This window comes from Pyrus communis, chromosome 3 (genome assembly GCF_041283825.1).
Source record: "Pyrus communis isolate YQ-2024b chromosome 3, ASM4128382v1, whole genome shotgun sequence".
NCBI classification, from domain to species: Eukaryota; Viridiplantae; Streptophyta; class Magnoliopsida; order Rosales; family Rosaceae; genus Pyrus; species Pyrus communis.
In genome coordinates, this window is record NC_142567.1 from 27,786,350 (window position 1) to 27,926,108 (window position 139,759).

At 36.5% G+C, this 139,759-nt stretch overlaps 14 protein-coding genes, 2 long non-coding RNA genes and 4 pseudogenes across 35 annotated transcripts in view; 8 read left to right on the forward strand and 12 right to left on the reverse strand.

The window, feature by feature from the left end:
- Nucleotides 1-4,700: 4,700 nt before the first annotated feature.
- LOC137715237 (uncharacterized) lies at nt 4,701-11,765 on the forward strand. 2 transcript variants are annotated; one of them, XM_068454491.2, is made up of 4 exons: nt 4,701-4,919; nt 5,782-6,180; nt 6,942-8,130; nt 8,423-11,765. In XM_068454491.2, the coding sequence occupies exons 2-4, from the start codon at nt 6,044-6,046 to the stop codon at nt 11,303-11,305; spliced, it is 4,209 nt and encodes a 1,402-aa protein (XP_068310592.2). In that variant the 5' UTR covers nt 4,701-4,919; nt 5,782-6,043; the 3' UTR covers nt 11,306-11,765. The 2 variants fall into 2 exon arrangements, with proteins under 2 accessions (XP_068310592.2, XP_068310590.2); XM_068454489.2 differs by having other exon boundaries at nt 4,769-5,108.
- A 3,874-nt stretch (nt 11,766-15,639) lies between these two features.
- LOC137715636 (PRA1 family protein G2 pseudogene) lies at nt 15,640-16,523 on the forward strand (annotated as a pseudogene).
- A 2,498-nt stretch (nt 16,524-19,021) lies between these two features.
- LOC137715635 (WPP domain-interacting protein 2) lies at nt 19,022-22,791 on the forward strand. Its single transcript, XM_068454977.2, has 3 exons — nt 19,022-19,172; nt 19,368-20,543; nt 21,834-22,791. The coding sequence occupies exons 2-3, from the start codon at nt 19,451-19,453 to the stop codon at nt 22,568-22,570; spliced, it is 1,830 nt and encodes a 609-aa protein (XP_068311078.2). The 5' UTR covers nt 19,022-19,172; nt 19,368-19,450; the 3' UTR covers nt 22,571-22,791.
- Nucleotides 22,792-29,351: 6,560 nt separating this feature from the next.
- LOC137715634 (uncharacterized) lies at nt 29,352-31,999 on the reverse strand. Its single transcript, XM_068454976.2, has one exon. The coding sequence runs from the start codon at nt 31,447-31,449 to the stop codon at nt 29,686-29,688; it is 1,764 nt and encodes a 587-aa protein (XP_068311077.2). The 5' UTR covers nt 31,450-31,999; the 3' UTR covers nt 29,352-29,685.
- A 2,951-nt stretch (nt 32,000-34,950) lies between these two features.
- On the reverse strand, nt 34,951-39,133 carry LOC137716040 (high mobility group B protein 10). Of its 2 annotated transcripts, none has more exons than XM_068455431.2 (6): nt 38,814-39,133; nt 37,061-37,139; nt 36,686-36,848; nt 36,518-36,589; nt 35,617-35,972; nt 34,951-35,368 (listed from the first exon to the last, which is right to left on the reverse strand). In XM_068455431.2, exons 1-6 carry the CDS (start codon nt 39,053-39,055, stop codon nt 35,279-35,281), a joined length of 1,002 nt encoding a protein of 333 aa, XP_068311532.2. In that variant the 5' UTR covers nt 39,056-39,133; the 3' UTR covers nt 34,951-35,278. The 2 variants fall into 2 exon arrangements, with proteins under 2 accessions (XP_068311532.2, XP_068311531.2); XM_068455430.2 differs by having other exon boundaries at nt 36,512-36,589.
- Nucleotides 39,134-41,421: 2,288 nt separating this feature from the next.
- Nucleotides 41,422-42,098, reverse strand: LOC137715403 (photosystem I reaction center subunit V, chloroplastic). The gene has a single exon (XM_068454723.2). The coding sequence runs from the start codon at nt 42,020-42,022 to the stop codon at nt 41,531-41,533; it is 492 nt and encodes a 163-aa protein (XP_068310824.1). The 5' UTR covers nt 42,023-42,098; the 3' UTR covers nt 41,422-41,530.
- Nucleotides 42,099-42,793: 695 nt separating this feature from the next.
- Nucleotides 42,794-47,546, reverse strand: LOC137715509 (putative WD repeat-containing protein C2A9.03). Of its 3 annotated transcripts, none has more exons than XM_068454858.2 (10): nt 47,316-47,546; nt 45,937-46,087; nt 45,573-45,740; nt 45,364-45,450; nt 44,983-45,117; nt 44,795-44,905; nt 44,280-44,371; nt 44,085-44,190; nt 43,726-43,812; nt 42,794-43,629 (listed from the first exon to the last, which is right to left on the reverse strand). In XM_068454858.2, the coding sequence occupies exons 2-10, from the start codon at nt 46,063-46,065 to the stop codon at nt 43,216-43,218; spliced, it is 1,329 nt and encodes a 442-aa protein (XP_068310959.1). In that variant the 5' UTR covers nt 46,066-46,087; nt 47,316-47,546; the 3' UTR covers nt 42,794-43,215. The 3 variants fall into 3 exon arrangements, with proteins under 3 accessions (XP_068310959.1, XP_088547750.1, XP_088547751.1); XM_088691624.1 differs by having other exon boundaries at nt 45,573-45,735; nt 47,316-47,523; XM_088691625.1 differs by lacking the exon at nt 45,937-46,087 and having other exon boundaries at nt 47,316-47,495.
- A 5,368-nt stretch (nt 47,547-52,914) lies between these two features.
- Nucleotides 52,915-59,051, forward strand: LOC137716128 (actin-related protein 8). Of its 3 annotated transcripts, XR_015961042.1 has the most exons (13): nt 52,930-53,391; nt 55,025-55,110; nt 55,395-55,465; nt 55,631-55,698; nt 56,014-56,075; nt 56,199-56,296; nt 56,480-56,561; nt 57,006-57,148; nt 57,521-57,669; nt 57,961-58,094; nt 58,206-58,324; nt 58,622-58,924; nt 58,985-59,051. XR_015961042.1 is itself a non-coding variant. In XM_068455527.2 (12 exons), the coding sequence occupies exons 1-12, from the start codon at nt 53,060-53,062 to the stop codon at nt 58,697-58,699; spliced, it is 1,422 nt and encodes a 473-aa protein (XP_068311628.2). In that variant the 5' UTR covers nt 52,915-53,059; the 3' UTR covers nt 58,700-59,051. The 3 variants fall into 3 exon arrangements, 1 of the variants encoding a protein (XP_068311628.2); XM_068455527.2 differs by having other exon boundaries at nt 52,915-53,391; nt 58,622-59,051; XR_015961043.1 differs by lacking the exon at nt 57,961-58,094 and having other exon boundaries at nt 58,622-59,051.
- Nucleotides 59,052-65,083: 6,032 nt separating this feature from the next.
- On the forward strand, nt 65,084-70,825 carry LOC137716579 (putative disease resistance RPP13-like protein 1; annotated as a pseudogene). The gene is made up of 3 exons (XR_015961044.1): nt 65,084-67,466; nt 68,311-70,355; nt 70,513-70,825. The product of XR_015961044.1 is annotated as a putative disease resistance RPP13-like protein 1 (transcript).
- Nucleotides 70,724-72,555, reverse strand: LOC137716580 (pentatricopeptide repeat-containing protein At2g20540 pseudogene; annotated as a pseudogene). Its single transcript, XR_015961045.1, has one exon. The product of XR_015961045.1 is annotated as a pentatricopeptide repeat-containing protein At2g20540 pseudogene (transcript).
- Nucleotides 72,556-72,701: 146 nt separating this feature from the next.
- On the reverse strand, nt 72,702-74,691 carry LOC137716581 (GPI-anchored protein LLG1). The gene is made up of 3 exons (XM_068456032.2): nt 74,430-74,691; nt 74,250-74,306; nt 72,702-73,328 (listed from the first exon to the last, which is right to left on the reverse strand). The coding sequence occupies exons 1-3, from the start codon at nt 74,527-74,529 to the stop codon at nt 72,961-72,963; spliced, it is 525 nt and encodes a 174-aa protein (XP_068312133.2). The 5' UTR covers nt 74,530-74,691; the 3' UTR covers nt 72,702-72,960.
- Nucleotides 74,692-78,600: 3,909 nt separating this feature from the next.
- Nucleotides 78,601-79,200, reverse strand: LOC137715633 (putative CCR4-associated factor 1 homolog 11 pseudogene; annotated as a pseudogene).
- A 799-nt stretch (nt 79,201-79,999) lies between these two features.
- Nucleotides 80,000-85,338, reverse strand: LOC137715319 (phosphatidylinositol/phosphatidylcholine transfer protein SFH13). Of its 2 annotated transcripts, none has more exons than XM_068454601.2 (15): nt 84,990-85,338; nt 83,874-83,991; nt 83,381-83,684; nt 83,171-83,270; nt 82,559-82,825; nt 82,385-82,462; nt 82,175-82,279; nt 82,042-82,091; nt 81,859-81,958; nt 81,655-81,753; nt 81,446-81,559; nt 81,217-81,346; nt 80,665-81,044; nt 80,499-80,573; nt 80,000-80,237 (listed from the first exon to the last, which is right to left on the reverse strand). In XM_068454601.2, exons 2-15 carry the CDS (start codon nt 83,884-83,886, stop codon nt 80,217-80,219), a joined length of 1,836 nt encoding a protein of 611 aa, XP_068310702.1. In that variant the 5' UTR covers nt 83,887-83,991; nt 84,990-85,338; the 3' UTR covers nt 80,000-80,216. The 2 variants fall into 2 exon arrangements, with proteins under 2 accessions (XP_068310702.1, XP_088547753.1); XM_088691627.1 differs by having other exon boundaries at nt 84,527-85,306.
- Nucleotides 85,339-103,875: 18,537 nt separating this feature from the next.
- Nucleotides 103,876-106,346, reverse strand: LOC137714848 (ubiquitin-conjugating enzyme E2 28). Its single transcript, XM_068453976.2, has 5 exons — nt 106,206-106,346; nt 105,436-105,527; nt 104,646-104,773; nt 104,373-104,477; nt 103,876-104,260 (listed from the first exon to the last, which is right to left on the reverse strand). The coding sequence occupies exons 2-5, from the start codon at nt 105,503-105,505 to the stop codon at nt 104,117-104,119; spliced, it is 447 nt and encodes a 148-aa protein (XP_068310077.1). The 5' UTR covers nt 105,506-105,527; nt 106,206-106,346; the 3' UTR covers nt 103,876-104,116.
- A 1,351-nt stretch (nt 106,347-107,697) lies between these two features.
- On the forward strand, nt 107,698-110,057 carry LOC137714969 (putative calcium-binding protein CML21). Of its 2 annotated transcripts, XM_068454155.2 has the most exons (6): nt 107,698-108,017; nt 108,212-108,283; nt 108,681-108,930; nt 109,022-109,224; nt 109,320-109,494; nt 109,791-110,057. In XM_068454155.2, exons 3-6 carry the CDS (start codon nt 108,732-108,734, stop codon nt 109,895-109,897), a joined length of 684 nt encoding a protein of 227 aa, XP_068310256.1. In that variant the 5' UTR covers nt 107,698-108,017; nt 108,212-108,283; nt 108,681-108,731; the 3' UTR covers nt 109,898-110,057. The 2 variants fall into 2 exon arrangements, with proteins under 2 accessions (XP_068310256.1, XP_088547755.1); XM_088691629.1 differs by lacking the exon at nt 108,212-108,283 and having other exon boundaries at nt 107,897-108,017.
- Nucleotides 110,058-110,760: 703 nt separating this feature from the next.
- Nucleotides 110,761-115,170, reverse strand: LOC137714967 (KH domain-containing protein At4g26480). 2 transcript variants are annotated; one of them, XM_088691628.1, is made up of 8 exons: nt 114,870-115,170; nt 114,651-114,736; nt 113,752-113,790; nt 112,973-113,504; nt 112,044-112,163; nt 111,849-111,965; nt 111,508-111,651; nt 110,761-111,389 (listed from the first exon to the last, which is right to left on the reverse strand). In XM_088691628.1, exons 4-8 carry the CDS (start codon nt 113,027-113,029, stop codon nt 111,240-111,242), a joined length of 588 nt encoding a protein of 195 aa, XP_088547754.1. In that variant the 5' UTR covers nt 113,030-113,504; nt 113,752-113,790; nt 114,651-114,736; nt 114,870-115,170; the 3' UTR covers nt 110,761-111,239. The 2 variants fall into 2 exon arrangements, with proteins under 2 accessions (XP_088547754.1, XP_068310254.2); XM_068454153.2 differs by lacking the exon at nt 113,752-113,790 and having other exon boundaries at nt 112,973-113,118; nt 114,870-115,164.
- Nucleotides 115,171-118,054: 2,884 nt separating this feature from the next.
- On the reverse strand, nt 118,055-119,669 carry LOC137714968 (multiple organellar RNA editing factor 6, mitochondrial). The gene is made up of 3 exons (XM_068454154.2): nt 119,134-119,669; nt 118,607-118,704; nt 118,055-118,344 (listed from the first exon to the last, which is right to left on the reverse strand). The coding sequence occupies exons 1-3, from the start codon at nt 119,529-119,531 to the stop codon at nt 118,292-118,294; spliced, it is 549 nt and encodes a 182-aa protein (XP_068310255.2). The 5' UTR covers nt 119,532-119,669; the 3' UTR covers nt 118,055-118,291.
- Nucleotides 119,670-126,851: 7,182 nt separating this feature from the next.
- LOC137715192 (uncharacterized) lies at nt 126,852-130,868 on the forward strand. Of its 9 annotated transcripts, none has more exons than XR_015961046.1 (6): nt 126,852-127,005; nt 127,834-128,064; nt 128,385-128,507; nt 129,138-129,309; nt 130,372-130,607; nt 130,674-130,868. XR_015961046.1 is itself a non-coding variant. In XM_088691631.1 (5 exons), exons 2-5 carry the CDS (start codon nt 127,870-127,872, stop codon nt 130,196-130,198), a joined length of 675 nt encoding a protein of 224 aa, XP_088547757.1. In that variant the 5' UTR covers nt 126,852-127,005; nt 127,834-127,869; the 3' UTR covers nt 130,199-130,271. The 9 variants fall into 9 exon arrangements, 7 of the variants coding, with proteins under 7 accessions (XP_088547757.1, XP_068310536.2, XP_088547763.1 ...); XR_015961047.1 differs by having other exon boundaries at nt 130,484-130,607; XM_088691631.1 differs by lacking the exons at nt 130,372-130,607; nt 130,674-130,868 and adding an exon at nt 130,014-130,271.
- Nucleotides 130,869-133,487: 2,619 nt separating this feature from the next.
- Nucleotides 133,488-136,244, forward strand: LOC148698263 (uncharacterized). The gene is made up of 3 exons (XR_015961049.1): nt 133,488-133,880; nt 134,499-134,557; nt 135,957-136,244. It is a non-coding gene; the product is annotated as an uncharacterized LOC148698263 (long non-coding RNA).
- Nucleotides 136,245-139,485: 3,241 nt separating this feature from the next.
- The window catches only part of LOC137715193 (uncharacterized), a 3,528-nt gene continuing 3,254 nt past the window's right edge, over nt 139,486-139,759 (reverse strand). Inside the window, exon 2 of the long non-coding RNA XR_015961048.1 lies at nt 139,486-139,759. This exon is cut by the window's right edge and continues 2,673 nt beyond it. This is a non-coding gene — a long non-coding RNA (uncharacterized LOC137715193).

Below are 139,759 nucleotides of genomic sequence, written 5' to 3' on the forward strand. Positions count from 1 at the left end.
TCTTATAAGCCCTTCACATTTTATTTGATTTTTCTGCGTATTTTTTATCTTGGTTTGGAGTAGGCAATTACATGTTGACCTGATTGTTAGGCTTGAGAAGAAGGTAACTTATGACCAAATCAAAAGTCGTTTGGAAATGCTTTTAAAATAACTGAAAACACTATTGGTGAAATTGTTTTAGGAACCAATTTTTTTGTAAAAACGCAAGTAAGTCCTGCACTTAAAGTGTTTCCTGGAAGAATCGACCAATATCATTCATTTAAGAGGAACATGCTAAACAAAGAAGGAAAATTTAAACAGATGTGAATTTCTTCACTGATTAAGCATAACCTATATTGGGCAGGAAAAACGAGAGTGAAATCTGTGTGTTTGGTGCTGTGAAACGTGTTCTTTTTGAGCTTTATGGAGGTGGGAAACTGGTTAAACTTTTATATGTTCCGGAACTTCGTTTTCAATTGACATGTGATCCTTTATATGGAACAAATGCAATGACTTTTGAGTCTGACTATGGAGGAGCTTAAGCATTGACATCGAGGTTGACGATGTGGAGGACAGAAGCTAAGCATACACTTGTAAAGAGAAATAATGAGTATGGTGGAATCATAGGTCAACAACGACTGTTATTTTTTTTTTTTGGCTTGTACATATTTACTAGTGTTAGACCGTTAGTAAACAACTAGTTTTACCATTGTAAAATGTTTTAAATAATTTGCAATATATAATATTTTAATTTGAACTAAAGGATGAATTTGTTTTGTTTTGTACATTTTGTTAAAAAAAAAAATGAAAAAAACGATTACTAATTTTAGGAACCAGCAAGTTTTGCTCCCTGCGAGGAAAGTTTTCTCGTATCCTTTAAGAGAAATTTTCAAATTCCTCGCCAAGTTTTTAGATTTTACACCTTTTGGAGGCATCCTAGTAGTGACGAAAGGACCTTTTAGTGATGATCAAACTGATTTTCAGCGATGAAATAATCGTCGCAATAATTTTAAGAGCGAGGAAAATAATTCTTGCTGCAGACTATTTCCTGAGAGGGCTACTAAGAGGACCTGGTGAGGAATATTTTTCTCGCCAAAAACATTTCATGAGGAAAATATCCTCGCTAAACAGCTTTTTCGTTGTAGTGTACATTGATGCATTAGGACTACGTAGTTTGGCATGTTACATTATTGGATTAACATGAGGACTATATATTCAAATATGATAGGGCTTGATTTTGTGGATAATATGACAACTTATTAATAAATGCATATTTTTGACATGATAGATTATTTGATAAAAGTACTATATTTAACTGAAGTTATTGGTGTTAGCCCGCTAATGAGGGTGAACGTGGGGTGATATGTGACATCCCACATCGTCCCGGGGAGTGATCCTTAAATGTATATTCTAATCCCTACCTAGCACGAGGCCTTTTGGGAGCTCACTGGCTTCGGGTTCCGTAGGAACTCCAAAGTTAAGCGAGAAGGGGGCTAGAGTAATCCCATGATGGGTGACCCACTGGGAAGTTGCTCGTGAGTTCCCAAAAACAAAACCGTGAGGGAATGGTAAGTCCAAAGCGGACAATATCGTGCTACGGTGGTGGAGCGGGCCCGGGAAGTGATCCGCCCCGGGCCGGGATGTGACAATTGGTATCAAAGCCAATCCCTGGTCGGAAATGTGCCGACGAGGACGTCGGACCCCTAAGGGGGGTGGATTGTGACATCCCACATCGCCCAGGGGAGTGATCCTTAAATGTATATTCTCATCCCTACCTAGCACGAGGCCTTTTGGGAGCTCACTGGCTTCGGGTTCCGTAGGAACTCCGAAGTTAAGCGAGAAGGGGGCTAGAGCAATCCCATGATGGGTGATCCACTGGGAGGTTGCTCGTGAGTTCCCAAAAACAAAACCGTGAGGGAATGGTAAGCCCAAAGCGGACAATATCGTGCTACGGTGGTGGAGCGGGCCCGGGAAGTGATCCACCCTGGGCCGGGATGTGACAATTGGTATCAAAGCCAATCCCTGGCCGGAAATGTGCCGACGAGGACGTCGGGCTCCTAAGGGGGGTGGATTGTGACATCCCACATCGTCCCGGGGAGTGATCCTTAAATGTATATTCTAATCCCTACCTAGCACAAGGCCTTTTGGGAGCTCACTGGCTTCGGGTTCCGTAGGAACTCCAAAGTTAAGCGAGAAGGGGGCTAGAGCAATCCCATGATGGGTGACCCACTGGGAAGTTGCTCGTGAGTTCCCAAAAACAAAACCGTGAGGGAATGGTAAGTCCAAAGCGGACAATATTGTGCTACGGTGGTGGAGCGGGCCCGGGAAGTGATCCGCCCCGGACCGGGATGTGACATGATAAGTACGAGTAAGCTCAATTCAAGGTTTGTAACTCTCCAGTGCAATTGAAAATATACTAGCAAATGATGTAAGAAACTTGAACTAATTGAAATCAAAGGGCAAATATGTTGCTGACAGACTTACAGTAATAATACCACTAATTATTTACTTAGACACAAGTCCAAAGGATATAAAATAGAAAGAAAATAATCTAAAGAAGTTAGATTACAGAAAATTTCCTTCTCTGAGCCTTATGACTTAAACTGTGTGCTTAATTAGGAGGATATATAATTGGTCTCAAGTTCTTTGTTTAGGGATAGGATAAAGATTGAGTACACTAAACGCTATCAGTTTAGACATCTCGTATGGTATGTCTAACAAGATCTCCATATTATCAATAATGTAAATTAGTCTTTACACTTGAGATATCATAGTTGTCTTATTAATAAATTGTTGATTTTTGATAATACTCGGGTCGAAAAGAATGTGTCTCTAAGTATTGTTGGGATCCGTGGTTGATTCATACAGAAGTGTGAATACACTCTTAAAAATCCATACTAAAGGAGAAGAATATTCAACATATGATTCCAGAATCTTTTGCTTGAGTATTGACTGTAATTGAGAAAGAGTTCTAATCACATTAACTCATGTGAATCATGTGAAAGTTAGAATTGACATTTGAGGCACGCTTACATGAATTTCGTGCTCTAATACTGTGTGATAAAAGTAATGACATAAGAACGACCATATTGCAGTGCAGTTTTAGTTAAATAGATTTTCTACTGTTTTACTTAGTTTTGGTAGCTGTGATTAGTGTTTAAAACTTCCACAAAAGTGTCGATATTTATGTCGAAATATCCAATAAATAAGGATTGATATGGAAAGGGTGAAATGCATTCACGCTATATCAGCGAGTTATAGGAAAGCCAATGAATGTCGATGATCTTTTACCAATTTATTATAGAAAATTTGCCGAACTCATTGCACATCTCCAATTTTTAAATTTCTTTTTTGAGATATTTTTTTCTAATTTTGGCTAAACCTGAATTAGTTAATTTACCCACTCCATATCATATTTCCATAATTTCTGTCAAATGTAACCGATATTGATATATCCATAGGTTTGTATATTGATTTTCACTTTTATTGATGTTTTAAACAATGACTATGATATATTGCTGGCTAGGTCTCATTCTTAACCTTACATAAACCCTAAGGATTACCGATAATGATTCATGATAAAAGGGATTCGCTGATAAGGTAACATATGAAACTATATTTAACGATGTATATGTAGCAAGTGGCCATTTACAATAGTAGTGGAAAAGAGTTAGGTTCTTACATGGCGACGACATGGGTTTTCGAACCTGTCAATGACTAATCTAACATCTAATCTAAATTTTTTTTTTTTTTTTAACAAAAATAAAATGATGTATATGTCTATCAAATGACAAATACATTGAACTAGTTAACATGTTAGACTTTATGATAAGATAACGTATCAAAACACATCTAACAACATATCTACTAGTAAAAGACGCAATTACATTCAATTATTAGCATACTAAACTAGCTGATATGGTAATATATCTAGAGTATCCGTATACTCATTTTTTTACTTTTCATATATTCTCTTAATTTACGATCATCGGAATGAATAAATTGAAGAAGATAATGACTAAAAATTAAAAAGCGTACATGAAAACTAAAAATAAGTGCGTAAAAAACATTATTCTATATCAATTAGTTGTTTAGTTTTCAACTGCGGTATACATTCCATGTTAAGCTATTTGAAAACCATGCCCAACATCAAATTGCTCCTCTACTTTAAATATTAAACATTAAATAAAGAAGAGGTAAAAGTGTGATATTATTCATGGTGTCTATAATTGTCAACAGGGAGTGTTTGTCGTGTAGTGGGACACTATGGGGCGTCTGAGATTGGAATTAAAGAGAAAGAAAGAGAGCAGAACGGACAATTGATATTAGAATGGGTAAATGAGATTTTTTTTTTTTTGAAGTTTTAATAAAAAGTTTTTGATACTGTTTATTTTAATGAAAAATTATATTTGTACATTAAAAAGTCAATTCAGTTAATATTCATTTTATCATTTATTTTGTCATTATTGTTAAAACTCAAAACTTTCAGATTATTTTCATTAATTTTTTTTTCTATTTATTGAAAACATAATCTGGTAATTCAAGTTTTATAAAACAATTGAGATTTGAGATACATTGAAATTTTTTATTTTTTTATTTTGTTAAATACTCTGAAATTTTTCTCTTGACCAAGGGCAATGACTACGATAAAAATCAAGGATTAAAAAATGAAAAAGATGAAATATGACATATGAGGGTGTAGGGTAGGTATAGGATAGGACAGGTTTGTACTGTATTTCCTTTGTTTATTTTTCAAGAAGAAAAACCACACTCTTCCTCTCTCTCTCTTACTTTCTCTTTCTCTATCTCCATCTCTCTCTCTCTCTCTCTCTTCAAAACTCTTTTCTAACGCATATTCACAGATGGGAGGTGAATCGTGGGTGTTTAATGGTACAAACCTGCTTTTTGAAGAGAAAGAGAACCTGATGCCCTTTTGATGTGTGAGTGGGTGGTGCTGTTTTTCTCACTTCTCTCTCTCTCTCTCTCTCTCTCTCTCTCTCGAGTTGCTTAGTAGTCTCCAAGACTACATTTTTCTCTCTCATTTCGCAGACCAAACCAACCCAGGAAAAAAAAAAGCTTCAAAATCAAATAATCCCCATCTAAGCTAGCTGCGATTTCTTTGATCTTGGGTTTGTTTTCTCTTCCTCAAAAACTGCTTCTTTTTTGCATTTTTTTTCTCTTTCTTGCTTGCACAAATGGAAACAAGACCGGAATCTGGTCATGGGATTTAAACTAGATTTTGTTGTCTCAGATGTGTTGGGATTTAAACTAGATTTTGTTTACTTCATGTTCAAAGATTTGGTCTTCTTTCTTTGTAAATCTCTCCTCTCACTCTACTTGTTGGGTTTTGTCAGATTAATTTCTTGCCCAAAAAATTCATCTTTTGGGAAGTTCATAAATCATGATCTCATGCTGTTGCAACTTCAAATCTTTCGTAATTTTGCTATGAAGAGATTGGATTTGTTGTCAAACTATGGTACATAGGGATTGTTGAGTCTAAAGTCTCAAATTTTGACCAATATTTCCACATAAAATATCACTCCCATGAACTTTTAGACTCCAGAAAAAAATTGAATATCTTTACTGTTGGGTTCTGTTGTTTGCTTGCTCAATTGGGTTCCTTGTTGTTTCGATGTTTTTGAAAAATAATTCAGATGCTTTAATTTCACTCATTCGCTTCACATAAAATAACGTTTCTTGAAGGGTCTGGAATAATAATAATCTCCTACCTTGTTCATAATCTGGACTCTTTCCTCAAAAACCCATGATCTCATGCTCCTTTTTCCTTTCTCTTAATTGCAGGTTGATGTTATGGATGAAGATTCTAATGGGACTGTTTGATTTTTCTTCATTTGCTGCTTTCAGCTAGTATTTGCGGTTCTGCTTGTAGTGAACAGTAATAGTTCCAGAGATAGAAAGAAACTTAGAGAGAGAAAGGGTCATTATATATGCTGAAATCTAAGTTCAAGATAAGGTGTGGAGGTAGAGAAGATATTACTAGAGCTTGTGACTGTTGGGAAAACAGCACAAGTAGAAGAGAGAAGAAGAAGCAGCTTTTCATCAGATGTTATCTTTTGAAAAACTTCCACCAGATCCCCCATGTCATCATCCCCAACCTTTGATCATCAACGATGCTAGTACTAGTCATGAGCAGCCTTTAGATCTATCTAATAATCCACCCCTTCCCAAATTCTCCATCAGGTATAATCTCTCTCTCTCTCTAGAAATGAAAATATGAACAGTTGATGATGATCATAACTTGGGTTTTTGTTTTTCTTACATGGGTTTCTAACTGCTTCTCTTTTTCTTGTGTGATCTCAATGTTTATCGCATATCATCTTAGGCTTGTTGAGTCAGATCCAGAGCGAGATTCAAATACATGTGGTGTTGTTGCTTGTGGCTCAGTCCAACATATGGGGGGCCTTAAGTCATGACCACCCCATCTTTGTCTCTATTTTTAGTGTGTGTTTTGGGGCTTTTTTTTTCCCTGCTTTGGCTAATAAACGAAACTCGTTCACGGCTCTTATTCCCCCCCAAAAACCACACGTTTCTTCTTGTGATTAATTTCCCTAATCCAAGCTGTTAATCCACCCAACTCAATGTTAATTGTTGCTTGTGATTTCATGTCACCCTACCTTAATCTCCCATGAGTTTTAATAAGTCTCTCAGACGGCGATGTTTAGAAGAGAGAGACTTACATGAAACGGAGCGCTTGAGTTTTAATCCATATCTGCAGACATCATATGGATATTACTCTCAACTGTTTCTGTGTGTTTGTGTATTTTCTTTTTCCTTTTTTGCTCCAGGGTCCATTTATTTATTCCCTTTCTTTGATTAGCAACTTTCATACAATAAAGCTTGAGTTCTCTTTGGACTCAGTCTAAAGGTGTCTAAGCTTAGCTGATTGGAATTGACCGTTTGTGTGAAGAATCAGATGTAAACGATGTTTTTACGTTATGCAGAGATTATGTTTTTACTTCCCGGTGCAAGAATATCGAGACCAACTGGCCTTTTTCTCAGAAGAATTTGCAACTTTGCTTGAAACATGGTGTGAACGATCTGTTGCCACCATTTGAGAATCTTGATGAAGTAAGGAACCAACCCATTAAGAGATGTATGGTTGAAAGCGAAAGGAAAACCGATCTTGATGTTTCAAAATCTTCCGGGCTAGATGATCACGCAGTATTAAAGTCTTCGTATACCAAACTGAAGGAAAAGCTAACAGAAGCTTGCACAGACACTAAAACAACCACTTCATGCAGGTCTGAAGGAGAAAATGATTTTCCATCCACACTTACGAGTATTTCTCAATCTGAAATAGAGGAGTCAGTTCCTACGAACGGGCCGTCAAGGTTGCCGTTAGAAACTGATACTTCCTTGGAAGCTGCATCAGTTGAAGCAGTTGAAACAGCAGGTCCTCCTGTTGTTGTTGTCAACAAAACCGGAAGCACGACGCGACCCTTGGGTAAGAAGTGCAGATTGGTGGCGAAATTCAGCAGCCACGCAGAGAGAAGCTCAACCGAAGATATTGCTTCGAATATTACTACCATTTCAGAAACAATGACTTCACAAATTTGCCCTGTTTGCAAAACCTTCTCATCGTCCTCTAATACCACCTTGAATGCTCATATTGATCAGTGCCTTTCCGGGGAGGCAACTCCCAAGTGGACTCTGGATTCAAAACCGATTACAAGGTACAGAATTAAGCCGAGGAAAACCAAATTGATGGTGGATATATATACTACTGCCCAGCATTGCACATTAGAAGATCTCGATAGAAGAAATGGTTCGAGCTGGGCCACGAGCGTTTCAAGCTTTCCTACTCAGGATAAGGAGAAGTCTGAGATGCCGGTTGAAGAGAAAAGGAAAAAGGTATCTTCAGTCCATCCCGATGATATTGATGTCGGTCCAGTCTATGTAGACGCCAATGGCACGAAAGTTAGGATTTTATCGAAGTTTGATGATGCACCATCGCCATCAGCGCTCAAAGCAGTACAGCATCTTCGACCAAGAAAACCTTTGAAAGCTGGTAAAGGAAGCAAATTCCTTTCAGCAAAAAAGCAAAAGCGCCATGCATCTAAACATCACAAGTACCTTAAGCTTGCTCCTCAAAGCAAAGATTTTCTCTCTCCCAAGGCTCATTCTTCTCAGGTACGCCGCTCTTGCTTTCTGTAGTTACTTTCGGCATAAGTCTCACCACCTTATAGACAGCATGCGCTTCGATGCAATAAAAGGAAAACGGATAAAGAAAAAAAACATTGCTATATTTTTTAATGACAATTATATGTACATCTCTCAATATGCTTGAATCCCAATGCGTTTCCTTTAGACTTTGTTGGTGCTAGCATTGCTTTTTCCGTTGAATTAAAAGGTTAATTATAATCTTTGTTGCAAATGTGGTGGTTTTCCAAAATTAACATGTGGTGAAATTGTGTTAAAACAGATTCATGGGGGTCAAGAAACCTGTGGAGCGAAAGAAAATTCCGTGGAAGGACAGCAAATGGAAAAGCAGCTCAATTCCTGTAATCCCGGAGCTTTAAGAGGATGGGCTTCTTCCAAACGCACTGGTGTTGTAAAGAAGTTGAACAAGAAGCATGTGTCTCAGAACGTTTTGGTTGAGAGTGATCAAACATGTTTAGATAACTGTCATGTGGAGGGAATCCATGGTAGAAAGGTAGTGAATTTGTCTGGAAATCCAATTTCTTCTCCTGAAAAAAGTGGGAGCACAGAGAATGCATGGGATGAAGCTCAAGCCAGTGAGAAAAGCGACTGCTCTCCGTGGAGAACGGGAACAGGAAGCCCCTTTCCTGGTGAGCAAAGCCAGCATCAGTTTAGCCAGGACAGAACTTTTTCACTCAATAATTGCATGCTAAACCGTACTTACTCTGACGTGAACTTTGCACCTGTGTTGAGCAACAATACAATTGGTTCTGCTGCTGATCTCACCAAAAATTTTGATAGTCCCCCTCGTGCTAGCAAAAAACTATCTAAGAGCCGTGATGCCCCCAGATCAAATGCTAGGAAATTCCTCCCACCAAAGAAAAATGTGTTGGCTATTGGCAGTCGGGTATCGTTGACTGAATCCAGTCCCAGTGTCGCTAAGAATTGCTCAGCTGCTAAGAATCAAGGGCAAAGGGAAGAAGCAGATAAAGAGGTTGCTGCCTGGGATCCTGAGGCTGATCAACAGCGTGATTTCATGCATAATTTTGCTGGAAAGCGGTTTAGAAAAGATAGTAGCGATGAAGTATTGTTATCCAGAAGCACTGTGTTGCAAAGGAGAAAAGGTATAGGTTCCTTAAGTAGCTCTAGAAGGAATGAACCCATGGCCTTGGAAAGTTCTCAATTTGCACCCAAGTTTTATGGAAATGATGAGAGGGAAAAGATGGATACTTCTGGTACTGTTCGTGATGAATATCTGGAAAAAGTTGATGGCCTGGGAGTTGCTGAGAGAGAGGATCAAATCCATGATCGTGACATGATTACTGAAAAGCCTTCCCTAATTGGTTTCTGTGAAACCAAAGCGGTAACGAGTCCAACTGATCCAAGCATTAGTAATGATGAGCAAGAGATGTTTTATGGTGATGAACTGCCAGATGGCACACTTGGGCAGAATGTTCATAGCACGGAGGAAATGGATGCTCAAGATGGCCAGGGAAGCTATTTTCCTGAGGTTGATCCAATACTTATCCCAGGGCCACCAGGATCATTTTTGCCAAGTCCTAGGGATATGGGGTCAGATGATTTTCAAGGGAATTCGTCACTAACCACGAGCCGAGTTCAATCATCTCAAGATCAACTTGACTTCATCGATGGAGATTCATCAGATTCACCTGTTTCTACAACATCAACCATCTCTAATTCCAGAGGGACAAAATTTGATCCGAAGTATTCTGAGCCCTTATCATCCATAGGACCTCAATCCGCTCAAGACAAGATTGGGCCGGGCCTATCGCGTGCAGTTAGTGGCACTTCTGAAGAAATTAATGCCATTGTAGCTCAACAGATTACTAGTACAGCAGCTGACAGACTTTCTTTTGATAGAGAAAACCTTAAGGTCAACAAGATATCTCTCGAGAGGGGACCTATCAGCTTCAAAAGTAACGATCAGCCTTGCTGTTGTCAACGGAAGGATAGAACTTCTCAGGGTGTGGCTTTAAATTATCAAGAATCACCACTATTAATGCGGCGAGCAATGGCAGTGCCTGCCTTGGGAAAGCAAATGGGTGGCAATCCAAGCATAAGAATTAACACTTTGGAGTCAGGGTCTGACATGCCAGGCTCGTTCTTTCTGAGCGGTTGTACAACATTGAGATCTGAACAAGCAGTTTTCCCTTTCACCAAGTCATCTTCCGGTCACCATCCTTCGAAGGGTTCTCCAGATGGCAAAGGGAAGTTGTCCGGTCACGGTGATTGCGATTCTGTTAGTCCGTCCGCTTCTAATTCGATACTCAGGCTAATGGGAAAGAATTTGATGGTGGCCAACAAAGATGAAGATACATCAGCTCCACCGGTGCAGGCTGAACCACATGGGCAAACTAACCAACTAACTTCACAGTTTCCGACATTCTCAGGAGTTGTTCCTGGCAATCTTCAGAATCAGTTTTACCATTCCTTTCAACATAATTTCCCTCATGGTTCCGTAATCTTAGGTCAAGATCCACATAACAAGGTGGGGGAATGTTTTAGAAGCTATAGCAATCCGAAGACACCACAAGTGGTTGCACGAGGACCTGCAAGCTTGTTTCCAAAACATCGTACAGATGGCAGTTTTGTGTCATCCATGGAGCCTCATGAGCATAAAGGCGATTGTAATTATCCAATGCCACAGAACAGGTCTATAAGCAAACCCATTGGAGGAGCACCTGCGTTTCGTATGGAGAGCATTATGAACCCTCCTGACCGCCAACGCAAGAATGGACATTCTGCTTTCAGTGCCAGTAAAGAAATTATCATCATTGATGATGTTCCGGAAAGTGAAGCTGATTTGGCCTGCAATGTTGCAAAGTACTCAGAAGGGTTGACGGAAAGCCAAGTAGTTTGTTCCAGCATTCCAGTACAAGCGGCTCCGAGTTATAACTCAAAGCGTGTGAAGAATCCTCTCTCTCATTACGAGTCACAGGAACCTTCTTTACGTTGTGGATCACCAGTTTTGTACAACACCACCTTGCATGCAGTTCCCTCCAGGCTAGCCACTAATAGTAGTCCTGTTAAATGGAGCTGTACTACTTCAGAAGGCTCGGGTGTGCTGCAGCGGGCTCCTTTTCTTGCAGCACCATCTCCAAGAGGACATCTGAGATCTACACTGTACTCTCCGAACTTGTCATAGCAAAACATGTGGCATTTGAATGATGAGCACAAATGAATGATGAGCACAAGGTTTTGCATTAATCAAACTTGTACTGATCGTAGCTCGTAGATTACTGATTTCCGGAAACTTAAGTCTATGGCAAAGAAATGGTGTGCGGTTGATCAAAGATGGAGCCTCCACATGCTTATGCTGTTACTCTACCAAATGTTGATTCGAAATGATGCAATTTTTTTTTCTTCAGGTTTCTGCTTAGGCATGCTTTTAGCTACCCAGAGAATAGACGGTGTTTTACAGTTGACATAAAAGCTTGGCTCGAAAGTGAATATTGTCGAGCATCGGTATAAGTCAAGTGTTCATGTACTTTCTGTACCTTTTTCTTCTTTCTTATAGATTTTTGTTAGAGGTACTTAATTTCCTTGTGCGTTTGGCCTCTCCTTGATCAAATGTGAATTACAGCACCATGTTCTAGTCTTGAAAATCGATTTTTTTTCCGGTTCATCGCGAATCGCGAATCCCGATTCATCTGCAGTTCCGTTAATTAGTACGCATTCGACTACTTCAAAGATAGATCAAATTCATTTGCTTGGAGGGCAAGAGGTTCTTTATAGTCTACGTTGATTCATCATTATTTTTAAGAAAATTTATATAAACATATAGCTAAGTTGTATATAAAACTGGAATTGAATATATATCTCTCATTTTTTTTTTCTGGTCTGGAAGTAAAAATGTTCATGCTTATTCAAAGTCTTGGTAACGTCAATTAATCTTTCTATGAGCAGAAGAGCTTTGGAATGCATGGTTGAAAATGAAATGGTGGTCGAGATAAAATTTGCATCACCAAATTATCTTTGATTGCAGAATAACTATGCAATCAACTGTTCAAAATTTCATGATGAAAAATCAACATGCATAAATGTAATGCAGTCAAAATTGATCATCCTTCTTACACACATATGACATATATACATACATATATATATATATATATATATATGTTCTTCATCTCTGATTAATTTAATATTGTATGTGTTTCTTTTACTGATAAAGGAGATGCTCCACCAATTGGATTCGGCCGAAACAACGTATCTTCTACCTAGGCCATATTTATATGCATTTGTAGTGGGGTCTGAGGAGTACACGAGTTGAATGCACACGCAACAGTGACGAATGAGACCCCATTCAATTAGGGTAATTCTACGCAGGTTTCCTGTCACTACTTATTCTTCGTTTGTTGCTTTCTCTTAGCTTCATTTTCCATGGTACGTAACAAATATATATATATATATATATATATATATATATATATATTTATAAATATGTATATATATGTTACTATATATTGACTTTGCTTGTTCATGAATTCATGAGCATGCATGGACGTTTACCACGAAATGTAGCCGTTCGAGAGAGAGAGATAGAGGTGCATTGCATGGTCAATTTAAGTTACATATAAACGACAAGATGAAACACAAAAAAATGGCCGTTGGATTCGCATTATATCATAGATGCTTAATAATGCAGTCCGCGGTGGTACTTTGCTTTATAAGGTGCTGAAGTAAATTGACGACAAGAGCAATTTACAAGAGTATATTGTTGTTGTGATGTTTTATGTTAATAATATAATTAAACAATGTTATGCAAAGATGAACTTACACATATAAATACATTATTAATGTGAAATATCACGATTGTCATGTCGTGTTATGTAAATTACTGCCCATATGTGAGAGAACTGAACACTTTTGTTTTCTTTCACAACAACATAAGTTAAAGCCATTGTTTTTATGTGTTTAGATTAAAAAGTAGGGGATAGTTAGGAAGGCAAATGGATGGAAGGCGGGGATGTGAAATTTGCATGGTGAAAAGCTGGACAACTTCTCATTACAATCTTTACAAAGACAATGGTTCTGCTTGTTTAAATTGTGGGTTGTGGGACATTCTTTGTCTTTCTTCTTGTCAGTTTATTCTTACTAAGCCCTCTCAAAAGCATTACTTGGACTTTATTTTATTTTTATTTTTTATAGAAGCATTACTTGAACGTTGAAAACTTGATTCCATGAGTTTGTAAGTGAATCCATGTAACCAAGGTTTCATTTTAAATTTTGTTTCTTTACGAAGAAGTTGGTCATACAGGTTTTTCTTCTTAAAAATTAATTCTAATGTATGTCGTTTGTACGTAATTGAATGTATGCGAATGTTTTTAAATTTGATACTTGACGAGAAAGTTGGTTGTTTGATTAAAGAAAGAAACTTGGTTTTTCTATGCATTAAAGATTTAAGAAAACATGATTGGTCGTTCGGGATAGCTTTGTTTAGGAAGGGAAATCTGAATGACCAATTCCATAAAATTACTTTGGTTAGGGTCCGTTAAGGACTATTTTTGTTAACACACCTCATACTCACTTTTACTAGAAGTAATTTTACTAGGATCATTGGATAATATTAGGGAAATTAAATTTTATAAACTAAATGACATAAAAATTGATGATTGGATTATTATTTAAGTGTTGATTAACATGCTTCTTTTCATTGATAACACATCATTTAGTTTACAAATTTAGTCTAACTAACATTACTTTTTAATTAACTAAAAAAGAATAATGCTAGAAAAATTAAATTTGTACACTAAATTTCCAAACTAAATAAGGTGTTACCAATTAAAAATAAACACGTTACTCAACATTTAAGTAATAATTAAATCATTAATTTTTATATTATTTAATTTACAAAATTTAATCTAATAGTATTACCTTGAAAAGATTGTCCTTGCACGTCTCGGTGGAAGTGGAAATATTTTATTAATGTTGAAAGGCTGATAGCTAGTCAATTTCTGAATTCTGAGTACGTCTGGACAAAGCACAAAAGTCAAAACACAATGCTTAATAATTAATTAATTAATTTGAACACTAACTTGCAACAATGGACATGAAGTCTGTGAAATTTGAATACATATGATACTGACACCTTCGAGACTCGAGAGGGATCATGAGTTGAGTCTGAATCTAGTGACAAATTGTAAACCCTAGCAAGTTTAGATTAAACTCTGCATGGTTAAGAGTTAAACGCCTTTACGTTAAATTTGAGTTCATTTATATTAAGTTTTTCTCTAGGTTGAATTTGAGTTGAACTTGTGTTCTGTAGACTTAAGTTTTAGCTTGCAGATTTTCTTTGGAGTGATAGTGCGGTCAGGAGAATCGAACCTAGGACAACATACGTAAGCGTAAATGTTTTTGATCACTTGAGATACAAATTTACGGTGTCTTAGCTCGCGAATTAGAATGACCATTTAGTTCAATCAATTGAAAAGTTTATTCAGTGTGGCAATCAAATTGTCATGTAATGTTATAAATCCACTTATGTTATGATGTGTATCGTTTTAGTGATATTATAAGTTCATGAATAACAACCTTATAGTTTAAGCTTATTACAACACTTAAATTTGTAACATCCTGCACACCCAAAATTTAAAGTTTATTTGAAGAAGAAATACAATCTTTTCTCTTGAGCAACATCACAATAGTAAACATTCGTCAGGAGATAAACTTACTTACAATCCGAGGTTAGTAATTGTAGGAGGCCTTTAAGGGAAGAATTTTTTTTTTTTTTATAAAAATAGAGATTAGTTGTGCGTCTCACATTGCATTAGATTTTAACTATCTGAACAGTACATTTTTTAAGTTGCACCTTATAGATTATCCTTACAAAATATTAGCCAAATCGAAAATATTTGAGGCATTTAATTGAGTTGACAGAAATTGACAAACATTTTGTTATCTAATAAACATTGAGATTTTATTATGATAACTAAATAAGAAATGGTTTCGAATTGAATTGAATTTTTGTAAGGATGATTTATGAATCGAAACTTATATAATAGACAGTTCGAATCCTTGAAATTCGATGCAAAAAGAATCCCACAACTAATTTTCATTTAAAAAAAAAAATAGAATTCCCTTTCTCTTAAGGGGCCTAAGTAATTGTAAAATGTCACAACGTACACAACATTTTTTACCATTTTACTACAAAGTATGGAAACTCCACAAACCAACCCAAGTCTCCATCTTCCCTGTCTGTCCCACACAATCCCACTCACCAACCAATCAAACTGACAGACTGTCACAGCCTCACGGGAAGATGAACGTCACCGGATTTTCATATTTTAATCATATCGTGTGAAAAGTTTTTTTTTGTCAAATATTTATATTTAATTTTAAATAAAAATAAATTAATTTCTAATCACACGATGCATTATAAATAATTAAGATATAAAAATTCTTAAGATCTCTATAATTTGGATCCGATGGAATCAAAACCCAGCCTCAGGGACTTCACAGAGTTGAAGGGTAGGTTGACGAGTCAAACATTCAAACTCCCACTCCAAAAAATGTCGCCGTCAAAGCCAGTCACACTCCGTCACAGCAACAACCTATACCAGCATACCCATTTCCGTCTCGGGCTCCGACGCCATCACCCGATCCATCAAAAACCTCAACGACGCCGTTTCCCGCCGCCGCCCTTGGTCCGAATTCGCCTCCTCGATCTCCCGACTCGACTCCTTATCCTCCGCCCTGACCCGTATCCAGACCAACGCCAACCACTTCCGGGTCAATTACTTGTTATTGATCGCATCATGCGGGGCGCTATCCCTCATCGGGAGCCCCAGATGGCTTTTGGTGACGGCGGCCGTCGTGGGGTTGTGGCTGGTGATCTATGTTTTTAGGGAGGACCCACTTGAGGTGTGGGGTCACCACGTCAGCGATTGGGGCGTGATGGCGGGTCTGGTGGTTGTTTCTGGTTTGGTTGCTTGGGCGAGCAGTGGGCTTGTGAACGTTACATTGGGCCTCGGAGTTGGGCTTGTGTTGTGTGGGGTCCACGGGCTGCTTCGGAACACAGAAGGCTTGTTTCTCAACGAGAATGATGCTTCTCAGGGATTGATTGGGCCCACATCTTCATCAGTCTGATAATTCAATTATTTATTTATTTATTTATTTTTAAATTCGGGTTTGGTGTGTAATTTTGTGTGACTTCAAAACAAGCGACAAAGAAATGTTTGTCGTTTTAATTGTTTTTTAATTTTATATTTTTGAATTTTTTGGGGTTTTTTTTTTTTTGGATTTTGGTGTGTTGGGTGGATTGGTTTTTGTGTGTAAAAATGTAATTGACAATGGACTGTGTTTCCTTTTGTAACATTGATTTGTGGATTCTATTTTCGATGGAATGAAAACATTTGATTTCATTTTCACTTATGTCATCAAATCCTTCAAGGGCGAGTCTTAGCGTAATAGAATTGTTGTTCTTTTGTAACCAAAAGACTATGGGTTCAAGTCGTGAAAACAGTCTCTTTGGAAAGTAAGATAAAGTTGCCTACGATAGACGTTTTTCATCTGACCCTCACAAAGTGAGGAGCCTTGTTGGTTTGTGATCGCCCTTTTACTCTAACTCACAAGGAGAAAATTGAAATTCGAATAAAAAATAGCAAAAAACACTGTTATGACCAACTGATATAACCGAGTCCGAATTTCTATGTTCATACGCAAATATTACCTTGATTGAGTTGTACTGAATTGCACATAAGTTTGTATGCAGTCTAGTTAAAGTGATAGAAGAAAGGTCCTTGTCACCCTAACCATAACACATGCTATGGACCATGTCACCTCACACCTGGCAAACCTTTTATTGCTTTATCTATCAAAATAGGACCCTTCATTTTAGTGCTTGTAAATGTTACATTCGCTAGAGCAAATGTATTCTCTAATATGCAAATGGATTCCTTCATACGTACTCGAGCTTTTCTTTGCAGTTTAGTTAGTTTAAAGTATAATATCATGTGTAAAAAAAAATGAAATTTTAGTGCACAAAACCGAAGGAAAAAAAAAAAACACAGAAAACAAACTGCAAATTTTCTGTGCTCTTATTCTCTAACTAGAAGAAAGTATAAGGTATACTAAATTGCTGATGTTACAAACTAAACTAGGATTTGATTACAAGTGTCAACAAAACTGAGTTCCTCATAGAACGAAGGATTGCTTGTGTCCAAAGCAACAGAGATTTTCATTTCATTAAATCTTGCTTCTCAGTCTCACTTACTTTGCCAAAGTTTCTCGAGCTGCCAATGTCTGGGCATAGTTATGCCCAAGCATCACTGTTCTGATGCTACTACAAGTCCCGCACAGCTCTTCGTCGCTGTCGAAATGCCCGCCTCTAAGCAGCAATTTCGCCCTCGTCTCCAGCAACGTCGCCTAAGCCTTCAACAGCGTCACGTCTTGCTTCGTCCACCCTTTGGTTGCTTTGCAGCTTGTTCTTCCAGCAGAGAAAGCTGTGGCACCGGTCTTGGATTTGGGAATACGAAGGACTTCTCTACTTCTTAGAGTACGTTAGTGCACACCTTTAGAAGCTCCAGTGCCCGAGACACGGGCACATACGTTATATACAAGTGGAGGAACACTTGAAAAAACTTTCTCCACTTATAATAACATAGTACTGCCTCGTGTTTCGAGTATATTGAAAAACTCTCCTATGTGAGCCTGAAAATGAAAATTTAACCTAATGTGGGTTTGAATGACGACGCGTTTGCAGCTGTTTAGATCGACAAGTTCACCTTTTATTACTACAACTAAATTAATGACAATGTATTATATATGGTACCCAGTCCTTAGATTGATGATATGCACGAATCACAGTTCATTTGATTCTGCAGTCATTGAATGGAAAATACAATCCTGAGCATAACAATTCACTCGAATAAAACTGAGTAAAAGATTATAAATTTTTACCATTCTAAAATTTATCTTTAATGGGGGACAATGATTCAAAACTGATATAATTTATGAAAAATGATATTCGAACTCGAGTACAAAGAGGGAGTGATTACGTGTGGCTGGCACTTTGATTTTATATGAGTTCGTTTGAATGTACTTTTAAAATGACTGAAAACTTTTTTGATGAAAACATTTTTGAAAACAATCCTTAGTGAAAATGTTAGTAAATCCTAAAAAGCACATAACTGATGTTTCTTGAAAAAAAAACATTTAAAATTCTTTTGGAACCCAAAAATATTTTCTTTAAAAGCGCTTTTAGTCATTTTAAAAACACATCCAAACGAGCCCTATATCTACGGGCTCGTTTGAAAATATTTTAAAAATAATTAAAAACTCTTTTATGGAAAATGTTTTTGGATTCCAAAAGCATTTGAAGTGTTTTATGTAGTAAACATTAGTTATATGCTTCTTACAAGAAGAACTTTAAGTATTTTTTTCGAGATTCACTTGTATTATTACTTAGAATTAGTATTAAAAATATTTCACCAAAAATACTTTCAGCCATGTTAAAATCATTTTTAAACAAGCCCTACAATGAAAGAACGTCAAATAATTTTCCTAAACAAATGCTATAGTTTAATCCAAACTACTATAATACCAACTTAATCCATGTTTGTAATGCTAAATGAAGCAATAATAAATGAGGAGAAACTCGAACTTAAAACTTCAAGTGCAAAGTAAACATTTATAACTACTTGAATTACAAGATCTTTGCCCGAAACGAAGTTTTAGAGTCGAAGCAAACCATAAAACAAAATTACCAACAAAAACAACAAGAAGCCGACCCATCAGATGGCAAGCGGTGGCCAATGGTGTGCGGTGGAGGGTGGGCCCACCCCTCGTGCATGTGGCGATGCTCAGTGTCCCCCACGTTCCCTCCACCTGTATTTAATCCTCCCCTTTATCATTTTTTCCCGTTAATTAATAATTAGTCGAATTAAATTTTCCTAATTAAATTTTCATCGCTATAAAATAGCAAATCCGATCACAATTTAGGGTTTCCAATGCCCTTCGAATTTATCTCCTACCTGCGTCTTCTTCTAGGCTTCAGGCAGTTAATTCTAACGGTAAGTTTCCCAATTCCCCAAAATCCCAAATTTTGAATTCGTCGTTTCGTTTTTTTATTTTTCTGAATTTTCAATTATTCGGGATTTAATTGCTCTGCCGTTTGATTTGGTTCTCTGAATCTGTTTATTTCTTCGTTTATTTAAGTATGTTTAGGTTCATGATCGAAATTTAATTTCAGTTTTTTGTAATGCTAGATTTTGGGTCTGGGTTGGAATGATAGTTGTTCTTGATCTGATTGAATTGGGGGTGAGGGAAAAGCCCTAAATTGTTCTATGTTATGGATTTGGAAAATGAATCTGTGGAAGATGTTGCAGTAAACCCACAAGCAGTTTCCGATTCTGCTGCTGCAGATGGCGATGACGGTAGTAGTAATTCGATTAGGAACAACGGGTCATGTGGTAATGAGATTGGAAATGTAGCAGATAGTAGAGTTAATGATGGTGGCACTGAACAGGCAGTGAATTCGAGTCATCCGGCAGCCAAATCTCCCGTTGGGGGGTCACCTCCAACCGTCAAAGGGCGCGGCTTAAGGAAGTGGAAAAGAATTAAGAGAAATTTTGCCAAGGATGATAATGACAATGCAGTTGATGATTCTAGTAAAGTTTTGAAGCGGGGTTTGTCTGGTAATGGAAACCCAGTTAAGCCAAAGAACTGGCCCATTGAGATCAGGCATAATAATAGTGATGTTTCTGTTGGATCCGTGAATATGTTGAGAAATGTGGGAGTTGCTGATAGCTTTGCCATTCCTGGTTCAAGTTCGGATTCTAGGTTTGCTGTGGGTTCTGCATTTGCTGCTGTCGCAGATTCTGAGAACAGTAGTAGCAAGTCTTCAACAGCTGCCAGTGTTCCAAAGGCCAAGTTTGAGCTCCCTGCAGCATTTGGGCACGTGTGGGATAAGAACAAGATGAAGAGCACTAGCGGGAGGAGTGTGAGCAGTTCAGCTCAAAAAGCTCAACAGGGAAACACACAAGCTGAAAGTAGTAAGAAGCATAGAGGAGACAGGGGCACAGTTGAGAAGGAAAACTCTTACTCCAGCATGGAATCTGACTCAAGAAGTTCCAACTTTCTCTTTATGCAGAATCCTATTTTGAGTAGTAATGGGAAGCAAAGTGGAAGATCAATGAGTCATGATGGAGAAGACAGTGATGAAGTTCATGCAAGTGAACCACAATACAGTGAAGAAGCTCAAACTGGTTATAGCAAAGAGAATGTGGGAGATGTTGAAGATTTTTCTCAGGGCGACTTTCTGACAGACATGCCATGGATGGCTAAAGTAGGAAAGAATAAGAACCATAGGTCCTTGACAGATCAAGATCCACTGGTTGAGTCTATCCTTAATCTCCAGTCTGTACAGGAAGCACTTGCTAAAGGTTAGATTGCCTACATCCGCTCAAATATAAAAAATTACAAAATAAAGTTGGTGTTTTTGTGTTGTATTGCTGCTTTCCAGACGTTTAACGCGTTGGTCTTCCAATACATTTGATGAATCCATATTGTTTATTGCCTAATTAGAATTTTTTGTTCAGCTACTTCCTGTGATGATCAGGATAGGGTAGAAACCAGTAGAATAACTGTTAAAATTATAGAAAGATTATTTTGAAAAACCTGATCTCGCAAAACTGTGGTCTGTGCTAAACATGTCAATTTTGTTCTGTAAAAGTCCAAGTTTCTACCGTTATTACACATTGACCATCGTTGGATCCAAGTGGTATACAGGGCATAGATTTAGGAGTTCTACAAGCAAAGCTTTTGGTCATTTTTTGAGTAGTCTGAAGGACCTCTTGACTAGAGTAGTCTGCAAACAATGTAATCAATGGGTGGGAGAGTCTCCATTGCAGCCATATGCTAATTTTCTTTTAAGTTTGTACTTTTACACATGTAAGTTTGTTCAATTTTCATGTGTTTGGAGGATCTTATTAAGGGTTTGTGAAATACCTCTCATTTTGTGTGCCTCGTGGGTATTATATTTGTTGAATCTTTCTGGTTGATTCATAAACATTTTGAGAAGCCCAGATGTTAACATAACTCATTGTATCATCATTGAAGTTATTGTCTCGCATTCTTTTTATACTCAAAAGTCGCGGTGTGATGGCACTTAGTGTTTCTCTTTCCCTCTTTTACACTAAAGGCTTTTGGTTTGAGAAACTAGTATTGTTTGCTTTTTGCTCCATCCATCTTGGTTATTGTATTATTTTCTTTTTATTTCTTGTGGGTTCATTGTTTTAACCCCCTTCCTACGAGTGCATTTTTGCTAACCACCCTAAAGTGGTGGTAATGCTTACCACCTCATTAAATACTGTTAGATTAGTTTAAATTTCGAGATTTGTGTAGTAGATAGATTAAATCAAACTCATCCAACGGTAATCAATAGGTACTTTAGTGTGGTGAGCAAAAATATTCCCCTTTATTGTGGTCTGCATATTGAGACTTTGATTAATGGGCTGCGCTTTGCTTTTCAAAGTAGTTTCGGTTTATTTCCTTTCTTAACTTATTGCTGTCTGTGTTTCTTATTAGCGATGGTTTGTTTCCTGCTGAAGCTATTTTTGACTGCTTTGTCTGAAATATGAATTTTGGTTGTGTTTTCCTTTTTTGGGGGTTCTGCTATATTGTTACGGCGTACTTTGGACATTAAATTAATGGAGTCATGTGTGTTCATGCAGAGGTTCAGAAATTTGGGGAGATTGGGAAGGAAACTTTGTCAGCGGATTCTAATGGTGGTGGTATACCTGCTGATATCTATTCAAGTGATTCGGGAATCAATGAATCCAACTTATCTGACCATTTTGGTTTTGATAAGATTGGACAAAGTTCTTCGAAGTCCATGGAATCTCAGGTCTTGAGTTTGAAACAAAATGTGAAGCTTTTGGAAAGCAAGCTGGATGAGACGAGAGCTATACTGGAGGTGAAAGAATCCAGGGTTGCTGAACTTGAAGATATGATTAACGTTAGCAAGTCTGCAAAAGAAGATTCAGGTAGTACCGTAGGTTTAGAGGAGGAAAAAAGTCGAGAGCTAGAGGCTGAACTTGATGGCGTGTTTAGGCAAGTGATTGAAGCTCAGGTTGAGTTCATTGCTTTTAAAAGTTCCACACAGAGGTTGAAACTTGCTGCAGGTGGCCAAATCGCACTGCTTGATGAGCAAGAAGTACTAGCTGGAGAACAAGCACAGATGCTGAACAAGCTTGGAGAAGTAGAAATTAGGGCCGCAAAGCTAAAGAAACGAACAATGGAGTTGGGAAAATTATCCGGAGATATTTTAGAGACCGAAGAGGTTTTCAGCATCCAGAAGAGGTTTTGTAAGATTACTTCTTGTCTTTTTATTCAGTTAATATTGCTGGGCTTGGCGATATTCTTGTTTCTCTCGCAGTCATCCCATCAAGGGGTGGCTGTACCCACCTGAGCACGAGACCAGCAACGCCATTTTGTTTTTGTGTATTCTCAACCTCCTTAGGCAAATATTGAAGGTTAAATTTGATCCTTTATCGTGTAGAACCTTTTCTTCCTCATTTGTTTTTCTGTTTACGTTTTTATGTAACATTGTTGTAATTTTTGCTTTCATAGGAACAAAAGCATCTCAAAATGATTGCTTATATACAAGTGCTTATAGCGTATTATACCTTCCGTAACTGTATTTTTCGTGTTTTCAATTTTGTTTGGTGGATTGTTCTATGAGTCGAAATTTAAGGAACGTCGAATCACTTGTAACGGATGTTCCTTGACGATGTTTATTTTTTTGGTGAACTTCCTTGACGATGTTTAAGACATAAGTTAAGGTCTTCTGGCACCCATCTGGCTTTACTTTGCTCAACAAAATACCAGACCAAGACGAGTGCATGTTGGGACATTAATCCTAAATATTATAGGAGATTCTGGGAGTCCTATTTTAGGTAGGAGTTGATTTTGTATATTTAATTGAAATCTGTGCGTAAAGGAGGAGGGGGAGGGCGTCAGGTAGTCGACAGCCGACACTCCTAGGTTACATCGAATCTTTATGAAAATGAATTCAGAATGAAATCGCACTAAAGCTAGGGCGTCACCCATAAGTGACGCACTATATAGCCAGAATCGAGCACAATGGCGTTCTATGATTCATACAGTCGATTCCACATAATGGGAAAAGGCTTTGTTATTGTTGTTGTAATTAAAATATGTGTGTAAGTAGTTTCCTTATGGAACTTGGCTTGTATGCTCATGTATTGTAAAACCATGAAGTATCAATATTATCGTTGAAGTTATTCAGCCTCTCGCCCTTGACCAAATCTTCTCGCCTTGATCAAATCGTCTTCACCAATAGTTCTCTAGTACATTCAAAATTCAAACATGATGATGAAAGTGCTAATGTTATTATAGACACGGCCGCCACCTGGAAGCTCGAGATATTAGATGGTGCAGAACAATCTAATGAGAACTCCAGTCAAATGCATCCAACAAAAGTCACATGACGGATTGTTGGTTTTGATGGCAAATGTCTTGAGCTCAATAATAACTTGACTCGTTCCTATTTGTATGAGCATCGAGATCGGTTGTATTGTCAATGACAGCTGTTTTTTTCATTATCGTGTCAATAGATTATGAGAGGCTAGGTATTGGATGATAGATCAGTTTATCCGAAAGAATAATGTATGAGAAAGAAATAAAGTTGTTTTTCACTACAACTGAATGTCTTTGGTTTTGAACAACGATCAGCAGTGGATCGAGCAGTTTTGGATTTTGGCAAAGAAAATCCAGCCTACGATGATTAAAACCATAGGGTTTAATAGTGAATGAAATGAACTTTTGTGTTAATTCGCATATTTCCAAAAAGTATGCTTTTGTTGGTTTAGTATTGGAACCCCTGATTTAATATTTGCAATCAACTCTTTCAGTAAATAATGTAAATTAACAACAATTGAGTTGTAATAAAAAACCAAATGATGGCTTAATTAGTAGTGACAAATAGAAAAACACACGATTATTGCTGCCAACAGCTGATATAACGCCTCCCAACTCGAGGTTCCTTTGGAGATGCTTCTCTGAAAAGCACTTCTGGGCAGAACGAGACAAGACTTGGAGTTCACAAGTATCCATTTCGTGTTACGTGAGTCATCCGTGCTCTTCACGATCCACTTCCCCACGGTCGCGCAGTCCACAGATGAATCTCAGTTTGTACGACCAAATTATACACACATTAAAATTACGAAAGTACCAAGTTGATTACAGTCATAACTGAAGCCAAAGAACCGGCGTAACAGCAACAACAACAATGGTAAGAACATCTCCAAGTCTTTTAGCTGCATCGACACCCTTCCAGTGTGATTTGAACCGTTTTAAAGACGGATCCGTTGCCAAGAGCTGCAAAGTTAAAACAGCTAGTCCGGCACAAATGCACAACTGAACCGGTGAAATCAAAACACACATTTACCCTGCTGCTAACAAACATCATATTAGACAAAAAAGACTGTTAGATTTACTAACCGGCGAAAATTGTATGCTCGTGTACAAGATACACATGGTCGTCAAATTTTGTTCATTGAACACTTTACAAAAAAAATCTAACAGTAAAAAACTTTATACATCGTATTATATTATAAACTTTTGTTGATCATAGACAAATTGGAATTGAAGAAGAAGTGCAAAGTACAAGCAATGATATATAACGCATGACACAGGTAGTGCGTTTGGTTAGATTTAGATGTTTCCAAGGACACAAATTCTGCAGTTGATCTCTATTGTATTATGTTTACACTAAGTCTAGTTAGGGCATAGTTTACTCGACCATGACGGTATCAAATCCAGCACTCTAGTACTTACGCATCTTTCTGCCGCAATATAGACAATAAGCCGTGTATAAACCATAAACATAATTACGGGGAGCTTAACATAGTTAAGTTTCCTCTAGGTCTTATGCCTCTCCCTCTGATATATCATTGCTTTGATTAAAAGTTTATAACTATTGTCATTTGTATATATTTCCCTTTTCTCTAACTCATTTTTGTTCACGTTCCATTCAAAGACCAAGCAAATACTGTCTCTCTTGTAAGTTTCTTTTGAGTTTGAAGATAATTAACAGAAAGAAGTGTAAGATTAAAAATTGGAGGCTTTGAATTTATAATCTCTTGCAAAACCGAAGCTCTTATACCATGTTAAACCACCACGGACCTTTAAATCTCAAGTCATGACGGAATAAGTCAATAATATATATTAAGCTAATATCCGGTTATTTTTACATATTTAATTGACCACATTGTTGGTCGAAATATTTGACAAAAACTATATATATTTGTATAGATGAGTTTACCTCTATGAACAATATAATCAGTGCATGTGGAGAAAATTGATTTGTCCGTTCAATTATATGAATGTGGAAAGACTTGAGCTTGGTCTACCTATAGCACAAGAATTTCAATGTCCAAACAATGGCCAACTGTGTAACTTGGGTTGTTGGTAATGGAAATGTTTACCTTTGTACCAAAAAAAATAAAAAAATAAATAAAAAAAACAATGGCCACAAATAATTTAAAATTTTGAGAGCGTGTTTGGTACTTTACTCGAATCTAACTTTTTAAAATTAAAAATACTTTTCAAGTTTTAGGCCTTCAAAACTTGTTTAGTACGATTATTTTCAAAAACTGAATTCGTGACTAACTTACGGAAATAGCATATTCTCTAAAAACACTAAAAGTGAGTTTTTAGAGCTTTTATACTTAAAGCTCACTCTTTTCTTATCTCTCCTCCCCTCCCACTCTGGATCTATCTCTCTCTTATTTCTTCTTTCTCTCTCACCTGATCCACTCTCTTCATTTTCTCTCTTCTTTTTTTTTTCTTTTTCTTTTGTTTCCTCCCTTCTCTATATCTCCTCCAATCCTCTCTTTGTTTTCTTTTCTCTCTTCCTTCTCCCCCTTCTCCGACCACCTCTCTTTCTAATTTCTTTGTCCAGTTTAAGTTTAAGATTTAAAAACAATTTTAAATATCATACCAAACAAGTTTTTGAGTTTTTTGAAAATTGTTTTCAAGAGATCTTCTTAGAAATGTTTTGAGAAATGATAAATTTTTTTTAATAGAATACCAAACAATTCCTAAGATTTTTTGATGGGTGGTGATGCTAAATAATAGTTCATTAATTTTTGTGTATACACGGATTGTAAATTGCATATGTAAGATTATGAATTTAGATTCAAGCTTTATCTGATATAGACTTATAGTGCAATGCATGCAACTCATTAACAAGTATGAATTAATTAAAATCACCAATACAATGCACGACCAGACGGCTTAAGATTGTAAATGTGACCCTTACACGCATGCTAATTACGCTATTAACAGAATTACTAATTACATCTCATGTCTGTAGAACTCATCATAAATACATCATGCATCACGAGGAAGAAATTCTTGAATACAACACCACATGTATTATAATAACTAATTTCTTGACCATCATGAGAATTGATTATTTCAAAAATGAATATGCATATACACGTGTTGTATGCAAGAAATTTGTCTAAAAAACGCATTTGGAATATAGCAAGTAAATGTGAAACATGATATAGATGCATTTCTCAAAGTGAAAATGGTAATGCATATCAATTACAACATCGAACGTTTGATTAACCAAATATGGTTCTGTCCATCTAGTCATTTGCAGTAATTGTGAAAAATGTGTCAATTTCGAAAATACTATAGCGCTACAATCATCACGGTGTGGCTTAGTGGTTGAAGACGAATTTCAGGATCGTATTCTACACATCACGCCCTGAGTTCGATTCCTGACGTTGATGAATCACACGATGGTGGTCAGGAGGAGGATGAAATGCCACTGTGAATTTGTCCGGCCTCCAACTTAGTGGACTGCAGTGACAAAGCCATCAATTGGTTGTTTAAGAGAAGAAAGAAAATACTAGAGCTGCATAATTAGCAACCACTAATGTTGGACCAATTCATGACTTTCTAGGTATATTGTATAAATGTTCCAAAGTGAATTCATCTTTATTAATTATAGTGACATATAAGCCATTTTAAGATATGAACACCACCTTATGTAAGGTGAAACAATGTACAGAATCACACCAAAAGTCCAAAACAAGGTATGAAAAGAACCATGTGCATGATTTCGCTTTAAATATAATTTTCTTATAATTAAAAATTAATTAATCCAAAGTTAATAAAATATGCGTGTGAGTGTATCCTAGTACCAACGACATAAAGGCACGAAAGCGCACGTTACATTGGTAGGGTGGTGCATGTCTGTTTTGCAGTTGGCGTGAGAAAAATGCCAAGGGATATAAAAGTAAAAAATGATAGTATAGAAAGTTTGAGATCACAAGAAATCGTCAATGACACAGTTGAGTCTTATCCTTTCTATTTTCTTCTACCCTAAATACAAAGCATCCTTCAATGCAAATGAATATGAGTACTATACACAAATAACTAGCTATGGGATTTAGCATTCTTTTGTGTGACAGATGTTTATATTGTTTAATCGTGAATTTAAACTATAGAATTTGACCAACATCAACCTAATATTACTGATTTAAATTTACCAGTATGTAAACATTATAACATTGTATCTTTCGATATTGTTTGAAGAAAGAAATTTCAGGAGCATGATGACATAAAACTTATGAAATTATATACAGTTAAACCTCTCTAAAGTTATACGGTTGAGACCAAACCAATTTTATAATTTTAAGGAGGTTATTGCTTTTTGGAGATGTAGTTTAAATTATTATTTATTGCTTTATTTACCATTAATGAATGTTGTATTTCTTAAATAGGATTCCTTGCAAATTTTTGTTATGTGAAAGTGTGTTTCCTTAAGATGAGAACAAGAAAAATTCAAACTATTTACAATATGGAGTTTATTCTAATACATAACTGAAATATTATTTATTGACTTATTTATCCTTAATGAATTATGTATTTCCTAAATAGGATTCCTTGGACACTCCAAGGATTTAATTTGTTGCATATTTTGTACTTAGTGACAATTATAACTATGTAGAGGCGTGTTTCCTTAACATAAGGTCAAGAAAAATTATAACTTATTACAATATGAAGTTTATTCTAATACATAACCAGTCCAGAATCTTTTATGACTTTAAGAATGTTATTCCATTATAAGGTATTACTTTAGAGACGTTTTACTTACAATGCTAATGTGAAAAATACAAGTTACCATATACACAACTAATATACCAATTCCTTTGCAAAACTAAATAACTGAATCTAGACACTTGAGTTAATCTGTCGTCTTATTATTCTTTTGCTGACCTGGTCACAAAGTGAGAAGAGATGGTAAAAGCTTAAGCTGGAGAGGAACTAATAATTGTGTGCTTAGACAAATCAATGTTTAGACTATTAGACTATTAGTAACCTGTTGCTTCATCTTTGTTGATTTTGCAATTAAATTAGGTGATTTGGAAAAAATTCTACATCTCTAGCTAGCTATCAGTACACAATGACCTTTACAAAACAGACCCCCTTCCCCCCTCTAGTTTATGTGGAAATACACACCAAATTCCCAAACACTAACAAGTTGCTTTTGGAGATTTGTTAGATGCTTCTCTTAAATCTCACAAAGAAAACTTTATATGCTTAATTAATTTTCTTAAAAACAAAAATAAGCATTGAACAGGAAAAAAAAAAGGTTGATTCTTGCAAATTGGGTTGATGAGGAAAACCTCCACTGGGTAGAGAAATCTCTTGACTTCATAAAGAAATGACTCCTTTGTTCTGGCCCTATATACTCAATGTTAGATGTTATTAGCCTCACATCACAATTAAACAAATCAAAATCAAGATTCCATCTAAATGGAGTCAACTGAAAGAAAGGATCTGAATTTGACAATGCGCAGCTGGTAAATTATCTACAAAAGTTGGAAAACATTGTATGGAATATGTTTAATAGACCAATAAATTTGAAATAAATTATATGCGAGGAATCATTTCTAATCATTTTGTTTTTGTCCAGATCTTTTATTTTAAATCTCGACAAAATATATATGACATGTTTTAGTCTAGATAAACAACTTAACTGTATATTAATGTGATATAAATCCTGTAAATTTGATATCCCTCCATCCAGAAGGGCACCTACATTTGAGATTTGATTACCAAAGGCTTAATTTGAAACTTGAAACTTATGGAATCAAACAATTGAATTCTAACAAGAAAATTAATGGAAGAGAAAGTAGGGAAACTAATTTAACCAAAAAGAAACACTGTATGTATGCAGAAGTCCTGCAGATTCTTTACATCATCTTCCTCCCAATAGGACCATTTGGATATTGGAAATCTCCTTCCACTAAAGCAAAAACATTGAGAAGACCATATCATCATGCTTTTTTACAAGAGGAAAATTAACCCAAAAAGCCAATGGGAATGGACCCCACTTTGATCAAACTGGAAAGAGCAGTAGGGTATCTAAGACTAAAGGACAAGAACTAACTGAACTATCCAAAAACCCTTAAAAAAAATATCAGCTAGCCAGAGACTGAGAGGAGAAGATAGAAAACCTCAGATTCTTCAGCTGGCTAGCTAATTAGTAACTGAATTATAAGAAGAAGTTGAACATCCAGCTGCTGCTGCCCCACCATACTGATAACCTGTACCTGCACCTTCCTGGTTATCCTCCTCTATTGGTGGAAGCTCATTTAGGTCAAAGTTCAAAACTTTTCCTCCACCACCACCACCTACTATAGTCTGACTGGAATGAGCTTGCAGCTGCTGCTGTAGCTGCTCAGAAGGACCCACCACCACCACCTGCTGCTGCTGCTGCTGCTCAGTGGGGCCAGTCCAGTGGCACCTCTTATGACCCCCCAAAGCTTGACCTGTTGGGAAGGTCTTGTTACAGATTTTGCACTGGTGGTGCTGCTGATGATCAAGTGCTACTCTTTCTGCTTCATCACCATGCACCCTATCTTCAGCAGCCGGATCGTCAGCGGATGCAGACTGGTCCTCCATGGATGAGTGGGCCACCGTGATCCCCTTGAGCTTGTTGTGGCTTGACATGTGTCCTCCCAGAGCTTGGTGGCTCGGGAAACACTTCGCACAGAGATTGCACTTGTACCTCAGCCTTCCTTCCAAGTCCACCAACTTCATCTTCCTCCTCTTCCTCCTCACCACCGCAATGCTCTCAGAATTCTGACTGTCTGACAATTCATCCTCCATAGTATTATGGTTTCCAATATTTTCCTCCTCCATTAATCCAAGCTTCAAGAAATTCTTCACGGTTGACTTTTCTTGACCAAACTCACCACCATATGCATCATACCATTTTTTATCGCTCCTCTTCACCTCAGATGATTCTCCCTTCCTCTTGTTAGTGGACCCCACGGTGGCGGGTGCAGTGTACCCATGGTATGGAAGTCCACCCTCTCGGTCCTGATTGGTGGTGATCAAGAAATTGCTGTTGGTGACCTCACACATGGTCTCATCAGCTCCTCCTCCTTCCAATGGATTGGCCTGAGCTAGCATCAAAAGATCATGGACAGCTTCCTCCATCTGCTCTTCGTCTTCTTCAACAGTCCTGGGACTTCTCGAATCCAATCCGGAGACGGACTGGTCAGAGTCGGACTCAAATCCGGTGCTGCCGCTCTTCCTCCCTCTCCTTGCGGTTTGTGACCATTTAGGCAGAGTCTTGGACAGATTAAGAACCGAACTTTTCGACCTGAAAAACGTCTCATCAGACTCAATCTGATCCTCCTGAGCTTTCCTATTACTCTGATCAGGCACAGCATCTGACACAGTGGAAGAAGAGCTGTTTTTGGCGGTCGGAGGCGGCTGAATTCCCCTCCATTCTCTCTCTGGATGCGACCTCATATGCCCAAAAAGTGACTTCATCGACGGAAAATTCTTGCCGCAAACGCAACAAACAGGCTTCATATTGCTGATGCTGCTGCTATTTCCTCCAATCCCCAAAATACCACCAGCATTCGAGCTTCCAACATTGGAATTTCTTGGTTTCGAATTGTTGGGTTTTGATGAAATCGTGTTCTTGCGAGACTGATTAAACAATTCCTTGTTAGCTTGAACATGCATTCTCATGTGGCCTCCGAGAGCCTTACCTGAGCTGAAACCCCTGAGGCAGACCTCGCAGAATCGGGTAAATTCCGGCAGCGGAGCAGCAGAAAAGTTTTGAGGGTTTTGGCCTAAAGGTTCCGGCTTTGCAACCTTGAGCTTCAGAAACAGTCCTCCATTGTTGCTCTCCATCTCTTCCCCGCTCAGTTTCTTTGGGGGCTTTCGCTCCTGATCGCTGGCAGCTAGTGGTGGAAACCTAGTCTCTTGGTGTTCGATATCCATGTGAGAAAAAAAAACCCAGCTCGGAAATTTAATGATAGTGTGAAACCGCAGCTAGTGAGGATTTTAATGATCGTCTAGATTTTCTTTTTTTTGGGTGCTTGGGGAATAAGAAAAGAAAGAAGATTTTGGTAGAAAGGAGCTCAAGCTAAGGAGCAGATGTGAGTATGCGGAACCCTACTAGGAGATTGAGATTATACACACACACACACACACACACACATACACATATATTATATATGCAAATATTATATATGAAAATATAAATGTGAAAAGGTTAGCTTAGCTGAGAAGCAAAATTAGGCTACTTTGATCATGATCTTGTTTTGGTTAATTATAAGTCCTGAAAATCCTGATCTCCCTATAATCAAGAACTCTAAGAGGGGAAAGAAAACAAGGAAACTGTGGCATCCAGCTAATGATGTCATCAGATTACAGCTCAAAAAAAGGATTAGAGTTGAAAAATAGCTAAGGAAAGGAGCAGACAAACAAACCCAGAAGAGATAAGAGAGAGAGAGAGAGAGAGAGAGAGAGGACTTCACAAATTCTGCGGCAGTATGGCAGGCCTTCGGTCTTTCAAGTCACCAAATTGTTATAGAATGAGAATTATAATTGTTATATTTTTATAGATATTGTTAGGTTTTTTTAATTAATATTATTTTGGGATTTAACTGCTGTTTGTATGAGTTTTGGTTCATGGGCAATTTGACTGTCAAAGCCTGTTAATCCGTTCTTTCAGAATCTCCAAATTCTCACGGAATTTTGAGTCACTAACCGAGAAGAGTGAGAATTTTGAGAAGTTTGAAAACCATAAAACCACCGCACAAAAAATAGAGAACTGATAATCAAACTCTCTTAAGATTTTCTATAAAATCTTTGTTATTTCATGTTTTTGGTACAATATTTTATAATGTTAACACAAAATTAACTTTAAACTGTAGATTGACAAAGAGGTCATAACAATCCTAATTTTGATAGAGATCCTTCAAAAAATAAGAAGAGTTCAATGAAAAATTAAAAATTAAATTCCATCCAAACGAAGGTTTAGGTAGTACTGTTTAGTGTGAAGTGTACCACTCTCTTCTATCCCACTATGACTATTTAGGAGCCCCCCTTACAACAATAAACCATACCTGCCCCCAAAGAGTAAGGGTTTTTGGAATTTCCTCCTTTAAATTTTTTTTTTTCTAATTTTTGTCTTACATTATAATTTAATTTTAATCTTCCTTGGAAGATACTCCGAGGCCAATCATCCGGAATTCTCTCAGTTTTCACAAAAATTTAGGATACAATCTTTTCTCATTATTCCTCCAACCCCAAAAATTAGCTTTTTGTCTTCTTTTTTTAAGGAGTTTTTTTTTTCTCTTCTTATTTGTGTTACCTTTTATAAGTGTTAATCAATGATAAATTATTCCACTATTTTGTAATGAAAATTTTACTATACTTTGATGTACTTTATAAACTAAATTTTTAAACATTTGCAACTTTAATTGTTGAATCTTTAACCAATAATATGTCCATTAAAATTTTCAATACATAAGATATTCGCAGCATATATTAAAAAATCTCATTTTTCTATTTAGAATAAAATCCCGAAAGGATTTCCTACTCTATCAAGGAGAGGAAATTAAAAAAGGCCAAGAAGCCTAGCAAAGTGGGAACTCTCTTGGGTTAGTTTCAAAATCCGTGCTTATCACCATCCTTTAAGTTAATGCATGTCATTATTATCCCCTTTAATCCTCTTTCATGTGAATTTTCACACCTCGCACCACCATATTCACCAGATTTTTCAATGTGCTCAAAACACATGATGGTACGCCAAATGTTAATACAAGTGATGAAAAGTTTTTATTTTCAAACGTTTCTCCAATTGTATAATTACATGAGATGTTCAACCCTCATGTTCCCACCATTCACCACTCACCACACACATGACTAGAGTCCAAATAAGAAAGTGAGTAGAGGAGCAAATTTTCCAATTTATTTCTTCTATCCTTTTGTTTCCACGCGGTTTCAAACCTTTGAATGGTCTCCATGTTTCCAATTTTATGAGCAAGGAATTTAAATTCTCTACTTAATGTTTTGACGAAGGAAAATGTGTGAAGGAAGTCGTTACATTTGAGTCTTTGACCAGCAAGCTTTTTGTCTAATTTTTTTTAACAAACGATATTATCTACCGTACGAAAGAGAAGGGGTAGGCTAAGTCATACAATAGACAATAATTTGGCTCAAATTTGCCCTTGACAATAATCGAACATAAGACATCTCACTTACAAGTAAAGAGGAACAACTAGATCGAAGAATATCATTATATCGTAGTACTAAACAACTGCCTTTCGTCTAACTATAGTTTAGCTTTTTAAACTTAGTTGTACAATGTACGAGGTTAAGAGCTCTAATTTTCCAATTCACATATTGTATTATCTGTTTGTATTAAAATATCATAGTGTGTCAAAAAGAAAATCATTACTTACGTATACAATTTGTTTGTTTGAAGGGGAACTAATTAATTAAGGTAAAATATGTATTACCACGTTATGAGAGGTAAAAAGTCTCCGTTTAAATGTATTTCCTAAGCCAATAGTTTTATTTCTAGTTGATTAAGAAAGCAAGTAATAGTTATATTTGAAAGTAAAAAATGTAGGACTTGGCTTAGCCAAAGTTGACTAGGATAATGCACTGCCTCATCCCACTTGGTTACCTCTCTTTATAATTTTGTTACAATATATTTTACTCTAAGGAGAGGGGGACTAGGCTAGATCAGCCATTAATTAGGTATCAAACTTAACTTAATTACAATACTCCCTTGCTATCTATGTAAGTCAAATATGAAACATCTTACTTATAAATAAAGAGAAATATCACTAAATTATAGTATTAGTTGATCATCTCCTTGCAATTTAGATTAGGTTAAAATATCACTCAATAAATTTGAGATAGTGGCGTAATTCTTTTTTTTTTTTTCTTTTGTGTTTAACATTCCCTTGGATGATGAGATTAAAAATAGATAGAAACCCAAGATAAAAAATAATTCTAACTAGCTCAAAAGTCAATTGTAGTGATCTGCGTCCATTAGGTGTTGTAGGGGTCGTTGGAAATGTTTTTGAAATGACTGAAAATCATTTTTATTAAAATATTTTTAAAACCAATATTTAGTAAAAATCCAAGTAAATAATGGAAAAACTCTTTAAGTACTTTCTTAAAAAATCACATATCTGATACTTCTTCCAAAATGCACTTAGAGTACTTTTGGAACCCCAAATAAATTTCACCAAAAGCACATTCAGTCATTTGAAAAGCACTTTCAAACGAGCTCGTAAACATTGCATAATGTCCAATACATATTTAATCCTAACCGTGCTTTTCAATCCACCTTTAAATTTTGGAAATTACAACCAATTTTTCTCCTCCTACACACTTATTTAATCCTAACCGTGTTTTCTATTTGATTTATTCAATCCGATATCAGGAATATGTGTGAGGGATGTGTAGAAGGCTAAAGACTGAAAATAAGCTCCCTTAGATTTTAGACTGCAGTTCCAGGAATTACTATTGTTACATTGAATATCAAGAACTATCAAAGATCGTCACTGCAATGGAATCCTACTAATCCAAAGTGAAGGCAAATTCAACAGATGTTACAAAGAGCTGCCCCCTTTCACCCCTTCCGCAATTTTTTTCTGCGGATGGGGCATACTGAGGGGCAACCTTACCAATGAAAAATGAAAACCGAACTAGGTTAAATACCGGCAACGATGACTACTACAACAAGGCATACAAGAGAGGAAAATGATGCCTACGAAACAAGTTGCCTATCTAATGAACATGGAGGCTATTGCTGTGTAGGATTGTAGGAAGATTTATATTCCAGCAGTTCGGTCCTGTATCTCTCCTTGTCCTTCATCCCTTTATCCTGATAAACCTGCACCGCAGCACTGGAGTGTTATGATGAACACTTCAAGAAGACTTCCAATATGACGCAAGTTAGAAGTGTTGAGAATCAACACAAAAGGAGATGAAAATAGTAATTCTATCCAAGCATGTGAAACTTCTTCTCAAACCTTAGATCTATACCGGAACACACATATACGATGATGAAATTAGCTTGGGACGTTACGGGCGAAAAAGGACTAACTGAAGAAAAAAAAAATTGCCACCAACTCAGTATACCTGTTTCTCGGCCTCTGTGAGATTGTTCCATAGATACCCAATTTTTTTGCTGATGGCTCTCTCTTGCCCATAGTACAAAGGTTTTAATCTGGCATAATTCTCAGCGAAGAAGAAATTGTAACCGCTCCTGTTTGACTTGGGCCGAAAGGGATCACGTAATGCCAACCTGGATCTCTTTCGGTTCTGTCGAGTAGGCATGTCCGAAAAACTCTGAGAAACATATGTAGATGTAGGAGCATGATACAAGACACCTTTCAGTTCATCAGAACCCAAGTTGACAGTAGCCAGATATCCACTGTCAAATTTCCCATCAATGGTTCCCATGATTGAACAACCAAGCTGCACTTCTGTGCTTTCTGTACATAAGATAGAGAAAACATATCCATATTGCAATTAATTCATGGCCTTGCAGATCAAATAACTAGATGCTATCAATAAGGTCAAGTAACTAGGAAATAATGATACTGAATAAGAAAGACGAAAGTAAAAGCCTCATAGCAAGTCATAAAGTTATAAGATGGATTCCCTAATAAAATTTACAATGTGGTTCATCCATATTTCTTAATAGAAGTTCCTATGTTGTTTATCTTCTTCACTGCAACTTTCCCGAAGATATCTCAAAAGGGCCATCAGAAAAGCTTGACCACTAGCAAGGAATTTTTTTAATTCACCTATCTAACTTTAAGAAGTTACAGAATTGTTTCATACGATTTCTTCTGAGAATTGTCAGCAGGAGGTATACTCTACGATTGCAAATAAAAGGTTTTCTGGAAACTTACAGTTTAATGTAGACACCATGGAGAAAACATACTCATAGTTATATGGTTCTACTTCTACAACTAGTTTGGCGCAACCATTATTAGAACCATAACATCGAGATGGAGGTTAAGCCTACCCTGACCTGGAAATTGGTTTGTACTTGCACCTTCCTCCATGGTGGCTGACCCATTGAAAAGGTTCTTGCTTAGAGGCTCTGGAAAAAAGGAAACAAGAAAACCATATATTTTTCCAATCAATAAAATAAATGAAACAACACACAAAATCAACAAGGACCCCTGTCTTCAATTACCAAGCACTGGTATGCTATAAACTTCTTTGTGGAAATAATAGGCCTGCTCAAAGTGATACAGCAAAGACAAGTAGTACTTCCGTAAGACAAACGAAGCACTGGTAATTGTTGTTGGGAAATTGAAGGCCGCAATCACTTCCTTCCATTTGCGATCTCTAATCACCTGTAACCAGTTTAAGAGAATCTAAAGTGAAATAAAATTCAAAACATAAAAAAGGAACTTTGGAATGGCTCCACGAAATAAGGGAGAAAATAAAAGGATGAAGATTAACATAGGCAATAAGTTTGGATGAAGATTAACATAGGCAATAAGTTTAACTCAGCTTAAGAATCTCATATAAACAACCATTAAACAGAAAAGCAAAATGAACTAACCTTTTCAAGCCCGTCACGACATGTGACTTCTACAAAAAGGAGATGTAGATCCAGAGTTTTTCCTCCTACAGTAGGAATCCTGCACAAAGAGCATTAATCTTATCCTCATGGACTTTCCGTTTTTTCTGTACTCTACACTAAATTTTCATGAACTCAAGGACTCAGAAATATGATCCTATAGGACAGATCCTGTTCAAGTCAGGTCGTCGTAACTAGGTTTTCATCAATGCCTAAAAACTATGAAAGGAAATAAGTTATACAATCAGCACAGCAGTTTAGGAACGGTTTCTGATGCACAAAAAGAATCATGGCATGACAAAGTCCACGTTCATAAACAGCTTATTTCTGCACCCCTTAGACTGTATCCTTCAAACTACCCTACTTCAATACTAATGAAGAAATACCTTCAGACATCTCACAAAATGACCCAGTTTCAGGATTTCACCAACCATCACTGATAACATTTCCTAGTTACCAAAAAAGCCTATTTATGCTTCTGTAAGGTATCAAAACCAAATGCAAATTCACAAGGATAAGCAATAAACTAAGCAATTGAAGACGCATTAATATCGCAACATGGAAACTAGGTTTCCATGACCACAAAATAAGAATGAAGAAATATAAGGTTATAACAGCTAAAAAATACCAACATCAAAAGATAGCATACTAAAATAAATTAGCAATTCTTAAATCCTTAAAAAGGAAACAGCCCTAATTTCCCCACGACATGGTGCTGTTTTTAGTGTAGTAATGCTGCATACATGGAAAATTTCAGCTCAAAAGTAGACATCCAAGAAAATCAAATCCCCATTTATTAAAGTTATGCAAAGGAAACGACGACTAATGAAGATTTGGGAAATTCCAATTTTCTTGAATGAAGCATCTCTCATGAATGACAAACTCAGATCTTGGTAAGAAACAATAATCTTACTAATGGCAAAGAAAAAAGAAGGATAACGTGAGCCAGTATTATAAGTGGTCTGTGGAAATGATGGATTGCATTGCGATAAATCTTGGGATTGCACATTGTCCACCATCCCTAACTCAAAATCAAATAGAGAGAGGCACCACAGGGGATATAAATTTGATATCAGCATTCAACTGAACTTCTAGAATCCCAAAAAAAAATATCCTGAATTTGCTAAAAATACCCGAAACAATGTGTACAACGCAGTCTAAATTTTTCAGTCAGTCGCCATTCAATCAATTCAAACCGAGGAATAGGCAACATAGTTTTGATTAAAACCAGTCAATTGAAGTATGCAACATGCAAAAACAATGGAAGTATATCAAGTGAGGCAACACAACAACAATAAAGCCTTATCCTGAGCGGGATCGGCTATATGAATCCTAGAACGCCACGCTCAGTTTTGTGTCATGTCTTCCGTTATATCCAAGTAGTCCAAGTGAGGCAATGAAAAGATAAAAACACGACACAAATATATAATTTTCCAATTATTCCAACATATTAAGACCCAAAATAGCAAAACAAAAACAACCCAATTCATCAAATAGCCCAACAAAACGAAATCTAAGTTGTAAGAAAAGCGAACCGAGCCAAATTACATGAATTGATCAAACCAGTCAACTGAAGTAGCAACATGCAAATTCAATGTCAATACAAACATATAATTTTCCAATTCTGCCAACATATCAAGACCCAAAACAGCAAAACAAACACAATCCAATTCACCAAACGACCCAAATATAAAAAATCAAAGCTTTCACAAAAGGGACAAAACCCAAAATGTACATGAATTTGGTTCTGAACGAATCGTGAAACTCCTTCAGCTTTTCCAAGAAAAGGTCGGAGCTTTGAACGACTTCCTCATACGTTGCTGTGGGTGAAGGATAAGCCTTTGGGGCGGAGGCGGGGGATGAGAGAGAAGACCCATTGGCGGGGAGAGAGAGGAGTCGTTGCTGGTGAGCAGAAGTGACTGAGGAAGAAGAAGGCTTCTCCTTTTCTGTAATTTTTTGTGTTGGGACCTCAGACATTTTGTCAGAGAGAAAAAAGGGAGGGTAAAGATTTGATGGATGGATTAAGATGCTAGATAACCAGAAGGCAACGGACCAGCCTTTTTATTTTAGTCAAATTATATGATTATATAAAGATATTGGAAAAGGATACTCACCTGTTCCTTTTGGTAGAGATCCGAAAGATCAAGCAATCACGACTGTTCATCATATATCGTACGTTCAGTTTTCGTTAGATACTATTTATTTTTAATTTTTAATTTTTAATTTAAAAGAATTTATGATCATATGATATATGATGAACGACCGTGATTGCTTGATCTCTCGGATCTCACGAAGAGGATCCTACGGGATCCTTTTCCTAAGATATTGGATATGACTAGGCCCTAGAATACTTTCCTAATAATTAAAGATTGCAACTTTATTTATTGGTTGTCGATACAAACGATAATATAAATTAATTCAAAATTTATGATAAGAAAATTTAAACTTGTATTTACACAAGAGTGGAGACAAATGGATATAAAGATTCGAAATCAAAAGCTTAGATTTTAAATAAAATGTTTTTAACTAACTGAACGTGTGTAGAGAAATATTTTGAGTGTTGATGAAGAATTGGGATGGGCTGATGGTTTTGGTAAAACACATATTTGGGAAGGCAAAGCCGTGATTGGTACTTTTGTTAGCTAAAATTAATAAGATTCTGTAAATTTTGGACCCTTTCCTTTTACTCCTTTTTCTGTTAATAAAAGTAGAAATATGAAGAGCATATTAAGTTCCAAGGGTAAAAGAGAAAGAAGATGGAGTATAGAATGTGATTTTTATGAGTAAATGCTACATATCATAATTGTACCATTTTTTTAATAGAAATATGTCTTACTAATACGAAGTGTTATAAACGTGGTATGAAAAATGTGATAAGAGTAGCATTTTTGATGAACTGATAAGGATTTCATCATAATATAAATTTTGCTAAAGTTCCAAAAATTAGATGATTACATTCATGAAATGTTTAAGTTCATCGATTTTGCCTGAATTTAGTAGATTTCTGTATTTTTTTCTAACTTTTAATTTGAGTGAACAAACTATGCTTATGTTGGCTTAAACATGTAAGTCAGGTCATTTAGTCAAGTGATAGCTTATTTTCATCCAAATTCAATCCTCATTTCTCATAAATTAAAATAGTTAAAAATACATTTTTGTCAATAAAAAAACATATCCATAATCAAATTAATTTTGTTGCATCACCATATTAAGAGTATCCGAAAAAGAAGGGTAAAATGCGGTTTGACCCCTTAAATTATTACTTTAGTTGAAATTGATCCCTTAAATTAATTTTTTGGTAAATTAACTCCCTGAACTATTTAAAATCAATCAATTAACTCTTTGTCGTTAGATTTCGTCCACTATTCCGTCAAATTCAAGGGCAAATTAATCTTTTTTATCATCAATTCTTACTTGTCAGTTATAACAACCAATAAAATAATGGCATGTGGACACAGAATAATTCAAAAACTCATAGCATAATAAGAAACATAAAGAAACCAAACGTTTGCATAACGGACCATTTATTATGTGTCCACATGTCACATCCCAGCCCGGGACGGATCACTTTCTGGCCCCGCTCCACCACCATAGCACGATATTGTCCGCTTTGGGCTTACCATTCCCTCACGGTTTTGTTTCTAGGAACTTACACGAGAACTTCCCAATGGGTCACCCATCCTAGGAATGCTCTCGTGCGCTACTCACTTAACTTCGGAGTTCCCATGGAATCCAAAGCCAGTGAGCTCCCAAAAGACCTCGTGCTAGGTAGGGATGAGAATATACATTTAAGGATCACTCCCTTGGGCGATGTGGGATGTCACACCACATGTTATAATTTTATTGGTAGTTATAAGTGATGTGTAAGAATTGATGACAAAAAGACTAATTTGCCCTTGAATTTGACAGAATAATGGACAAAATCTAACGACAAGGGATTAATTAGCTGATTTTAAATAATTTAAGAGGTTAATTTACCAAAAAAATCGTTCATGGGTCAAACAACAATTTACCCGAAAAAGAATGGTACTCCAAAACTATGAAATAAGGAATGTCCCAAATTCATCATAGTTGTTGATGCCTCAAGGAGAGAGGGAGGGGGGCGGTGGGGGGGTGTGTTTTGTGGGGGTGTTCAATTTAAAGAATTGAAGGAGTGCATTGCATGATGGATTTGGATACCCTTGAGAACATGAAATAATAGCTAGTAAATTCCAAATTCCAACAAAACACATGCATTCAAACTCAAAACGAAGAACTTAATTGGCTAGTCCTGCCTCTAGTGTTGTTACTTGGAAGAAACACGAAACAAAAAATTAAAAAAAAACAAAGAAAAGCATGAGAACTTCCCAAACTAGCGATTCATTGATAAGCTATACAAATTACAAACAAGAGAGAGACCTCACAACAACATGATATGGATTCAACTCAAATTTAAATTCAAAATGATAATATTTATTCAAAGAACTTGGGATCATAGCCATTGCTAGAGGTGGCCAAGATGTAGTAAGCCACGATGTGACCGATAGAACCCCAAGCCAAAACATCCACAATGTTGAACCCAACAGGGTCATTAGACTTGAGGAGGCTCACATACTCCTTAGCCCTAGTGTCCCCAGCCTCAAAGTGCGTCACCCCGTTCTGCTCCGGCAACCCTTGCTTGGCCACATTCTCTCTCTGGAAGTTGAAGAAAACAAACCTCCCAAGGAAGAGAGAGAGGCCGGTGCTCAGGCTGATGACCAGTGATGGGTTCAGCTCAGCTTTGACGACGCATGAACTTCTCCTGGTGCTGGGTGCATGCAAACCCAGCTTGGTGGGAGGGGTGGACCTGGTGAGGGGTCTGAGGCCTTGGAAGGAGATTTGGGTTGGTGATAGGGTTTGGTGGTGCCTTGTGGCTGTGGAGGAGATGGACGGGGCTGAGAACAGGGCGGAGGAGGTGGCTGCCATTATTGGTTGTGGAGGAGGAGGGTGTTGGGCTGTGGAAGTTTGATGAAAAGTGGAGGTTGGTTTTGTGGAGGAGATGAGATTTGTAGAGTAGTGGAGAAAGGGGTGATATATCTCTACTGGTTCTGTGGAGGTTGTGAGGATGGGAAAGTGGGAGGGAAAGATTTTGGATGGTGAGTTGGCACTGGTTTATTGGTTCCTTTTGGATTACAGATTTTTGGATGGTGAGTCAGCTTGTAAATTTAGGACTGCTGCTGCATAGACTAAGAAAAAATATCTACTTTTAGATCATATGAGGTGTTAATATGGGGAAATCATTCTCCTCTTGAATATTTCTGTTTATTTTTGTATGTTGATTCTATTTTGATTTGTTCAATATAAAGATCATAAATAAAGAGGATGTTGTGTATGAAGAGAAAAAAATGTGTACAAATCACTTCAAATATCAACAATGTCGATAAATCCAATCATTGTGCGCTTGGTTAACAGCCTATTGACATAATGTCAACAGACCATTTTCCAATTGACATAATATCTACCAATATCAAATTTGCGTTATTTTTCTCGTTCATCAAATACTCTCCTTTCTTTCTTTTTTTCTTTTTTTTTGTGCTTCGATATTTTACACTAGGGAGGGAGAGTTCACCGGAACCACGTAATAGACAGCCTAATTTGGCATCGAATTCGTTTAAGGAGCTCATCAAGAAATCATTTTCCAAGATAATAGGGTTCTATATTTGATAAAAGAAATAGAACCCACAAAGAGAAGGCAAGGGAACAAAAGTAAACTTGTTTAGTAGAATTATTACAGTAAGTTTTACTCTATATCAAACTCATCACTTGGGATCCAAGAATCCAACAAGATGATTGGTAGCTTCTTTCCCACATAACAAGTCCCACATTGAGGTAAAGTTTCAAAAACGCAAAACAGCCAATGTCTTTCGCCCCAAGACACACCGGTTCTTCCCCATTTGTTTCGACCACCATTGCCTTAGCCTTCTGTACATTCCTCCCTTTTACACACTTTCTATGGGGAGAAAAGGACGGAACACCAACAACAAAGCTACTATTGCACATAATACTACATTTACATCCACAACCTCTTCCCACTGCGAGAAAAACGTTACTAGGCTCTGCAATCGCACTGAGGAATGAGCAGCGCCAACACTCATTCGCAGTTTGCTTATTGAAGTCGGTCAAATAAAAGAGTCAAGGTAAGCATAGTTCCGGCTCCGGCCATACTCAAGAAGACTACCGTATGTACGATCCCACACTCCAATAAAAAGTGACTCCGTGTCCGGACTGAATGATATGCCAGATATCTCGCCAAAGAAATCAATTTCCTGTTCCTTCTCGTACCCACTTTTCACATCATAGACGTGCACAAAGTCTGCTGGCTCTGCCATCATCATATGCTGACCATCAGAAGTATACCGGATTGACCGAATAGCTCCAAGGTTCCCCTTCAAAACAGCAACTGACTTGGAAAGGTTTCGAACATCCCAAATCCGGCAGGTTTTGTCCTGGTTCCCAGTAGCAAAGGTCATACCATCGGGATGCCATGCTGATGCAAAGGAGAAATCCAAGTGCCCACTTAAAGACATTACCGTCTGCAAAAGAAACTCATACAAATCATCACACTTCCTTTCCTAGCTCAAGGAATAAACATCACGAGAAAGTCAATTGACAAAGTCTGAGATATATACCTTTCCAGTTTGAGAGTTTACCAAAATCCCTTCTGGATTGTCTCCAACAATCACAAGAAGTTTACCATCGGGACTCAAAGAAGTATGCTGCAAACAAAGCATAGAGGTGCATCGAAGTTTAGCAAAACTGACTAGAGAAAGCATTCAAGTTATTGGATTTCCACATGTGAAACGTGACCCAATGAAAAATCAGCATTGGATGGAATGAGGTAGTTTGCAAATTTGCAGTTGAAAAATAGCTGCCAACTATCATATATCACTTGCAGGACCAAAAATATAGAACCCTCCATGAAAGAAATGTCAGCAAATGTAATGAGATAAACATCCAGTCATTTCCAAAAAAGCTGCAGGAGACTCACATTCACAGGCCAAGGATACCGGAAATGCTTAGTAAGCTGAAATTTCTCCATGTCAAAGTCTCTGACTCCACAGTCATTATTAGAGGCTGTAAAGTGAACTGCCCCACTGCGAAATTCAAGGGGACTATATCAGTTATAGGTTCATGATTGGAATTTGGAAATGAGAAACCCCAACCTCATGAAAAAACCAAGTACCTGGGACTGTCATAAATCTCAACAGCATTTGTTATCGCATTATCGTCATAAGTTGTCCTCGAGCAAAAGCTAACTCCTGGACGATCAAGATGCTGCAGAGCAGTCAAAGATAAGATAAATCTGTCAGCATTGAGCGTTTCTCTTTATTAGTTCTTCAAAGAGAGAAAAATGAAACTAAAAGGGATCTTGTAGAGACAGCCGAATGACAGAATGCTTATACAGGATGTAGTCAAGTATCAAAGGTTTAATACACACTGATACCACAACATTCAAAGTTAAAACTTAAAGTTCATCCAGAAGATCCATCTGGTATGAAGTAGCACCCATATAGCTAAAGCAAAGGATAAATAACATTTGTGTTTCGGCACCACCCCTACGGTGCAAGTGAACCATGTACAATGTCACAACTGATAAGTGCAAACCAAGCAATGTTGACAACATAAGCACAAGAGAAGTGCAATAAATGCTCATTCATTTATTTTCTTACTTAGTAAACTGAATTATTTGCAACTCACCTTGCAAATAAGTTCACCCTGGAATCCTCCAGCAACCAGCAACTTATCTTTTACAGCAAGAGTACTAACTTGAGTCTGTGTAAACCCCTCCAAGAGACTTCCAGGATGTTTCTACATGGGAAGAATAGAAATATCAGTTTCCAATGAAGACTTGGCTGTCGAACAAAAAGTTATCTAAAAACGCTTACCTCCGATGGTGTCACATGTCCAGAAACGTTGAGAACCTCAGACTTTGTGCAACTTAAGGAAGACCAATGAACGATGGAAAAATGTGACATCAGATAGACGTCATGCTTGGAAGTAGCCCAGACCAAGTTACGCAACTGCATTACCAAGCAAAGATAAAACATCTCAGTCAAATAAGAGACAGCAAAGGGCTACATTATAATTCAGTGTCTGTCAAATTGTTTAAGGGCATTGCAAGCAAAAGTTGACCCCAAGTTATAAGTCAAGTTAGCAAATATAAGTCCTATCAGTTCTATTATATGCGAGTGAGAAAATTTCATCCAAAGTTGACATGCGCAGAAAATAGCCAATAAGAACAAAAGGATAGCTCGCACCCAGCACACCTGAAAATGAAGAATGGTTGATTTCACCGATCTAGCATTTCGTCTGAACTCATAATATACAGATCCTTTCTTTGTATCTTTGCAATCCTATTTACCGAGGAGGAAAAAAATCATCATCAAGTTACTCTTCTAAGTTGAAATTGACACTTCAGCATCAATTAAAAATTTGGATAACGAATAAAAAATGTGGAAAAACAGTAGTTATTTACCTTCCCTGATCCTTCTCCAGAATTAGGGATATTCTCATAATTCTTGTATTGTTCTAACCTAGTCTGTCGGTATTTCTCTCTAGTAATGCTAAGTCTATCCCAAGGAATACCTTGGATGTCTTTTCCTTTTCTTGCTTGAGCAGCAGTTGTATCAGCTACTTTACTATTCTGCATGAGATTCATACATTAGTCCCAGCTATATACAGAACTAACTACAGTGATCATGAAATGTGAAATGCTCATACAAACTTTGAGTTGTTTGAATGCCCAAAAGCCATATCATAAAATAGTGTTAGACATGAATAGTTTCTTGAAGCTGTGAATATTTGACATATCTAGTAAGACATGTTAGTATATCACAAACCAAGTAGTCATATTCATCAACATCGGAATCTGAGCCGCCCATTTCTCTACCGTGAAACTCGTCATCCATATCATCATCTACATCTTCCATTTCGTATTCATCCTCCACATAACCAGCGTAATGGGACATATTCTTCCCAACAATGCCACAACTAGCACCAACAAAGATTCAAGCCAGTTACTTAAGAATCAGCATACAAAACAATACCAACGATCAACGTATATTGCAAAAACCAAGATGTGAACAGGTCGAAATTCTAACTTACTAAATAAGATAATTAAATAACAAAACAAACAAAGGTATAAACTACTCATGTTGTTGTGTCATTGCTAACTATGAACAGATATTAAGATAAAACATGAAAATGAAATTCGTGATATACCCATGGTTGGAGCAACTTTTTTGAAGGAATATATTTAATTAACACGTGCATTAGGCAATAAAAATTAGAAACTAATATAAACTCCAAAAACCTGATTAAAATAAAAGGCAGAGAAGAAAAGAATCAGGAAAACCATAACAACTAGACCGATATTCACACAATAAGAATGAAGAATGAAAACAACTAGGTCGAGCATGTGCTCGACTACAATATATATGTCACTGAGTTGCCATGCTTGGAAATTCAATATCATAAAACGCCACAGTTGTAGCAATACAAGTTTTGCCCAAAAATGAAGCTGCAAAGGGTTATAACTTCGCTATCAAAGCCAACAGTCAAGCACCCAACCATGGATTCCTTTCGTAATCTTTGAGAGGATTAAATCAGATATGATGACACCATCAAAAGTAGCTCATTGGAGAATATACCAGCGTAACCAAATTATTCTTAACACCGAAAAATTAAAACTTTAATTTTGGCAGCATCAATCGGCAAAGTATAATCATAGGAAAATGCTTCCTCGTACAAAAGGGTTCAATTTGACAAAGTTTTGCTCATTATTAAGCTTTTCCCTTTATTCCCCTCACCAACATTGCACGTGAAATGCAAATGAAATTCATAATTTTCCAGAGTTTTAGCAACTTGACTGCGGGCATATATTTAATTTACACATACATTAGACAATACAAAAATTACAAATAAAAACCAAAACACTAATTGGAATTAAAAGAGGTGAAAAATCCCACTTTGTATGTGCTCAGAAATCAAACAAGAACATACACTAATTAAAATAAAATAAAATATGAAATTCTGGAACAGTTGCACGTACCAATCCACAAATTTACCCTAACCCCCAATCAAATATACAAAAATGAAAGGGAAATTGGGGGAAAACAACAACAGAATAATCAAAAGACACCAGTCAGAAAAAACCCCAAAAAAGTCACAATTGGTAATTGAAATTCACGCAAAAAAGAAGAAAAATTGAAAATTTCACCTTTCGTTTGTTCTGGGAATTGAGAAGCTCGGAAGGAGCAGCTCTTCGGATCTGGAAATCCCGAATTGAGAAACTGAAATCTCAAACCCTAGTCAAGAAGAAGTTCAGATCCAGGGAGAAGAGAGGGGAGAGAGAGGGAGGTGAGAGAGAGTGCGTAATATTATTTTCTCTCTACCGACTGGTGTTTTCGGATTGTCGAGCGAAAGACAAAGGTTGAGTGGAACCTTACGTATTGGTTTGGTACCGATGGCTTTTTATAAAAAGTAGGTATAAAAAAAAATAAATAAAAAAAAAACCAAGCTTAAAAAAATATTTAGCAAATATTTAAAAATAATTTATTTTTACAGTTTTTAGTGAAAAAAAGTTGAAAATCGTTAAACAGCAAAAATGAGTTTTGAAAAAAAAAAAAAAAGTTAAAAACATGAAGCAGTATAAATGTTGGATTATATGTTGAATGCTGGATTATGATTTCTTGTTAAACGTTGAATTATATATTTAAGAGAAAGTTTATAAATATTTTTCTTTTAAAAATAAAGTATATTTAGTAATTCACATTTATTTGTTAAGAAAATTAAATTAATGGCACATCTAGTATTATACATTTTTTAGTCATTTCACACAGTTATAGCTGTTTTACATAAAAGTTTACTAAACACTATAATACTGTTTTTTTTTCCAAAAGTACTTTTACAAAAAAAATTTACTAAACACTCTACTGCTTTATTTCACAGCACAGCAGAAACAGTTTTTTTTTCAAAGCACAGCAATACCAAACCAGCCCCGAAAAGGACATGCTTTCTTTGTTGTGTGCGTATTTGTATTTCTACTATATTTATGTTGTATTTGCCTATTTGGTGTTGTATTTTCATAGATTTGGTTAGTTAGATGTTGGGTAAATTACTCAAAACTATCTCAATTATTGGTAAAACCACATTCTCATACCTCATATTTTAAAAATTACAATGTCATACTTGTTGTAATGTCAGACATCCGTCAGTTTTTCTGTTAAATGCTGGTATGGCTTAAGGCGGACCTTCTCTTGCCAGCTAAGTAAAAATATAATTAAATATTAATAAATTAAAGATAAAATTATTTAAATATTTTTATTAAAAATGTAGGACTCACCGCTACAAACCAATCAACCTCATCCTTTCCCCAATCCACCAGTCTTCTCCTCTCTCCACCAAAAAAAAAAATGGTAAATTACACTTTACCACCTCAGGTTTGGGGTCGATTTCAATTCCTTACAACATCTTTGAAATATTTCACTTTCAAACCTCAAGTACTATTTTATTTCAATATAATACCTCCGTTACATTTTTCATCAATTGATCCGTTAAGTGTTGACGTAGCTGCTATATTTATGTCACGTGGCTGCCAAATGTCTACCACGTGGCAAAAAAAATTTAATTTTTTTTTAAAAAACCTTAATCTTCTATATTAAAAAAAAAACAAAAAACAAAACAAAACCAAAAACAAAAGTTGAACCCGCAACCCCACTACCCACCCAACCTACAACCTAGAAGAAGAAGAAGAAGAGGAGAGGAAAAGAAAGGAAAAAAAAATCCATCTTCATCTTCCCCGACTCCCTTTCCTTGCAACCCACCATTTTCTTCCCCTTCCCGTCTTCCCTAAACCCACCGTGCACCCATCCTTCACCTCCTCATCTGCACCCACTACCTGCAACCCATAAAAGAAAAGAAAAAAAAAACCATCTCCCTTTCCCTGCAACCCAGATCTCGTTTTCCCCAATAAGGAGTGGGGTGTATAGAGGAGGAAAGATGATGCGTGCGAGGGTAGGTGCGCTGGTTTTTTTTTTTTTTTCCTCTTCTTTCTGGGTTGCAGGTTGGGCTCGGGTTGGGGAAGGGGAAGATAGGTGCGCGGAGGAGGTGAATGATGGGTGCAGAGGAGGTGGTGGAGGATGGGTGCGAAGGGATGGAAGACGATGAGGCTTCGACCGGGGGGGGGGGGGATATGGGATCTGGGATGGAAGACGATGAGTCTTCGACTGAGGGGGGATATGGGATCTGGGTTTCGCAGGGGATGGGGGGATCTGGGTTTTTTCTTTTTGTTCAAGGTTCTGGGGGTGGGGTGATGAGATTTGGATTTTCTAAACTTTTTTTTTTTTTTTTAATTTAGAAGATTAAGGTTTTTTTTTTTTTTTTAAAGTTAAAATTTTTTTTTTTTTTGCCCCATGACGCATATTTGGCAGCCACGTCAGCACTTAACAAATCAATGGATGAAAAATGTAACGGAGGTATTATATTGAAATAAAATAATACTTGAGGTATGAAAGTGAAATGTTTTAAAGATGTTGTAAGGAATTGAAATTGACCCAAAACCTGAGGTGGTAAAGTGTAATTTACCCAAGAAAAAAAACCCAGATTTTCTTTTGCAGGTGATCGATTCGACTTCCATTCACAACTAATTTTCAGACTTCACCATCAACGGCTTAACCAGATTCCACCGTCAATTTCTCGATGGGTCCCTTCGGGCTTGGGGACGGAGTCGAATTTGGGGATCTGGAAGGAGATGAGGTAGAAGGCCGGGATGCTGGGGTCGAAGTAAAGGTAGAAGATGTTGCCGATGAGGGTGATGAGGTTGATGACGATGAGGAGGAAGGCACAAAAGACGCAGTAGCAACTGCTACTTTGGGGGAAAGGAAGGGGGGATTGGGTTCCCGTGGTGGTGGTCTGACTACAGGTTGCCCTTGTTGATGTGGATCTCGGTATCTTGGCTGTTTCTGGAGCATTGGTTTAATTGGGCGTTATTGTGGGTCTCAGTATCCGTGCGTTTTTTTAATTGTGATGAATTTTGAAATGTCGATTTGAATTTCTAGGCAAAAGATGAAATAGGTTGTGAAATTTTAAGGATGAAGGTGAAGAATGGAGAAAGAAAGGGAAGAGAGCCGGTTCAATTTGAGAGGGAGAGAAAAAATAGGAGATCCCGAGAGAGAAAGAGAGAGAGAATTGTGGAGGCGGGCTCCAAATTTTATAGAAATATTTAAATAATTTTGATCTTAATTTATTAATATTTAAATAATATTTGTATCCAATTAGGCTAAGGAGTGGGCCCCGCCTTAAGCTATGTCAGCATTTAACAAAAAAATTGACGGAGGTTTGACATTGCAACAAATTCGTAAGATGATGTATGACATTGTAATTTTTAAAACATGAAATATGAGATTGTAGTTCAACCATAATTGAGGTAGTTTTATGTAATTTACCCTTACATATTTATTTGTTTTCTATCTTTTGAAAGAGGGTTTTTTTTATTATTTTTTAATTTTGTAATTTTGTAGTTTTATGTAATTTTGTAATTTACCCGTGGCTGACCACCACGCCCAGCCTGATCTTGATCAGCTTATTCCTGCTGTTGCCGAGATTACTCTCGCCATTGTCGATGCCAGCATCGCTACTGCCAGAGCATGTGCCCCAACTTTCACTCCGTAGGATGACTTTCATACCTAAACCATGTTCATGCTCTTGGATCATATTAGAGAGATACTTAGAGAACTAAGTGATGCCACGAGGGACTTGCAACTCTCTCGAGCTCAGGATGCAATTAGAGCCTCCACCACCAGGGTGGAGATGCAATCTACAATACAATCTCGTGGAGTAATGGCCCAAGCAAGAGCACCCTTGAGCAACTTCAGACATCTCAACTTTGGCCTTCCAAGTCTAAGCCACCTCCGCTTCGAGGACAGACCTCGACCGCAAAGTGGAGATGACCCGTTTATCTACGAACTTGGAGCGGAAGGTTCTGTCGAACAAACTCGCTCAACTTCTTGTAAAGTATTTAAAGGGGTTCAAACGTTGAATTAAAAATTCCAATTTGAATCCTAAAATTTTATAAGGATGATACTGAGAAATTTTTACTTATGATTAGAACACAAGTGGTACATTACGTGTTTTAATAGGAATGATGAGAAATTTTACTTTTTAAGTTATTAACTTTTTACTATTTATATAGTAATACGTTATGTATCTTCATGTGTACTGATCACACTGAAAAATCTCTAGATAATACTTAAGTACTCGACTGACTGGATCACTCAAAGAAAAACACGTGTCTTTATATTCTATACTCATGTTTTGCTTTTAACTCATAACCATCATCCCTCTTCTCCTACACTTTCACGCCAATTACAGATACTTCCCCAACCACCATTCTCTTACCACACGATCTTAAGTGTTTTGATTTGGTTAGGTGCCCACTTGGGTACTTCTGGGCGCTCCCAGACAGCCTAGGCGGTGTCAAGGCGGCGGTGCTAGGCGGTCCTTTTTTTCTAGCCTTCTCTCGTAGCCGCCGTTCCCTGGTCACCTTCTACATCTGGTTGCACCGAGTCACGACCTCACCTCAGATTTCCTGATGAAATTTGAGTGACAGAGAGAGAGAGGGAGAAGGAGATGAAGGGAGAGAGAGATAGAACAATCTGCTGCGAAGGGATTGAGGGGGAGGGAGATGGAGGTCGCTTTTCTGTGCAGAGACGGAGACAGGAGAGAGAAACGGCGAATGAGATTGAACTTGAAGAGAAAAGTGGGTGGGTGCGGCTAACTTTACTTTAATAAAGTGTTTTTAATTAAAAGTTTGACAATTTTTTGAAGATTTTTATCCACCTTCAATTTTTTTAAAGAAAATATGGCCCAATAATAATTTGAAGGTTATGATCGAAAATAAACTCTTAAGCTTTATACAATACTTATATATTATAATAAATATTTATTCTTGTATGTTTTGTATTTTATTTTTATCAACATGTATGATTTTTTTGTGTAAAAATGCACTTATTTATATATTATATAATAAATTTATTCAAAAAATACAAATCCATCTAGTCCGTCTATGCATCTACCTAAGCGTTAAGCCTCATTTCACCTTTCAGATTAGCACCTAGTATTTTATAGAACCATGGGTAGAGGACGATGGATGGAGAAGGCGAGAGATGGATGGCAGGGTAATTTTTTGGTAAAGAGAGAAGAGTCATGTTTGGTTAGTAGAATAATTCATGTTTGGCTTAGAGTAATAAAGCTGTTTAGTTATGTTTTATGGAAATTAAAGATGAACAGGATTAGTATATTGGGTACTCACTAGGAGTATCCAAGTATTTTTTATTTAGCAAATTCAAACATTTTCGGAAAAAGAGCTAAATAAAAATTGGGTTCGGCCATTTAGTACTATTGTTTAGTGATATTTTTCTTTACTTGTGGTTCGATTCTTGATAAAGATAAATTTGAACCATATTATAACTTTAACCATTATATCAAATTTCACGGACTCAAATTCATTAATTGGATGAATTTAGTGGAAATGATCTGGAGATTTCCCCTTAGTTGAGATAATATGGTTTGTTCAAAAAAAAAAAATTGGGGTTCGGAATTGGCCGTTGATAGGTGGGGAAAAAGATCATTGATGGATTATTTTGTTAGGGATCTAATGAATTCCGTGATCGTGATCGTTCATCGTACATTGTGCGATCTGAAATCAACCAGATCCTTTTCCGGTTGTGGCAGGGAAAGCTCCCACGTGTCGACACCCGCAGATCCCACGTCATCAATTTCTGCCTCCTCAGTTTCCGGAAAAAACCATCCGCTACGGCACAAAGCATACCAACCACTCGAGACGACTCCCAGCTTCGTTTGTTTCCGTGGAAACTAGAACTTTCTCGCCCAACTTTCACGAGAAAATTCTACGCGGCAAAAATTGAAAAGAAAAAAGCTAATCGTCGTGGTTCAAAGAAAACCATGACGACGTTGATCAGAAAAGCGTGGGAGTTGGTGTCGAGCCGCACGTTTTCAAGTTCAGAGTCAACGTCGTCGTCTTCTTCTTCGAGCTCTCCGTCGGCGACGCCAGGTTCCGGGGCGTTCGATCGGCTGCCAACGGACCTACTGATGAAAATCGTGAGACTGGTGGGGCCTAAGGAAGCGGCGAAGTTGAGCGTCGTGTGCAGAGCGTGGCGGTGCGTCGTCTCCGAGAACGAGCTGTGGATTTTCTTTCTGCAGAAGCAGGAGGAGGAGACTTATTGGGAATCCCTTGTTTTCTCGGAAACCCATTTGAGATTCGGATACCCACTTCAGTATGTTCAATTTCAAGCATTTCCCACTTCTCAATTTTTTATATTTAATCTGCTCAGCTGAAAAATCCCACTTTGGGATTCAATTTTGACGTCTTTGTTATGCATTTAAAATAAGAAAATTAGAACTAGATGCCTCGTGTTAGCTTTGAAAGGCTAAACATTTATGTTTTTTAAGTTTTTGATTAAGTTTTGAAACATTTGATTAAGGTACTCAGACTTAAATTATTTCAGATTAATTGAAATTAATTTACATTTAAATATCTGTTATATATTTTAAATAATTTTAACTATATTTAAGTCTAAAAATTTAAACTTTTCAAATCTAAATCGTATGGAAACATACCAACGTCAAACGAAAATGTACTAACCCCGCATTAAAACGTATCCAATTATAAATTATATTAAAATGAATATTCATCTTTTTAGAATGTTTAAAAATATGTTTGATTTATACATAATACTCTAGATAATCTTGTATTTTTGGGAGATAAGTCTCTGGAATAACTTTTAGTTGATCAGAGATAAATCCTTATTATTGTAAATAATGCTAAATAATAACGATAAATCATATAATTTTGAATTAACAAAAATGTTATTATCCGTTGATTAATGACTTTTTCTAGAAAGAAAAAATAATTAATTAAAGTAATTTAAACTTTTACATTGTTAACGACTCTTTCTATTAAAAAAATAATAATTAATTAAAATAATTTCTCATTATTAGAACAAAAAGTAATAAAACTTATGTTTTGAAACCTAAAATTCAAATGTACAAAAAACTAAATGAACCAAAAATTTAAATGTACTAAGAAGCCAAATGGACAAAAAATTCAAATGTACCAAGTAATTAAATATATCGTTATAATCAAACGTACCTAACAACGAGTTTTGTTACATTCTATTTAATTTACTAAAATAAATATTTTAATAAAAAATTTTAAAAAATCTTAAATTATCATAATAAGAGATGCATAAAAATAGGAGGGAAAAAAGGAATGCTAACGTGAATAGACTTCTAATGAAGTAAAATGAAATAAAATTAAAGTACCAAAATTGTAGGGAAAATGTTTAATCAAATTTGCAAAAGGAATGGATGTTTAGTCTATGACGTTTAAAAACGAGGCGTCTAATTCAAAATGTCTCTTTAAATATAAATAATTTTGAATTCAAAGTAGTGTTAAATGACCGAGAGTTTACTGAGAAATTTTGTTTTTTTTTTTTTTTGCCGGGAAAGTTCAAGACTTGGTAGCAGCTTAGTTCATAAGTTCTAAAGTCTATATTTATTGGTCAAATGAATATTTTTAGTTTAAATTGTTATTAGTGCTAGTAAAGGTTGGAATTTTTACTGACAGAGATTTTTTATTTTTGGCAAAGTTGTGTAAAGGTGTGATTTTTAAGTGGTCGAACATAAAGAATGTCAGAATTGTGAAAGGGATTTTAATTGGTTGTACTTGTTCGTTGTGATAGTCGAGTGTTAATATCTTGGAGAAAACGGTACACCATTGTTTTGGTGAGGAAACCATCGACTTGTCCAGTGAATTTGTTCTTTAATGCCGAAATAATGTATATGCTGCTCAGTGCTTGTTCATTGAGTTTTATGGTCGAGCTTATTCAAATATAAATTTTATTGTAGAACATTCTCGGGCGAGAGTCCCCAGTTGTCCTATATGGGTATTTATAGTCAACGAGTTCAAGTTCCTGGTTCTGCTATCATTGACGGTGAGTGTCTCTAACCTCCACACACATTAACTATTTATTATGTTTGAGAATGCTGACATAATTTTTCGCTTGTTAATCCAAATATTGAAAGCATATCTTCATTTCTGTGGTATTTTGTTAAGAAGCTTGTAAACAATAGCTATTCAATGTTTTGGTATCACTATTATCTACCATCCATAGTGATATACATAGAGTTATGATTTTGTTTTTGTTAGCAAACTTTGGACTTTATCTAGCTTCGACATAAACTATTCCCTCATTTTCTCTTTACATTTGTTGGGAAGGGGGCTCTGGCTATTGCAAGTTTGGCTGGAGCAAATACGCATGTCCATCAGGCCAGTCAGCAACTTTTTTGGTGAGATGTTTATTTCAGCTCACAGTCAAGAAGTTCTTTTGCATATAACTTCCATTCCACATGATTGTTAGATTGTTTCAATCTATCTTTCACTTTTAATTCCATACTTTGGGTTTTTCTTGCCATGTCTATCACTACAATGTTCTGGAATAATATGACTTGCAGGAATTTGGTAATGTTGAGTCGCCGATGCACTCTAGACTCCGCCATTTTTTTGTGACTATTTATAGCAGGTGTGCTATTCTATCATTTTAGTTTTCATTATTTTGATGTATTAGTCAAGCAACGTCATAGTTAAAGAAGCTTGCGGCTGTTCTTCTTGATGCAATCCTCTTTCTCTTAGTTACATATATTTCTTTATTCAATCTGCATGTTCAGTGACTTAAATACAAGTGAGCACATTTAAGATACTTCTCTGCTAAAATTTCATTTTAAAAGTATAGAAGAAACTGCACTGCCTTCATTATCATGTGGAACACTGGTTTACATCGATGCCTTTGAATCTTAGATAGCAGGTATAGCTGATATGTGATTGTGTTTCTTCTTAGAATGCAGGTGAAACCATCTTCGCAGCCCGTGGTTTTGTCTATACCTATTTGCCATTATGATGGTGAGTTGCTACCCTAGAGTTATAACTTGGATTGGTTGCATCAATTCTCTTTGTCTTGTTATCCTTCACAGGGTATTGTCTTCATCCTCCTAATGTGCTATTTTTTCCTTATTTTTGGTCTAGATACTGAATCTGCTAAAGCATCAAGACGGCAACTCAAAGAAGCCATATACAAAGTACTTTTTGACATGAATGTCCCTGCTGTCTGTGCCATTAATCAGGTAAACTGTTCTCCTTCCCCTCCATAATAATATATATGTTGTCCATAAACCATATGGAAGAAGGGGACCTAATGCGTTGCAATCATGCAAAGTTGTCATGTCATCTGGAACTGCATCTCTCAGTGTATAAATGGTTTATTTGAGTCTCGGTCCAGTATTCATTGTCTGCTTTTGAAACTGTAGGCAACTTTAGCTTTGTATGCAGCAAGAAGAACTTCAGGGATTGTTGTAAACATCGGTTTCCAAGCCACTTCTATTGTTCCAAGTAAGCTATCCTACGTTCCATCTTCCTCATGATTTCAGAATTATTAACTGCTGAGAAAAGGATTTCTGGTCACACTTGATGCTTTCGTAGGGACTGTGCATAGTTTCTCATTTACAACACACTTTACAATTGTGTTGTAAATTTTTTTTCTTCACAGTTACTCAAATGTTGGTTTACATCTCATTTTTTAGCTGGCAATCTGGCATTGTGTGACTTGTAGTTCTAGGCATGCTTTTTTACTTTTACTTCTTTAGATATTCTCTAGAAAAATTCTTCCACTATTTTTGTTAAGAATGGTCCACAGTACTTTTCAGTTCCAATAAATATTTTTCTTTGTTTGTTTGTGGAGATGCTTTTTTTTTTTTCTTTTTTTTTTTTTTTACACTTTTGGTTGCTTGGGACTCTTGAAATTTTGTACTTAAAGCGATACTATTGTGTTTACAGTTCTAAATGGTAAAGTAATGCGCAAGGTGGGTGTGGAGGTTATGGGATTGGGAGCCCTGAGGCTTACAGGGTTCCTTAGGGAGCTATTGCACAGGAAAAATATCAATTTTGACTCATTGTACACTGTTCGGACTGTGAAAGAGGTATAGCTGTTATCCTTTCATGGTGCAGGCTATGGTCATTGAATTTTTATCGGTATAGAATACTGTCCATCAGTGTAAATGCACATTAACCAGTAGCATGCCACAATTCTTTATAAGAGGATATTTTTCCAGTTCTAGTTTTTGTTCTTTCTTCTCATGTCATAGTCGTATAGGGAAGTTTATTGGTCGAATGATAAATAGGAAGTTACCAAGTGAGCTCAACACCATGGGGCAAGAAGTTCAGTTTGCCCCATGGTTTACTGGTTGAAATATTGAATTGTGGAAGCTTAGAAACAAAGTGTATTCGTTAGTATGGTAAATCATGGAAGAAAGAATTTTCAATTTCATGTCTCATTGGTTGACTTTATTCAGAAACTATGTTATGTTGCTGAGGATTATGAAGCTGAGCTATCTAAAAATACACAAGCTTCATTTGTATGTGGTGGAGAAGAATGTTTTACTGTTTCAAAAGAGCGGTTTCAAACAGGAGAGATCTTATTCCAGCCACAGCTTGCAGGACTGTAAGTACCACTGGAAAGTTTTAGATTTATTGCTCTCTGTTTTTCTCTCCTCATCTCCCTTTCCCCATTTTGAGAACTAGTAAATTCTCTAGCACCCATTTCATAAGCAAGTATCAACTCTGTGTTGTATTCATCAAATTGGTGCCTATGGTTGGTTCAGGTCTGATCTCGAGCATGTCGTGTAAAATCGTTGATAATCTTTTATGTCCAGATTTCACCAATAGCTTATTAGGAATACAGAACTTCAAGGGGAAATTATATTTGAAACTTATAGTATCATATTTTGTATAGGGGTACCATGAGTTTGCATCAGGCTGTTGCTCTTTGTATGGAACATTGCCATTTGGCAGAACTAACAGGAGACAATGCTTGGTTCAAGACAGTAGTTTTGTCAGGAGGCACTGCATGTTTACCAGGACTCGCAGGCATCATTCAAATACAAGAAACTTTTCCGTGTCTTTTTTTATAATGGAATATGCATTTGAAATCTTACTAACAAACTCTTATCTTTTATCTTTCGATATTTTTATATTCAGGAAGGTTAGAGAAGGAATTACATGGAGTTCTCCCTCCATTTCTGTCTGATGGAATCACAGTCATTCCCCCTCCATATGGTGCAGAAACAGCATGGTTTGGGGCCAAGATCATCAGCAATGTAAGCTCTGTCACTATCTCTATCGAAGTGTTTGCATTTATGACTCAAACATACGACATTTCGTATATTGACATTGCAAAACATCTTCCAAAAACCCCGTGTTTGAAGAACATATAGATTTCATCGACTATGATCATATAATCTCTTTACAACTTTCACATTGCAAGTCATCCATACATTTTCAGTTTCAGAACAATATCACATATCTGGCTTTCTTCAAGTGACTTGTGGAGTAAGTTTTATGGCAGAGCAGAGTTTCACATTTTGTTTGCTATAATTTACCTGGTAATAATGCAGCTGAGCACCTTCCCTGGCCCTTGGTGCATGACAAAGAAGCAGTTCCGGTACAAGTCCAGAATCAAGTTTATGTGGTGAAAAATAATCTGGTTTATGCTCACACTGCCGACCCCACTTAGTGGGATAAGACTTTTGTGTTCTTCTTGTTGTATACTCGAGCACTGCCATAGCCTGTATGTGATATAATGGTGGACCACACAAGGTTAATTTTCTGATTACTTCCTACACAGAGCAGATAGGTTGTTTTCAAGAACACACCAAAACTGGAATCATTTATTTGTAGCTATAATCGTCCTTGAATCAGTGGACCTCACTTAATGAGATAAGGTTTTGTTGTTATTCGTGTAATCGTCCTTGGATAAGAATTCTATGATGTAGCTAATCTTACAATGTTAAAAATAAAGCAAGCTTATATGTCACGTTGAATGTACTTCCTGGGTTTGATATTTATTGCAAGAATATTTCTTTGTTATTTTGACAGGAGAGTGTTTTTGGACTAGTGTCGGGATTTTATACAACAACAAAGCATTTTTCTACTAAGTGGGGTCGGTTATATGAATCCTAGAACGTCATTGCGCTCGGTTAACACAATTTCGTTCAGAATTCATTATCATAAGGATTTGACGTAAAATGGGAGTTCCGGTTGTTGACTATCTAACAACAAAGAAGCTTTGTACTTCTATTTTCCTTGATTGATCATATGCTTTACCTTTGAAGTGGGGTAATCAATGAGATGGTGGTGAGCAAAAATGTACTTTAATTTGTAAGATATTCTTATTTTGTTATACCATAAATTTGGACTACACATTAAGGTAGGAATCTTCTTAATTACATAGTGCGATAATACAAATAATCTTTTGTTTCCTAACACATTCTGCAAGAGAACATTTTCTTTTAAAAGGTTAAAAGAAGAAGATAACGCTTTGTGCGTGTGAGGAAATTGTGATGATAAACCCTTTTTTAGCACGACGAAAATTTTGAGTTTTGATTCTTATGAGTAGGAATCAAACTGACACAGTAGGTCGAAAAATTCAAGCCCAATAGAGTGATTTCAAATTTCAGTTGTTGTGTTTAACATGCGAGTTTCATGAGTTCGGTTTTTAGAAAATATGATTACTAAAACTGTTACACTCACCCCGCTACAAAAACAATGTCACGGGAAAAAAACGCAAGCACATAAAAATTACTGGGGAAGGACTAAGGATATGCTTTCATTGCTACTTCAAGTAAGAATGTATGCCAAAAGCAAGTTTGAAGAAAGAACGAGTAGATGGAGTAGTATGGTGGAAGGGGATTCCGTGGACTACCAAGTGAAGGAAATGAGAAGTTATGATATAAAGCAAAAGCATTATTCCTTCAATTTCAGTCCGGATTTCTTAGCGAGCCATCTCTCATCTCTCTGCTTCCATACTTCCATTCCATGTAAGTGCTTTTTTGAGATGCGAAATCTATTTAATTTAATATAATTTACATTTGAAATAATATGCTTGAATTCTTGCTTATTCAAATTTGCATCCTAAAGAAGTATCTGTAAGTTCTTCCTGAAAAAGCATTTGTCATGTGTTTCTTCATAAACAACTTCTATGACCCATAAACACTTTTAACTCTTCTTCCAAAAGCAGCCAAAGACTTGTCATTGAAATGTTTTTTACCTAAAACAAGCTAAAAGCATTTCTAACCATAAAAATTGTTCAATGTCTTTATAAAAACACAGTAGAAGCGCTTATAAACATAAGATTTTTCTAGAAAAGCATTCCTAAATGGCTCGCACGGTCAAAAATGTTTTTTTATTGTCTAAAACGCTTTTAATTATTTTCGAAACAATCACAATCCAAAACATGCCCTCCTCATATAGTGAAAATTTTGCACATTCTAAACTACCCTATTCTGATATGCCAGTGCCCAAATTGTCTTTAAACATTCTTGAAGCCTTTTTTCATCAGTCATCACATACTGCAGCAGCAGCCGCAGGCATTTCTCCATCTTGAAGAGCATCAAGTCTCGTGTAAATTTTCCTTTTAAAGGTATTGTCTTTTTACTCCATATCCAAATCTGCCTGTCCTTAATATGAATTTATATCTGTGTTTGTCCTTTTTTATTTGTCTTTCTTTATTTACTCTCAATTTCGAGGCCAATTTGTTTACGACGCTTAGGACATGTCTCTAAGCTTGTAGCTAGGACATGAACCATAATGTGGGATTCATTAATACTAAAAGATTTAAGAAAATTCAATGAAAAAAAAAAAACACTAGAATTTCTCAAACCTTTCTCTTAACGAGTTTTACTTTTTGCAGTTCGACGGTTGCCATTGCTTAAGGTTCCTCGTAACATTTGCTTACTTGTTCTTGGATGGGTTGCTTCGTTCTTTCAATCTAGATACCTTCATTTCTCCTGAAGAAGCTGTTAATATACTCTCCTGAGGAACAACAAGCAAGCCTCGTGTGAATTTTCCTTTGAAGGTATTGGCTTTTTACTCCTTATCCAAATCTACGTGTCCTTACTATGAATTTATATTTGTATTTCGTCCTTTTTTTTATTTGCTTTTCTCTGTTTACTCTTTGTGCTGGATTCTTTGGTCCATTTGTATTCCTGATGTTAAACCCGAAATCCATTGGGAATTTGTGAATTCATACAATTTGGGATCATTGATACAACCTTTCATGTAAAGAAAAAAAATTAATAAAATTACAGCTTAGTCTAAACCTTTATGGGATTTATTTCTTTGTGCATGTTAGGAAATTTTGCATTTTCATATGTAATTATAATTTCACAAAAAAAAAAAAAAAAAAAAAAAAGCATGTAAATAATGCTATCCAGCTGAAGAGGCATATATATTGTTAGAATTTCAACTCTCCTCTGGATCTTATTCTTTGATGTATTAGGTAATGGACAAAACTTCACAAATAGGGAATAACTAGAAACACACAAGATTATACTGGTTTAGTAGAACCTTTGCCTTTGTTCAGTTGTGATTTCTTTGGGTAAAGAAACCACGGCTTCTTTGATTACTTATAAAGCGTATAATGCTATTGTAAACCCTAAAACTAATCCCTCTTTTCCCTCAACTGTCTAATTGTTTTCTGCTATCTTTTTAGCCTTGCCGCACCTTATTTATAAGTATAGTGTGCAATTTACACTTCTATAATCTGATAGGATTCTTTATGTAATTGTACAAGAAAACTTTAAATCATTCCTAATCCTTTTAGGATAAGAATCTGTGAACCTTTAGTCTTAAGCAAAATAGGACTTTAACAAATAGACGAACCAAATCCTAACAATCTCCACCTGAGTGAGTCGAACCAAGTCTTAATTATTGCACTCCAAAGTATCTTCAAACCTTCTTGTAGTAGCTATGAAAATCTTCAAAAATCTACACCTTGTGCTACATCTTAATCAATCAACAAGATTGATCAAGTTCAAGCAACGCTTCAATTTCTTGACCAACACTGTCTTGGTAACGAAATATGCGGCATTAGTGTCCATGTGAACCTTTTCAACTCAAATCTCCTTGAACTTCACTCAATCCCAAATTTTGTGATACCTCACTTCAATGTGCATTGATCTTCCATGAAAACCTGATTCTTTACCAAGTAAATGACACTTTAACTATCACATTTTAGCTTAAGATAATTATGAGTGGTTCCCATTTGGCTTACCAAGCGACAAAACCAAATTACTTCCTTTTCAGCTTTAGCCAAAGCTATGTACTCTACCTTTGTAGTCAACAAAGCTGTAATTGGTTGCAGTAGTACTCTCCAACTGATTGGTCATCTTGTGCATATAAAATTATACCAGAAGTTGACATTTTCTTGTTCAAGTCCTCTGCACAGTCAGCATCAACATACCTCAACACTTATGCATTTTCTTTTTGCTTCTCTAACATAATCTCTTGTTGGTAAGAACCTTTCAAGTAACGCATAATCCACTTAACTGCATCCCAGTGTTGCTTTCTTGGATTTGTCATGCGCTTGAAAACAACACTAATTGCTTGAGCTAGGTCAGATCGTGTGCATACCATTGCATACATTAGGCAGCCCACGACATTTTTTATAACGCTTGTTTCTCTTTCTTGGACTTAGGACACTGTTGCCCACTTAAGTGAGCTGCCAAAGGAGTTGAAACTGCCTTTGCTTTAAGCATGTTGAACTTCTCAAGAACATTTGAATATATTTGGCTTGTGATATCTAGATCCTACCACCGGTCATATCTCTTTGAATTTCCATGCCAAGGATTTGTTTGCGCAACAACTAGATCCTTCTTGTAGAACTCCTTGCTCAACATCTTATTCAAGTCTTGAATTCTAGACTTGCCTTAACAAGCAATTAGCATGTTATCCACATATAGCAATTGTAACATATCATCTTGTATTGGAATACATGATACTACACACAACAGTCATATAAGCATCTCCTAAAATTAATTTTCAGTGTAAATGAATCAAACGTATTGTACCACTGTCTAGGAGATTGCTGGAAGCCATACATGGCCTTATTAAGTTGACTCTCTAGGTTCTCTTTCTCATACTCGACAAAGCCTTCTGAATGAGCTATGAAAATCGTCTTTTATAGATCCCTATGAAGAAACGCATTCTTAACATCCATCTACTCAATCTCCATGCCATGCTACATTGCCATTGCTAAAAGCAAACTGATAGAAGTATGCTTGACCATAGGTGAAAAGATCTCATCGTAATCCCCCCTTCCTTCTGTATGTATCCTTTTTCCACGAGCCTTGCTTTGAATGTCACAACATCTTATTCATGTAATCCTTCCTTTTTTTCTAAAATCCATTTGCATCTAACTGGTTTTTTTGTCTTTGGGCTTAGGAACCAACTCAAAAATAGAATTCTTACAAAGAGACTCCGTTTCTTTTGTCATAGCACTTATCCATCTGTCATGCTCATCCCTTGTTATATCTTCTTCATAGGTAGTTGGATCTCTTTGGCTGAGCTTAAGAGCATAATTAACTTTAGAACAAGAATCTTTACACCTTTAGTTTTCACAATCCTAAATATAATAGGACTTCGTAAAAAGATGAACCAAATCCCAACAATATATATATATATATATATCATGGATTATATTTAATTGATCATGCTTGCATAAATTATATTATTATGATTATAAGTTACAATGGAAGTAGGCAAGGGCATAACTGCCTCTTGCTCTTAGCAAAAATAAAATGTTACAAACTTATGAGTAAAAAGAAAAGCACACCTAACTTGAACAATTTTGAGGCCAATTCGTATACTATGCTCAGGACTGGTCTCTGAACTTTTAGCTAGGACATACCATAATGTGGGATTCATTGAATACTAAAAGCTTTAAGAAAATTCAATGAAAAGAGAAAACTACAATTTCTCTTACTTTTCTCTTAACAGGTTTCACTTTTTCCAGTTCGACGGTTGCCATTGCTCAAGCTTAACCATAGCATTTGCTTACTTGTTCTTGGATTGGTTGCTTCACTTCACTCTTTCAATCTCAATACCTTCCTTTCTCCTAAAGAAGTTGCTTTCAGAAGCTATGTCACTCGGAGAGGCTTTATTTCTGGATTCCTTAAGTGCTGCTTGAAAGGTTGACATCACGTGAGACGCTGAGCTACTTTAGGCGCTTACTAGGAGTCGGCAAAGAGCCGAATAAATGGAATTCGATGTTGTCGGATATTCGAGTTGTGCTTAATGACGCGGAGAACAAGCAATTGACAAGCTAAGCAGTGAAATTGTGGTTAGATGTTACAATTAAACCAAGTCCAATATGTCTTCCACATCATAAGCCAAGTATCTGAGACCATCTAAACACAATTTCACTGCTTGGCTTGTCAATGGCTTGTCCTCTACGTCATTAAGCACAACTCGAATATCCGACAACATCGAATTCCATTTATCCAGCTCTTTGCCGACTCCTAGTAAGCGCCTAAAGTAGCTCAGTGTCTCAAGTGATGTCAACCTTTCAAGCAGCACTTGAAGGAATCCAGAAATAAAGGCCTCTCCGAGTGACATAGCTTCTGAAAGCAACTTCTTCAGGAGAAAGGAAGGTATTGAGATTGAAAGAGTGAAGTGAAGCAACCAATCCAAGAACAAGTAAGCAAATGCTATGGTTAAGCTTGAGCAATGGCAACCGTAGAACTGGAAAAAGTGAAACCTGTTAAAAGAAAAGTAAGAGAAATTGTAGTTTTCTCTTTTCATTGAATTTTCTTATAGCTTTTAGTATTCAATGAATCCCACGTTATGGTTTGTCCTAGCTAAAAGTTCAGAGACCTGTCCTGAGCATAGTATACGAATTGGCCTCGAAATTGTTCAAGTTAGGTGTGCTTTTCTTTTTACTCATAAGTTTGTAACATTTTATTTCTGCTAAGAACAAGAGCCAGTTATGCCCTTACCTACTTCCATTGTAACTTATAATCATAATAATATAATTTATGCAAGCATGATCAATTAAATATAATCTATGATATATATATTTATATTGTTGGGATTTGGTTCATTTTTTTACAAAGTCCTATTATATTTAGGATTGTGAAAACTAAAGGTGCAAAGATTCTTGTCCTAAAAGGATTATGAAAGAAATTGAAATTTTCTTGTGCAATTAGGTTCGGAATCTTAGAAACATAATTGGAACAGGAAAGAAAGTGTCAACAAGAAAAAGGTTATCAGCTGAGATGTTGTCTTTAATGAGACAAGCATGCCTCTGAATAAAGCGAAAAGTAGTGGAGAGAAGAAGGATGATGTTGAAAAAATAAAGCAACTAGAATTCCATTCATTAGATCAGAGGAAGATGAAACTCTAGTTTGAATCTGATAACTATGGGGAAGAAGAAAAACATCAACATCGTTGACCAGGTAGGAATCAGTTTGACTAAGAGACAAGGCAGATTGCAAGCACTCTAATCCGACAAACAGCCCAAGGGGCTTGAACTCCAACCTACAATTCATCTAAATTCCAGAGATATATAGCATTGTACAAACTCATTCGAAATAAGAAGAAACTTGACATGTTTAGGTTTGACCAAGAAGAAGTTAATTATGCTCTTAAGCTCAGCCAAAGAGATCCAACTACTTATGAAGAAGATATAACAAGTGATAAGCATGATATCAGAACGGAAAAACCAACTTGGTTTAAATGTGGTGACATCGTCTACTAAGGCATGGCATATGCCACCAAGTTCCTATCTACCAGAAGGACCAGTGATTGGAAGGGATGCAGACAAGAGGAAAATTACTGACTTGCTGTTGAAAGAAGCACCTCATACCGTTAACTTTCATGTAGTTAGCATTGTTGGTATGGCTGGGGTGGGAAAGACAACACTTGCAAGACTTGTTTTTTATGATGATGAAATGAAAGATTTTAACCCAAAAGTATGGGTATCTGTGTCGGATGACTTCAATCTTGAAAGAGTGACAAAGGCAATTCTTGAATCCGCCACATCTGGTCCGATGGCCGAATTCAAGGAATTCAACAAGGTTCAAGAAAGTTTGAGTAAGGAATTAAGTGGCAAAAAGTTTCTAATTGTTCTAGACGATGTCTGGAATACATGTGTCTATGATTTGTGGACAAAATTACAGTCTCCTTTTCGTGTTGGAGCATTAGGAAGTAAGATAGTTATGACAACACGCTATGCAAATGTTGCAAAAATGATGGGTTCCCCTGTCTATCAATTGGATTGCATATCAGATGGTCAATGTTGGAAGGTCTTTGAGCATCATTCCCTCTTGGACATTACCAATAATAGGCCGCAAAACTTTGAGTTGGTTAAGAAGAAAATTGTTGCAAAATGCAGTGGATTGCCCTTGGCTGCAAGGACTCTCGGTGGTCTTCTATGATGTAAACAAGTAGAAGAATGGGAGGAAATCTTAAACAACAAGATGTGGAGTCTATCAAATAATAGTGGCATTCTCCCAGTATTAAAATTGAGCTATCACTATCTCCCTTCGAGTTTGAAACGATGCTTTGCCTATTGTTCCCTACTTCCGAATGACTATGAATTTGGGGAGAAGCAGTTGATCCTTCTATGGGTTGCAGAGGGTTTGGTTCAACAACGACCAGAGGACAAGAAACAATTTGAAGATACAGGCAGTGATTATTTTCAAGAGCTATTGTCTAGGTCGTTATTTCAAAAGGCAAGCAAAGGCAATGACAAATATGTAATGCATGACCTTGTTGGTGAGTTGGCACGGTGGGCTGCAGCTGAAATATGCTTTTCACTGGAGGATAAGGGAAATGATGACTTACAACTTAAACCATTTCTGATGGCTCGTCATATGTCTTATGTCAGTGGTGAGTATGATGGTGTTAAAAAATTTGAGGCCATCTCCAAAGTTAAACATTTGAGGACATTCCTACCACTTTCACAATCTGATGGAAACAATCTAACTCGTAGGGTTACATTTGATCTATTGCCAAAATTGCGAATCTTACGAGTGCTTTCACTGAATGGCTATGAAATAACTGAGATGCCCGATGCAATTGGTAAATTGTGGAATCTACAGTATCTTGACCTTTCTTACACACAAATAAAGAGTTTGCCTACATCAATAACAACTCTTTGCAATTTGCAGACATTGTTATTAGAAAATTGTTATAATTTGAAGGTATTACCTGTAGACATGAGTAATCTATTTAGTTTGCGACATCTCCACATTTCCAAAATATATTTGTTGGAAGGAATGCCTCCGCATTTAGGTAGACTGACGAATTTGCAATCCTTGCCGTATTTTGTGGTGGGTAAAGGTAGTGATCAGTCTGGGATAAGAGAGATAGGGTCCATATTGCATCTTCGATGGACATTGTGCCTCTCAGGATTGGAGAACGTGAAGGACGGTGAGGATGTTAGCAGGGCCAATTTAATAGGTGTTGACTCTAAAAATTACAAAGCCTACGTGGCGTGCAGGCCGAGTAATTAATAAGCTAACTACGTCCTTCGGTCGAATGCGGGGCGTGCCAACTCGTCGGCCGAGGAGTAAAATTTGTTGATGTTGCGTTGAGCGCGTCGGTGACTTCTTTATCTTGCGATTGCGGCCGAGGAAGGAACAAATCTCGGCCTTTGGATTCTCGAGCCTGAAGACAAGGCTGCTAGTTCTACGAAGTTCAATATCAAATTCGGCTTTTATGGTGCCGAATGTAGTAACCTGGTAACACCTCATTTCGCCGAGAAGGCTAATGAGATGACCTCTGCCAATAAGGATTTGAAAATCCTTCTCGATCGAGACTTGGATAGATAACCAGTCGGCCTCGACGCAGTGCTGTTTATCCAAACTGAAGGTGCTTCGGGAACGGTTGATTCTACGGCAACAGTGCTGTTTATCCAAACTGAAGATGTTCGCCGGTTGCCTTCATATTGCTGTTTATCCAAACTGAAGATGTGTCGGCGGAAAAAGAAAATAAAAAATCTCAAGATGTTTGAGAGGTTTTGCGCAGGGCAGTTGGGTGTTGAATTGGAGGTCCTCTGAATGGTGTTCGCAGCCTTGTATTTATAGAAGCAGATGTGTGGTGTGGCTTCACTTGTGTAGAATTTGATTTTAATTCAAACTCATCAGCTAGAGTCTAGGTCAAAGACTTCTCAAGGTAAGCAACAACCTATCTTTTAGATATCAAACTTATCTCAACCACTTTATCATCCAACGGTCTAGAACTTTACTCATCTAACGGCCTTGATTGTATGGGCCGATAGCGTAAATTTAGGTCCAAACAATAGGCAAGGAAAGGCTTGATTCATTGGAGCTGAAATGGTCTTATTTGAGCGGATCGAGAGAAATGGAGTTGGGCGTGCTTGACATGTTACAACCTCCTAAAAATCTCAAAGAGCTCACCATCCAGTGTTATGCTGGATTGAAATTTTCATCGTGGATTGGAGATCCTCTGTTCTCTAACACGGTGCGTGTGAGCTTATACAATTGTACTAATTATCGTCTCTTGCCACCAGTTGGACAGTTGCCTTGCCTTAAAGAACTTTATATCAGTGGAATGTCTGCAGTGGAAGTTGTTGGTCCCGAATTCTATGGAGAAGGTAGCTTGCCCTTTCGAGTATTAGAGATTCTCAAGTTGTCGGGTATGAAGCACTGGGAGAAATGGCTGCCTTTCGATCAGGATAAGGGAAGTGGTGTTTTCCCTGGCCTAAAATTGCTTTCTATCCAAATGTGCCCTAAGCTGGGGGTGAGTTGCCGAAGAAACTTTATTCGTTAACAACACTTGAGATTGATAGATGCGAGGAATTGGTGGTTGCAATTGCCAACTATGAACAAGTGAGAGAATTAAAGATCGACGGTTGCAAAGCGCTGGTACATTCAACAACTGAGGTTGACTTGAAGTTATTAGAGTCCTTGTGCCTCTCAAATATTTTGGAGCTGCGGTTGCAAGCTGGAGGATTTACGAAAGGATTAGGCAAGATTAAGGAGTTGACGATTCTCAGTTGTGAGGAGCTGACGGCTTCATTGAAAAATGAGGATAGATGTTTCCCTCACCTGATTTCTCTTGTTCGTTTGGTTATTAGAGACAACTCTGCCCTTGTTGAAGATCTTGGAAAAGAATTGGAGGGGTTGCTGCAGGTTCCAATATTAGCTTGTAAGCTTGAATATCTGGAAATAAACAAATGCAAACGTCTTTCGAAGCTGCCGAAGGGGTTGCATCAATTGTCATCTCTTCAGAAGCTTCACATATGGCAATGTTCACGTCTAGTTTCTTTTCCAGATGTTGGCCTGCCACCTTCTCTTAGAGTCTTGAAGATCACGGAATGTGACTCTCTGGTGTATGTTTCAAAATATCAAATTCCCCGAAATCTGAAAAGAATACATATATCGTGGTGTGCAAGTTTGAAATCATTAGTGGAGGAGGAGGAGCTTGTTGGTTCTTCTTCGTCTTCTTTTTCTCTTTCTCTTGAGCACTTGGAGATATCTGTTTGTCCATCTCTGACATCGTTATCATTGAGAGGCCAGCTTTACACGGCGCTTAAGCACCTTGAGATATTCACCTGTGAGCAGCTAGAGTTAATAGCACCAGATGGGTTCTTCCGCGACAATGCTAATAATTCTCTTGAATATATTAGTATTGGCAGTTGTCAAAATCTGAAATCCTTGCCGGAGGGCCTATGCCACCTCTCCAATCTTCAAGCTTTTGTGGTTTCCAACTGTGGAAGTCTTGTTTCCATCCCGAGACTGAGTTGGGGGAGAAGAGCCTCCAATCTTAAAGAGATCAGAAACACCGGCTGCGAAAAATTGGTGGTGTTACCGGAAGACATTCACAATCTCGCCTCTCTTCAGGAATTGGAGATTGACTACTTGGAAGGTTTGACTTCCTTTCCCCCCAACCTGACTTCACTTCAAGTTTATGAAGTCAAGAGTTGTAAGAAGCTCTGGGAGTGGGGATTGCACAAACTCACCTCTCTCAAAAAGTTGTTGATCCAAAGTGAAGATCCAGACGTGGTGTCGTTTCCGCCCCACGGGAAGGAGGAGATGCTGCTCCCCAAATCTCTCACTGAGCTCACCATTTCTGGCTTCCCAAATCTGAAGAAATTCAGCAAGAGCATTCACTTCCTCACCTCTCTTCAGACTCTGAAGCTCCATGATTGCCCAAAGCTAGCATCCATTCCAGAGCAGGGCTTGCCTCTTTCACTTGAGCAGTTCACGATCGACGAGTGTCCTCTACTAGAAGAGAGATGTCAACCTGGAAAAGGATGATACTGGCCCAAAATATCCCACATTCCTTGCCTGGACATATAGATCATACGACGGTCTGAAGCTCCAGGTACTTCTAGTTTCAAACAACATTTTAATGCCATTTAATTCAAAATATCCAAAACGTGCTAAAAACATGGCATGTAATCCATTTACAACTTTCATGTGGCAAGTTTTCCATATACTATTTCAACATTATCCGGTCATATCGATCTTTCTCCATGCAGCTGATCGAGCAGCCTGGTCCTTGGTGCGTACATGCGTGACACATGACATGAACCAGTTCTGGCACAAGTCCAGAATCGAGCTTATGAAGGCACTATGGGTAAGTAACTTTCTGATAACCTCCTCCCCCAGAGAGCAGAAAGAGGAACATGCATAAACTGGAAGCACATTTATCATTGCATATGATATAATTTGTGATCGTCCCAGAATATATATGTAAGAATTTTATCATGTACCAGATCTTTCAATAAATTGTGAATATATACAGCTATCTTATATTTCACGATCATGAATGAATCGAATATTTTACGAGTCTTTCGTGCAGTGGTAAATGCTCTTACTAATTTGTGCTAAAAGCTCGTTTGCATGTAAGGAGTATTGCTATTTTTTGCGGTTTCATCAATGACCAACAATCTATGAACCTTGTCCCACATGTTGTAGATTTCTTTGTGCCTGCTATGATGAATAGTCCCCGCTACAAACTCATGGACGACGCCATCTATTTCGATGAAGCTCATCCCACGAGTAGTCTCCAATTCGTTTTCTCCGATGATTTTCTGAATTTCAGTTGCACTTTCCTTTTCTCCAGTATTGGCAAACATAATCCCTGCTAGTTTGTATCTGTCACCAGACATTGGTTCCAGTTCAGTCAAGTGCTTGAATGCAAGGTTCCCTCTCCTCAGGTCACCATGCGTCCGACAAGCGCCAAGCAACGCACCCCAGATAACTGAATTGGGGTTTTCCGGCATTGACATGATGAGCTCTTCCGCCTCTTCTAGCCGCCCGGCACGGCCGAGAAGGTCTACCATGCATCCATAATGTTCAATGGATGGTCTTATCCCATAGTCATGCACCATTTTGTAAAAGTACTCGTATCCCATTTCGACACGCCCGGCATGGGAACAAGCAGATAAAATAGCCACAAAAATGACTTCGTTCGGATACATTCCGTTCGCAACCATTTCATCAAACAGTTCGAAACATTTCTCGGCATCCCCATGTATGGCAAAACCAGAAATCATAGCTCCCCAAGTAACTGCATCTTTTTGTGACATCTTCCGAAAGATTTTGTAACCGTGTTCAATGCTGCCACATTTGGCATACATGTCTATGAGAGCAGTGCCAAGAGTCACACTAATCTTAGCCCCGATTTTATCAGCATATGTATGTATCCATTTCCCTTGATCTAGAGCTCCCAAATGAGCACAGGCAGACAATGAGCTCACTAGGGTCGATTCGTTTGCAGAAACCTTCAAAATCATTGTCATTTTTCGGAAAATCCCTAATGCATCTGCATACATACCGTTCTTTGTGTACCCTCCTATCATTGCGCTCCAAGATGCATCATCTTTTGCCACCATGTTATCAAACATTGCCCTAGCCTTCTCTACTTGACCCCATCTAAGGTACCCAGAAATTAAGGAGTTCTTTGCAAGCGTGTTTTCCTCAGAGAACCCTGCGAGTACTTGTTCTGCGCAATCCAAACTGTCCGTTGAACTCGAGTACATGTGTATTAGTGAGCTGTGAACGTGAGTATCCATAGCTATGCCGGCCTTAACCATCCGGCAATGCACTTGTCTGCCTTCAAAGAGTGCATTCAGTTGGGAACATGCTTTAAGAACAAAGGTGTAAGTGTAATTGTCTGGTTTCAATCTATCTAGTAAAAGTTTGTTATACAATAACAACGAGTGATATGGGGACTTAACCAAAATTAATCCTCTGATCATGTTGTTGTAGGCAAATACATCAGGATAAGATATTCTATCGAAAATCGACAAGGCGTGGTGAATTTGCGAGACTATCACATAGGACTGGAGAAGCCTACCGGCATTTAGAGGGCGGTCAAGGAGGCCGGATACAACCAACTGAGCATGCACCTGTCTCACTTCTTGGAGGTTGCAGCACATTTGAAGCAAAATCAGAGTGGTTGGCATTCTCACTGTGATTTTCGGAGAGAAGGATGGCAGGTTGTTATGATTGGGAAGAGACGGAGGAGCGAGAGCAGCCATGTAAGGCAGCAGCGAGCGAAATGGGAGCAGCCTAAACTGGGAAGACACGGTTGTGGGGTGTAATGCTAATGGTTATTGCAGAGGCACCTTAGAGTTCTGCAAATATTTCGAGCCACAGAAACCCAAAAAAGTCCAAAGCAAACAGATAATATGAAGATAATTACATCTGGGTGGTCCACACATTACAAAATCCAGCTCATTTCACATAGATCGTTCAACGCGCATATTATAGCTGTCAAGGTATTGCACAAAAGGACTTATAAATATTACAAATTACAAATGCCACCCACAGAGTGATAATATTTAATTTAATTAAATGGAAAGTATCTTATAGCTCTAGCACTTGCGGAAGAAACATGGATGGAAACCTGATGAATGAAAAAATTGTAAATTTTCTCAAGCCATAAGAATATACTAATTGGCGGAAAATGGTCAGGAAATTCATAGTAACCGGAACAACAACACTAGGATGCCGGCGGTTAGCATTAGCAACGGAGATGGGTAGCGTGTGGTATGAGCCCCATTTACATCCTTGGCCACCTCCGTAGATGGTGGTAAGGCAGGGCATTCCAGACCTTCCTTTCCGTCATGGCACTCATTGGCGAAAAGTCCAGGTGGGTACTTTCCGTAGAGGTTAATGTAGCTGAACATAATTGAAGCGCATTCGTTTGTCAAGTCATTAAGCACATCTGCATAAGGGCAAGCCAATTCCTTGAATGCATCACAACACTGTTTAGCAGGGTATTGGGGTCCTTTGCATTGGCTTGTGATAGTAGTGTAGTTCAAAAACTCAAAGTTCACTGGACAACCTGCAGATAGCAGAAGCCAAAATTTCAACTGACTAAGTTATTTATTTCCTATATAGATCTACCAAAAGAAAATGGGTCCAAAACAAGCGTTAAGTTTCTATGTGATGCAGAACCGAAAAGAGACTTGGTGCGACAACATAAGCTACCAAGTTCATATACCAAAACCCAACTTCTTTTTTTTATGATCCATCCTAAACAAGCTTCTATCCTTCGAGGTCTCTCAAAGGAACAAAACATAAGTTCCTTCTACCTATAATTCCCAAATCAATGGAAAAAGTAGAGAGGGGCACCAAATAGCAACACGACTTTTCAACTATCATACGGAATATTGGACAATTCAATAGTACAAAAGGCTTCAAAGAGAAGACAATACACACAGCACAATCAAGTTGCAGAATGTTTATGCATCGATTTCTTGGCTTCAAATTGAAGCCCGATCTAAAGCTCCTCTATTTTCTTTTTCCTATACGCGCGAGTTAAAAAGTAAACTAAATATCAGCATATCAAATCATGTGTAAGCAGATATATGATGAACCATCAACCACCTGCTGCATACTAAATTTCGATTTCATTTCGTCAATTAATTTCTCAAAACAAGTTTGATGTGGACTTAACAAACCCAAAACTCAGAGTATAGAAAAGATAAGTCCTTGATTACTAGTGGGGTTATCCTAATTAAGCCCAATCCATCATCCTCCATTAACAGATCATAGCTCACAAACAACACACACACTCGATACGCTTTCATCCTCCAACTCAGTAAAATTGAAGCCAGAAAAATCAATCAAATGGGCATTTTCCAAAAGTAGAAACAATCGCTTCTCCACCTTTTAGCACTGCATTTCAATCTCTAGAGTAAAAAATTTATGATATCAACAAAGAAAGAACATATTTTTCAGAAAAGGGTGTGAAGGAAATAACCTTTCTTGGCCTGCAGCAAGTGCCGGCCGACAGAAGCCTGAGAGTCAAAGACATCATCTGCAGCCACACACAGAAATCAAAAAGTTCAGAGCTTTGCCGAATCTAAGCTTATTTGAATCAAAACCCAGCCAAATTACAACATATAAATATATATGTAGAATTTTAGATGTGGGCAAGTACCTGAAATGAAAGTTGGAGAGGAAGAAGAAGCAGGAAGACCTAGAAGGAGGAAGAGGAAAACAATGGAAAAGCAGAAGCAGAAGCTCTGATTAAACACCATACTTTCTGTGTTTTCCGAGAGCACAAATGGGAACCCAAGTCAGAGATCAAAGATCTCTCTTTATTTGCCTTAGAATTTAGAAAAAGTCACAGTTGATTGAAAACGTGGACTAATGGAGTACAGCGGGTATTGCGATAACTGGTTTTCTTCAGTATAAAATTTTGCATAAATAAATAATGTAAGGAGAACTAAATTTATAGGTAAAATTTTGAAATAAATGATATAAAAATTGATAATTAATTTTTTACTTAAATGTTTATAAATATGATCATTTCTATCTGACACATTATTTAATTTATAAATTTTATATTTAAATTTAGTCTCTTTAATATTACTCTTTTGCACAACCAACGTAACATTTTGTCCCTTGTATTTATTTTTCGTATTTCATATTACCTTATTTAGTCAATTGAGTTTAAAACAACATTAGTCATAAAAGATTAAACGGAAAACTAATGAAAAGGGTTTGAAAACTTTGAGTTTTAACGATAAAGACAAAATAAAGGGTAAAGTGAATAGTATCAGATTTGACTTTTTAATGTAAAAATGTAGTTTTTCATTAAAGTGAACAGTACTGCAGACTTTTCGTTAAAACTCCTAAGATTAAAAGCATAGAGTGCATGTCTTGTAGCTAATCCTAAACATTTTTTTTGTTTTATTGTTTTCGGCCAATGTTTATTTTTGTTTTTTGAAATTTTAAACAAGACAATGTACTGAACTATTTTAATTTTTGAAAAAAAAAGATTTGAATTCGGTGCAAAGGCGGACACGTTACTCTGACTTATTGCCAATTGCCATTCGATTTTTAATAGTGGGTTCGGGGTAATGGGCAATGTTGTCTATCTCCAATGGCTTTATCTTGATAGAATTGCGCATTAGCTCGACCATTTCCAACCAAAATCCTGCTGTCACCACAAAGATATGGTCCACCATAGTCAGTTCCTTGTCACTACATTTGATATAATTATTGGACAAGAATTTTTTGCCCTTCCACTTTCGGTGGTTTTTCGTGCCTTTCTATGTTGTGTGGTCATGGTTAAGTCATGTTTACATTTTATATTGTTTTTTTATATAGATAATAAGACAAAAATGAATACTAATATAAAATGTTGACGTGACTTAACCGTGACTAACCGGAAGTGGGAAGGCAGACAATCATTATCCATAATTATTATGTTTGGTGTACAATTCAGAAATGCCACCTTCTACAACTTTTTGAGATGGAAACTTTTATGAAACTAATTTACCGTACTCACGACATCGTCTCAGGTTAATAATTGTAACTATTTCGGTCTTTGATTAATGACTTATCGTAAAAGAACAGGTTATTTCAGTGCGTGGTGGCGCATGGAGCCGTATGGTAACATGTGGTGTCGCGTGCGACGGTGGATGTAGGTTTTTAGACACCGAATTTGGTAGTTTGAGTCCCGTTTTTCAATAATCTTCGTACTTTTCAATTATTTTACCAACTAATGGTTCTTTTCACTTTAAGAGTGTCATGTGGGGAGTTCGACCATACAATGTATGGGTGAACTTTTGCTTTTAAACTATATTACGTATATGTTTTCAAAATCGATTTTATGTGATGCTTTTATATCGTACTTTGCTTTTACCTAGATTATGCAAATGTTTTATGTGATGAGGAGAATGCGATTAATAATCTTGTGATGATAACCGTAACTCTATTCTCTCACCACGTATTTAGATGTCGTCCATGATCTTGCACTTTCGAGAAAAAGAAAAATGCATAAATGATTGTGATGATAACCGTAACTCTATTCTCTGACCACGTATTTAGATGTCGTCCATGATCTTGCACTTTCGAGAAAAAGAAAAATGCATAAATGAAAGTTCGAAATAAGGTGAGTACTCAAGTATTATCCAATTTAATAAGTATCAAAGATATTACAAAAATAATGAAATAAATGAATAAGTAATAAACAATTGTGTACTGCAATTAATAAATCAAGGGAAAAATTAGAATTCCCTGCATTTGTTTAGTACTTTTTAGATCAAACATTGGTTCTATTTTAAAATTTGATTAAGGCGCCTCAAACAATAGCCACCTCAGTATTTTTATATTTATTTAAATTATTGTATTTTTTTTAGAATTAAAATGCTAATTATTAAATTCCAAATATATCCTTGTTGGCTGATATTTATTTGTACGTGACCTTTTAATTTTTTTGTAGGAAGTAGTTTATGATTTGTTGAATTTGAGAATGTGGATTTCTTCTGCCACGTTTGAATTTGTGTTCTCCCATTTTTGAATTTTGAATGGGTTTATGCAATTCAATTAGTGGTTATTTTCACAATTTCATCTTGTTGTCGTGTGAGATAATTAGACTTATATATGATATTATTCTGCAACTTTATTCTCGGTTTCCAACAGCTTGAAACTGGTACGTTGAGCAGGTTTCAATAAAATTCTCTACTGCTTCAGGTTTATCAAGAGGCTCATACGTTGATTCATCTTCTTATTTTTTTAGTAATTTATGTGAATATAGAATTGCTCTAAATTATTACTTTAGAGAGAAAAGCTATGATCTTTTGCCTTCTAATTTGTCGTTTTAATTTGTGGAGAGAGTTTTTTCATTCGAAACTTTTTCTAGGGATATGCTTTTTGAAGTTTGAAATTCAAAGAAAAAAATGATATGTACCTCATTAGTTTTCCAAATTGCAAATAAAGATGATACCCCTTTAGTTTTCAGGTTTGTAGGCACTCTTTCCATTTCGAATAGCGTTAAAATCCCTCCTGAAGTTGCCAATTCCATTTTTGCAGCTACAAATATGGGAAGAGAAAAATTGGAGGAAGTCAGAGAGCAAAACTTGCTCAGTTGTTTGTGATAAACCAAAGAAGTTTGAATCAACTATGCTTGATGTTGTACAATCTTGTTGTGATACTGATGCTCCTTTTAGTACGGATAAGGAGTCCTAGTCTTACATTGAATTGTACTTCGTGTATAATGTACCAGACACTATATGTAATGTACCAATTATATTTTTTTTTAAATAAATATAAACGTATCAAACGATATATGTAATGTACCAATTATATATTTTTTTTTAATAAATATAAACGCACCAAAAATATATATAATGTACCAAACGCAAAGTTTATTAACTAGGTAAATTTGATTTCACAAATCAACCATTGCAACGTGGTGAAGATGTTAGGTTGTTGCTCAGACGGAAGTGCCCTTACCAGTTTATGAGTCCATCACAAATGGGACTCTTGCAAGCCATATCCACATTAATAAATGCAATCAGTAGACTTCTTCACTTAGATTTTCATGGAAAAGAAATACGAACCTACCAAATACTTATAAAAATATATATTAAAGTAATGTACCAAATATGTACCAAGAAGAAATATACGATTAATCAAAAGCACTAAACAAAGAACAAATAGAAAAGCATCCAAACAAAATAAACGGACAATTTCTTCTACTAATAAACATGATTGAATTCAAATGCACATATCTGAAATAAACATTGAAAAAACATCACTAACAAATATAGAAGGAAAATTTTATTGAATTACGATAGAAATTTCAACATGGTACAATAGAAATTTCGTTTGAAAGCATTGGTGTAAGGAAGGAGAAGAAGAGCGTACATCACGTTTCATGTGGTAATTTGAAAGACTTCTTATTGAAATTGAATACTACATTATCTACAAGATTTTAGAAGTTTTGATATAATATCTAGGAATTAAAACGTACGTTAAATATAGTGGCAAGTTGGGTAATTTTTCATTATAAAAAAAGACTACTTCTAATACATGTGGTACCTAAATTGTAGGCAGATGTTTAACTCTAAAAAGGCATGAATGTTTAATCTCAATATTTAAAAAACTAAGCAGCTGTATCAAAATGTCCCATACATCAATGAGCCTCAACTTCCAAACCATACAAAACCCTCTGCGATACACATCTGTAAGCTTCCGAAACGTTTGCCAAGTCAGCAAACTATCAGAAGCAGCCTGATGACTCTTCCCAGCCACACGATCAACCCCAAGCTTGTTAGCCACTCTCTCTAATCCTCCATAAATCTCTCGAGAAACCCTAATCATGCTTTGATGTCATACACATTTTTCCCAAGGTACATATCCATCAAGTCCGTGAAAGTGTTCATGTCTTGCGGCAAACGATTGTGATTCAGCATCTTGATCAGGTACACGAAATCGTAAGCGCTATGGAAAGTCACCCATGTCAATCGGGATTGCTTGGAGAACAGCAAATATATATGCCACAGCAAGGCGAAGTCGGAAGAACGAATACCCTTTACCTTGTTCTTCATGAAATCGATTCCTTGGCTTTTAAGCAACCGAATCGAACTTGTATTCTGAAGGTCACGTTCGACATCGAAGTCCCTGAAGTTGAACTCCCATATGTAGCAGCTATTTGTGCCAAAGCTGGGTAGGTTTCCGTTGTTGTCCGAGAGCGTTAGCCCTAACTGGATTATGTTGGTGTTGTCGACGTTGGCCTTCATGAGCTCATATTTGGACGCCGGGGTTAAGGGTGTGTAGGAATCGGAATATTGGAAAACCGTGCCCGGGAATTCAGTGGCTATGGAGAGAAAAGGGTGGCAACGAATCATGGACTGAATTAGAGAAAACTCGGTTTCCAAATTCTGTTGCCAAACGCGTCGAATCTCGACGTTCTTCATCGTCTATGGTATTAGGGTTTCTGTAGAATGTTTCTTGGAATGATGTTGAATGATGTTATGCTATAATGATATATAGAGAGGAAGTCTATACTCCAAATCCAAGTGCAATTAGGAAATATAGTCTCTAGCTATTTCCAACTGACCGACTTTATTTCCAAGAGAAAGTAGGAAACCCTAGCTGAAAAGGGATAGTGTTACTGCGTTACTAAGTATAAAGGATTCCAATCCTAAGTAATCTAATCCAATTCAATTAGTCACCAAACATGACCTAAATGTCTTGCAATCGTTTCCTTTTTCAAACATCCAAACATCTTTGTTTTTCTTTCTTTCTTATGTACATTAAAGGGAATCGAACTCTAAGCGAATCTTAATATTAACCCACGAATATGAACTAACCTTAATCTTAATGGAACGCTGAATTGATCTTAATATTAACCCACTAATATGAACTAATCTTAATTTTAATCGAACGCTGAACTATTCTTAATGTTAAAATCGAGGCTTTTCACCGAAAAAAAACGAGCTGTTACTACCACTCCAAAATGATCATCCAGCCCTCCATATGCAAATTTTTCGCTCGTGTTTTTTATAGAGTGCATACGATAATTTTGGGGCACTACTAGAAAAAACACCTGGTGATCATGTCTAGGTTGTTCTTCAAGCCTAGCCCTTGCATGTGAATACAATTAACATGGAGGAAATTCTACTGATATCAGTGTGTTTCATTGTATACATTGCAACGGATCTGGTCTTAAGGTGCAGAGACCTTCAATTTTCTCCAAAAGTGAAAAACAATCAATGCCGAATTGTACAAAATTGTACAAGATTTCATTAATTCCTTTTTTTCTGTTCATCTCTGCACTTTTATGTCTCAAAGCAGCAGAAGGTTACACAGTTTATATAGCTTTGATTGAGAGGCAATTTCTAAAAAAAAAAGATGAAAAGAAGGGGGCCTTTTCTGCATCATACTTCTTTAACCACACGTGTAGCCTTTCCTGCCATGAGTCGTTACCTATTCAACAAAACGGTCTCTTTCGCTGCGTCAAAAAGAGCCTCACCAATGTCAGATTTGGCTCAACAAAGCAAAACGCTACGAAATGAACATTAGCTCATTGATTGTAGCTAGCTATAACTATATGCTTTTCTACCTTGTTATTGATCATTTGTCGTTGATAAAACTCCCCATAAAAGACTTTCCTAATACTAGTAAAGGCTTAATTTGTAACCCGAAAATAAAAGTCGCTTGATTTAGACAGAAATTTAACAGCGGAAGTTGAAGTTGTTGCAGATAGACTTACATGAAATTTAGATTCCTGTAGATTTTCCAACAACCTAGCAATCTCTAGTTGCTTTACAACTGCAGCGTGAAGCACCTGTAACGACAACATTGAAATGAAAATATTGTTATCTGTGCAATTAAAGGATCAATAATCAAATGGCTAAAAGCATTCAAACATAACATACTCCTTTTGTTTGCTCGAGATCATATTCAACAGACTTAATCCTGTCCATCGAGTCCATCAGCATTCGCTCCTTTTCTAAAGGAATTGCAGCAGGCTTGTTGTTAAGCTCCTCACATACTTTTTCTAGTTGCTGAAGACGCTGTAAACACGGGCGGACATAGTCTTCTTGACTCACAACTTCAGGGGCTGGTAAATGACCATTCGTGTTGCTTTCTACCAAATTCGATGGGTAAATGGTGTTCTGCCTTCTCCAAAATTCAAATTGTAGAATATGAGAAAATGGTATTACTCTGATCAGGAAAGATATCAGCTTTCTTGCCACACGAGTGAAGTCAGTCTTCTCAATTTTGTCCTCAGCTGCGTCAAACCTAACTGAACTACCTGAAAAGACGCATGAACTTAGGATATAAGCTGAAAGGTAAGATTGAAAAGGGAACAATAGCTAATAGTTGAAATATATAAGCAGTGGTAAATGCATTTTTTACATTTATAGAAGTAGAAAAAAGATTTTAGAAAAGAAAAATAACTGGAAATAAGAATATAATGTGTTCACCTTCTGAATTTAATGTTGCTTCATGAGAAACATTCTGATCCTGATGACATTGAACTCCTTGATCGCTTGTTCTGGCTTTCTCAACCGGGGGAAGATCATCACAGCTGTAGAATGCACTTGGATCTGATGCCTTGACGTGTGAAAGACAGATTAATCAATACGCACACCAACAGATGCAGTACACTTTTCAACCAAACAAATCACAAAGAAAATTAATCTTGAAACTCACTTCTTCATCAACTGCGTCCAAAGGAGGAAATGCAGAACTCCTTCGTCCAAGTGAAGAACAAGGATCGTCAATATCTGACCCTGATTCTACAACTGATGTATCGCTTGTTCTACCCTGATAAAACACACAAAGAATAAAAGAATAAGTATGGGCCACCTTCTCTGAACCAGTAATACATCAAGTACTACAAATAATATTTCTGAACTAACCTTCAGTGGGTGTAATTGAATATATGAATCAAATTTCTCCTGTTCACCAGGCACACTAGAAATTTGCCTCACAAATGTTGCTTCAGCAGCATGCAGAAGCTACAAATTAGAGACGCTGGGTTAATCTTCAGTACTTACTTCAATAAAGAGATTGAAGCCTGAAACCACTAGACTACTCATTAGGGGAAAAAAAAAGATGATAACCTTCATTATCTCGATGTCATTCCATGGACCTTTATTAGACCTAAGGCAACCCCCTTCAGCTGAACATGTACATGATCCGCCCAGGAAGTCTGGCAACTGACTGAAAAGAGAAATGTACAGTGAGCTGAAGAGTACTGTCAAGTGTCAATGAAAATATTAGAGAGAGTATTATGGTAAACATACCTTGAATCAATGACTTCCAGTAGTTTAGACAAGGATTTGGGATCCAAAACCTGGATTTAAGATAATTATCAGCAATCAAGGCTGCAGGATAAGGAAATTTAGATGCCACGGGGCCTAGAGCACTATCCTTTACCTGTATCTTTGCAATAGTCTTTACATCAAGAAACTTCTGTGCAGCAGGCCAAAGCATCTTCTTAAAGCCAGGACCAGCATTGACAATGTACATTCGGTGTAGAGTCTGTAAATTGCAAAACAGTTAGACCTATACAGCACTTTATAAAAAAAATATTATTCTTTAAACCCAAATAAAATGAAATCAAAATATTGTAGGTGATTCCAATACCTCAGGGTAGAAATTGGTGTCTATCTTTGTCATGGCAGACAAAAGATTTGCAGCAGTCCTAGTGAAATTTTTCATGCCCTGTATTTCACATACGATCATTTTTCTAGTTAGAATTCTGGAATTTAGCAATGGCAGTAACAGAAGTACAAATGTGAAGGAAAGACATAAGCATACCAAGCCTTGTACATCCAGTATAGTAGTTGTTGAACATATCTGTCTCTTTGCTGCAATTGAACAAGCAGGGAATTTCTCCTGCAGAGCTCTCTCAAATTCTTGGACATGGTACTTTAAGTATCGCTCTATACAGGTGATTTGCATTAGCCTACTTGGATGAGCTTTTCCCAGTCTCTCAATGTAAACGGGTCTGCCATCTTTATCAACCCCATGGTATCCTTGAGGGTAATATTGCACTACTTCATCAAGCTCTTCAAATTCAAAATCCTTCAAATTTATTAATTTGACAATGAGTTAGAGTTAAATAAAAACAAAAATTTTTGTTAAACACGCTACAACATTCCAACTGTTAGAGCCCTATTAATATTCAGATAATAATAACTTATCACCAGAGTCGTTTCTTCTCAAAAAAACAAAAAAAAACAAAAAAAAAACTTATCACCAGAGATGACTTTCTCCAGATATGACATTCAGTATCAAGGTCTTAGATTAATTAAATTTGTGCTTCCAAATTCCAATTACACGATGTTCCTAGTACACCAAAGAATTATCCTGTCTAAAAGATAATACATCCATATCGATATCATCAGTGACAAAAGATAACCTCATTACCTCCAAAATGGTGTCTGTTCCAAATTCTTTTCTCCATTTAAGCATTTCTTCCCACAACTGGAGTGTTTTTTCAATGTTAAGGTCTCTAGCTTTCAAAAATCTACACGAGAGTCGAACAAATATACCATATAATCCACTATATCTCAATTGGAAACTGAAATTGGGCCACTATGTTATTACCAACAGATATCTTGGAGGGATTTGACTGACCTCAACAAAGTATGGTAGTCATCGTGCCTTGCTGGCAACAAGTCCATGTCAAGGAGCCTTTGATGAAACTCTTGCACAACACTCTCCTCTTTCGCATCCCGTACATCTTGTATGGAAACTGATGGAACCCGGTAATCGATTTTCCTTTTTCCTCTTTTTTTAAGAGAATGGGTAAACTTACTGGAAGCATTTATCGCCTTCTTCTTGAGATTACAAATTCTTGACCGTCTTCTCTCCTCTTCAGAAATCTCAAAATCGGTCCTTCTCTCTCGGATTTCCTCAAGAGCTCCAAACCCTTCAAGGCCTTCAGCAAACAGATTAACACGCATAACCATCAGTACCACAATATGCAAAGTTTATCTCAAATTTGCATTTGTTTTTTCGAATAAAACAAGCATCACGTTCCCATATTCCCTTCATATGACAGAGTGCATTGTGTAAAATTATTCTCAACCAGAGATAACAAATTCATCTAGCTAACCAGGAAGCATACCTGACATTGACATCTTAGTCCAATGCAGAGGGAAGATTTTCCAAGTCTCTTGGCCCTAAATCTTCAGAGAAAGGAGGCGAATCCACTGCAATCTCTAAAGTATGAAAGTCCCCATATTCTGTCAAAATACAAGCAACTACTTAGGATTCAAATGCAAGAGATTGTAGTATCTTAAATTATACAGAAGTTGAAGCAGCAGAAGTGAAGTGACTGACTTTATATCTAGACAGAATGTAAAATATGACTATAAATAATTTGACTGCACTCAACCAAATCGACTTCTCAAAAACATCGAAGTGTGAACAAAAGAAACCATATAACCAAAAAAAAAAAAAAAAAAAAAGAAAACATAATTAGTCACTAGTCAGCTAAATGTAAATCATCAAATGCATATATGCATATTTGTGGAAATTTCTTTGCTGCATTGGGTAAAAATAAAAAAATGTGAAAAAGAAACAACTGCATTTGTGTTCTGGTAATTTCCCAGTGAATTCCTACACCTAAAATATCATATTCTCCTCAAAAACCTTATCACTATTGAACCTCCCCTGAACTTACTAACTCAATTTTCCTCACAATCCAAACTGGCAAAAGAAAGAGTGTCACTTTCCAACATCTGCGTGCTAAAAAAACACCCTTTGAATATTCAATACCCAATTTTCAAATGGCAGACAGATCTGGAGCAGCTAAATTCCCAATCCAAATTAGAAAAACCCCATTTTTCTATATCTTCAGCACAATCAGATTCTTCAACATCTCCAAATTTGGCACCTTTCCCATATTTCACACATAAATCAATCCCCTGATTAACAAAAGAACTGAAAACCCATCAAGCAAACTCAACCAATGTCTCAGGAGCTCTCTGAAAGTTAAAAGATTTTGTGACAAAAGTGAAACCGTCCCAAAAAACTATCCGATAGCATCCAAACCATCAAGCTCTCGCATTTACACCACCTTAAACGGTCCCCAATCCCCAAAACGCATTAAATCTCACCAATGCCGATAACCCACGTTCGGATCACACGCATTCTTCCTGTCTACGTAAATTTCCCACAAAGATTAAAACTTTACAGGGAAAAAAAAAAACAGAGGAGTGAGAAAACAGAAGAAGAAAACCTAGATTGGAAGCTGGATCGCAAGCCGAGAAGCTCAGGCCGTAGGTTCACCCGCAGAGAATCTAATCCAGAAACAGAGATGGGCGGCGAGAGAGAACGTGGATAAAAATGAAAGTCGGTAGGAGATTTTCCCGAGAAAAATCGGGAATTTTCTCGAGAAATTTAAATGAGAGAAAAAAAGAAGATCATGACCTAGATTTTTAGCAGAAGGGAAAGAAAAAAAATGCAAAAGACAATTCTCGGAAGCGAAAGAGCTCTCCCCTCTCCTCTCCTTCGCCCTTTCCCCAGCTGTCCTCTCTCTCCACTCTCTCTCTCCTTACTCTATTTATTATGTATTTTAATTAAATTATGGCTTTTGGTTCACTTATTTCTTAATTTACTATCCGAATCATTGAAATTTGATCCAACGATTAAAATTATAATAATTTTTAAAGTTGGTTCTTATTTGTAGATATTAGATCAAATTTCAATGACTCGTATCCTCGAATTTAGTGGATTAGGAGGAAGAGATCTGGAAATAATCCCTTTCACTTTTGTGGCATCGTTGTCCCCTCCGATTTCCACACTTGGCGGCCTCTGCTTTCGTTTTCAGAATTTAGCGTTTTGTACATGTAAATTAATTAATCTCTTTTTAATTTTAATTTAATTAATTTAATTTTGGGGGGCAAAAAAATGAATTGACGGTGGTGATTGGAGTAGGATAGCAAAGTGTTTTATGCGCTTTGCTTGTTGTTGGGTTCGTTCTAACCCACGCACCTTATTTTTATGTTTTTTTTTAATTGGTCAAACTGAGCTACTCATATTAGCCTAATTTTGATTAAGTGAATTTTAGGTGTCGTGTTAACTTTCATTCACTTTCCTACTCAATCTCATCTTATAAGTTATTGTGGATTTCCAAATTATAATCTTATTATAAGGACGATTGAATATTAATATAGACAACTTGTTATTTTAAACAACTTTAATTTACGGTGAAGGGATTTAAACGCAAGTGTAATGGGTGGAGAAATTTATGACCTGACCTAACCCACGTATGTTATACCACAACAAGAGTTGGAGAATTTTTAATGTACTAGAAACATGGCCCATTACACCAAGTTGTAATAATATAATTGGCTGAAATTTAAAAAAAATAAATTTTTCAGCTAATTATATTATTACACTAAATGTACTCGGTTGTGTTTCCAGCATACTGTAAAATCTCTCCAAGAGTTGAGATTCTTGAATTTATATAATGTAAAGGGTGCATCTTATTAGTTTCTTTGTTTTGCAGTAAAAGATAAAGTTACAGCCTTTTCTTTGTTTTGGTAATGTTTTTTTTTAGGTAATGATATAAGTCAATTTTTTGCATTGACTGACTCGTTTCATTTCTTAAATTTACGGTTTAAGGTCCAACATCGACCATGTACATTTGTTCTCTATCTAAACGTACATTTATTTTCAAATTAAACGCATCAAGTCAGTTAATTAGAAGTTTTTATGTCTTGTTTTACTCTCATTTATATTAAACTATTTAATACAGTCTAATTGTTGGGTTTAAAATAATGAAAAATTAATGAAAATAGTTTGAAAACTTTAAGTTTTAACGATAAGGACAAAATAAAGGGTAAAATGAATAGTACCAGTATTGATTTTTTAGTGTAAAAATATAATTTTTCGTTAAAGTGAACAGTATCAGCAACTTTTCATTAAATTTCTCTTAAAATAATCAAATTGCGTTTAAGTTAGATCCAATCAATGCATGCAATTAAGTAAAGTATATAAGCTGTAACTGAAAACATAAATCATGAGAATATATAGCGGACAAATTTAACAATTTCCAAGTCCACAAAAATCGTTGCATAATAAAAGGTCGACCAAATTAGGAAACGGATTTCCATACGACCAAAATAGTAGGTTCGTTGTTCCTATAAGTTGGCACGACTTTCGTAGATATCAGCTTTTTGGCAGTTGTGCTAGCAAGCTAGTACAGCCTCCCATCTCTCGTCCAAATTATGGGTCATAAATAAGAGATGAGATGGTGATGAGCATATTTTTGGTGTAAAAAAATATTGTCACGTAATGTTATTATTCTTAATAACTTTAAGAATTGAATGTATTAACTTTGGACATAAAGTTTTATTGTTCTCTAAGAATGACTTTCGGCCTTTTTTACGCAACTTGGGTGGGAGGCGAAGAATATCATCGTTTTGACGGTGTTTGACCCATCACTGAGATACTACTCTAGAAGAGCTAGAATTTTAACTTTGTGTCAAGACTTACCGGCCAAGAAACAATTGCAGATAGATAGTTTTTAGTTTTTACAAAGCGTAGGCCTCCCAAAAGGTGATAGAGGTGTGCAAAGGTTTCTTCTGGCCAAACGAAGATTGACCCTCGACTGCAAAGATAAGATTGACTACAAAACTCACATGTCCAGCGTCATAATACATAATTTGATAACAACATATGACAATTTTCTTGGTGCACACAAAATTATTAATTAATGAGTGGAGGGTGATGGGTCAATTATGTGTTGCAATCGTGTGGCTTAGAAATTCCAAACCATAATTAATGTTTGGTTCAAGTCGTTCTTTAATTATCATAGGATAATATAGGATGTTGAACTAACACCCCAAAATTCTGTAGGGTTAGTTGAACGTGGTGGTTAAAAATTTATTGACAACAGCAGCTACACATCAAAGACGGCCCTTCCACCACCAAACCCTACTCACTGCGGTCCATACCCCGCACCGTACTACATTATATATGCATGAAATATTATGTTCATTCACCAAACTATTGTAGCAAATCTATCCACCATAATTGGAGAAAATTTTCAGTGTGTTGATGACACAGGACGGTACATCACACGTCATTGTTCAATTGAAGCAAAACTTTTTTTTAAAAGTTTTTATCCAATTATATAATAATATGTGGCGTACCATCTCGTATTTCAAACACATTAAAAAATCTCTCCACATATTCTAGGATTTCAAATTTAATTAGGTTAGTCCCACTTCCTTAATGGGTGATGGATCGAAGACCTAATCACAAGTCTCTTGTGTTGACACCATCATCACTTTAATTAATGCACTCCAAAAGTGTTGGATATTTTAAGAAGGTGAATGTTATCAATGTATGTGAAGTGAAGTGAAGTTGACGCCCAATTATGCCTGGAAAATTTTTTATGTGTATCCGAAATATGAGATAATACATTATAGTTTATTATATAAATAGATGACATGTTTGATACATCTCATTTTTAATGTTTATTATATATGTCTCTCCACTTACATTATAATGTGAATTTTTATGTACGTATTTGTGCTAATCAAGTATAAAAATAAGATAAACTATATATTGGTATTGCGTGTGATATTGGGTAGTTTTTCATACCTTGATGTCGATGAAAACGAAAGCAGCAACTCTGTTTCATATATAGTTGAAAAATAGAAGAATACTACTTGCACTCTCTCTTTGGGTAAAAATACGTTATTTGAACAATTTTTAACTATGAAATTTTTACTTGCACTCTCTCTTTGGGTGAAAATACTTTATTAGTTAGTGAAATAATGAACTCGTCCCCCAAAAAAGAAATGCAAGTATCATTCAAAGAATGTCATTTGTAAAATTTTGTAATTAAATCATTGCCACACAACACAATTTTTGTTCTTTTTGTTAACCCACACACAACACAATTTTGATGATATAGTGTAGTTGCTTCATTTTATTAATGTGTGAGCAACCTTTGAATGTAAGTGAATTTGAGAGCTTAAAATTTTGTAAAAACATTTGTCCTATTATCCTAGTCCGACCATGTTAAACATCGATAATGAAGACAAACATAAAAAGGTTGCTAACTTGGCCAAACTAATTGTCACCGAATTAGTGGATTTTGAGGACGAGACATGTACGAAAATAAAACGGTGCTTGTTTACACTAAAAAAAAAAGGAAAAAATAGGTCAAAATACAGGAAACATTAAATGAATTAGGGAATTGCTATTGGCAAAAATCTCATTATACACTCCTCATAGGTGTATTTTTCTTTCAAAATATAGAAAGTTTGAAGTGTAAAATGAAATTTTTAAAGTGTCAATAACAATTCCCATGAATTATATAAAAAGAAATAGTTCAACGAAACTAAAACCTAATTACTTTACTATGAACTTTTAGATCTTTGAAACGGAAGGTGTAAAACTTATATATATATTTTTTTTTGGAAACTGTAAAACTTATATAATTAGTCAAAGGAATTTTTGTTGATGCGCGCGTGCGTTATAATTTGGCAGAAAAAGGTGGAAAAGGGAAAGCTAACCAAGTTTTGAGTGAGATTCTCTTCCTTTTGTAATCATGAGATTTTTGTTTTCTTGATTTTGGCACGCCAAACTCTCCAACCCAGAACGAATGACAGTATTCTCAGTCATTCGACTGAAAAAAACCCATGACACTACCATGCGATTAAACATGACACTACTTTATATATTATTGTTGAATAAATTTAAATTTTAAAATTTATGTAATAGATAAATACAAATATCAAAATTTAAATTCATTTAATGAAAAAAGAATGATGAGCAACATTATCATTTGAAAATGATTAGCAAAAATACAACGAAAGAAAATAATTAAAAGAGTACGACCAAACATAAAATACATACGAATTTTTTGTCTATGAAAAATCAAGTCCACAATTTAGATTTTCTTTGAAAGAGGGAAACCTTTGGAAGTTGAACAAAATAAAAAAGTTTGGTAACCTATGTATCTATCTTTGCATTGTTGTCAAACTTGTTGATGATATAACCCATCCAAATCTTTATTCGTTACTAAAGTTCTTTAAAATGGTACAGATGAAATTTAGGTGCTTCAACAATTATATACGATGAATACTCTTTTATACAAAGAATATTGAGGAGTTCTTCAAATAAAAAAAATAAAAAAAAAGAATATTGAGGATAAAAATGTAATTGTCTCCTCTAGAGATATAACTTGAGGTTACAATAGTTGTTGTTAGTTTGTTATGACAGCTGTTAGGCTAGTTATATTTGCTAAGGCTTAGTTAGCATAATTCTTAAGTCTTTACATTTCACACACCTTTCTTAATTTTTGTATATTGATCTTCAATTCATTCAATCCAAATGCTAGAAATTAAGAGAAGTATGTGAGAAATAAAAATAGATACGTAAATAACACCATCCTGTAACAATATAACTTAAGCCAAAACAAGTATAAATATATAGCATTGTCTAGATTTTTTTGTTTTTTGCATTTGGCAACAATCATTGCACTCTTGAATGCTTTCAAGGAGGAATGTTGCATCACTATGATGTCTCATATTCCAACATTTCTTTCTACAATATACAAATATGAATCTAGAAATATAAATAGTGACAAACACAAAAATCCTTTCGCATATTTGCTTGGTACGATCTAGAAATTCAAATCGATTAGGTCATCGAAGTCATCATCACAATTCACAAGTCACTAAAAGTCTAAAACCCTAAATATTGGAAAAGGGCCATATATGTGTATGAAAAGAGAAAGATAAAAGTTAGGACATATGGATAGTGCATCATGTAAAATGCAATAAGACAGCAAAGTCAATATAAAACGTAAATTAAAAATCGTTAATGTTTTCTTTGTCAATCCCATTGCCCTACATATAATATAAGTTAGGGCATATGTGTCACATCCCGACCCGAGCCCCCATCATATCTCGGACTCGACTCTACCGTAGCACGATATTGTCCGCTTTGGGCCCCTATCACACCCTCACGGTTTTGTTTCTGGAAACTCACACGAGAACTTCCTAGTAGGTCACCAATCATGGGATTGCTCTTGCGCACTACTCGCTTAACTTCGGAGTTCCTACGGAACCCGAAGCTAGTGAGCTTCCAAAAGGCCTTGTGTTAGGTAGAGATGGGAATATACATATAAGGCTTACAGAATCCACTCCCTGGACGATGTGGGATGTCACAATATGGATAGTGCATCACGTAAAATGCAATAAGACAGCAAAGTCAATCCAAAACATAAATTAAAAATCGTTAATGTTTTCTTTGTCAATCCCATTGCTCTACCTATAATATATTGTGTGTGTTTTCCCTTAACAGTTCACTGCACCAAGTCTTCTCTATTTGAGCCATTGCCTATTTGGTGAAATGAATTACACGAAACCTCTTGATATCGACCACGTACTGAACAGTTGATTACGAAATGCATGTTTAAAGGATAGAGTGAGTTTTCCCTTAGCAATTCACTTAACGATTGTGATATAAATGCATTCAAAACGACGCGGATTGTGATATTAAAAAGGAGATATTCTTAAGTTCGGTACTCTATAAGAAAATTTTAGAATGAGCATTTTGACATAAATCATGTGAATAAACGACCGGAGATATAGTTAAAGTTTTGTAAGGATCATACAGTCAAAGATTTTTATCGTTAGGAGTTAAATCCACGTAAAGTTAAGGTCGAGTTTCACTAAAATCCTTATCGTTTCATTTTTGGCAGCTTAATCTGTCACTATATAGATTGTTGTGTCACCAATTTTCACTTTGTACATATGCAATTATGCATAAATAATTATTAACCGTAGATGTATGTGAATTTTCTAATAAATTAAGCGTAGTCCAGAAGTGATACTCAATAACCTATTTTTTCAGACGTGCACATGAAAGATTGATCTAACTGTGGCATGAGTAGTATCCATCCTTGATGTAGTGCATGAATCATGTGTTAGCCATATTCAATTAGCCATAACCCAATGAATTTTAGTTTCTTATCATGCACGTTGTGAGTAATGAATAATTAGGGTTAACAATTTTGACTTGTTTATTTGCTCGGAGTATGCAAATGCGTATTCATGAAGTTCTTGCGTAATTAATTTATGAGTAAATTGTAGCAATGTTCTCTTAACTTTAACTCAATTGGATCAATGGTTCCTTAACTAAAAATTCATTATCATTGGTTCCTCAACTCATCAAAACGTGTAGCTATGGTCCCTCAACTAAAAATTCATTACCATTGGTCCCTCAACTTTAATCAAACTGGAGAACTGATCCGTTGACTTTAACTCAATTGGAGTAATGTTCCCTTAATTTTAACCCAATTGTAGCAATGGTATTTCCAACCTAACTCATTTTGACAAAATTCTGACTAAGTTGACAAAAAAGACCATAGCTACACGTTTTGATGAGTTGAAGGACCCCCAATTGTAGCAATGGTCATTTCAACATAACTTATTTTGACACAATTCTAATGAAGTTAACGAAAATGACCATAGCTACACATTTTAATGAGTTTAGGAACCAATTGTAATGGATTTTTAGTTGAGGGATCATTGCTCCAATTTGATTAAAGTTGATAGATCATTGTTACAATTTACTCTTAATTTATTGCAACAAGTTTTGGTTGGAAAAATAGGGACAATCATTCAAATCTAAGTAAAGAAATCGTAGTGAAAATGTTTTTAGAACAATTTTTAGTAAAGATGCAAGTAAATCCTAGAAAAGCACTTTAAGTGCTTCTTGGAAGAAGCACATAATTAGTGCTTCTTACAGAAGGCACTTCAAGTGCTTTTGAAACTCGAAAACATTTTCTCTAAAAGTGTTTTCAGTCATTTTAAAAGTATGTCCAAACGAACTCTTATTAAGGTGGGTAGAAGTTCTTTTTGCTCCTCATATTTGTAACAGGACAACGCATTCAGTAACTTTTTTTATTTCGAGGAAAGGTGATCTTCAAAGATGAGATCGTTTTGAACCGAAGTGTTTGTTAATACTCATTTGATGTAGACATTTACATTCAAATGTAACGAAATTCTCTGTTGTTCGAAGAAAAACAGTCATTAAGCTTTCCACATTACTGTGTCCTATCACTTTGCCCCTCTCTATCTCGTCCTTTTCTCTGTCTCTGCGTAGAAGATAAATCCTGCATGCATGGCTGTGTTGTCTTAAGAAGCGTTCGCATCCTAAATCAAATACCCTCCAGACACTCCGATGTAAAAACCACCAAGAAACAGACAACGGATAGATACCCTCTCTCTCTCTCTCTCTCTCTCTCCCCATCATGATTTCTTCATACAGAGATTTCATCCCACTAAATCCAAAGGATTCGAAGATTCAGACTATTAAAATTTGATTCAACGATTACAAATAAGAAAATATTTTTAAAAATAATAATAATTATAACCGGTTGATCAAATTTCAAGAATTCAGATCTTCAAATCCTTAAAACTTGATGGAAGAGATCCGGCTGAGATTTCTGTCCACGCGCAGAGATATTTATTCTCTCCCCCCCCTCCAAACATTCCGACGTAAAAAACACCAAGAAACAGACAACGGATAGATACCCCCTCCCTCTCTCTCTCTCTCTCTCTCTCTCTCTCTTTCTCATCATGATTTCACTCAGAGATATTTATTCTGGCTTCGTGCTGTCATTTTCCAATTTCTAAACTTTGTGAAACGTCAGTCCCAAGAAACGCTCTGTAATTTCCCACATTCTTTTTTTTCTTTTGGACTTTAAAATCTGATATCAGAAGGAAAACAGGGAAGCCCGTGATTCTCTGTGAAATTTTCTGACAGTTGCACTATAAACCAGAATGTAGCTGTAACCTAGCTGGACAATAACCGCAGCACAAAGACATGGTCATATCTTTCCAGAAATCTTTCTCTTCCCTGGTCTCTCTCTTTTCTTTTTTAGAGAGAGAAAGAAGATTGAATAATGTGAGTATGTCCAGAAATCTTTCTCTTCCCTGGTCTCTCTCTTTTCTTTCCCTGGTCTCTCTCTTTTCTTTTTTAGAGTATGTGGCTTGGCTCCCCTGGTTTTCGCCACATCTTTAGCTGACTCCACCATTTCATGAGGAAAATCATTTTTTTTTTTTTTGAAACTAATCATTTCATTTTGTTTGGCCTTCCCATTCGGTTCCATTCATCATTTAATCATTAGCTCAATCTTATATACATTTGCTTTGGTTTTCTCATTGTGATTTCTCTAATTAATTTTCATAGCAAAACTTTGGTCAAACAACCCTACCATCTTGCTAAAATTGTAATGTTTGACCAACCATCTTTCTTTGAAAAATACCAAGGATAATTTCTTAAAAGTAGAATTGTTCATAAATTTTCTGTAATCTTATGTTTTGGCATAATTTTTGTACCAACATTATAAAACATTGTTAAAAAAATGAGGTAGTAAAATGTCCATAAATAGTCTTCTTAGCATTTCTCTTTTTAAAAATATATTTTATACGAAAATAAAAGAGTACAAGCATACAACCAATTTCAAACTAAATCTTCCGTTGCACCTGAATTTCATATAATTAAAGATATAAACATTACGGGCCACAACTAGGATACGGCGGTCCAATATTTAGTTTCATTGAGCAAAGTGAGGATTTTTGAATTTTAGGGGTCAAAATGAGATTGAAATCGAGTTTCAGAGAGCGTAGTTAAAAAATTTATTCTAAAAATGTATTTTGTAATCCACATCAGCATATTTGACGGTTTTCAAGTCTCATATTATTTAATATTTAATATTAAGTTATAATAGGAAATTTATTAAAAGAAAATAAAAGAATAAAGTAGAAAGTAATAAAATTTATGATACTTATGATACTGTAGTAGTTTAGTACACATAGAAATTATAAGAATACATAAAAATATTTACCAATTTCCTCTCTTCAACGGGATTGAAGACTAAGATTAGTCGTTGAAATGAGAAGAATATGTTCCGGATTTCTTGGTATGGAGAACAGGGATCACTTGTTGTGTCTTGAAATGTTTGGACAAAAATAACAAAAATAAGGCAATGTAGAGCGAGTTTTGAGTTAAAATGAGAAAAATGACAACTTTTAAGTTTTAGGCGGCAAAAATCAAGTTACAGGGAGCGTAACTAAAAATAAACTTATCAATTTTTTCGAGTACTCAAAGACATTCGTTGCTGAGACATATTTGAGCAATGAATTGGATTTTACAATTTAAAATTAAATTATTCAGCAGTCAAATATATGTCAACACTAGTAATGTTACTAAATCTACGAAGCGAACTAATTACCCAACGGGCCTAGCTCAATAGACGTCCACATATGGTTGTTGAATATTATTACAACATATATAATCATTAGCTGATAATTGTACAAAGTATTCATAAGTATTGTAACCAAATCCCGTTATATAATTAGTCTTTTTTCATAGGTTGAGTAACCTGTTCAATTATTTTCCTAGAAGACTGTAACGAAGAAGTTTGGCAGCTTAATTATAAGCATCAAAATTAGCAATTACTTGGACATTGAGGAAGTTGCTGAATAAAACAAGGTATTTTTTACAGAAACCTTGGCACCTTCCTCTCTGTTTAGTCCTTTATCTCTCAGAATAATACTTGATTAACATTGGGAATAAAATATATCGGACCTCAAAATACACTTCAGAGTACATAATAGTGTACATGAACATCCAACGCGCCGACCGACATCAAAATCTTGACCAACAGCTTTTGCTTTTTCTTACGACAAGATACCTCCCTTCAGTTGCAGGTCAATGTACATTGGATTTGAGGACGTGTTTACCTTTTTTTTACACTAGCAGAAAGTTAAATGTCAATGCCTAGTTCAGTGCAAGGCAATGACAATTGGGACATCCTTTTCCTTCGTAACTTTTAATTTGGAGAATGTAAAGATGTGCTCTGGCATTAACTGAGAAAGGAGTTCATGTGAATTGCAAAGGCACAAAAAGTTCTCATAGAAAAAGGATTGTGATAACCACATACTCATTTTTATCTATTAGACACCTTTCTTGAATTGAAAAGAATTAAAAGACTTGTATTAATAAGAATGGTAAATTACAAAAATCTACCTCGACTATGGATCGAATAACACTTTCATACCTCATCTTTTTAAAATGACAATGTTATACCTCAACTTACGAATTTGTGACAATGTCAGACCTCCGTCAGTTTTTCTGTTAATTTCTCTGTTAAGTGATGACGTGGTTAGAGATGGGGCCCACTCACTAATCCAACTAGCTTAAAAAATAATTAAATATATTTTTAAAAATTAAATATTAAAAAATTAAAAAAATTAAGAATAAAAAAATTAAAATGGCCTAGGGGTGCAGGCCTCCCTTTTCCTCCACCCGCACCAACCTTCTTCTTCTGTTCGACAAACCCCAAACTCTTCCCCGTCCCCCCAACCTTCCCCAACCCACCCCCATCCCCCACCTCTTCCCTTTCCCCACCTTCTCCCTACCCCTACCTCTTCTCATCCCTTTCGAACCCAAACCCAAACCCTAATTCCCCATTTTCAAACAAAAAACCCTAACCTTCCCCACCCGTCCCCCCAACCTTCCTCCACCACCCTCTCTCTCTCTCTCTCCTCTCTCTCCCTGGGCTACATGCAACTCTTCCCCCATCCACCAGAACCTCAACAACGTCGCCCAGAACAACGTCGTCCGAAGCCAAACCACCCCAAAGCAGAAACCCAAATCCAAGCCCGTCGAAGTCGAGAAGAAGATAATAATGGAGTACATGCCATCACCTAGAGTCTCTTCTCTCTCCAACGTCTTGGATCATCCCTATCCCGGAAGCCGACGACAAGGATGACGAAGATGACGTCATTGCATACCCCGAAACCGACGACGTCCAAGAGTTCCAAGCTTTTTCGTCAATCCCAACTTTTCATATTCTGATGCTCAGATCAACGGCAAAGATTTTAAAGCCAAGAATAATGTACAGGTGCAGATTTTGCCCGAATCCGCTTTGCTCTCTTCGGGTCAGGGCTCCGACACTTATGTCGTGGCGTTGCAAGGAAGGGGTCGGGGAATCCAACGACGGGTTTTTGGTGGCGGAGAATCCGAGCTTTGGAATTCCCAATGGTATGAGGCACAATAGCTTCATGAGGGAGGATAGGGAGTTAGTGGCATTGGGGAGAAAAAGTGTCGACCTTTCACCAATTTCCGGGCCACCGAAGAGAGAGAGAGATGAGAGAGATGATGGTGGATAAAGGTTGGGGGGATGGGTGGGAAGGGTGGGAAGGGTTTCTGGGTTTTGGGGATGCTGCTGTCCAGAGAGAAAGAAAAGTGAGAGAGGAGAAAGGCGTGAGAAAGAGGAGAGAGAGATAGAGGGTGGATCCCACAATTTTATATAAAAAAATAATTTTATTTTTAATGTTATAATATTTAATTATTAAAAATATATTTAATCATTTTTTAATCTAGTTGTACTAAGGAGTGGAGCCCATCTTAAGCCACATTAGTACTTAACAGAAAAATTAACAGAAAAACTAACGGAGGTCTGACATTGACACAAATTCGTAAGTTGAGGTATGACATTGTCATTTTAAAAAATGAGGTATGAAAATGTCGTGACACCAATAGTTGAGGTAATTTTTTGTACTTTACCCTAATAAGAAATATGTAGGAGATCAAAATGGTTAGCACCACCCTAAAAAAATTGCAATGAGTTATAATTTGTAGTGGTAACTTGAAATTGGATATAATCGATCGATACATATTTGACCGATGAATTTGATTTTACGATTTAAACTAAGTAATTGAAAATCATTAAATTATTCAAAAGTCAAATATAAGTCAACACAAAGTATTTGTAGATACTCAAGAAAAATTGCGAGTAAAACTAGTAATGTAGAGACATAAATTAAGCACATTCAATAAGAGAAAGAAAACATGAACAATATTCTCAATATGACAGCTTTACCTTTGACGTCGTGAGTAGACTAAGATTACCCTAAGGGAATAAGACATAGTTTGCCCTAAGGTAATTGGGCTTTTATGCCACTAACAGACCATGAGCTCTTCGAGTCACCACAGTGCAGGCCATGGACTCTCTGGGCCACACATAATACGTCCTGCCATTAGGCCATACCCAATCTAATGGAGGCAAGGTAACGACTCACAAAGTCTCCCCTTGGGTGTCTAGTGCACCTACACTCTTACCAACATGGACCTTCAATACTACTAGTTGGCAAGATAGCGAAGACTAGCCTGCATCATTATAGACTGCCTAGTATGCTCTGCAGCCTTCCCTCCCAGCTGCTTGCTAGGGTTTCTTCTCTATACATAGCCAAGTCAATAAGAGGAAACGGTAATCGCCACGTACTACTCAAAATACTCGCAAGTTCTTTTTTTTCCTCAACTACTTTTCTGACTTAGGCAATGAAGACTCTTTTGCGGACACCCTCCTAGGTTTTTTTAGGGTGTTCATCAATTAGGCTAATGGTGTTTATTCTCTTGTAGGTAAAATTTTGTCAAATTAGTTGTGTACAAAATTTGTATCCACATTGCTCAATCTACAAAAATACTAATTACGTGACTGTGACTGGCTACAATACTTATAACTATTTGATATAACCACATATCAACGATTAGATATGATTGTTGGATATTGCAATGAGCTATAATTTGTAGTGGTAACTTGAAACTGACTAGAATTAGAATTATTCTAGTTCATGTCTTTTGTTTGTTAATTGTGCTTGATGATTCTCTTCACTAATACAAGAATCAAAACAATATATATGTTTCCTCCTATTATAATTTGTAATCAAACACTTTAAAATCAATTTTAAATTGATTTGGGAAATAATTGATCTAATTTCTATTCATTCTCTTCAACATTATTTCTTGCTTCTCCTATTCATGACTTCCCTAATTTCAATGAAACATGGAAATGCAATGGCAAAAAACTTAAGTAGGGGAGCAAGTGAGCCTCTTCTCTCCCTCTCTCACACAAAAACACACACCGCCTCAGTTTTTTGGTTAATCCGGCCTCACCTGTATTGACATGGCGACGTTTTATTAGATGGACATACAAGTCCGACCATGTGAGACTCTTACCTAATATTTTCTCTTTGCCCTGATCTTCAAGTTCGAATACATAATAGAAATAAAATAGCAATAGACAAAAGCAACTTATATTTATTTACCAACAATAGTGTACTTTGTTACTGTCCCTATAATTAACATGACTCCCAACTTGCAACTGTTTGTCGGTACATAATTTTAAGTTTGAACAAAAGAAAGCAAGCATGCCCATGTGCCTACACAGAGAGCATCCAAACAAGTAGGAAGCAAGTGTGAATAAACATTGTGGAAAAGCCAAGATGCATACCTTTTTTACTTGGTTTGTCTAATTGTATTATTGTACCTTATATATGTTGAGCTCAATAATTGTCACAAAAGAGGGGTTATTGTGCTCAAGTGCTTCTGCTGCTCCCCCGCCACCACCCCACTCCCCGCACCCCACCCCCCCCCCCCCCCCGGGCCCCCCTCCCCCCAACACAGATTGAGATTCAATATGGTTTTATGCATTGGGAGTTCGCGGAGCGAGAGATTCAAACTATTCTGAAGAGATTGATTAGAGCCGTTCAAATTTTTGAGTTTTTTATTTTTTATTCTTTATTTTTTTTTAAATGGGACAGTAAAATAAACTAATGGTGACCGAAGGCCTAAAATTGAGTGGTTCGAGTCTCTCGATCCGCAGATTCTAGACAAAAAGATCCAGAGTGGATCTCAATCCGCCAACACCATATTACTATGTGCTTCTCTTTCTCCTTTTGCATTTGCATCGTTTGCATGCTCCCATGTGGTAATTGATGGCTGAACATTTCACGCGCTGATAAAAAAGATATGGAGAGCCACGTTTGTTTGCAGGAGCTGGGAGGAGCAAGCAGAGGTGGAAACATTGAATAAATTGGGCAGGATCAGGATGGTGTTGTCGTCGTGTTAGTGTATATGGGGTCCCTATTTGTTTTCACAAAAAGCATTGGAGGCCAACACAGCATGCATTGCTGCAAGATATACTGAAAAGCTTATTGCAGTTTGGTACTTATTAGGGTTTCAACTTTCAACCACCCATTTTGAGTTTTGACTGTGAAGATCAAATATTATGAGTGTTTTCGAACATTGTGTGACTCCAAGTTAAAATATGATATTATACAATTATTACTCGTGAAAATCACAAAGAACAGTTATTTACAGTATTTTCCTCTTATAAATTTCTCCAAATGTTTTGTCGGAGTTAATCTCACTTTGATTTGTTCAACCCATGATATAACAAAAAGAATGAGACAAGTAAAGCAAAAGGAAGTGTGATAATTACTCATCACAATTAAGTTTATACATGTGTGTCAATTTGATTTGTATGAAGGAAGAAATAACTCCTAGCATGTGAGGATTAATCAAGTATTTTCCTATATTATATTGGTTGGTTTTATGAGAGATTCGATCAATATACTTACTATGTGAAAATTAAACTCGATCTTAGTATATTGGACCATCTTTCAATTATTAGTCTAGTGCTGTTTTTTTTTTTTTTTTTTTTTCTGACACCAAACGAAACCACAAGTTTGAATTATCTTCTCTATTAATAAAAAAGTGAAACACCACTTAAATCCTACCATCATTTAGTAAACTGAACAAAACCTGACCCTTGTCACATCGGTTAATGTATCCAAGTTTTACATGACACCACAAACTTACCCGTAACGGTAAATAATACAAGGACAGTTAACCCAACAAAACCTTACCGAGCCAATCCTTGGCTGCGAGCCACAGAATCAACGGCCTTAGTAGATGTTGTTGGTGAGGCAGACTACAATTATGATGGTCTTTATAGTGTGTATGAAGATGAAGATGGTGGTTAGAACAACAATGAGAAGTGGAAAGGATAACATTTAGGGCCTGAATGGCCAGAACAATTAGGTTTAGGGTTTAGGATTAGGGTTCAAGGTTTAGGGTTTGGGTTGGGATAAGGATAACATTGAAGACCTGAATGGCTAGAACAATTAGGTTTATAGTTTAGGGTTTAGGATTAGGGTTATGGTTATTATTATTATTTTTTTTTTTAGTACATCAATATTTTACACTAAGGGGATGGAGAATTCGGCTAAGCCACACAATGAATAGCCTAATTTGGTATCGAATTCACCATCCACGAGATTCAAACCTAAAACCTTTTACTTTCGAGTGAATAGGAATACCACCAAACCATAGTACTGAGTGATGGTTATGGTTATTAATTTTAAACATATATATTAGGATGCGATGCTATGGAAGTGAATATGGTTTAGGGTTTAGCATTTATTGTTTAGGGTTAAGGCTAGGGTTTAGGGTTTAGGGTTTTATGGTTTAGGGGTTAGGGGTTAGGGTTCAGGGTTTAGGGTCTAGGGTTAAGGGTTTAGGGAGGGTCTTGGGTTTAGGTTAGGGTTTTAGGGTTTTAGTTTGGGGTTTAGGGTTTGGGTTTAGGGATTTGGGTTTAGGGTTTAAGGTTAGGGTTTAGGGTTAGGGTTAGGGTTTAGGTTTAGGGTTTAGGGTTTAGGTTTTAGGGTTTATGGTTTAGAGTTTAGTGTTTGGGGTTTAGGGTTAGGCTTTGGGGTTTAGGGCATAGGATTTAGGGTTTAAGGCTTAGGGTTTAGGGTATAGGGTATAGGGTATAGGATTTAGGGTTTAAGGCTTAGGGTTTAGGGTTTAAGGTTTAAGGTTTAGGGTTTAGGGTATAGGATTTAGTGTTTAGGGTTATGAAATTTAAACGTATATATTGGTTATGCGATGGTACAGTAATGTGTAGTTCTTTGTCTCAATGGACTTGGAGCTGATTGTCGTTTTTTTTTTTTGTAAGGGGTCGATTCCCAGGGACGAATTTTTGACAAAATTGTGACGGAATGACCACATTGATTTGCAACATCCATTTTCAGGGACTACATTGATCGATTTTCAATTTGATGGACCATCTTGATGGTGTGGGTCAATTTTAGGGACCATTTGTGATAAAAGCCCTTTTTATTTTAGATCCTCATCTAAACAGAATTGGAAGCGAGGAATCAATCACGTATTTCGACTCGAAATCAGTTACGTAAGTGACATTCTCAAGCAATCATCAAAGGTACTAGTTTGAAATTCGATCATAATTTCTTGAATTTACTATATTTTTGTGAATTTTTTTGTTTGATTGTATAAACCTCTATAGGGAATATGTTTTCGGCTGTGGGTTTTTTTATGTTCGTTATAAATTTTTTGAAACATCTTTCGTGAGAGTATAGATTCTGATTTAGCGTGTGTTATTGTGTAAGTTTGTTGAGTCCAATTTCAATATGATTAGAGGTTGTGAAAGTTGGTTAGAAATTTGATTGGAGAATTTAGCAGCAAAGCAGCTGCTTATAAAATCCTTATAAGTTTAATGCATGAAGGTAGCAAAAGTAACAAAAACAATTAGTAACCCATTTTCTTCACCTTGAAGCTCATTACTCTTTAAAACTTGTTGCATATATCTGCTTGCTGCACAACATAAAGATGTTACTTGGAATAGATAATAATGTAACTTGCATTGCACAGCTTTACACTGGAGATGGATAGTTTCTTCACTGGTAGTATATATACAATGTATGGGAAAACTTCAAAGTGTACCTGATTAATATGTTCATGTTTTTCATCATCTTGGGGCCCGTTGATGGAGCTTGCATTTTCAGTGTATTCAGTTTCTTGATTGTTCTCCGAAGCTTTCCTGGGGTTGGTAAGGCTCAATGGGGCCAACCTAGCCCATTGAGCGCTCTACCTCGGGCCATCGACATCAAGACCTTGCTCCTTTGCTGGATGGGTGGTCCTTTCACTCAAGGAGATTGCCCGATCCATGTCAACTCTCCTCCTACATGTTTCTCTATCTCACAATCCACTTCATTAGTTCAATATGCTTTTCTTCTGACCGTGTATGTATGAGGTTTTCTTTATTATGTAGCAGGTAGGAATGACGGCTTGCTCATCATGATATTCTGCAAATATTACTCGTGAAAATCACAAGGAACGGTTATTTACATAGTCCTTGTTTCCCCTTATACACTTCTTCAAATGTTTTTTGTCGAAATTAATTTTGCTTTGATTTGTTCAACCCATGCTGTAACAAAAAGAATGAGACAAATAAAGCAAAAGGAAGTGTGATAACCACTAAAGAAAGTTTATGCTCAATCATACTTATTTCTTTCGGAAAAGAATTTAGAAGCGCTCCTTAAGTAAGTACCTCGTAAATGCTTCTTCAAAATGCATTAAAAACCACTTAGAGCTCATGGGCACTTCTAAATTTTGTTTCTTCCCCAAAGTACCATAAACAACACTTTTAATCATCTGAAGACTTACTCGTTTATATGCCGTTGCGCCTTCACGAAAATCCCACATTCCCCCCTGAACATGCAAATATGTGATTTTGCACTTTCATTCCATGTCCGTTACCTTTTGTCAAGTGATTTTGCCACACTTTCATTCTATGTCCGTTGCCCTATTCCGTTACGTTGGTCCAAAAAATCGTTAACTTGGATGAAGTGGAATTTTTTTGCTCAAAACTTACCATTATCATTTTGATTCTAGTTACACAAAGTTAACGATTTTCCTGAACAACTTACCAAAATAGACAAATTGAGACAGTGTGAAAGCAAAGAGCGAAAAGTCACAATTGTAAATTCAAGGGACAGTGTGGAGAGAGGTATGCAGAAGTTTGATTTTCATCAACACAACGAAAAAGCCGCCTCCAAAATTTTGGGAAAGGATTCTCTCCGAATCCTTTCCACCAAGGTACACAATCCAAACCTTTGAAATTTGATCCAACGACTAAAGTTACTATAAATTTTAAACTGAATCCTTGTTTGTAACCGTTGGATCGAATTTCAAATGCCCGGATTGTATGCCTTGATGGACTTGGTGGAAAGAATCTGGAGATGATCCTTTCCCCAAAAATTTTACCTCTTCAAGAAGCAATCCGAAACAAACATAAATACCTCCTCTAAACACTATCCCGGAATTTGACATCGAATTGAAAGTTCAGTCCGATTCCGAGACGCATTGCATGTTGAGATTGAGCTGTTCTCATCCAATACCAGAGCATCAAATTTAAAAATTGCAAACAAGAAAGCATAAACTTATCAAGCAAACAAGAAAAATGGAATTCCAAATAACGAAGGGAAATTTTCCACCTATTGAAAATAACATTGTCTCAACTTGAAGGCGGCAAAACGATGTAAACCTCCTCCATACCAAAAGAGACAATACGCAGACGAAATAAGAACAAGCATCTTAAATCCCAGTTCCACCTCTTACATCTATTTATTTACTATTACGATAACATTCAAGCATAATGGATTACTCGGGTAGAAGAATCCCCTAGCCCATGGCATACTTCTGGGTCCAGGATCGAGCAGTGGCCTCATACTTCTGTCTATCAGTCTTGTACATGTGCGCAATTTCAGGCACCAGAGGATCGTCGGGGTTTGGATCTGTCAGCAGGGAGCAAATGGAGAGGAGGACCTGCATGAAGAAACAATCAGTTATTATGTAAACGACAAACAATGCGCACCAATATGCATTGACACCGAAAAGAATGAAGGAAGATCTAAATAACACGAGATAAGTATGTTACCTTGGAAATGGTCAGGGCAGGACTCCACTGCTCCTTGAGGATGTCAAGGCAGATGCTACCATTGCTATTGATGTTCGGATGGTAAACTTTTGTTCGGAAGGCAACCTGTTCAATGCACAAAAAGTAGCACGCTATGAGTATTATTATCACCATTTAAAACCAAAACACTACATCAATCCAATTGCATTGCAATTACAAGCCTTAAACAGATGAAATATTTTGCTGCTCTAGTTTGTATTGCACAAGGTGGATAAAATTTCTGGGGATATATACCTTGGGTGGCTTGAAAGGGTAATCAGGCGGGAAATGAATGGATACAAGAAAAACACCACCAGAAAATGGGCTGTCGCCCGGACCCATAATAGTTGCTTGCCAGTGAAACATATCATCAGCAACGGGACCTGTTGGAAAAGAAAAACTCAGTTTTAAAACATACATAAAACAGTAATACTATGTAAACTTCAACAGCAAAACCTTAATGCCTCTTCTCTTCTGCATTAAAACCTGGTTCTTACTCAAAAACATGGTTAAAAAAATTACATGCAACATCCAAAATAAACAATATATCCACCAAACCAGAAGAATACAAGATAATACTGGTATCTCTAATTAAAATACCAGGCACACTCGGTCCTTCCCGGAAAAAACTATTGTGCAATTTAAATTAAAACAAACTGCTGAAGGACAATGCATTAGAAACCACAACAAACACACTCATTTTAAACGAGAGTGAGAGTTTATAAAGTACACTTAAACCAGCTGCCCAAGATACCAATCAATGCACAAAAACAACTATTTTAAAATTAGATGTACGAATCTCTTCACATTTTTCATTTCAAATATGAATTCTCTAATATCATTCTTCTCCCATGTGAATGTTCAGTGAGAGTAATCTTTTCGTATAAACTTCAAGAATCAAAAGCAACAACACAAAATGATATCCAGGAAAAGATGAATACTTGAACAACTGGTAACTGAATTTCACATATACAAAACACCAACTGACCCGAATATGACATATCAAAAGAAACATTTAAAAATACATGAGAATAGAACAAAATACCTGCACTGCAAGAAGCAGGCGGGTCTTTCTGAAGGTCCTTCAACTCCTTGTTGATCCGCTTCGAAGCCATCACAAAACACTACAACAATGTGCTGCAAGGTTAAACACAATAACGGTCAAAACAAATACTACATATGCCATCTGATTGAGTTGCAGTGTCACACAACCGAAAGTGAAACGCATAGAACAAACGGGAGTTTCTGTGCCAACATCAATACTCCGATTAAAATTAAAAGGCTCAAGAAACAGTAAAGAGTCCATTACCGTGTAAAATCAACACACCCACCACCAACCACCTGATACATACAAATTCAACACTACAAGTGCCCCTTTCTCCTAAATCGAATCGGGTGGATACAAAATTAAAAATAAACTCACAATTTCACATCGAAATCTTGCTTTATCTCGGTAATAGTATCAACCAGCAAACCCTAGGATTCAGAATTCTAAAACTCGAAAAGCAAAGCATTTCGAAACCAAAAAAACCCACAACTAGAAACCAAAGGCATCACGACGATCTAATCCGCAAACGAGAAAAGCCAAATCCCTCAAACTACACTTCAATCAATTCATTGCACGAAAAGGAAAACAGAACCATCGTTTCAAAAGGAAATTCAAACAAAATTCGAAACAAACATCAATCAAACGATCACTAAGAACCCCAAAAATATGAAATTTCGCATACAATCGTTCGATAAATCAACAATCCGAAACAATTGAAGAGAAAAAAAGCATAAGAAATCGATAAATCGAAGAGGCGATAGGCTCACCGGCGATTAGGCTAGGGTTTTCTGGTTGGGTTTGGGGAGCTTCTGCTTCTAGAGAGATAAAGAACAGAGAGAGAGAGAGAGAGAGATCCGCAGGAATGGGTTTGGGCTAGAAGGGTCCCTCGTATATATAGTAGGACTGCAGAGTGTGGGCGTGTTCGTATGAAAATCATATTTTTATACTAAAAATTTAATTCAGATACTATTCATTTTACCCTTTATTTTATTATTATCGTTAAAACTCAAAGTCTTCAAATTTTTTTCATTAGTTTTTCTTATTTTTTATTATCTTACTTTACATAAAAATCCAACATAAGCTATTCAAAAAAAGTAAAAGGAATATTTTCTCCTTAGCCGGCCACCGTAAAAAAAAGTGAACGTAATACAAATATTCTCAGTTCATGTAAGGATTACGATTTTACAATGGATCAAAAAAATTGAGTGTGATCCAATATATGACACTCATGGGATGAGAATAAGACATATACACACCTGGCTCATTTGTATTCATTGGTTTTTTTTTTTTTTTTTAATTCAATTCAATGACTAGAAAATCGATAAAAGTGAGTAGAGCGAGAATAAGCGTGCGAAAATCAATTTCCACACCACACAACCTACGTAAATGTTATATTGTGTAAAATGTGTTACATTATTTAGTGCCCAATTTTGTTGCACGAATTTAGTTTAGGTAAAAAAATTTATTTTATAAAAAAGTGGAATAAGAAAAAAGTAAAATTGTAAGTTATTTAGATTTAGTAATTTGGCTCAATATTTGCACTTAACCACAAAATTAATGGAAATAAATCTTGGATAATATTGAGTAGTAGGATAATTAGGCTTATGCATATCCATAAGGGCATATGCGTGCGCCTTAATTTTCTTATTTACTTCCTATTTATGTTAAACATTAATTAAACTTGTTTTTCTTCTTCACGAAAATAAATTAAAGTAAAATAATAGAGAAAATATTGTATTTTTCTTAGATAATTTTACTTTCGTTTTGTGGGTCCAGTGGTTCGGCTGGCATCAACCCAACCCTTCTATGATAAGGGCCTGATTCAGACCCAATAATATGGGCCAGGCAGTGTGTGGGCTCAAACATACTCCTCAACACTCTTCTTCTTCTCCTGTTTTTTCGGTTTTCTAGACCACATTAAAAGTGCAAATTTAAGTTATATATCTGAATAAGAGCCGTTAGATCATTTAATTCAGTGGAATTTAACGGATTTAAAGGCACAAGACATTTGAATAAAAGCCGTTAGATCAGTTAACTTAACTGGATTTAACGGATTGGCTTAAAGTCTGAGATCACATGTTATGTGACTGATAACGACACGTCCTACAATTTACTGGTAAGAAGGCCTTGGATTCAGGGGAACTTTGTTGTTCATGTATTTAATATTATCTAATAGAATATATTATATTGAATGGTTTTTATTTTTTAATCTCAGTTTTTTTGTTGTGTTCTAGTAAAATGTCAGCGAAGGTGGCACGTGTTGTAAATTTTGAAGTCGATTTGGGATGGATGGATGGAGAGGGACAAGAATACGTGTTGGGTAGACCACAAATATTGGTTCAGAAGCCGAAAGCCGAAAGCCGAAAGCCAACCCCATCCCACTAGCAAACCCAAAACATTATTTCCACCGTTCTGATTCATGGGCCATTCTCTTTCTGCTTATTTGTTAAGTGCTTGTATCTGCTTATTTTGTTTGTGATCAATTTCTGGGTTCTTCTTGATTTGCCCATCTGGGAGGCTCTCATCGTGTCAAAGTTTCAAGCTTTTTGTTTCTGTAAAAGCAACCTGGGAATTTTCTGGTGTGTCCCCCAAAGTTTCAATCTTTTCATTTTCCCTCGATTACTTTTTATCTTTTTGCTAGTTTTGTTGAATAATGTTAAATTAGTTTGTTTTGTGTTCATTTGGGATCACTTGGGAGTGAAAATTTGTGATATAAATCAACAATTGAATCCATTAGTTGTATGTTTTTATGTGTTTTCTTATTTTTTTCCAGATATATGTTTTCACATGACGGAACACAGTGACGTTCTAAGTTTCATATAGCCAACCACTCAGCGAGACAAAGGTAGGTTGTTGTATCTATTTTTGTACGGAGAATCAATATATGCATGCCATATAGGAGGACTGTGTTGAAGAACGTAAAATCACCTGTCGGAAATTTGACAAAATAAAATACAGTATATAAGGAATGCTCCGCTACAAATAGCACTGATGGATTTTGCGATCGAACACCACGGGATTTTCCGTGGTGTTAGATGGTTTCTGGGGTGATGCATGATTTGGGGCATCGCTTTGATCTCATTCTAAGTATTTTGATGTGTCTCTGATGCAGTTTTACTGTGTTACTCATCTGTTTATTCCGTTTGTTTGATCGGATTGTTTACGTGTATCGCTTCATAGTTTGCTCCATCGTTTTTGTTTGAATGTCAGCTGCTGAAGTTTTTGTTTACTTAACTGATCAGGTAGGCTAGTTACATCCAGAACTGAATCCCGATTTGTCTTGGTGATTGACAATGGGGGGCGTAGTGGGAAAGAGCGAAAGTTCTAGGAAGTTTTCGATACATGAAACGAAGCTAGAGGCGAAGATGGTTGAAGCTATGCAGCGCAGAGCAGCGAAAGGAAGTGTTATGAAATCGTTTAACAGCCTCATCTTGAAGTTCCCAAAGATCGACGAGAGCTTAAGAAATTGCAAGGCTATTTTCGAGCAATTTGGTATGCATCGTATCCTGTTCAGTTCTGTTCTAAATTTGTACTTTCCATGTGTATTTAGTCTGTAACTCGTGTACTTTTTTCTTCTCGACAGATGAGGATTCGAATGGTATGATCGATCAAGAAGAGATGAAAAAATGTTTCTCTAAACTGGAAGTCTCTTTTACAGACGAGGAGATCATTGATCTCTTTGAGGCATGCGATATTAACGAGGATATGGGAATCAAGTTTAACGAGTTCATCGTTCTTATTTGCCTCGTTCATCTTCTTAAGGATGATAACAAAGCCGTTCACACAGTATCCAAACACACATTGTTCTGCGTATTTTTCTTAAGCTTCCTTTGTTTTGTGTTCTTTTTCTTCTTCTCTTTGTGCTCCGTGACTTTTGCTAGAAATTGCAACTGGGGATGCCGGAACTGGAGGCCACGTTTGAAACACTGGTAGACGCGTTTGTGTTCTTGGACAAGAACAAGGATGGTTATGTCAGCAAGAGTGAAATGGTCGAGGCCATCAACGAAACTACAACAGGAGAACGTTCCTCCGGCCGCATAGCCATGAAAAGATTTGGTCATCCTCTCTCTTTCTACCCGCATTCTTACACACAAACAATCCAATACAAGCATACACATTAAACCCTATCTTGTGAAGGATTTTTATTCCTTGAATTAGAAGGCATTGTTTCTTTGCTACATACAGATCATTTGTGTTCATCTGTGTGCATTGGCGCGGACGTTTTGGTTATGGTTTCATTTCGTGTCTCCGATTGTGGATTCGTAGGAACTAGTTCATTAAGTTAAATGTCCTGAAGTTAGAGGGTAGGGAAAATCCATTTTCTAAATCTGTTAACTTTTCCATTGTTGCAGAAGAGATGGACTGGGATAAAAACGGAATGGTGAACTTCAAGGAGTTTCTGTTTGCGTTTACTCGATGGATTGGAATCGACGATCTTGAGGACGAGGATGAAGACTGAACGAGAGGTAGAGGGTTCGATAACTTTAACAGTGCCCTAGTTGATACAGAGCATGTAAAATGTTACGATGAGTCCTTCATTGAGATGACCATGTAAATAGTTTGAAATGCAGACTTTTTAAAATTCTCGTCATCGACAATTCATATTTCACTTGATAGTATGTTGTGTGTGGATTTTCCTGTACCTGTTTGTATGTTATGAGAAGATTCACAGCGATTTTGTTCGTTCATTGACTTCGAACTGCAGCAAAATCTGTTGTGTGTGGATTTTCCCGTACCTGTTTTTATGTTATGAGAAGGTTCACAGCGATTTTGTTCGTTCATCGACTTCGAACTGCAGCAAAGTCTCTCAAAATCCTCAACCTCTGGATCTCGCAGGCCGGATCTGGCGGATTGAAAAATTTACCTTAACCTTAGTAGCTCATTTCACTGGTTCATTTCACACAAACCAAGTGTCCGGATCTTCTCTCTTTTCCTCTCTTGAATGGTCTGAATTACTCAATCCATCGACTCCGAACAACAAGATCCGAAGAGGATCTGAATTCCTCAACCATTTAACATTTCTTGACGACTGCCATAAAATCTTGACTTCTTAACCATTTGTACCACAAAGCATTCTAATCATCTGTGCCAGAGTGTTCCACAGTTCTATGTCGTACATCGTCGTCAAGCCAACGATATTATCTACACTAAAAAGGAAATGATGAGTTAACCTCACAATGGGCTAATTTGTACCACATTATTTATTGCTAGCCCATTATGAGACGTAACCCAACCCTCCCTTTAGTGTAAATTATATCGTTTGCTCGAAAATCGTCACTGAAAACTACAAGAAATGTTGCTGTTGGTGGAAGAAGCATCAAGTAAATGAGAAACTACTTTTTCATAGAACAAAACAAAGAACGCTTAAAATAAAATGCAATCTAGACAGTACAACATTACTCGAATTTTCGCCTCGCTTCGCTAATCGCTATTCATATACACACCAGACCATAAATTGCTCACAGAACCCCAAGACGGTAGCAAAACTGTCATGACACGCTTACTATAGTATAAGGACAGGCTTAGAGAGCTAATGCTCCGACCAAACTTCTAACGCAATATATAAAAAGCAAACCCCCAAATCAAACTTTCCTCCTTTTCCTATGCGATATGCCAACCCTCCTCCTGACCAGTAGCCACACACACTTCGATATGGAAACAAGTTAGAACTGGCACACAAGGGGTGTTTGCCAGTGCCCCGATGGAAGTTGGAGGATTGGCTGACACAGCAACACGTGTGGCGTGGAAACCGCTGTTTACTGGCAGAAACTAACAAAACAAGCTCCAAGAGTGTGGATCTATTACCCCCTGGTCTTGGCCCTCTTCATACCAAGACTGTTGCGGAAGGGTGACAACGAACCGGACATTGGAGAACCCTCTTCACGAAGTGTGCCATTCAGCATTGCCAACTCTCGCAGCTGCTGTTTCTTGTAGAAATCCTGAGATTCGTCCTTAAAAAGACACAGAAATCGTTCCCAGAAATAGTCAAGAGATTGTATTTGAAAACAAGATTAACAAATTTACAAGAGAGGTGATCGGAAAAACTTCAAATCAGAGAAGAGAACATACCACAGGCCTGAGCAAATCTTCAAGTACCTCACGTGCTTGTAATAAACGAGCATCAATAATTTCAACGGGTAGCTCTGCCTCCACTAGAATATGAAGAGGTTCGTTCAGATGTTCATACCCTGGTTTTCCTCTCATCATTTCTTCCTTTAGAACAAAATATGACAGTGGACTAACATTAGATTGACACAATTTGAACTAAAAGTAACGGAAACTGAATTTATTTACAGCATAGTGTAACAAATATTCGTTCAGAATTTCTTTGAATGCATGAATGCCGGATCAATTCCACAAATAAAATAAGCATAGATGCATTCACATATTAAGAATAAACTCATTATTACCCTAGTTGGATCCTTTATGCTACCACGTCCCCTGATCAGAACACGACATTCAGTAGTTGCTTCCACCCGCTTAAGAGAGTTTCCCCTAGGGCCTAGCAACCGCCCAACAAAGTTAAACTGCAACAAGGATTTGATGTCAGACAAACATAGAAAAGTACAAAGAAAAATTAACAGAACTCAGTAATTCATCCCTACATTAGGATATTTGTCAACTGGAATATCAACCCGGATTGTTCGCTTCACAATCAGACCAGATGAACTACTCTGAGAACTCAGCCAGTTTTGGGTTGATGAAGATTGTAATAAACCTGACATCTGAACAGTATAATCCAAGAACGTTAAAACCTAAAATAACATAGTAATGTTATTCATGATCATATGTATTCTGCTCTACAGATAAGATATTGGTCTTTGAAGAACCTTCAAGATCCAAATAAATTCATTACGCATGCTTTGAACAATGTTATGAATAATAAAGCAGAGAAATAACTAAGTAGAAAAACATGTAGACCTTAGAAGATACAATGGAACTCAGAAAATTGCCCGACTATTGCCTGTAGAGACCAATGCATTTCAAGGACTAAAAAATGAATACAACAACAAAATAATACCATTCTACAATCCCCTTGCAAATAAAGGCATCTGGTAGGTGCAATATTTCAAACAATATCAACAAAGACCAAAAACTTGCAAACTCGATTAACAAGCATAACCAAAGGGTCAGTACACTAAACAAGAAAATTAGGACATCTCCTATAGATTGTAAACGACTTTCAGTACTCTGCATTAGGATTATGAATTGCATCTTTATGCCAAACGTAAAATTTGAGAATATGTCACAAAATCAAATTAAGTTCGTCTTGACAAAAGACACAGAATAAACAGAGAACCATCTTAATTGAAGTAGGATTCCAGAAGCAAAGCTAATTAGTAGTCTCTTGCTTGTTGATGTTAGCTTCAGACTACCTGTCTCAAAAGTGGCAATATAAATTGCAGCACCTAAACAGATGTTAAAGGTTAGCATGAGATGTAAAAGATCGTGTCAGCAATGCTTCTAAAAAACAGTAAATTAGATGGAAAACAATGTTATGTTAAGTTAATAAGTTAATGGTTAGTATCCGTACTTCTGATTGAAACCGTGATGCCCATCCGTTCACATCAGCACCTCCATTTGGAAACATTCCTCTAGATGCCAGGGGGCTAGCATGTTCAAGCCCATTTTGACCTAAAACTGACGCATTCCCCAACAGTGTAGTTACACGCAATATCTCTGCTCCAAAAATGTCAATTTTCAAGAATAAGATGTACCAGTTAGCATTTGTTATAAGGTTAGCGGTCACCACAAAATGGAGAGACAACACCGATTTTTTCCTGAGTCAGTTAAAATCAATGCTTCCCCCAAGTAATAAAATTAACTTTAAAAGAGTGTACACCACCATTAAAGTAATGAGAAGTTAATAAAGAAAACAAGCTTATCATTTGTAAGATAGCTATGAACACCATCACTCATCCTTAAAATTTAGTTAATACAAACTACAGAAGCCGGAAACAAATAAATGAGAACCCAAGTTATTAGAAGCATGAAACACCAAGAGAGGATACACATCCACCAAACACCACCAGTAGGCTGAGACGATATCACCAAACCACTTAAACCTGAGAAATCAATGTCAATATTACCAATTAACAACAATAAGCAGAAACTTGGACTCCTCTCCGAGACACAGGAAAAAAAGAAACCCAGAAAGAAGTACACATGAAGTACTCCCAAACACAACAAAAACTTATGGATCAAGCTATGTCCTTGGCTAGGAACTTGGCATCTAAATTTGGTAGTAATGAATCCCAAGATAGAGTCTGATAGACTATGGGCCAAAAATCTATACTTGAAAAGGGCTCATACCTTTTGGTTGGGACAGGTGGCTTTGTAGTCTTTAGGTATCTGAAAAGGAAGGCCCCACTATAAATATTTAAAGAACATGGAACATTATAGTTTCACTTTATATAGAAGGGCCAGGTTTATTATATTGTTATCCTCTAATTAATGTAAAAACACCCAAAACCTGTTATGTTAGCATTTTCCCACTGGTAAAGACAAGATTTTGGTTTGTCCTCCTTTTTGGGTCTAAGAAAATGAGACTATCCCTCATCTTGAACTAAAAGACAAGATCTGCAAAGGTTTACCAAGTACTAAAAGGAGAGCTCCAAGTCAGACTAAACAAGGCAACCTATATCCCACCTCTGCCGTATGTAAAAAACCTTGGAGCCAAAAGAGATACAATACAATGAAAAGCATTCCATATCGCTAATCATTGTAATCGAATTATTTTTGGCTTCATATGCAAAGCAGTTGCTTGTGATATGTGCACCACCTCAATACTTTTCAAACCTTGTGAATTTGATTTGGAACAGGCATTTCAAACTAATCAAGCAAGTTATCTTTTCAAGAGTTCTATCCCACTCATGCAATACAATGTCAACCCAAGCCAGATGATATCACGACACAATTAGTCCCAAGCTAACTTTAACAAATTTGATTACCAGGACAGGCCCATTAGCATCTATAAGGCCTTAGCGTGTATCACCAAGTCAAACTAATAACACATCTATTAAGCGGGTTATCGAGTGTTTTGTTCATGTTAGGTTTATAGGGTGTCCCTACAACCTGCAAAGTTATCCGAATCGTGTGAAGTGAATTGTGATTCGGATCAAGCAGTTACTGAAGCAGTCTCCACATCTATGCATTCGCATATATACCAATAAAATAAGTTCTCGTAAACAAAGACAAACTTGAAAACTGACCTTGGTTTAGTAACCTGTTGCAATGCGGCAGCACAGGCAAAAATGGACTCAGCTTGAGACGCTCCCCAAGCAGCTCAGATACATATCTGCAATACACACACACACACACACACACAATAAAACGATATCGATTAGGGTTCATACAAGATCAAGACATCAAATTACGGTTTCTTATCGAAGAGAAATCAGGAAATCGTGAACAGATCTAAAGAGGCATACTTTTCTTGCTCGGCGGCAACGAGAGCAGCGGAGGAGGAGGCGGAGCGAAGGCCGGAGAGGTGAGGGGAGTGAGGTGCCGATGGTGACGGCGAGTACGCCATGTACCTTCCACCGCCCGATGATGACGTCATTTCCATAGCGACTCTCAGCCGTCCGATCGTCTCCTCCTTCTTCTGGTCGTCTGAGGGATCTCTCTGTGTGCGTAGGTCAGAGGCTGGCCGGCGAGCCGATCGCGATTCCCGACCAGACGCTCTCTCCCTCTCTGAAGATCTCTCTCTCTCTGAAATCTCTTTCAGTCCAGGTCTACAAGCGTCGGTGGATTTTCATTTATACTGCAACTGATTGTTTTACCTTTTACCTTTTCCCTTGTATCGTCGCCGCTACTACTAGTGTAGTACACAGTAACTTTCTTTCTTTTGGTAAGTAAAGTGATAAATTGAGTTCAAATTCTCTCCGAAATTTTGTCTGGAACCGACGAACTTGGAGATTCGGATCATGTTTTTTAAATCATGTGGTTTCCGTTAATTCATTTTGATGGCTCATTTTACACAAATTAAGAATCTTGATCTCTCTTTTACTCCCTTCGACAGCTCCAATTCATGGATCATTGGGCTCCAAGAGATCCAGAGAAGATCTCGATTCATAATTCAACTACCTAAGTATGATTTCCAAAAAATGAAAATAAAAATTACGTAAATATGATTTACACTTGATGCTTGATCACGTCTAATTGAAAAAAAAAAAAAATAGTGGTGGGATACAGGCACACAGCATATCATTTCACATTTTCAAATATGAAAAAAAGACGCAATTATATTTTTTAGGCCGTCATGACTAAACATGAACTCATATCAAAATACGTGAACTTATTATATGTACTAACTATTTAATTTATATGGTTTGTCTAGGTAAGTTTGAGATCCCTTTTACGTAATGTTATGTAGACTAAATTTTTAGATAAAATTCGTAAATTGTATGACTTGTTGTCACCAACAGAAAATAAGCGGGGAGAGAGAGGTTCGAAATTATTACAATAACTTAAAGGAGGGAGAGTTTCGATTCTCGAGATGCATGAGTAAAAACTTAACATCATATCCATTGAAAAATTAGACCAATATAATTTCTTGATGACTTTATCATTTTTAATTAAAAAAATTATTGTACGGTTGTAGAAATTGGTCACATGTAACTCTAAAGTGTTATCCACTAGTATTATTACACGAACTCGTATACCATACACATTATGCTGTCACATAACATGAATTACGATATTTTTTACCAATCAACAATTCAAAGCCGCTCTTTGACGTATCACTGATGTTTATTATCAAAGAAATACATCACCCCTTAGTATAGATCATATTGTTTGTTGGAAAAAAAAAAAAAAAAAAAAAAACACTAGGGTAATATAATACTATGGAGTGAGCGGTTGGCAGCAAATGGACTGTCATGTCTCAACCATGAAAATATGAAACCTTGAGGTGGCCACGTGTACCAATTCAATCCCACATTTTATTGCCATTTCAACATATTATATATACGGTCCATCAATTCTATAATATTTCTGTCTCCTAAGGCAATGACTTTTCAAGTTTTTGATACTACTAGCCTTCATGCACGCGCGTGAGCGCATGCAAAAAATATTTTTTCAATCACAGTGTAGTACATATAATTTACACATTTTAAATGTATATAGCGTAAATTGATAAAAGGAAAGTCAAATATTTGAAGTATATGAATAATCTTATATCATGCTAAAAGAAAGCTCTGATAAACTAATTAAAGTAGCAGAATTCACATAATAAAATCAATATCTATAGAATTTACATTAACAATAGAGAAAATAATATTTAATAAATAATTGATTAAATCACATTATTACTAGCCTATTGTGAGGCTAAGCTCACACTCTCCCTCTTAGTGTAGATAATATCGTTTATTAAAAAAAAAAATTATTTGACAACTAATTTAATCACATTATTATCAGCGTGCGAAAAACCTTTTTTTATAACCTGCATCACACGCCTCTTAAGTTTTGAATGTGTTTAAAAATAGAGAAAATAATATTTAATAAACAACTGATTGAATCACATTATTGTTCACCCATTGTGAGGGCTAAGGCCACCCCCTCCCCTTTAGTGTAGATAATATCGTTTGTTAAAAAAAAAATAATAATAATTCATTTGACAACTAATTTAATCACATTATTATCCACGTGCGAAAGACCTTTTTTATAACCAACATTACATGTCTTTTAAAATGTTCTGAACATGTTTAAAAATAGAGAAATTGAATCAAATTATTACTAGCTTATTGTGAGATACTAATTTTTTTTCAAAAAAAAAAAAAGCACAAAAAAAAATTAATTATTAAAAAAATACTATTAAAATGACGAAAATGCCCCTACCTTATTTGATGCATTATTTTGATATGCCTTTGAAGTTTTTTATCTTGGGGGCATTTTTGTCCAAATATTTTGTTGAAGTTTGGTGACACCAAAATCACTATTCACCTTCCATTGACTTTATACATAGATTACAATTATGTTGACTAAAAAGCAAAATTATATGCATTTATAGCATCCAATATTGCTATTTTTTAAGGAAAAAAAACTCAAAAAGTATATTTTATAAGGAGGTTCGCTTTGACTAATTTATCAAGATTAGGGCGCTAGTCTTTTCTTAATGCGCCATTCAATTTTATTATGCGAAATCATGATATTTTGCGTCGAAGTTTCACTTTGGTATTTAATAGTTTGGGCAATTTAGGAGTGTATTTGGTGTGTTATGTAATTGACGTATGTCATTAAAGTTTAGGGAAAATTTATAGGACCGTCAATAATGCCAACAATGCTTTATGGTATAGAATATTGAGCGATGAAGCATTCACATGTAAAAAATGAGTGCAACAAAGATCAAAATGCTTTGTTTGATGTGTGTCTACACAAGATATGACAAGATTAAGAATGATGATACTAAGTTGAGCGGGAGTCGCTGCAACTGAAAATAAAATGAGAGAAAATAAGTTAAAGTGGCTTGAACATGTAAACCAAAAATATATAGATAATTTGGTTAGAAGATATGATTATGTGACAAAGGCTTAGGACAAAATGCATAGAGAAAGACATATGAAGACTTGAAGAGACTCTAAGAAAAGATATAGAGTAATTGAAGTTAACAAAAAACTTCGCGCAAAATCGAGCACAGTAACGTTCTAGATTCATCGGTCAATGTCACTTAACTTAATAGAATAAAGCTTTGTTTGTTGTTATTATAAAATAATTTGATCTTCATCACCATACGAAAGAGCTATTGCAATAACCCTTTTCCTCCCGATCTTCCTCCCGATCTTCGTAAAACGAGAAATCTTGTTAGCTTGGAATTATCTTTTTATTATCCGCCGAATAGCCAAAAAGGGTCGGATCAATCGTCGGCCATATCCGGATCCGGGAAAGTTCCAAGAACACCGGGCAAGCCTAATAATAATAAGGAAAAAAACAATTAAAATTAAGGATGTGATATCCACACATCCCTTTTTACTTCTCACATACTTTTTTAATTTTCAAACGTTGAATCGGATGAATTGACAAAGATAAAGAGACAGGAATCAACGTGTGTGAAAAATAAAAAATAAAAAAATGTGTGAATAGCACATCCCGTAAAATTATTTATGCATAATCACTCACGTACTCGTAAACCAAACAGTAACATGCAAATCAATGCCACAAACAAACCTACCTTCAAACTTACGTGCCGTCAGCTCATCAATCTTACAAAAAAAACCGGAGCTCCAGCCGTAATACACCTTATATATCTTCTTCTTTGCTACTTCCAGACTACCACACCACAAGAAGAAGCAACAAAAGCAGGGATACAAAACAAAATTAACCAATCAATTACAAACAAATCATCATCAAACCATCAAGAATAATAGCTAAAAATCTCATAAATATTACATACAAGTAACGAAGTCAGAAATTGCGTGGAATTTTAAAAAGTAAAAGCCAAAAAGTTTAGACAATCAAATATATTTAGATGTTACATAATATTAATATCTTTTATAATTGATTAAGTTAGAATTGTTAGCGACGAAGTTCGCATTATAAATTATCAATGAAAACAAAAATATTTTTTTTCAATGTAAACAACCATGCTATTCTTCTATTTGACATTCATAGCAGAAAACGTTGCCATTTTCAAAATACTTTTCCAACGTTTTCCTAGCAACCAAACAAGAAATATCAAGGAACCCATTACGTACGTACCTCACACCAACGACTTTAACCAGGGTCTCTGCATAGTAATCGATTGGATCACACTCAACGCCGGGCTTCTCCATGACGATCCACCAGTAATCCCAACCTTGGAGGATCAATTCCATCTCTTCTGGTGGACGGCCAAATTTCGAACATGATTTGACCCCGCAACAGATCGGAGTGTACCTGGTGGTGGCCGTAGGGAATCGGACATCGTGGGTGGGCGGGGCGAGGGATCGGCGGCCCAGCATGAGGGATGGGATGGAGGGAGGGTTGGCAAGTTTGGATGTCAAGAAGAGGCGTTTGGGTATGAGGAGAGAGATTGTGAGGTGGCGAGATGTTGCGGTGGTGGCGGCGGTGGCGGCTGCGGCGGCCACGGCAATTGCTCGGACTAGGGTTTGAACCATTTTTGGGGAAATCAGGAGGCCTGAGAGAGTAAACTAAAGGAAATTCGATGAGGGTTTAGTGTGGGGACAAGGGTAACGTGGTATTTACCCTTGAGATTAGGAAACTTATTTACTTTTTTTGAATAATCAAAGCATGCTTTCCTTCAAACCCGAATCGTTCGATGGGAAGAGCAGTTAAAACTAGAGGTGGTTTTGGTACATTACCGTACCAAAATCTTTATGCCAATTATCATACTAAATATTTGGTACGATAAAATTTAGTATCATTATCGTACCAAATTTTTGGTATACCGAATATCGGTATACTAAATAGTTTGATTGGTATGGTATGTCAATGATAATTGTCACTTTATTTTACGCCACTTAATTTACCTAAAATCTAATATTTTTTAATTAATGTAGAAGTGTAAAAAATATAGAAAAAACGTATAAACGCTCGTAATGACAAGTTTTACAACTTTCATGAAGAGCTTAACTTTGAAATTTGTCATTATAATCATATAAATCATATATTAAGATTTAACCGCTCATTATTATTTACATTTACGCTTCATTTTTCTCATCAAATTTTGTTTTTTTCGGATTTTCTTTTTTGAAAACATGATCTATTAGAGGATACAGGAAGGTAAACGGTTTGGATCGTTGATATTATGTCAGAGTTTTACCGTTAGTGAAAATATTGTTTGATGTTTATAAAGTTTCTACAAACTATATGACATCGACTCATATTTCAGTTAACCATCAATATCGAAACATGATATCAAAGATTTGAGTCGTAATCTTCTTACATCCGCGCAGATGATCATGTTTTCAAAAAAGAAAATTTTAAAAATGAAATTTAGTAAGAAGAATAAAGCGTAAATGACAATCAACGGTTAAATATAAATTTAAGGTTTATGGATTATAGTGTTGGATTTTGAAGCTGACCTCTCATAAAAGTTGTAAAGCTTGTCACTATGAGTGATTGTATATCATTTTTTTACATTTTTTACAATTCTACAATAATTATTATTAATTATATTAATTTGTCACACAAATAATTATATGAATAAATACATAATATAATAATAATAATAATAATATTGGTATGTACGGTATACCACTGGTACTATTTTGGGTACCAGTACCATACCGAAACAGTATGGTACGGTACAAATATCATACCATTACCAATTGGTACAAATTTTTTGTAATAATTTGGTATGGTATGGTTGGTAGAGCGGTTGGTACAGTAATTTAGTAAAAATTTCCACCCCTAGTTAAAACCCACAACATACAAGTCACAACAACCAGACATTTAATACTGCAGTTTAGTGGTGCTCTTCTTCATTTGCAAGTGAAAGGTTTTAGGTTCGATTCTTGCCAAAAATAAATTTGAATTATATTATTATGGTTAGCCCATTATGAGAATTAGCATACTCTCCCGTCCCTTAAACCATCTCCAACCCTTAAGTTAAAACAAGATACAACAGCCAAAAAATAAAACTATAAATAATTTATGAGCAAAAATAAAGAAATATTATAAAATTATCTAAAAGACTCTTCGGCCATTTCTAACATAGTCGGCCAAAGAGTTATAGGTCAAAACATAAACTGTTTTGACACAAAATCCATCTCTAAGACCATTTCCAACCCTTGGTCTAAAACCTAAAATTTTTAGCCCATAAAATTAGGTTTTAACTCAGAACAACTTTTCTACTCCAACCCTTCTGGCCTAAAATTTTAGCCTCAGATTATTAAAGAATGAATTTAGACTATTTTTTTTAAAAGAAAAAATTATGTAGACTATCCTAATTTAATTTTATGAACATTTTAACCTAAAAATATTTAGACTCTGACAAATATTGAAAAATCACTAACCGACACCATGAAACTCGTTAAATACTATGAAAAAATATGAAACAAATAAGAGATTTTTTTTTTAATTACTTTAGCCGTTAGATTTAAATTTGGACCTTTAAAATTATTATTTTTTTACCGTTGAATTTCATCAAATTAGATTTTAACCGTTGGATTCAATGAATTTATAAATATAAAATTAAATAAAATATACATATATGGTGGGTCAACCCCACTAATCCTAGGCTAAATTTGGCTTCCATTTGAGTTTTAGGTTTTAGGCCACATTTTAGCCTTGGGTTGGGTTTGGTTTTTTTTTTGGGGGGGGGGGGGGGGGGGGGGGAGGGGGGGAGTAGAAGTGGAAATTTGAGTTTTAGGTTATTGTTGGAAAAGGTCTGGGGGAGTAGAAGTGGAGATTTGAGTTTTAGCTCAAAGTTGGAGAAGGCCTAAGACCTTCTCCAACAATGACCTAAAACCTAAAATTTCCCCTCCCTCTCTCCCCCCCCCCCCACCAAAAAAAAAAATCCACTCTAACCCATGATCTAAAATTAACCTAAAATCTAAAACTAATTTTAAGCCACAAAGCAAAATGGGTCCCACCAATTGAGACTGAAACAGGGGTGGTGAAGCCCACTGGCCAGCTTTCAATCGCCCACACAACAAACTCAACCTTGCATGCGCCAGAGAGAGAGATAAGCCAGGCCCACCCAGATGGGGTTGTCCCCCAGGTGTCAGCCAATTATGTAGCCCAACGACTACTTTTTTCAATCCAACGGCTGGATTTAAATGGGTCGTTGGTTAATCCAACAGTCCAAGTTCAAATTATTATATTTTTAGTTTTATATTTATATATTTATTGAATCCAACGACTTAGATCAAATATAATCAAATCTAACGGTCGAAATTTAAATCCAAAGGCTAAAATAATTTAAAACAATTATTTAACTTAAAATTCAACCAAAAACTCTATAAATACCTATGTATTTGTTCAAACATCCACACAAAACTCACTTTTCTCCTACAATTCTTCCAATTTTTCTTTCTGCCATTTATTCTCATTTCCAAATTTTTCAAGATGGCAAAAGAGCATGTTAGAGGTCATAATCGGACATTTGACGAAGATATTGCTTTATGTTTGGCATGGATTTCTGTTAGTGAAGATGGTGCCGTCGGCACAAACCAAAATAGAAAGGTTTTGTGAGGTAAATCGTTGATAAGTTCCATGAAAACTCCAACGCCGGTCGAAGGGAAATTGGTGGTGTTTATGATCGGTGGAAGATTATCAACAAAGTGTGCACTTTGTGGAAGGGAAGTTTTGAGAGAGCCATGGTTGACATGCCTAGTAGAAGGGGCACCTCATAAATTATGAGTTTATTTGTTGATATTTTAGTTGTCATGTACATAATAGTATTTTGTAACTAATTGCTTTTATGTATTTGTTGCATAGGATGACAAAGCAATAACAATTTATAAGACAAAAACTACACAAAAAAATCAAGCTTTTAAGTTGCATCATGCTTGGAACATCCTCAATGATTTTCCGAGGTGGGGAACTGATGCGAACCAACAATGTGGAAGATTATTTCATAGTGAATCCCCACCCCCAAAGATGTCAATGAAGGTGTGAATTTTGCCAACAATGAAGGTGTCGAACAAATGACCTCAACTTCTTCTTTTGCAAGGCCCACGGGTAGAGATAAGCAAAAGTAAGCAAAGAGAAAAAGGAAAGCTCAAGATCCGATACGTGCACAATTTGCTAGCGAAATGGTAAGAATGAATCAAAACCATATCTCTCGGCAAGAAGAATTAGCCCAAATGCGTTTGGCCATGAAGGAACAAAGGGATATGGAGCAAGAAAGGTTCAAAGTTAATTTGATGATGGAGGACCTCGACAAATACACTCCAGAAAGGAAGAAATACTTATGTGGTAAGCAAAAGGACATTTTACGAAGGAATGCCACAAAGAATATATTTCAAGATGATGATTCATCTCAAGACTATCACCCAAGTTCATCACTAAGCCAAGGCTATCATTATTAAGTTTATGAGTTTTCGATTGTATTAAGTTTATGTGGTTTATTAATTATCTTTTTTTTTTTTTAAGTTTATGTGGTTTATTAATTGTCATTTGTATTAATTTATGTGGTTTATTAAATGTTGTTTGTATTAAGTTTATGTGGTTTATCATGATTTTCATGTATTGATTTAGTGATTTTTTGAAATTTATCGGAATTTAAATATTTTTAGGTTAAATGTTCATATAATTAATTTAGGATAGTCTACATTTTTTTTTTAAAGTTAATTTAAAAAAAAAAATAGCCTTAATTCATTCTTTGATAATTTTGGGCTAAAATTTTAGGCCTGAAGGGTTAGAGCAAAAAAGCTGTTTCTAGGCTAAATATTTTTAGATTTTAGATCACTATTGGAGATGGTCTAATGAAGGGTTGGGCAAAAAAAAAAATTTGGGGCCCACCAGGCCAAAATATAGCCAAATGGCCAGAGGGCTAGGCAAACATAACTAGCCAACCAGCCCTGAAAATTTGGCCCAATTGTGTTGCTAGCTAACGTCATGTAACATTTTTTTTTTAAGACGAAATTTAAAAAAAAAATTTAATTTAATTTTTTTTTCTATAAATCCCAAAGCCATTTCTCACATCATTTTCACATTTTCATATTATCTTACCTCATTTTAATGTCTAAGTTGTTAACATGCAAGTAAAATTAAAACATTTAATAACATGAAACATGAAATTTAAAACAACATTTAGCGATAAATGACCCTTAAAATATGTCTATAAACTTTATTTTAATATAGTAGTTTAATTAAATTAACTGATAAAATTAAAGAACAAATTTAAAATAATAAATTATTAATGGGCTAAAAAAATAGTCCCCTTCCTTTGTGTATATAGATATGACCTAACACTGTTTATTAAAAAATAATTTCTTGTTGAGCTATAATTTCGATAAGGGCTAAACGTAGCCCTTTTGATTAGAGATGACCTTAGAGAGACTGCATCTTGCCAAACTTTTTTAATGGTTGAAGCTTACTTAGTAAAATGTTGGACTATAAATAAAAAGAATTGTTATTAGCACTCTAAAAATCTCATTTGGCACTCCAAACTTTTTATAATTAGAAAAAAAAATACACTTGTGAGGAGTGTATAATGAAAATTTTGGACTGCTAATAACAGTTCTTTAAATAAAATGTTAAATATATGAGAAAATGATAATAATTTAAACTTCATGATGAGCATTGAGAAGAATGAATTGAGAATCAAACCAAATTTGGCCTGAACCGGAAATATAAAAATTGGGAACCTATTTAATAGGGAGTTTTAACGAAAAGTCTGCGGTACTGTTCACTTTAACGAAAAACCACATTTTTACACTAAAAAGTCAAACTTGGTACTATTCACTTTACTTTTTATTTCGTCTTTATCGTTAAAACTCAAACTTTCAAAGCCATTTTCATTAGTTTTCCTTTTAAATTTTTCAATACCCATGTTCGGTCTATTAGGTTTTCTAATATTTTTTTCGGTTTCGGTATAAAACATAACCAGGCTATAAGACATTGGTTCGGTACCGGTTCTTTATGGTACCGTTTGGTACGCAGGCGAGACTAGATGGAACGAGATGGGACGGAACGAAACAGGACGGAACAGAACAGAACCTTATGTTTGGTACGCGCAGGACGGAACGGGACAATTGTTTCATTCTGTGTTTGGTAAACGCATGACGACACATAACCAAAAGATTAAATGACTAACTTACCCTTGTTTCATCTGTTGTTTGGCACAATGTTTATACGTGGAACAAAACGGGACAATTTTCCACAAATCTAATTAAATATTTCCATGTAGATTTAAAATATTTAATAATAAAAAATAATTTTTATTTTTATATAATTAAAACTTAAAAAAGAAAAAAGAAAAAGAAGAAGATGAATTGTTCATCTTCTTCTTCCCTACCCCGTCTTCTTCCCCATTAAAACTTAAAACTTAAATATTTACATCTTGATTTTGTTGCTCTAGCAAACCCCCATCAAATCAAAAGTTTTCCAAAATCTCTATCTCCCTAAGGTTTTCAAACCCAACAACAAATAAGCAAAGATTTTTTGTCCTGCAGGTTAAGATTTTGTTTTCTGGGTTGCAAGATTTTTTATTCATTCCCTAGAAAATAAAAAACCATATATACTAAGAACCCAACTGCAATTCAAAGTTTGATAAATTTGGGTTCAAAGCCAAAGTCGTCGTCGAGTACAATGCCGTTGTCAGTCACTAGCAACAATCGACTCGTCGGAAACTCGTTGCTTGAACTGAACTCTGTAATACCCATCTTGAGAGTGAGAAAGATGAAGCATGGTTTGGGAGATAGAAGAAGCAGGGTTTGGGAGGCAAAAACTGTAATGACAAGGCGGCTGGAGTGGGAAGCTTAATGGGCGGCGGAGGGAGCGTTGAGGTCGAGGAAAATGCAGCTGGGTTTGTGGTGAAGGAGGAGGAGGTTATAGGAGAGAGGGAGGGTAGACAGTGGAATTAATGAAAAAGAAGAGTGGTATTGTTGTCCAAAAAAATTATAATTTTGTGTTCCACGGGCATGGAACGAGTCGTTCCAAGGAGTAAGGTGGAATGAAAAAGTAACCAAATTTGGTTCCGCGGGACAGCGTGTTCCACTGTTTTTAGCGCACCAAACGTGGGACAGAATGCCTCGTCCCACTGCATTCCGTCTCGTCTTATGTACCATACGGTACCTATATGTTCAGTCGAATTGAATTGAATTTTCTTTTTAAAAAAGTCCTTTTGACATGCAGGGAATAATGATGGGTTGAAAAATAGTTTTAGAATTTTTTTTTTTAAATTTATGGTGGGTTTTGTAATGTAGGTTGACAAACAGAATAATGAGGTGGGTCGAAAAGCAATCAAAATTTGTTGAGATTATTATAGAAATGGTCCATTAATTTGTATTCAATTGGAGTAATGATCTCTCAATTAAACATTCATGATTATTGGTTCCTTAACTCATCAAAATGTGCAACTATGATCATTTTCGCAAACTCTGTTATAACTTCCGTCAAAATGAGTCATATCCCTTGCATACGAGGTTGAATCAAGTGACAAATATGGAAAACCAAATGAGAAAAATTGTAGCAGTGGTCCCCACTTTAACCTAATTGGAGAAATGACCCATCGACTATACCCATTGGAGGAATGTCCATCAATCCATTGGAGCAATGTCCATCAACTTTAACTCAAGTATAACAATAGTTATTCCAATATGACTCATTTTGACGAAACTCATATATAATTGACGAAAAAGATCATAGCTGCACATTTTGATGAGTTAAGGAATCAATGATTATGAATTTTTAATTAAAAGATCATTACTGTAATTCAATTAAAATTGAGAAAACATTTCTACAATTTTCTCAAATTTGTCGGTTCAAATTAAGACTCTAGTCTCCAGATAAACCGTTGGATGGAAATGTAGCCCAGAGGATATGATCGAGGTTTCATCCAACGGTAGTGGGAAGCCCAACAAAGCCCCGTAAACGCAAATATGCAAGATAAGGCAGGCAGTCGACAGGCTGAAGAAAAGAAAAATTCACAGCAGTCGCGGATCTTGTCGTCTCTCTTGGGTGAGTATGTAATTTTATTTCACCGATTCAATCAATTTGGTTGATTTTTTACTGGTTATTTGGTGAGACATGCATAGCTCTATGCCCTGTAGTTTTGATTGGAAATTTCTGAAGAAAAATTGAGCTAGATTTGGGATCTAGGGTTTCAACTCTCAATTACTTAATATATTCTTCTCTTTGCATTTTATTGGGAGGTTTAGGTTTTAGGGATTCTGGATATTGCACGTTTGGCCGGTCAGCTAACTTTTTATTTAGGTTTTTTATTTAATTATAGCTCACTTGTCTTCTGCTTTGCAAAGGTAGGGGAAGAAACGTCTATCATACGCAGTCTTATCTTTTGCTTTGCAAAGAGGTTTTTACCTTTGCTTTGCATAGAGGCTGTTTTCACTGCTGAAACCCGTGACCTTTTGGTCACAAAGAGGCTGTTTTGCATTATGTCTATATTTGGTAGAGGGACTTTCAAATTCCGAGGGATGGAGGCCAGTTTAGTAACAAATGGTCACAAAAAGATGATCAGCACTCCATGGATATCAAATCTCTTGGGACTTGGAAGTCCCTCGTCCATACATAGCCTGAAACGGGTAGAATCCCAAATGATTGTTAGGTTATCTTACATTTCACCGATTCGATTTCCTTGTATTTTGCTGTTATTTGGTTTGATAAAGATCTAGCCTTGTAGTATTGCTTGTATTGATAAAATTTAGTTCCATGTAGTATTGATAAAAATTGCGTTCCTTTTGGGGTTTAGGGTTTTAACTTTCAACATTATATTATTAATATGATGGTGATGATGATGATTATGATTACCCAGAATCTAATTTATTACAGATTTTGGAACAATAATTCACTCTCTGGTTGGGAAAAATGTGGAGTAAATCATCATGTTTTCTTCACACCAATAAAATAGCTGCTGCAAAATTGGTCGGAGGTTTTAGATTCGCTACCGCTGCCGTTAACCACTACAATGGTTCAACCTCAAGGTCTCTCTTTGGTCATGGCTATTTCTTTCGCTGCCAGGAAAAAATTCCTCCCAATACTATCAAATATAGGCAGACGCAGGTATTACTTTTCAATGATCTGAACTGATAATCAAGTGTTTAGTTGGTTGTCAATGTGATTGGCATTTTTTTTAAGAATATACCGTTCAGTTATTACACTTCCATTCCATGCACAATGGGCCGCACAAGCAATTCCCCTTTCTTGCAAAAGAAAAGAGAATACGTACCAATCCTCTGTCTACTACATGTATATTACGGCTACGTACATAATGTGTTCGCCTATCTTTTTTACTTCTGGATGTCTTAGTGCTTTTAGATTTGTGCAAGGATTGTCTTATGTTGTGTGGTTGTTGTAGCACTACTTGTTTCAATTTTGAATAGGGCCAAACCTACGGACAATGCTTCGGGTTAGACCAACGTGGCCATCCATCTCCTTATTCTATAGATCATCCCAAGAATATGGCTCCGGCCCTTTTTGCCGTGGAAGAGTATAACAAGAAAAAGGTTTGAATTATATTGTAACTTTTGCCATTTATTTTATAGTTTTTTTTTTTTTTTTTTTTTAAATAAAAAAGAGGGGTAAATCTCAGTTTACTATTCTCAAGTTTCGTGGTTTTCAACATTTAGTACATCTTGTGAGATTATGTAGAGGAGCTTGTGGATATCGTGGTGGACTATGGAGCAGTTCCAGCGCTTGTTAAGCCTCTGCAAGCGCCTCTGCTGGCCACAAACGGCCAAAAAAGCCCGATCCCTTTCGAGCACAAGGTCCAAAAGGGGGTGGAGGGGATGGAGGAGTGGAGGGTGGGGGAAGACGAAGGGGTTCTGGGTGTGTGTGTGTGTGCGTGTGTTTTTTTTTTTTATTTAAATTTTTTTAAATGACACATGGCGCCCAGTCCACATGGGCGCCACGTCATTAGTTAACGGGAGACTTAACAGTAAAACTAACGGATATATGAAATTGTCCCAAAATTAACACTTTAGGTAAGATTCTGGGACAAAAAAAACTTCCATGTATTAAATGTTGAAAACCACAAAACTTAAGGGTAGTAAACTGAGATATACCCAAAAAAGAAAGTTTAATATGTTACTTGTTTTAACTCTATCTAATGTTCTTTGCTTCTTCTTCTCTATTAGAATGCCAAACTTCATTTTGTGAGAGTTGTCTACGCTAGGCAGATGCTTTATCATGGTGAATTCATTCAAAATGTATACTTTGATGCGATTGATGGGGGTGTGACCGAAATGTACAATGCAAGAGTTCAGAGCAGATTCGGCTGCAATATGAAGCTGATATCATTTAACGGAGGTAACTGTTCTATGCTATGGTACCCTGTTAATTTATCATTAAGAAAGTTTGATTCACTAAGGTGCATGTTTATTGAACGTGTGAGGTCAGAGTGTGTGTGGTGATGATCTCGGTTCTACTAAGAAAACCAACCTTTTAAGGATCCTTGTGTACTCGATTCTGATGGATGGAAACATGCTCAAGTGTTAATTTGCAAACGGCGATTGTGCTTACGTGTGTTTTGCTATGTGCAATGTATATGTGTGTTGTTGGGTTCTTCTAGCCCATGATGGGTTGCCTAAAGTCTATTGGAATTATAATCTTAGAGGATTAAATTATTTATTCAATTTAAGTTGTTTGCCTACTTGGATCTTGGTTGGCCTTTCAGTATTTTGCTACATACGTGGGTTCGGTCCTCCAAGGCATGTTAGAGCTCTCTTCAACTTGCTCATGACTAGATCGATCGGTTTTGAGTTGGTTTTCCAATGAGAGAATGATTCATAACTAGATTCCAATTAGGATCGGTAATCGTTATTGAAGAAGACCTTTATATGTCAATATAAAGGAACTATTGCACTAATTATGAAATGGAGGAAAACAATAAGTTGTATACCACTTGGGGAGTTAAGATTGATAGAATATTGTAAGGGCAAATTGTGTGCGCGGGGGTGCCGGGGTTGGTTAAGAAAATATATAAAGATTATTTCTTGTTCTTGTTCTTTCAGGTTTTTCGTCAAGGATTAGAGGCTTGGTAAGGTTATTTGTTGCACTTATTATTGATGTAGGGAATGATTGTTGTTGCCCCGTGGACATAGGCACATATCGTCGAACCACGTTAATTCTTGGCCTTGTTTATCTCGGTTATTCTGTTTTCAATTTCCTGAGTTTGTTTTGTTTTTTCCATTCTTAAAACGCGATATTCACAACATGCGTGTGTATTTATATATATAATGGATTGTGCTTGGATTTGTTTTTAGGCTTAATTATTGGTATGCCCATTTACCGTCTCTCAAATCTCATTTTGCCTCACAACATGCGTGTGTATTTATATATATAATGGATTGTGCTTGGATTTGTTTTTAGGCTTAATTATTGGTATGCCCATTTACCGTCTCTCAAATCTCATTTTGCCTTTGGAAACTCATCTTGTCACACTTTTGCCATCTCGCATTTATCCCTATTCCTTCAACTGAAGTCGATAGGGATTTTGACAAATTTGATGGACCGAGGAAAAAGTGAGACAGGAAGGGCGAAGTAAGCTAGACTAAAAGAGTTTTCGGGGGCAACAATAATTAGGCGTGATTTTCTCATATACCATAGTAAGTATCGAAGTAGCTTGAAATTCATTGTTTGGCATGTGCTTAATTGTCAACTTTGCTGGCCAGGTAAAGACAACAAGCACGCGTTTGTGGAAAGGACGATTTTCTATGGAACTTATACTTCCAAAATTGCGCCTGTATAAACGCACATTTTTATTAACTATGTGAGTTAATATTATGGACTATGATCCCCCGTTGCTTTAGTCAAAGTGAAACGAATTTTTAGTTTGATAAAATAAAGTGATGGCTTTTAAGTTGACAGTAGAGTGAGATCAAAATGAAGTTTTGAGAGGGGACATTGCTAAAAATAAGCCTTAAATTTATAAAGTTTTCATTATAGATGGAGTGGAAAAAGTTGCCTTGTTTATATTGTTAGGGGATGTTTGTTTGTCCTTACTAATTGTCATTGAACTAGACTGGACTCGTCCAGCGTTTGTTATCACCTAGGACTAATGTTAATGACATTAGCCTAGACTCGCCTATGCTAAAGGTGTCCTTTGAGGTTCTTAGCAAGAGTCTCCAAAAACCATGGGACTAGCTGAGGCCTCCCTCCGTTCTTTGTTTCACTCTCCCTCTCTTTTGGTCCCCAATCCAGAACTTGATTTCAGCGATTTCCCCCAAAATCCCTTTTCTTATTTTCCATTGAATCCCCATAAACCCAAAACTTGATGGCATGGGTAAATTTTAGAGATTATTTTTGTGATAAAAATCCGTGAATCTTATGGGTCCATATATGTGATACATCAGCACTTAACGAAATTTTTAACAAAATTGTGACGGCATGATCACATTGATTTGCTACACTTATTTTGAGAGACTACATTAATTGATTTTCAATCTTAGAGACCATCGTAATGGTGATGATCAATTTCATGGGCAATTTGTGATGAAAACCCATCTTAAATTTGATATAATAAAAGTCAAATTGTTTTGGACAATAAGTATAGGCCTCGACAAGTAAGAAAAAAGGCCCACTGAATTTTGAAATATGAGCTAGCTCAAAAGAAAACACACATTTTCAGCACATTGGCCCGTTTTCTATCTTATACCAAAGTAATTCTCCGGAGTACCCTTACCTTTTGGGCCTGTGGGAACGCACACCTCGCACAACCCATGGGCCAGCCCTGTTTACATTAGGGCTTAGCTATATATATATATATATATATTTTTTTTTTTTTTAACAAATGATATTGCTTACCTTAAAGGGATGAGAAATGGGTTAACCCTTACAATGGGCTAGCAATATTATGGCTCAAATTCATCTTTGACGATAATTAAATCTAAGACTTTTCTCTTACAAATGAAGAAGAATATCACTAAACCGTAATACGAGATGGTTGAAGCTTCTATAATTTAATAAATAATTTTGGTTATTGGGAAGAAATCCTCTCCGTATCTCTCCCACCAAGTCCACCAAACCTAGTGATCTGGGCTTTTGAAATTTAATCCAACGGTTAAAACTTTTAAAGGAAGCCTATGTTTGGTGGACTTAGTGGGAGAAATCCGGAGAGATCCCAAAGTATCGAATTTTTACTGTAGATTTTTCTTGGTTTCAAAGCTGTTAATTTATAGAGGTTTAATTGTAGTGTACGTTCAGGTTCATCATCACCTTCGGCTACCTTTTTAATAAAAGTGATTAAATTATCCATATTGGATCAAATTTGATGGCTTGAATCAATATTGAAATGGATGCTTCTACCAACACCCCACAATCTTATGAATACACTATAAATTCAAAACTATTCTTTAAAATTTCAATTTTAGGGCTTCTATTGTTGCTATCTACACGGGAGGGGGTGAACTTAGCTTCTTAATGAGATAACGGGAGGGGGTGAACTTAGCTTCATAATGAGATAGCGATAATGTAGTTTAAATTCGTTTCTGACGATAATCGAACCTAAAACCTCTCACTTAGAAATAAAAAATTCTAACACCTTATCTCAAGTACTCGCCCTACGCCACCTTCCTCATTGGTGGTGTCAGCCAATGATAACCACCCCCTTTCCCGCCGTTGTCTCTCTATCTCTCTTTAGAACTCTCACTTTCGCTAATATTCTGCAGGACATAAATACCATAAAATTGAATTTTCTAATGTCGAAATCAGCCTGGTAGTACACCCCCGTGCAAGTGGGTGAATGAATCCCCCAAAACCCGCAAAATCCCCTTCACCCCCAAACCAAACAAGTCAGGCTATAGGTGGGCCCAAGACCCTAAACTAGGCAGTCGGGCAAGAATGGCTCGAGTGGGCGCCTGAGTTGGTGTGACATCAACCTCGCACCAATCAAGTTGAAATTTTTTTGCGCTCAGCACATGTATTACACGTGTGTGGTGGAGGGACAAAATTTCAATGAGACCTGCAATGCAGATGCTTTATAACGTGGGAGATTTAGACCCCTAGATTTCCAATGGTCATGTAATCGGACTATGGATTTGGATCCTCTCCTGAGCTAATGGAGAGGATCCTCCTCATCAATCATCTTGGGCCGTTGGATTTTTATCCAATGGCTACAATTATTACAATTTAAAAAAAAAAATTATTGACATGCCATGTGTGACAACCCGTTCCAAATTTTACGTTTTTATTTTATTTTAAAAGCGTGAATTTACGAAATTGCCCTAGAGGCAAGGACTTTGACTTCCGTTGACCATCGACTTGAGAGATGTGGAACTTATTCTTTTAGCATATCCTCGTAGTACTCATTGGTACGAACGTATAGGCGAAAGCCGTTTGCGAGTCCGGATTATAACGGTATAGTTACAGACGTTCGAAATTGGTTATTCAAGGTTTAGTGTTTATTTAAATTAAATCCCCACAAACCCAATCAGAAATGGAGGGAGGAAAGAGAAAAAAAAAAAGAGGTGGTTCCCGTCCACCCGCACCCACCGTGGGTCTACTTTCCGAGGCTGATTCCGGCCAACTCCGGTGGAGTTTTTCGATGCCACCACCACCATCTTGAAGCTCTCATTCCCTTCTACAAAACCCACCCAAGAAACACCTTGATTAACCATGGGATGTGGAGGTTTGAGGCCACGAAAGTTGACGAAAATCAATGGTGCTCCGGCCACCCTTTTCGATTTTCCGGCAAATCGGCAAAGCGATGGCCGATGCCACCACTTGGGCTTTGTAGCCCATCATCCCAGGAGCAAAACCCAACCAACCTTGACCCCGTTGGACCACCGTAGATGACGAATCGACGTCGGGAAGTTTTAGGCACCCGCCGGCTTCGTGGGCAAAATTGACCATCTTCCGTCCATTTTTGGACTTCGTGGCAGGTATGAAAGTTGCTCCACTCACTGAGATCTTCATTTCTGTGAAGTTTGAGAATTTTTGGAAATAGTTGGATTTTCCGGCGAGTCGAATGTTTTGAATTCAGTTTTGTCATTTGAATGACGTAGGTTGATAGTTGGAACGTAAATTCGTTACGATACGTTACTTGATAAAAATGTGAATCGATGATCCGACCGTTGGATCGTCACCAAAATTGGATAAATTATAATGCGTAATATTTAAAGATCATAGGAATTTACGGATCGCGAATCCGACTTACGGATCTTCCTTAATTGGATTTGTAAGTTAGTAAAATAAATGTTCACGGCCACTTGTTTTAAGCAATTGGCGGAGATCTGACTGTTGGATCGTAATGAAGTTTTAATATGTTATTCTAGAAATATATTGTGGATCGTTGGGAGTTGCGGATTGGAAATCTGATATGCGGATCTTCCGAGTCAAGTTATACAGTGTTGTAAACCCTACCGTCGATCTTTGATCGACGGTTGACTTGTGGTCAATAGGTCTCAACCTATTTTAGAATGTCGTTGAGGTTGTGTTTTATGTGAATTGCATATTCTTCAGATAAAAGTTCTGAGATGTGATTTGATAATTGGTCACAGGGACCAATCATTCAGGACGCCTCGATGTGTGTGCTAGGGAATCATAGCGTGGACTCCAGGTGAGTGGATCTTTTCCTTTTTATCGTACATATTGTTGAGAGTTCTATCGAAACTTTTAAATTGATTAGGTACATTACCTTCGTATAATTATTGTGAATGCTTGAAGTACCAATATGAACTACGAATGGCTTGATCCCTGTCTAGGGTACGTAGGCAGTCTAACGAGACGTTAGATGCAACCATAAAATATTTGAGACAAAAGCCTTGCTTGGGAAATTGAGTAATGCAGAGGAAATTGGTAAAGGCAAGTTTTAGTTTTATGAATTAGTTTGTTAAATTAGTGTTAATTGAGTTGTCATGGATAATTATCCCTGAAAGTAAGTAGTTTGGGAGTAGGCGTTATTGATTGTACACTTCTCACTGTATTGTTTATAATTGAAAATGCTACGACATGGTTCAGTATTAGATTGCATCATGGTATATCCTTATGTATATTACTTGCATATAATTATTGAGAATGCTTTCAAGTGCAAAGGTGAACGCAGGACACCCAGGTAAGTTCAGGTGAGTTACGATATTAGTTGAATCGATTGCGTTATAGCATGACTATAGTTATGTGTTAGGCAACTTCGATATTGTCGTACTGGTTGCCATGAGTTGCACATGTTATATTGAGATGCATTGAGAGCTCATAAACCTGCACCCCGGTGTTAGTGCTCCCGCCCGTGGCCAGGGCACAGTCCTTCACGTGATGTTCACCTTATGCTCACCTTGGATCCAAGGTAGGTGCACAGTCCTGTCGTACAGACCACTTTAGGTGGTTCCGACTCGTAGGTGACCCGCGATTATTCGCCCAGTCTTCACGTGATCGTAGCACTTGAGCGTATTTATTTACACCCAGTCCTGTCGTACAGACCACTTTAGGTGGTTCCGACTCGTGTACAGGTATACTTATTGAGCTATTGGCTAGCCAGGATTGATGAGATATGGATAAGTCGTACAGGTCACTATAGGTGACTCCGACTTATATGCTAGCCAGGATTGATGAGATTTGGATAAGTCGTACAGGTCATTATAGGTGACTCCGACTTATATGCTAGCCATGATTGACGAGATATGGATAAGTCGTACAGGTCACTATAGGTGACTCCGACTTATATGCTAGCCATGATTGACGAGATACGAATAAGTTGTACATGTCATTTTAGATGACTCTGACTGATATATCACTTTGTATTGATTTAGTTCATTTGGCCTACTTATTAATGTATGGTGGATTTGATGGCAAACCGTGGTTTTGGTCATTTCTGAGTATGGTTTGGATATATGTATATATGGGGTACTGTCTTATGGAAAGCGATACGGGTTTTACATTTAGGGGCATTACTTTAGAGAGGTAATAACTTTGGGAAGCTTGGTTTTATTGCTTACTCACACCTTCTGTTTGGTGCCCTCCAGGTTTTAGCTGCTGAGTTTGTATCGACAAGAATCTGTGGCGAATTTTAGTATTGATGGGTATTTCTGAGGGTATGATTCTTACCCACATTACTCTACCTTACTTATGCTCTGACATCGCGTGTGAAAATGGGTTCGCTCCCACTCGTAGCGCACTCTGGTACTTAGACACTTTTAGATTCAAATTTATTCACTTTTTATACACTATCACATTTTATGGCTTCGTCACCTTCCGGGTGTCGGCCAGCACAGCTCGATTCAGGGTCCAAGTGGACTTTCTGGGTCGGGGTGTGTCACCATGTGGCACAAATTGGTCACTAAATTTAAATAATCTAACCACCAATATAAATTTAGCCAAAAAATAATTTAAAATTAAAAAATACATGGCGTGACGGATTTGTTCAAATATCCTATCGGAAATTAATCATAATATTTTTTTTATTAATTTTTTTAGGATAAAAAAAAACTAATTTTTCATGCGCTTGCTCAGTTGCTTGGGGCATTGATTTCTGAGGTGGAGATGCAATCGTGCGGTTATTGTTCACTAAAGCAATAATTACCATAGTGTAGAATTGCTCCAAGGGGTAGGTACCCCATGGCCTTTGAAAAATCTGGAAAAATCCCACCAAATGTGTTTTCCTTAAGACAAAATCTAATGAGACCCTTAATTTTCTAAATAAACTTATTAGTTAACATTAAGGCTCCAGCCTCTAGGTGCACCGTTAGATGGAAATGTAGCCCAAAGGATCTGATCGGGGTTTCATCCAACGGCAGGGGGAAGCTCAACAAAGTACAATAAATGCAAAAACAACCGGAAAGATGGAAGATGCGGCAAGCAGTCGACAGCTAAAGGAAAATTCAGAGAGAAAAAATTCACAGCGGGTCTCCGATCTCGTCTTCTCTCTTGGGTGAGCATGTAATTTCAATTCACCCACTCAATCAATGACAATGTAGTTGATTTTTACTGGTTATTTTGCGCGACGTATATGGATCCATGCCTTGTAGTGCTGCTTGGATTTCTTTGAAGAAAAATTGGGCTGGATTTGGGATCTAGGGTTTCGGCTTTTAGTTGCTTGAATTTTCTTCTCTTTACGTTTAGTTGGGTGGGGGGCTCTGGATATTTGCAAGTTCGGCCGGTCTGCTACCTATTTATTTAGCTCACTGTTAGAACAAATGGATCACAAAAAGCCCGGCTTGCAAATGCAATCCATGGATCACCTTCGATTTCGATTTCGTTGTTTATTACTTGCTTGTTGTATTGGGATTTAGGGTTTCAACTTCCGCATTATATTATTAACATGACGATGATTGTGATTACCGAAAATTGAGTTGGTTTTGGGTGTTATTATATTAATATGATCGTGATGATTGTGATGATGATGACCCAAAACCTAATTTATTTATATACAGAGTTCGGTAAAAATGTGGAGTAAGTCATCCTGTTGTTTTAACACCAATAGAAAGGCTGTTGCAAACTTAGTCAAGGGTTTTAGATTTGGTATTGCTGCCATCTACCACCACAATGGTTCAATCTCAAGGTCTCTCCGCCGCCGCGAAAAGAGTCCTCATTCGACCAAATCATTGCTCATGCAGGTATTACATTTTGAACCTGATGAACATACTACATGTAGATTTACATCTGTGCACATACCGTGTTCATCTATCTGTTTTAACGACTACTAGCTAGATGTCTTAGTGGTTTTAGGTTTTGTGCAAGGATTGTCCTTTTTGTGTGGTTGTAACACTTCTCGATACAATTTGAATAGGGCCAAAGCTACAGAATAAGCATCCTTGGCCGTCCATCCCCTTATTCTATGAACCATCTACTCCTCGGCCGTCCATCTCCTTATTCTATGGATCATCCCATGGCTCCTGCCCGTTTCTCCGTGGAGGAGTATAACAAGAACAAGGTTTGAACATTTCGTAACTTTAGCCATGCATTTATTAGTTTATTTTTGTTAAAGAAAAAGACAGTTTAATGTGTTGCTTGCTTTAACATTACCTAATGTTCTTCACTTCCTTATCTATTAGAATGCCAAACTCCATTCTCTCCGGCTTAACACCTCAGAACACACCGTTCTTAAAATTGGAGGCAGTTGATGACTACTAATTCAGTCAGTAATCCTCGTTACTAGGCTCCGGCCCAGAGGATCTTAGGAATACAAGTGGTGCTACTAGGACTCTTATTAGCTTCTTTCTTCCAACGACTGAGTTTGCCTACCCTATCAATGTATTGAATACTAGGTTACACTAGGCCGAAATGTACAAGTGCATTATTTTCTTGTTGCTAATTTCCCTACCCAACAATCATTTTACTTTATGCCTATGTATACATTGTACCCTTTACTAGGTGTTCATGAATTGATCTTTGAACTTGTCATTGAACGGTCTTCACAAACCCTAAACCTCCTAAAAGAGAGGGAGATTTTCTCTTGCAACCATTTCACACGCGTGGAAACCCCTCATTGGATGGGTAACTCACTTTTTGAGCACATGGCAAAGCAAGCACTAATTGGCCGAGTGACTCAACTAGGTCCAGTGAAATGGTTTCAAGAGGGAATCTCTCTTTCCAAAGAAACACTAATATAAAAATGAAATGAAAATTACAATCACTTTGGTGAAGGTGATGCTCCCAATCAAACTCTATTGATTATCGTTAGATGAACTAGATTAATCAAAGAAACAAAGAGCATACATGACCGAAAAGGCACAATCTCGAAGAAACAATGTGCACACATGATCAAAAAAACATTATGCATGCGTGCAGACTTTTACCAACCAAAGTGTACATATGGAGATGTTTTATATTGAAAGGAATCTTGGTTAAGAGGCCCTACCAAACATGGTATTATTAAGACTGATTGTGTGGACACCAAAATGGATTTTTGCAGGGCAGTGACCGAGATTATATTGTGGACTGGAGGCCCATCATGGGTCCTATCCGCGACCAGATGGATAGTTCCCATTGTTGGGCCATATCCACATGCGTATGCGCCGAGGCGCTATATGCTCTAGAGACACGAAGACGAGTTATGCTCTCCCCGCAAAGTATCGTGCGCCGTTTAAGAGTTTCCAGTGATCGAGGTTATTCTCTGAGCAAGTCTTTTGAGCTGATGAACACTGGTGGTGCTGTACTCGAGAAAGATTGGCCGTATATGGGGAAGCGAAAGAAGGTCAGATTTTCATTGGTGAAATTAGCTTAAAATATGCATAACTTGTTTGGGTAAATGAATTGTAACACTTGGATTAGATTAATTTTTCATCAAAACCTATTGTAAGATTAGATATTTGATCTTAATCCTCCACAACATCATGATTATGATAACTCATATTCTATTGTTTTTAAAAATTTTAATGACTTTTTATTCCCATTGTACCCCTGTAATTAATTATTCAAACTTTCTTGGTATGTTCCACATTACTAGGAACTAGTTTTGACTTGATTTATGCTTGATTTCTTCCATGATTATTATTGTACCTGAAGATTTTTCATATAATCATGCATAAATTACAAGATAAAAAGGGCAACGTATAACACATAATACACCAGTTTAGTATATGTATCTAAATTACAGTACCTACTTAAACAAACCTAAATTACAATACCAACACACCTAAATCGTAGTACCCGTTGTGTTGAACACACCAAATCATATTATCGAATCAAATGCATCTAAATCATAATACCTAATCGAATGTACCCAAATTATAGTACCTAATCAGATCGTTCTAATACATAAATGAGCAAACCCAACTCCAAACTCAACAATTCATAAGCTAACAAAATGATCAAAATCCAATAATAA

Bases quoted from the DNA above. Each gene is read 5' to 3' on its own strand.
- LOC137715237 (XM_068454491.2), top strand. From the start codon at position 6,044: ATGTTATCTTTTGAAAAACTTCCACCAGATCCCCCATGTCATCATCCC. The intron at 6,181-6,941 runs GTATAATCTCTC...TACGTTATGCAG, and splicing joins CTTCCCAAATTCTCCATCAG to AGATTATGTTTTTACTTCCC. The intron at 8,131-8,422 runs GTACGCCGCTCT...GTGTTAAAACAG, and splicing joins CCAAGGCTCATTCTTCTCAG to ATTCATGGGGGTCAAGAAAC.
- LOC137715635 (XM_068454977.2), top strand. From the start codon at position 19,451: ATGGATTTGGAAAATGAATCTGTGGAAGATGTTGCAGTAAACCCACAA. The intron at 20,544-21,833 runs GTTAGATTGCCT...GTGTTCATGCAG, and splicing joins ACAGGAAGCACTTGCTAAAG to AGGTTCAGAAATTTGGGGAG.
- LOC137715634 (XM_068454976.2), bottom strand. From the start codon at position 31,449: ATGGATATCGAACACCAAGAGACTAGGTTTCCACCACTAGCTGCCAGC.
- LOC137716040 (XM_068455430.2), bottom strand. From the start codon at position 39,055: ATGTCTGAGGTCCCAACACAAAAAATTACAGAAAAGGAGAAGCCTTCT. The intron at 36,849-37,060 runs GTTAGTTCATTT...AACTGGTTACAG, and splicing joins GTCGTGACGGGCTTGAAAAG to GTGATTAGAGATCGCAAATG. The intron at 36,590-36,685 runs GTAATTGAAGAC...CCTTTTTTCCAG, and splicing joins TTATAGCATACCAGTGCTTG to AGCCTCTAAGCAAGAACCTT.
- LOC137715403 (XM_068454723.2), bottom strand. From the start codon at position 42,022: ATGGCAGCCACCTCCTCCGCCCTGTTCTCAGCCCCGTCCATCTCCTCC.
- LOC137715509 (XM_068454858.2), bottom strand. From the start codon at position 46,065: ATGTCCCATTACGCTGGTTATGTGGAGGATGAATACGAAATGGAAGAT. The intron at 45,451-45,572 runs GTAAATAACTAC...CTCGGTAAATAG, and splicing joins CTGGAGAAGGATCAGGGAAG to GATTGCAAAGATACAAAGAA. The intron at 43,630-43,725 runs GTATATATCTCA...TTTCTTTTGCAG, and splicing joins TAAACTCTCAAACTGGAAAG to ACGGTAATGTCTTTAAGTGG.
- LOC137716128 (XM_068455527.2), top strand. From the start codon at position 53,060: ATGACGACGTTGATCAGAAAAGCGTGGGAGTTGGTGTCGAGCCGCACG. The intron at 55,111-55,394 runs GTGAGTGTCTCT...TTTGTTGGGAAG, and splicing joins TGGTTCTGCTATCATTGACG to GGGGCTCTGGCTATTGCAAG. The intron at 57,149-57,520 runs GTATAGCTGTTA...GACTTTATTCAG, and splicing joins CTGTTCGGACTGTGAAAGAG to AAACTATGTTATGTTGCTGA.
- LOC137716581 (XM_068456032.2), bottom strand. From the start codon at position 74,529: ATGGTGTTTAATCAGAGCTTCTGCTTCTGCTTTTCCATTGTTTTCCTC. The intron at 74,307-74,429 runs GTACTTGCCCAC...GTGTGGCTGCAG, and splicing joins CTCTCCAACTTTCATTTCAG to ATGATGTCTTTGACTCTCAG. The intron at 73,329-74,249 runs GTTATTTCCTTC...TGCTATCTGCAG, and splicing joins CTTGCTGCAGGCCAAGAAAG to GTTGTCCAGTGAACTTTGAG.
- LOC137715319 (XM_068454601.2), bottom strand. The intron at 81,754-81,858 runs GTTATCATCTTT...TCTAATTTGTAG, and splicing joins ATGACATCGAGATAATGAAG to CTTCTGCATGCTGCTGAAGC. The intron at 81,045-81,216 runs GTGAACACATTA...GCGTCTTTTCAG, and splicing joins AGCAACATTAAATTCAGAAG to GTAGTTCAGTTAGGTTTGAC.
- LOC137714848 (XM_068453976.2), bottom strand. From the start codon at position 105,505: ATGGCTTCGAAGCGGATCAACAAGGAGTTGAAGGACCTTCAGAAAGAC. The intron at 104,774-105,435 runs GTATTTTGTTCT...CTTTTCCAACAG, and splicing joins GCCTGCTTCTTGCAGTGCAG to GTCCCGTTGCTGATGATATG. The intron at 104,261-104,372 runs GTAACATACTTA...TTCTTCATGCAG, and splicing joins CTGCCCTGACCATTTCCAAG to GTCCTCCTCTCCATTTGCTC.
- LOC137714969 (XM_068454155.2), top strand. From the start codon at position 108,732: ATGGGGGGCGTAGTGGGAAAGAGCGAAAGTTCTAGGAAGTTTTCGATA. The intron at 109,225-109,319 runs GTATCCAAACAC...GACTTTTGCTAG, and splicing joins ATAACAAAGCCGTTCACACA to AAATTGCAACTGGGGATGCC. The intron at 109,495-109,790 runs GTCATCCTCTCT...CCATTGTTGCAG, and splicing joins CATAGCCATGAAAAGATTTG to AAGAGATGGACTGGGATAAA.
- LOC137714967 (XM_068454153.2), bottom strand. From the start codon at position 115,006: ATGGAAATGACGTCATCATCGGGCGGTGGAAGGTACATGGCGTACTCG. The intron at 113,119-114,650 runs GTCAGTTTTCAA...TTTTTGGAGCAG, and splicing joins CAACAGGTTACTAAACCAAG to AGATATTGCGTGTAACTACA. The intron at 111,966-112,043 runs GTAGGGATGAAT...TCCTTGTTGCAG, and splicing joins CAGTTGACAAATATCCTAAT to TTTAACTTTGTTGGGCGGTT.
- LOC137714968 (XM_068454154.2), bottom strand. From the start codon at position 119,531: ATGGTTCAAACCCTAGTCCGAGCAATTGCCGTGGCCGCCGCAGCCGCC. The intron at 118,705-119,133 runs GTACGTACGTAA...GTGGTGTGGTAG, and splicing joins GTTAAAGTCGTTGGTGTGAG to TCTGGAAGTAGCAAAGAAGA. The intron at 118,345-118,606 runs GTAGGTTTGTTT...TATTATTATTAG, and splicing joins GACGGCACGTAAGTTTGAAG to GCTTGCCCGGTGTTCTTGGA.
- LOC137715192 (XM_088691631.1), top strand. From the start codon at position 127,870: ATGTGGAGTAAATCATCATGTTTTCTTCACACCAATAAAATAGCTGCT. The intron at 128,065-128,384 runs GTATTACTTTTC...AATTTTGAATAG, and splicing joins TCAAATATAGGCAGACGCAG to GGCCAAACCTACGGACAATG. The intron at 128,508-129,137 runs GTTTGAATTATA...CTTCTCTATTAG, and splicing joins AAGAGTATAACAAGAAAAAG to AATGCCAAACTTCATTTTGT.